Source organism: Dipteris shenzhenensis, chromosome 27 (assembly GCF_047967505.1).
Source record: "Dipteris shenzhenensis isolate YYH24624 ecotype China chromosome 27, Dip_SZ_1.0, whole genome shotgun sequence".
Classification (NCBI taxonomy): Eukaryota; Viridiplantae; Streptophyta; class Polypodiopsida; order Gleicheniales; family Dipteridaceae; genus Dipteris; species Dipteris shenzhenensis.
The window spans coordinates 6,524,187-6,650,190 of NC_141622.1; the positions used below are offsets into that span (position 1 = coordinate 6,524,187).

General features: G+C 42.6%; 1 protein-coding gene across 2 annotated transcripts; it reads right to left on the bottom strand.

The window, feature by feature from the left end:
* Window positions 1-21,758: 21,758 nt before the first annotated feature.
* On the bottom strand, window positions 21,759-95,260 carry LOC147883800 (uncharacterized). Of its 2 annotated transcripts, none has more exons than XM_087399019.1 (8): window positions 95,097-95,260; window positions 87,742-87,847; window positions 87,417-87,497; window positions 62,943-63,095; window positions 62,648-62,752; window positions 62,262-62,372; window positions 35,449-35,637; window positions 21,759-22,744 (listed from the first exon to the last, which is right to left on the bottom strand). In XM_087399019.1, exons 1-8 carry the CDS (start codon window positions 95,204-95,206, stop codon window positions 22,172-22,174), a joined length of 1,428 nt encoding a protein of 475 aa, XP_087255145.1. In that variant the 5' UTR covers window positions 95,207-95,260; the 3' UTR covers window positions 21,759-22,171. The 2 variants fall into 2 exon arrangements, with proteins under 2 accessions (XP_087255145.1, XP_087255146.1); XM_087399020.1 differs by lacking the exon at window positions 21,759-22,744 and adding an exon at window positions 24,099-24,231.
* Between the last annotated feature and the right edge of the window lie 30,744 nt (window positions 95,261-126,004).

The following is a 126,004-nucleotide window of genomic DNA, read 5'->3' on the forward strand; positions in this document are numbered from 1 at the left end:
CCCCCGGTGACCCATAATCCCTCCCACAAATTCATTGTATGGGATTTGTTGCAGCAAGGTTATGTGAGAATGCAACAAAATGGGTTTGGATACCTGGTCGCCACATGCATTACAACAAGATTTTTCATGGATATGGGAAATAAGCGGTATGGTATTACAATAATGTTTTGCATGGATGCAGCAAGGCAAGTTGAACAAATAATTTTGGCATGATCTAGAACAAGCTTTTACAAGAATTCTACAAATCAAGTTTGAATATTATGTTTTAACATCATATACAAGCAATTCTTGCATGAATTTAGCCTCTAGGATTTGAGTACTATGTTTAGGTAGTATGCCTTAGCAAGGGTTTTCATGGAAAGTGATTAATAAGTCTCAGATATATATCATTTATAAAATTATCCAATTAGTGACATAGAAAAGCTCTAAATGTTTGTGTTTGGCAAGAAATAAGTGTTATCTATTGTCATCAATTTTTTTGTGTCATCACTTCTCCTAGAAGGAACATCCATACATATGATTTTTGTAACATTTTTAAATATATATCAGGAGCTCTTTGCATATTCAAGTGAGTTCACACACTTTGTTAGTCTTGGTGTATGGCACAGATGCTTTGTCTCATTTAGTGTTTGTTTCTCTTAGTCTTTTGTGGCAAAACCAAGATTTCAACTTTCATGTTGCCCGTTGTTGTAGCACATACATGTAGATTCAAATAATGCACATGATTTAGATATCTTATGTTTGATACCTCATATTGCCTCCAAAGTAGTATCTCACATAAGGATATGTAAAATTCCTCTAGTAAAAAAATATATTTACATTATGGGATTTATAATATTTACAAAAATTTACAGAGGGGGTGGAAGGAAATGCTAAAAATAGGTTACATAGGGATTTAGAAAAGAGGGCCTTAAATGCACATCATATAGACATATTACACTATGTGACCACCCGAGGCTTCATGGAAGGGGCTACTCCCCTTGCAAGCTTGGGATACCATCCTCCATGGTTATAGAATCTCACAGCAAGACCTTGACCAAATCATTATGCATATGCACTTATTTCTTTGAACTAGAGTCCAAGACATCATGGAGCTCCTTTCTCTTAGCTGCTTATGGCCACCTTCCTGTATTAAGGAGGTCATAACCAATTGTTTTGACACACTCACTTTCACCCTTATTGGACTAGCATTTGTTTCAACACTAATCACTCTATCTACCATTTCTCTTGTGCTCTCTAATAATATCTTTGATTCCCTATCGACACAGTGTGTGAATGCCCACCCACATCTATCATCAAGAGATAGAATTGTTGCCAGAAATGATGCAATACATGCAAAAACTACAAGATCCAATGCATTTGATGGGCTTCTTGCAATAGTGCCCCCCCCCCCCCCCGCCCCCCCCATGAGGTGTGGTTGGGAGGTCCACTGTGCATATCCTCTTTATGGATCCTTTGAACTATAGTCATTGAAAATGCCATTTTTTACGCACCATGGATAGGTTAAATTATCACACTCCAAAAAGTGCTCTATATAATGGCTAATCCTACAAGCACCTTGAAAGGCAACATTTGAAGTGGATGGCTTTGCCACACCTAACCATCTAGCTTGAGCTCCATCCCTAGCATTGTTGAACCAAAATCTTTTGCAAAGAGACTCAAATATCACCTCTCCATCATAAGATTTTGGAATCTCATCCACTTTCCAAAATTTCTCAATTCTATGCACAAGCTTTCTTAAAGTGTGAGGCTTCATTGTAACAAACAAGACATCTATAGTACTCTTACCATTGTTTGGGCACTTGTATGGGGCAGCTTTGTCTCTAAAGGAATTGCATCAATCATCCATGATGAACTCGGACTCACAAACACCTTACTACTCTTGGGTGTCTCACATTTGGAATATATGTCACCTCATACAAGATAGACAATGTCTCCTCAAGGATCATGCATCTTTCCTTATCCATTTCCATAATGATGTGTCCAAGGGCGTGAAGTGATTCAAATAACATTTTTTATTCCCAACTCACTATATCTCTTCCATTCGTCAATGGAACAAAGACCTTCATATGACTACTATCATGGAACAACAACTTTGCCTCCATTATAATAGCAAAATACTCAACCAAGGATGAGAGATGAGAGCGTGAGTGAAAACTGCACATCAAATTTTGTAAAGTGGTTTAGGTGGAGAATAGCTATGGGTTTAGGGTAAATTTATTACCCAATGTATCGCAGCCACATGGGTGCAACATGGCTTGTCGATGGATTAGTTAAGGAGGTAGGTGACACATATCATTGGCAATTGACTTGTCAATGATTGACAAGATGATTTTGAGGAGGTAGGTGATATATCATAATCAATAATTGGCTTGCTAATGATTGGCGATTAATCTTCCATGGCATAGTTGTTGAGTCATTCAAGCAACACATCATTGGCAATTGTCTTAATGATGAGCCAGCAAGCTAATGTGGTAGCTGGTAATGCCATTGGCAGTCAAGTCGATGCATTTGAGCGAGCAGAATGTACAGGCTTGCAACATGTGGTCCTAATGTAGAAATGACAGGTGCATGTTGGCCATGCATTCCACTCACATGAATGAGTGCTAGCCATGTTCCATCATGTTGGCACATGTTGGATAATCCATGTGATTGGACAAGCCACATTTTTCTAGCCTCCTCACCCTCACCTTTGCTCTCCATCTCTCCTTGCCCTCTAGCTCTCCTTCACCTCTCTGACTTTCCTCACCCTCACCTCTTCTCTTACTATTTGTGTTCTTCCTCACCTCAACTATTTCTATCCCCACCGGTTGACCTCACGTCCCAATTGAAGTTTCTATGAGTGAACTAAAGTCTCCTCATTGATTGACCTCATGTCCCAATGAAAATATTTTGAAGTGAGTAGAAGTCTCCTCGTTTACTAACCTCATAGCCCAATAGAGTTGAATTAAAGTGTCCCAAAGAAAATGGCAACCAAACTTCAATCGAGGAAGGGAAGGAGGAGCGAAGAAGCTAGCCGATGCTGGTTTAGGGTCTCGTCCAAAGTCACAAGTTGTGGATTCATAGCAAGAGTCACAAGCTGATACTGATTTTGACTTACAAGCAAAAAAATCATCCACTCCTCTTTCACTAATGCCTAAAAAGTAGTGAGGCTATCCTTTAAGGACTTACATATGTGGAGGATGGCTCCTCTACCCCCCAAAGTTCAAGGAAGAAAAAATTTGTGGAAGAGCTAGCAGGAGAAATGATGACTTTTCCAAAAGACTTTGGCCAATTTGTCGCAACATCCTTGCTTCATGATTGGCTCTCAAGCCTATATGTGGACCATGAGGATGTTACAAAAGTGACATGGACCATGTAGGATCCACAAAGCAAGAGAGAGGGAGATGGAGAAAACCTTCTTGTTCTTCTAAATGAGCATCTCCAAAAATACAACATAGACTAAGTGTGCCATATATACATGGGAAGTAAGAAGAACAACTCAACTACATCTAGAATGTGGGATAAGATAGGTTGTATGTCCCACTTATTGGCCACCAAAGTGCTCCACCAATCAATGATGATCAGGCACATAGAGATGTGTGTCTTCACACATCTCAACACTCCCCCTCAAGATCAAGTCATGAGGAGGATGAGGTCTTGAGCTTGCACTGCTCAAGCAATGTACTTTAATAAACTAACAAAGGTAGTCAAACTTCTCGTGAGGCAATGCCTATGTGAACATGTTTGCAATCTACTCCTTGGTAGACACATGCTGCAAGTCCACCTTTCCACTAAGAATCTTCTCTCAAATGAAATGGTAGTGGATCTCTATGTGTTTTGTACAAGCACTAAACACATGATTATTTGCTAGTATCCAATCTGTGCTAGCAGACTGCATACTAGTCAGATGGCCTCACATGCCGCAATTGCTACCCCTTTATATACAAACTCTATAGAAGACAATGCAATGGCATGTTGCTTCTTTCAAGACCATGACACTGTAGACCCTGCAAAACTAAATACATATCCTAATGTAGATCTCATGGCATCTACACCACCTTCTCAATCAACATCCATATAAGCATAAAGATTGGGATCTACATCAGCCTATAGTGCAAACCATATCTAAGAGTATGCTTAGACATGCTGCATGATCATGCATATTGCATCCAAGTGTGGCTTCCTAGGTGATAGCATTTATTGATTGACTACTCTAACTACATAATTGAGAGTCGAATGAGTTAAATCAGGCTTCCTACCATTCTTTGGTATGTGTCTTCTATCTCATCTTGAAGATCAATCAAAGATAGAATTTTCCATAGAATGGGAATTTTCGTATTCAGATTCATGCCATTAAAATTATTCAATGTCCTAGCCACTTTAAGAAATTCCTAAACAAATTTCTAACAAGTCTTCCCAAATGAATTATGTATGCATTCAAGTAAAAAGGATCACTTGAGATGTCTTGAAAAGGCACTACAAAAATGCAAAAAGTATGGGATCCCCTTGAACCCTTTAAAGTGCCAATTCTTAGTGACATGGGATTGCTATTAACATGGAAAAAATTACGATAATCATGGAACTACCACCCCCACATAATGCTAAGGGTATACATGTGCTCATGGGCCATGCAAGATACTATAGAGGATTCATCCTTAGATATGCTAGGATTGCAAGACCCCTATGCAAGCCATACGTAAAATTAATCTAGATAGAACAATGTGAGAAGGAACTTGAAATCCTCAAGTGGAGAGTGATCACAATTCCCACACTAATGGCTCCATACTAATACATTGACTTCCATATACATATTGATGGTTCCCACTAAGAAATACGGAGTGTCAAACCAAAAAAAAAAAAAAAAGACTACCTAGTATACATTGCAACAAGCAAACAACTAAATGATGCAAAATACACCAACACAAAAAGAGAACACCTAGCATTGGTCGATAGTGTGAAGAAAATTAGACATTTCTATTGGCCATTGACTGTATATTTTACATTGATCATATCAAACCTTGTTGTGTCTAGTTAATCAATCATGTACCATAGTCAAATAACGAAATGGTTTCTACTACCACGAGAATTCAATTTCAAAATGGTTATGTGAAAGGGAGCTCAACCGTACATAACCAGATCATGTGTCATGATTGATGACAAGAGAAGAGCCAGATGGAGTAGAAGATGACTTGCTAGATGTAGCACTATTGCAAATAGATGATGTCCCCAGCAAATGTGTAGACATCATTGCCTATTAGTGACAAGAAGACCATCTCGTGAACTAAAGTGGATGCAAATCCACATTTTAAAATTTTCCCCCTACCAATTGATTGTAGATCAACTATACAAGATAGGTAGAGATGAAATCCTAAGAAGGTGTGCTATGCTTCACATGAGATTATGCTTATCATCAAAGAAATTCATGGACATAATTGATGGAGACTCTTGACAATGTCCAATTCACCTCAACATAAATGAGAGTAAGCTAAAGCACTACCACGTCAACATCACCAGTAACACTTGAGAATTGGGAGTCCCAAATCTTCCCAAGCTAGATGATCTTCACACGAGCACCCACTTGCATAATACAGGAGAAAAGAGGTCAACCCTTGGAGCATAGAAGATTGCACAAGTTTCATGATTCAATTGCATTTCTCAAAATTTCTATGGAGGTATGGCTTGACCTAATGATTCTACTTGACTTCAAAGAAAAAGGTTATAAAGCAAGACTAAAGTAGGAATTATGTGGATTGAACATGAAGAAAGGTGATGATGTGGGTAGTACGCTAAAAATTTAAAATTTACTCTGGTGTGATTAGAAGAATCTAATCCAAAATGTATGATGAATATGCAAATGCCATACTTTTTTAAGGACTACCTATCCTTTTGTTTCAAATTGCATTTGTATTCTACAAAGACTACATTGTCATAAATTGACATAAATTTGGCTCTTTAACTAGAAGCCCACATATGACATCACCAAAAAAAGTATGAGACTTATCTTCTATAAAAGTTATGCACAAAATATATTGTGGAATGATAGAAAAGTGGTAGGCATTGCTAATTGCAAATCTTGTCCTAAATCCATGCCCACTTCCAATCAAGTCATTAGTGCTAAAGTTCCTCCAAGAGTATATTAAAATATGTATACATTACTTGGCTAATCCTTGGCACATGGTCTAATAGGAATTATTACAACCTTTGCAGAAAAACATTCCATAAATTGGTAAAATATGATGACTATTTATAAATGATCCTAGTTAAGCTTGTTAGGCGAAGATAGATCGGCTTATATCTAATAATCCATGTTGAAAGATAGATATATGTGTAGGAAAATGTCTATAGAAGCCTCATCAACTCCACGGGTATCTTCACATAAAATCAAAAGGACTAGAAATCCACTAGTACTCATAAGAGCTTGATCTCATTCAATACTCTTTGGCTAGACTCACTTTTCCTTTTTATTTTTTAAGTTGTGTGTGTTTTTCTACATGCATGCATGCATGCATGCACGTGTGCATGTGTGTGTGTGTGTGTGTGTGTGTGTGTGTGTGTGTGTGTGTGTGTGTGTGTGTGTGTGTGTGTGTGTGTGTGTGTTATAGAAATCCTATTTCTTTCTTATTGTGGTTAGAGACTAAAATCTGGCTCATGTGAGACCCATAGTAGGAGATAGTGGCAAATGGATGAATGGGACTAGATTGGATGCACGATCAAGGTTCTTGTTGGAAAATGGTCCTTGTGTGTCCCAAACACCTTGTATAGCATAGTGTAGTTGAGGGCTAGTGCTCGCAGATGGCACATGTATTTTGGGGTTATGAAATCCCATATACAAATATGTGCTATGTGCATCTATGGCCCTTGGATAAACTAAGGTTGTAAAACCCTCTCCATTGTCTTGCTGGATTTTGGACAAATTTTGGACAATGGAGAGGCTCCTACATGGCTAGAAGGCCAAGGGATTGGGTGATCTCTAGTATCGGCATGCATGATGACTTTTAGACAAGCTATTTCATGAACTTTGAGAAAACAACATGCAAATTTGTGGGATGTGATGACCCATGTGTGACCTCATGGCATTTACAAATGGCAGTAGACTGTGCATCGGGATTTTGGTGCATTGTAATGTGGTGTGATTTTTGTGGGGTCCATGACCCATGTGGGGTTTGGCTGCATTTATCTTGGATCATGAACAACCAATGTGGGTTGAGCTTTGTGGGGAGTTTATTTAACCTGGTATTGTAAAATGAACACCGTATTAGATAAAATGGGACAAAAGTTGCACTTTTGAAATTGGGTGGATTTTATTAAATTTGGGAAAGGTTTCATTAAATTTGGGAAAAGTTTCATTGATTGTGGGAATTTCGCCAATATTGAAATATATTGTTATTTGGAAATTCCAATGATTATGAAAAACTTCATTGGTTGTGAAACATTTCATTGGGTATAACAACTGGAACAAAGCATTTGTGGCAGAGTTTGAAAATCATGTATTTGGTCGTGTTAAGAAACACCGTTTGGGGACAACATGTATATTTTACTTGAGGTGTTAAAGATGAACACCAATTAGTGGTGTTAACAAACACCATGGAAAGTGAACCACTAGAAACAAAGTAGTTGTTGGTGAAAGACAGCTTCTGAAAAATTGTCATATTAATAATATGCAAATATGCATCGATAGGATAACAATGATTGAGAAATATCACATGAGAACACATATTAAAATGGAATTTTGGGAGATTAAGAAGGAGAAAATGATCACCATTTTTCTATGCTCTGATACCTAGCAAGTTCTCCCATGCTTTGATACATACATTCTATGGAATCTTAATCTTCTTGGATCTATTTATGGCTTTTAATGTCCACGACCAAACCACTGCATCAATACACTCCCACACCTGTGGATCCAACCTATTCTCTGCCCAATACTCGTTCCAGTAGTCAACATAGGCATCTGCATCACTGAGCCCCTTTCTCTTAACTGATGGTGCCCAATCCTGAATTAATAATTTTTTGAAGTTAGGAGATGTAGTATCTATCTTGGCACTTATTATGGCAACCCTAAGCCATATTGGGTATACCGAGTCTATTGTTAGGAACTCGTGTAAGAAGAAATGGTGCTGAAGAAGCTAATGTACATTTTTTGAATGTATCCATCAGATGAGGGAAAGTGAACGTTTGTCCTACTCGCAAACTCTCAGAGGACCTACTGAACATTGCATCAATGTGCTCATGTGTGTGCCCTGCCATCAAGAAGCCCAATTGAACTGTCTTGAAAATGCCCCTTGCTACAAGAAGAGAAAGGTATGCAAACAAGTATCTGTTTTTGTTCTCAGATCCACAATTATCTAGTTGGAGTAGCAAGTTCTCTGGCAACTTTTGGTATGTTGGCTCAACAACAACACATCTATCTAAAGAGGGTGGATTTTTGCAAGTAGGTGACGGCAACAAATTCCTACATGTGTCTACACCCTTGCAATGGAAGTTGTCATAGCATCCATGGAAGACACTGAGTCACTCTTCGATACAATCTCTAGATTTTCATTTGTGATCGTGGCATCTACAATTTCAGACAAGCCAGGTCCCCTTGTGGAAATATGTGCACCTTCAGAACTGTAATGGGAGTCCAAAGTGTTTCTTTAGCATAAATCGTTCAAAAGGAGAGTATGGCTTCTTGGAATTCCATCAGTAGCAAGGTCTCCGAGGTCATGCATATCCATCCTCTCTAGGTTGCACAAACAAATTGAGAGTGATCCAATTGTCACTTTGGGAGCAGATGGCCACAAACCACTGAGGGTGAAGTGTCCAAAATGACCTTGTCCATGCCCATGGGTAATCATTTCAATGAGTGAAACCTGTAATTGCCATGCGGAATCAGTGTCCTTGGACCTCACCTGAAGTCTTGGAATTGCGGTCTGTTTTTGGTCCATCTTATCATGGATTATGCATACATACTTTTTTGGATCCATCTTAGAGTACCTACGCCATGCATAGTACAAGTTTCTACAACTCTATTGATGTATCATATGCATCTTTCTCTCCTCCATCAATGAATTGCGCTCATCTTGACTTTCTATGGCTACCAATTGATCCTTGATCCTGACTACACAAGCTACATTTAGAGAATGCACTAGTCTTAGTAAGGGCTATATTTTTTAAGTCTAATTTCCAAATCCTGCCAAATGTGGATATGGATAGGCTCTAATAACCACGTTGATTAAGCGAAGTGTTGAGCTCACACATGACGTCTATCTTCTTATACACTTCAATTATCACTTGTTGTGTCTCTCTAGAACCATCCTGCATGGTTCTCTTGTGAGGCATATACTCTGTGCTATTATTCACAAAGTGTTGAATGAGATCCCTCTCCATACCTGTGTGCACCTTGCTTCTCCTCACAATCCCGGAATTCCCATGCACATATTGTTGCACACCACTCTCAAATTGCTCCCTATATCGACAAAATGATGTCCTTAGAATCCCATTCATCTCGTACCATGCTCTACAACACACATCCTGACCATTTATCCTGAAGTTATAGCGTATTCTCCAAGCATAGTCACGATGCCAAGCCGTTAAAAACACATCGTATACAAAGTTTGTATGAGACTCCAAGGAGCTCCCCCAAAATTCTTCCTTACAGACATTAAGAGGTCTCACTCAGCATGCTGGTAGCACCTACTACCACAACAATCAATGGATGAAACTTGCTGCACCGACTCTAGTGATGTTTTGTACATTGGCATTGGAGGCTCCCTTTGCTTAGGCACCTTGCTAATGAAAGTGTACCTTCCTTTCTTTGAAGGTGGAGCATCCTTTGCAACATTCGATCATTGACCACCTCATCTGTGCCACCAACCTGGCTCATGGGCACATATTGTTGCAATGGGCTTTGATTAAGGAAGGTAATATGCTTGATGGGCCACTTAACTAGGCTGAGAGATCCTATATCTTGCAATAGAAGATGCTAAGTCACTTTCTATAGTTTGTTCTTTCTTTTCAATACCCACACCAATGCAATCGTTACCCAATAAATCAAAGTTTATAGAGTCACCCAAGAAAACATACAAGATCACACCTTCCCCCATGGTCTTTGTTTTGCTATCATCCCACAAGACAACCTTTTTCTCTTTCCAAGATTCATGAATGAAATTGTCAGTTTCCAATGAAGAAACTGGTATTGCCTCAACATAAGGTTGCTCAAGCTCACTTGGTGTGGCTTCTTGAGTTACCGGATCATCTAAAGAATCACCAATATGTTTTAGAGAGGTCTTAGGCTACTTGAAAACGCTCCAAAGTGCCTCAACAATAAGCACTACATCCATAGTGGGACATGGCAAGAGCATGTCACTATTGATAGACTTCTCCACTATCACCGATACATTTTCTAGTGAGATTGGCTATGGTATATATTGAAATAGAGGTTGCAAAAGGAGAAATCCTATGACAGCATATTCACATTAAACATGTAAGGAGTAGATTGGCAGTCGTGCCATGCTAAACTTGGACCCTGGAAGCCATCTTAATCCATGAGAGTTTGTGGAGAATGGCACTGTTGCTAATCTCCACAATCTCAATTAGTTTGCCACTCTCATTCTATGTCTATGTCAGTGTTAAGTAGATTAGCAGTAGTGCCATGCTAACAGGGAAGATGGAAACAGATGGAACATTTATGCATAAACATTTTGAGACATTGGCATTCTCTATCAGAACTAGCACTCTCTATCAGAATGGCACTGGTGCCACTCTCATTCAATGTCTGTGTTAGTGTTAAGTAGATTGGCAGCAGTGTCATGCTGATAGGGAAGATGGAAACAGCTGTGGAACATTTATGCATAGCATTTTTTGAGACCCTGGCACAATGTCACTATACACAAACTCTCATGGATTCGAATGGCACTCTGTGTCAGAATGGCAGAATGGCACTTTTGCCAATCTAATCTTTGTCAGTCACACAGAGAATCATATTAGTGCCACTAAAGTAAGATTCTAGAGAATTCTCCATGTGAGTTTGATTTAAAACCTAACTAATAGACCTTGAGCTTTGGTAATGGCGTGTATAGGAAATATTTTACCTTGGACCCTGGGACCCATCCTAATCCATGAGAGTTTTTAGAGAATGGAACTGGTCCCAATCTCCACAATCTCAATTGATTTTCCACTCTCATTCTATTTCTATGTCAGTGTTAAGTAGATCGGCAGTAGTACCATCCTAACAGGGAAGATGGAAACAAATGTGGGAACATTTATGCATAACATTTTTGAGACATTGGCAGAGTGCCATTATCCACAAACTCACATCGATTAGGATGGAACTCTCTATCAAAATGGCACAGGTGCCATTCTCTATCAGAATTGCATTGATGCCAATCTCATATGTGTCAATCACACAGAGAATCACATCATTACCCACTGAAGTTAGGATTTAGAGAATTCTCAATGTGAGTTTGTATAGAATGGCACTGGTGCCAATCTCACATGCAATTCATGTGAGTGGCACTCGTGAGATTGAGTATGGTATATATTGAAATGGAGGTTGCAAGGAGAAATCCTCCAATAGCATATTCACATTAAACATGTAAGGAGTAGATTGGCAGCGGTGCCATGCTAAACAGAATGATTTATGCATTGATATTTTTTATACAATGGCACCCGTGCCATTCTACACAAACTTACATGGATTAGGATGGCAGTGGTGCCATCCTACTCCATATGAGTTTGTGTAGAATGGCACAAGTGCCAATCTCAACTCATTCTCCACAATTTGAATTAGTTTGCCACTCTCATTCTATGTCTATGTGAGTGTTAAGTAGATTGGCAATAGTGCCATGCTCATAGGGAAGATGGAAACATATGTGGAACATTTATGCATAACGTCTTTTAGACATTGGCACAGCGCCACTATCCACAAACTCTGATGGATTATAATGTCACTCTCTATCAGAATGGCACTGGTGCAGAATGGCACTAGTGCCAATCTCTTTTGTGTGAGTCACACAGAGAATCAAATCAGTGCCCACTAAAGTTAGATTGTAGAGAATTCTCCATATGAGTTTGTATAGAATGGCACTTGTGCCAATCTCATGCAATTCATGTGATTGGCACTAGTGAGATTGGCTATGGTATATAACCATGCTAAACTTGGACCCTAGGAGCCATCCTAATCCATGAGAGTTTGTGGAGAATGGCACTCCACAATCTCAATTAGTTTTCCACTCTCATTCTATGTCTATGTTAGTGTTAAGAAGATTGGTAGCAGTTCCATGCTAACAGTAGGGAAAATGGAAACAGATGTGGGAACATTTATGCATAACATTTGTTTAAACATTGGCACTCTCTATCAGAATGGCACTGATGCCACTCTCATTCTATGTCTATGTTAGTGTTAAGTAGATTGGCAGCAGTGCCATGCTAATAGGGAATATGGAAATAGTTATGGAACATTTATGCATAACATTTTTGAAACATTGGCACAGTGCCATTATCCACAAACTCTCATGGATTAGAATGGCACTCTCTATCAGAATGGCAATGGTGCCAATATCATTTGTGTCAGTCACACAGAGAATCAGATCAGTGCCCACTAAAGGTAGATTGTAGAGAATTCTCCATCTGAGTTTGTATAGAATGGCACTTGTGCCAATCTCATGCAATTCATGTCCCTCCTTGTTATTTTGTCACTAGTCCAATCCTTTGTTTTAGGATTTATAACATAACTACTAGACCTTGAGCTTTGGTAATGGGATACATAAGAATTATTTTACCTTGGACCCTGGGAGCCATCCTAATCCATGAGAGTTTGTGGAGAATGGCACTGGTGCCAATCTCCACAATCTCAATTCGTTTGCCACTCTCATTCTATGTCTAAGTTAGTGTTAAGTAGATTGGCAGTAGTGCCATGCTAACAAGGAAGATGGAAACAGATGTGGAACATTTATGCAAAACATTTTTGAGACATTGGCACAGTGCCACTATCCACAAACTCACATGGATTAGAATGGCACTCTCTATCAAAACGGCCTTGGTGCCAATCTCATGCAATTCATGTGAGTGGCACTAGTGAGATTGGCCCATGGTATATATTGAAATGGAGGTTGCAAGGAGAAATCATGTAACATCATATTCACATTAAACATGTAAGGATTAGAGTGGTATCGGTGCCATACTAGTATCCCAGATCAGCAAAATACTTGTCAATTCTGCTGTACCAACTTCTGGGTGCTTGCTTTAAGCCGTAGAGACTTTTCTTGAGATGGCAAACCTTTTTCTCCTTTCCTGGTTCAACATAACCTGCTGGTTATTGCATGTAGACTTCCTCGTCTAGATAACCATTGAGAAATGCATTCTTGACATCGAGCTGATACACATTCCATTTACTGAGTGTCGCTAGTGATATCAAGAACCGTATGGAATCCATCTTTGCTACTGGAGCATAAGTCTCATCATAATCTTGACCATATTGTTGTGCAAATCCTTTTGCAACTAATCTGGCTTTGTATCTCTGAATACTGCCATCTGGATTGTACTTCACTTTGTATACCCATTTGTTGGCTATGGCCTTCTTTCCTGGTGGAAGGTCGCATAATTCCCAAGTGTTATTTATACAAAGCATCCATTTCTTCATTCATAGCAGTTTGCCATTCTGGCTTGTCCACTGCGTCTTCGAAGTACACTGGCTCTTCTGTAGCCATGATGGTAGTCATAAGAGCATAGTTGGTGGTTTCCATCTGAATTGCTTTGCCTTTTTGAGCATATGTCAATCTGGCTGGTGGTCTGCTTTCCCTAGTAGCCGTCTGAGCTGCTGTGGCGCTGCTTGGGGTGTTGCTAGCAATTCTTGCTCTTCTTCATCTACCTGTTCTGTAGATGACTGTGAAGTCGATGCTTCTATCTCCTGTGTAGGTGAGGTTTTCCATTCTGATTCCTCATCGAAGATTACATCTCTGATGGCAGTTGATGATGACGTGGCTTGATGATGTGGCAGTCGATGATGATGTGGCCACAATGACGTGTCAACTGACGTGGCAGTGCTGATGTGGCTGCTTACGTGGCGCTAATGATGTGGCACTGTGGATAAGGGTGCCACATGGCACAGGATAAGATAGCTACACGTGGCACATCTGGGTGCTTGATGATGTGGCAAGTGGATAAGTGTGTGACACGTGGCAGATAGATAGGGATGATGTGGCACTAGGCGGGCTTGCTCACGTGGTTGATGGATAAGACTCCACGTGGGAGTCGACGGAATCTTTCGAAGATTTCAACGGAATCGAGTGATTCCGTCGTCGTTTTTGTTGGAGACGACTATGGAGCTGCTGGTGCGTACGAGAGCTTGGGCTGCGCAACTCTTCGTTGCCGCTCGTTGGAGCGTAAGCTTGCTATAGATGGCGATGGAGATGGCCCATGAGCTCGCGATGAGCCCGTTGTTGTTGCGCGGAGCGACCGTTGAAGACGCTGGGCTTTGGAGCTACGTAGTCGGTTTGCGGGTGCTTTGGTCGTAGATGCTTTCGAGGGTCTCTGCTTGTTGCAGGTCGCCCGTGAGCTCGTCTTTGGTCGATGTAGTCGCTGGTAGCGCTTCTTGGAGAGCCGGGTAGGAGCTCGGAGCTAGGCGAAGGAGAGGTAGTGTGAGGCTACCTATACCAACCGGCTGAGATCGACCTTGCAGTTGGAGAAGTCGGCTGAGAGTCCGAGACTCTGGTTGGAAGAGCATTGGAGTCGCGAGACTTGCTGTGAGCTTCGTTGGAGGATCCCATTGCAGGCTGCTGTAGGAGCTTATGGAGAAGCCCAGTCGTTCCGAGGTAGGTCGATTGGAGAACACTACGGGAAGCGGTCGTTTGGAGCCTTTGCTTTAGCCCGTGTGCTTCGTTGGCTTAGTTGTAGGTGGGCCGTGAGCTCTGTCAGCTCAAAGGAGCTGTTGTAGACGTTGGAACCTTAGTGTGCAGCTATTGCTTTGGACCTTTGGAAGTCCAGGCCAATCGGTAGCACGTTGTGGATAGCACAAGAGTCGTTGCAACCCGTGTGCTGAAGTGCTGTGTCGACGGTCAATAGGACCGTTGATGGAGGCCTTAGTCCAGTTGAGCCACCTTGTTGCAGGTGCTTGTAGCATGGGGTTGGAGCTCGCCTCAGGAGCTTTGTCGATAGGGACGACCGTCGAAGGAGCTTTGTTGGAGAGGCTTAGCTTTGGAATCAACCTTTCTTTCTCTTTCTCACAGATCTCTCAAAAACTCTCTCTCAAAGACTAAGATCTAGATCTCTCTCTCTCTCATAAACAAGAAATACTCTCTTTCTCAAGAAATGAAATCTTTCAAAGGAATGGACACTCAATGAACGTAAGTGGACGGAATTTCTTCCAAAATGAACAGAAATATTCTCTCAACGGAAGTGAATGGAAGAATCTCACAATCACTCAAGAGAACTCTCAATCTCACAATCTCTCTCGCACTCTCAAGAATCTCAATGCCTCAGCGGAAGGCAAGGAAGCTCTGATACCATGACAAAATATGAAGAGGGGAGAGGAGAAGAGTGGAGATGAGGAGAGAGGGCATAGCTAGAGAGCACACCACAAATGACTAACTGTACACTAGATTTAGTTGAAAAAATAGAATATATACAAACCCTTTGAGGGTTAGGGTTAGGGAATCTAACCCTTTCCTTTATAGCACTCTATAAGGTTAGTGCTATGCACATATGATCACGTGATGGTGCTATGCACACATGATCACATGATGTTGAGCGTGAACTCTCAACATGCTATGTGGCTATATCTTCAAGGTTGAGGCATCAACAACTCACGAGCGAGAAAAGGATGATGTCCAACAATGGGTAAGTGGAGAGGTCTATAACAACGGAACCCCTTGCCCCCTCAACCACCTTTTTAGACATGGATGGAAAGGTTGCATGTTTACAAAAATGGGAAGGATCATCCTGCGTTGACGAACCCTCGTGTTGATCTAGCAATGAGCACTGTGAACATGTTAAAAGTTACATGTGAGAGAAAGAAATGTAGATGGGAGTTCAAAGATAACATGATGGGCACTAATCTTGAGGCAAAAGACGAATGTACATTGATAGATGATTGCGAAGTACATGAGCCTCTTTTATAAGATGGGGCGACCTTATCTTTCACACACCACACATCACAAGTGGTGTCAAGTGAGGGAATTTCATTGACATCACATGTGAGATCACACATAAATAAAACCTTGCATAAATCCTATCCCAAAGGTCAATTGACATTTCAAACTCACACAAGATAAAACCCTTTCACACTCACAATCAAATTAGGTCTTAATTCACACAGCTTGGCCCCGAAATACCCAACATCACTCCCCTATGTTGGAGCGGCTGGTGTGATTGCTCTAAATGTAAAACAAGGGGGGATTGATCTAGCATCACCATACCTATCATAATCCAGTGGACCCTCCCCTATGCAAGGCCCAATCACTAATAGAAGACCTATCTAGTCTCTTTAAGAGTCGATATGGTGATGCTAGCTGAAGGAATACTAAAGGCTCTTAGGGGTCTTGGTGAACTCAAACTCATCCCAAGCATCCTTCCCTCTAATGGAAAAGATGGATAGCTCTCATGTGCCTCTCTCAATGAGGAATAGCAAAGAAAGAAGCCCTACAAAAGTTATCTTCCTTGCTCCAAGTTTTTGAAGGCACCCTCAACAACCTAGTACTCCACATGTGATAACAAACACTAATCTAGTCCACATGAGGCTACCTATGGCACCATGCGAGTGCAAATCACTGTGAACTCTTAGCTTGTGCAAATAGTTGGGTAGCACATCCATGAAATTCTAGGTTCCAACTCTCCAAAACTATTGGTAGAGGGACCTCCCTAGAAGGGAAATGAGTGATGAGGTCCAAGAAACAAGATTGAAGGGAAAGGGGTGTGGGCATGCAAGCCTTCCCCCTAAGTAGGAGGGATTGGAGGAGGAGAGGATCATTAAGAGAAAATTAAAAGAAGGGTGGGGAGAGAAGGGAGGGCAGTAAGTGAGGAGGCACAAGGGGAGAGAGGAAAAGAGGGGGGTGGCTAGGAGGGGCTGCTGGTGGTAATGAGGCCGAAAGGGAAAAGAGAGGGAAGGCGGGAAGGTCAGGAGGGGGGAAAGGGTATCTGGGAACTGGGGCAATTAGAGAAGGAAACTAAGAAAAGGCTAAGCTCATCGACGAAAAGTTGAATTGTTCCACTAGAGAAGCACCCCTTCCAATGCAGCTTGTGTATTAAGCAATTAAAGGATCCAAAAGAGGCTAGCCTAAAAGCTAAGATCCTGAGAATGAAGGCACATGGTGGAGAAGGGAGAGAGAAAGGGTAGGCTAGGGAGAGGGATAGTGATACTCAAAGAGAGACATAATGAACTGGAAATGAAATGACTAAGCAATGAACAAAATAAGAGTACTCACATGTAGACCAAAGAGCATGTACATTGATACTTGATTGATTTGACACTAGACACGTACAACTCTTATATAAGAGCACACACACACATATGAACACCTATGCATATGGGATAACTCCCAATGTGACACGTGGCATCCATAGGACAAACTAGACTAGAACTCATACTAGAACACACCAAACTGACTCAACTTGGCTTCATATTCGAACACCCCCCCATGAAGGCAAGGTGAGAGACTACTGGAATGGAGTGACAGGACTACTAAACAATGCATTGTCTGAACTAGACATGGCTCCCATACCAACTCAGAGGCTGAAGTCTGAGCATGGTTTAGAGGTCAGACTGAGCACTCACATGGCTTTACGTCCCAAACATGACTCAGAGGCTCATGTCTTAACATGGATGCATGAACAACTCAGAGGTCTAGAAGACCAATGCACCAACATCTTGAAACTCATATGCAATGCTTGATAACTAGACCCTATCAATGCTAATACATGGCTCCCATGGTACATCCCCCTCTTAACTCCAGGGACTAACTAGAAACATGGAGTCACACACCATAAAAGAAATACATCATTTTAGGAGGACAATCCAAGGCAGAGGACCTTTATTGACTCCTCAAACATTCACTTAGAGAGACTACTCAAGGCAGAGAACCTTTAACTCAAACATATAAAAGATATAAAAGATTTCATTCATTTTATGCATAGCACATTAGGAAAAAAGGAAGCTCATTTTGGGGTCCTATAAGAAATTCACTATTTTCTCTTTTCTCTCTCTACAAAAGCAAGAAAATATGGATACTTGCGTGAGAAATGTTAGTGTGAAAAGGAATAAATATATTCTTTCACATGCTTTACATTCAATGTTCATATAAGAGCAACACTTTTCTGTGCACAATTTGGTGATTCTGACACCGTAGACGCGTCCGGAACGGCCCAAAACCCCAAGAACAGCACTGGAAACGCTGGAATCAGACATTCGGAGGCCCGAAAACGGCCAAAAAAGGCCGAAAAGTAAGATTTGCATAAAAACGCGATTTGGTACCTCTTTTGGGCCGTTCCGGACGCGTCTGCGGTGTCAGAATCACCAAATTCTGCACAGAAAATAAATTTTTTAAAGATTCAAATTAGATCACCTCATTAATGTGACATGCTTCTACGAACATATAGTACTATTTCTTTTGTTAAATTTTCAACGTTACGTTAGCCCACTCCTGATTGGTTGAGAGCCTATTTTCTCTCTCTTCTAAAAGGCCCCAAAATGAGCTCCCTTTTTTTCTAATGAGGGCAGAGAACCCATGAGCCTGAAGTAGCTACCACACAAGAGTGTGCACATCCTAATGCGAAGAGGCATGTCGGCTAAGAACCAGGTGAGGATGTCGATGAAGACTATAGGAGCAGCTACCAAGGGAGATCACGTCATGACTCTCAATGTGCCGATCGAAGAATCACCGAATCCGAAGAAGAGGCTCAAACAAATGAGAGAAAGTACTCAAGGGAGCTGCCTAGTTGAAGACGCAAATTCGTGGGCAGCTCAAATCAAATTCGTGAGCACTAATGGGAAGCTCGAATGAAGACGATAAGAGAGGCAATCTATGGCGAAATCAGGAGCAAGTTTTGACGTGCATTCTAAGGGCAAAGGGCATTCCATATATGCAAGCTAGTATGGCTGTACGGACAGTCAGCCAATAGCGTACGGTGGGACAGCGTGGCTGTACGACGTACAGGCAGATGCAACGCTGACTAGTACGGATCGTACGATCAATCGTACTAGTGTAGGACAGAGTGTACGATCAATTGTAAGGCAGCTCGTACGATTGTACGACTGAGTGTACGGTCAATCGTGCTGCAGTTCATACAATTGTATGCTGATCGTACGTTTGTATGGCTCTTTATGACGAGGCTTCCGGGCTGATGTTTGCAACTGATGGCAAAGCTTCCCGGCTGATGGAGAGGCTAAGCATATGAGTTGATGTAGCTCCATCAGCTCCCGAGGTGAGGCTAAGGATTAGAAGGGAGCTCTACCTTTGAGGAGAGGAGAGCTTCCATTTGCAGACTTCTCTCATCATCTAGGTAGAAAGAAAGAAAGAAAGTTTATGAAAGTCTTCGGAAGCCCGATGGATATATGAGACTGTGAAAAACCTGGTACAAACGAGCTGTAGTGGTCGAGCTACTAAACGAGCATCCACACCAATGCAAATGCAAAATATGCAGAATGTCAGTACTAAATCCTAAGTACAACATAGTCATGTCATGTTAATAGTCGACTATCTCATCATCATCATCATCATCATCAAGACATCAGGGCGGATGTGGCAATAGGGGCATGAAATCGGCGATAGAGAGATGTTGGCCACTCAAAGGTGCAGCCCTAACATGTCTCATGGTCATACCTCTACGTCTAACCAAGGCTAATGTGACCCCCGTCGGGCGAGACCCGACTCTAAACATGGAGGGGATGTCCTTAAGTGTGATCTGAGTATCAACCCTCTTTCTAAGCTGTGGATCACAAGCTCTGGGTCACGGTCATGTCGAGGCCTTGTCCCGTGGGTATCCATGCAATCTGGTTGGAAAAACTCCGTGATAGAGCTCTAAGAGGGATCAACCAAAGAAAAAGTTAGCTCCTATCTCCGTGCTCGAAGTATCCTCTCGCAGTGTTTGAGTCTGGTCTCCTCCTACTGCAAGTAGAAGAGGACAATGCTAGCCATGGTAGCCTGCTACGCCCAGAGGCGAAATCCCCATACTCGCTGACTTGGTACAGATACGTGATGACCTGAAATGCAGCGTCTAGCTATAATGGGGGTGACCCAAACTCTGTCCGAATGATCTGGTGAGGAACAGATGGCTTACCAATTATCATCAGTGATAACATGAGAACCTGTATCCGCTCCACCCTAGCCCACTCTGTATCATACATCCCCACTGGACGGACTAAGGAGTCAAAAAGCAACCCTTTTGTCCGTGGATCCTGAAAGTGAGAGTGGAAGCACTGCCTCTCTAGTCTAGCCAATGAAGCATATCCTCTACTCAAGCGTGCCTGCATCGCGGCGGGTCTCATAGTGAAGATGGATCCGGAAAAGACGAAGGGGAAAGTGGAAACGAGGCTCCGATACCACATGAAGGTACATGGTGTAGAAGGGAGAGAGAGAAAGGATAGGCTAGGGAGAGAGAGAGAGTGATACTCAAAGAAAGACATAATGAACTGGAAATGAAATGACTAAGCAATGAAGTAATCACATGTAGACCAAAGAGCATACACCTTCATACTTGATTGATTTGACACTAGACAAGTACAGCTCTTATATAAGAGCACACACACATATGAACACCTATGCATATGGGATAACTCCCAATGTGACACGTGGCATCCATAGGACACACTAGACTAGAACTCACACTAGAACACACCAAACTTACTCGACTTGGCTTCATATTCTTACAGAGAAGGCTAAGGAACTATCTACGACCAAGCAGGGCCGGGTGCCTATGGCTCCACTGAGGACAGATTAAGCTCTCCGTGGAAGACTCACCGCCCTACTCCAAACCTTGCTCATGTGGGAGATGGTGTACCCATCTCTTTAACTACCAGTTGCCAATGCATGGCTCAGCCTTGTGTTATTTTTTGCTTAGCTTTCTTTCTCCAGTTGTGGAACAGTACCTAAGCCATAAAAGAAAGAACTGAGGACTTGAGCTATGCGGGCAGTGGCTGAGAAGTGGGGGAATCACCGGGCTTCCGCTTCAATTGCCTCTTCACCTAGAGTGACCAGCAAACTTTGGGTAAGTCTTACCCAAATGGCCAAGTTCCTGACAACGTTAACCTTGTCCTAGAAAGTCCGTGCCTCTCCTATTGAACCAGATCCTCAATGTAATCCAAGATTGTAAGGGGAAAGGATCTGAAAAACCTACACCAACCCTTTGACAGCCCCATCCATCTTGGGGGATTCCAACATTGCACCACACCAATCAAAGAAAGGATACGCATGTACTCCTAAGGTCACCGAGTATCTAGGAATCCAGTACGGTACCAAGGGATGAAATCTCTCTACCTGATGTATTTCATAGATTTCTAATTAGCTAGTTGAATGTTATTAGTCTCTATAATGCTTCCACCATTTCATAAAAGCTGCTATCTTTACCTACTTGAACATTATGTAGATACAATTTACTTAATTGTTTCCAAGAAGACCTCATCTCTTACATAACTGTTTCAAAACAATCGACTCCCCACAAATTCCTATATATTCTGAAACATTCAATACTTTACTGTCCAAACCATTCAAAAATGGTCAATCTTAGATAAACAACCCCGCATTCTGGTCTTGCATACGCCATTGCAAAAAGCAGGCTTTCTTGTTCATCTTGCAATCAAACAGCTTAGAAGATTTCAGAATGCCAGAAGAATAATTTCAAGCATCTTCAGAGGAGCTGCATTCCTCAGAGTGTGGTATTGATAACAGGGTTATGATATCAGATAGGCACACAGAAAATAAAAATTCTTTGTGCCTTACACAATACCAGTCAGTATGCCCAGCACTTCACCACTATATTGAAGAGATCATCAAGTCACTAATACTACTTACAAGCTTGAACATGGGCCCCTTCCACATTTAAGCACTTGCTTCTAAGCGGTTTCGAATCCACATCAAACGGTAATACTTTTGCATCCATCATTTCCATCTGCTGAAGTACTTCACAAGGCCTCATCAAAGAGTCCAAGATTATGATGAAATTGTTCTCCTCGTAACTAGACTCACCTTTCCAATATATTGATCATGCTCTTTTCAACATTTCAATCTTCACCAACTGATATATACAGCAACTCATTACGATGATGCTGAAATGGCACAGCATCAGAAATCTGATGGGAGCTATTGATTTTCTGAAACAAGTGCCTCAATACCTTCTCCCTCTCCTCCCATGTCAATTCAGATATGTCAACCTTAGGTGTCACCTTAACTGGTACATCCTCTAGGCTCCGTAGAACTGGAACACTTGTCATTTCAAATTTGCTTTTTGTTCCTTCTTGTGGAGTAGATTTAGGTGGCATTGGACTGGTTTTGCATCTCATGGATGATCCAGCTCCTGGCCATGAAGAGGAGGCCCAGACAGATGGAAGATGAGGAACTGAAGATAAAAGTCTTTCCTCTTCCGACGAAGAAACTAGTATACGAGGAGGAGACCGATTCCCATTGTATTGTGGCTTTCTTGAAAATCTTTTTGCATTCTGAATCTGACTCATGACATAGTGTAATGAGTCTATAAAAAATTCTTCAACCTCTCCACGCTCTCTAAGCATTTGTTGTACAAGCTGCCGTACTTTCTTCAGTTCATTTATCTTTGTTTGAGCCAAACGCTTCAATGTCTGATGAATAAATACCATAAGTTAAAAAGGTACAGAACCAAATCAAAAAATTGAAAGTTTTTAACCTAAAGTAGCTAGATTGAGGATCAAGTATTGAAAGTGTTTGAAATCGTTACCATTTATGACAGGAAGTTCAAAGTCAACACCAAAACTTCAGAACTACCTTGCCTAGTTCTTATCCTCTTGTTTCTCTCCACAAGGACACTCTAACAATAGTTTTTTTTCATGTGCTACATAAGTACACCTTTACTTGTGAGAATAGGTTGTTTCTTCACATTCATTATTTTGTTGAGGGATTCTTTTAAAGCAGAAGACCGTTAATTGAGACTTGATTTTATCCTTAGCTTCCATAGACATCTTGCAGAAATACACCTGTCTTTCAGCCTGCAAAATTGCAATGGTTTTTTTGTGCTCATCTTCAAGGTCCCTGCGTTCGGTACTATATTGACGAATCACTTGTCCAAAGCTTTTTTCTAATCTTTGCAGCTGGGTTATAAAAATGACTACTTAAAGACTCTCTCTCTCTCCCTCTCAAAGTAAAAAGTTCTCATTGCCTTCTCTCTCTTAATGAACTTTCTTTCTTGATTTGTTTTGAGAGAAGTTGGACAAGATTATTATTGAAGCTCAAACTTTAAATTTTTCAAAGATCTTGCCTTCGTTTTTTGAAATTTGTGTTATCTCCATTTAACTTGATGCTATATAATCAGTTTTGTTGCTTTATGTCATAGACCCTTTGGGTATTTAGCAAACGCTACAAAACCTCTGTATTATATACTGCCATGTTTAGGCTCCAACAAAAGAAAGTATCTTTCACACGGAGCTCAAAGAAATAACAGTCGAGGATAAAATTTATAATGTTGCATGCACTAGAGGCAAAGGTGGAAATAGGTTATACAAAATTGGACACAATAGAGCACAAAACACAAGAATTGGATAGCTGAAGATGCTAGGAAGAGAAGAGATTAGAGGGAAAACAAGTCAAATATTGTCCATATTGGATTTTTAAAATAAAAAAGAATACCAATTTAGAAGCAGCAACACAGGCAAGAAAGAGTCCTAAAGTTGAAAATATTGAAGCTAAAAAAGGAGTCAGTAACAAGCATAACGCAGACACGGTACTGAATTTTTTGCATTGTTTTAAGAGCACAACCTTCTCAATGGTGGGCATTAAAAAAGATTGATGTTACATTGGTGATTAAGGCTAGTGCATGTGTGGGATCCCACAACAAGGGATCAGAGACATAGAGAGGCTTAGGAGCCATACAAAATTGCTCATACAAAGGTCATAGGCGAGTCACCCTATCAATATGCACAGCCAAATTGCAAAGGCCAAATCACTGCTTTGTGCGCCATCATTATTATTCAGCAGCTTGGAAGATAACCCTTGATTCAAAATCTATGAGTTAAATTTAGACTGATGGTATACAATTAGGTCGATAGACACTCTCTTCTCTTAGACATTTCATTCAGTGAAATACAATTCTCACCTGCAATATAGACACCAATGTTCGCTCTAAAACAACATGATAGGAAGAATCACTTGAGCAATATTTAGGTCCACATATGAATATTAGAAGTTACTCAACGTTAAGATTAGAAACCCTTAGCTCCACATATGAATAGTAGATGTTAGTCAATGTTAAGGTTAGAAACCTTGGAGAATGAACAATTAGAGAGGCCATGGGAAATTTTCTAAAAGTCTACTTAATTTGAATTCATCCTATAACCATCGGTCAAGTTTACCTTTATCCAGTTAATCTAGTTGCCACTTATCACAATGTCCATAGTTTAGATAGATTAGCTTGCTTTCTTGCTTTCTGGCAATTTGTTGTTTTGGGAGGGTGTTATAGGGAATTTGGAAGAGCATTCCCCATTACAAGGATGACTAGAAGACCTCTTGTACATGGTGACCAAAGAACCATTATACAAGGGATGACCTGAAGAACTCTTTTGTACAAGTGACCAAAATAGACCTTGTACAAGGGATGGCAGATGACCTATGGTACAAGGATGAGCACATGACTAGTTGTATAGGTCAAGTAATGAGATGACCTCTAGCAATGACCTGAGGGCTTCTAATACAAGGCAGGTGACCAAAATAGTATCCTATACATGCAAAGTGATGGGGCAGCATCTTGTTGGAGGGACCAGGCACTTTCTCTACTTGACCAAGCAACCATGTGGTTGCGAGTACAACTAGAGGTGATGACAAACAAGGTTTCTGATGTCCGAGGTGATCTGATTTGGAGGCCACTTGGTCCACCTCAATACAAGTCAGAGCCACCAGCTTGGAGGTGCACATCACCAAAGAGTCAAGATGGGAATTCACCACAATCAGAATATTCGAACTCATTAGGAGACTGCATATAGAATGGATAAGGGAGATAACAATGAGAGCGAGGGGTTATATTCCAGCAATAGGAGAAGTCATAGGTCATCACCAATGGATGTGATCAACTAGGGTGAAGGCAAAGGTGAAGGAAGAGGGCACATCCATAGAGCAAAGGAGAGGAGAGAGGCTTGAGATACGAGCTCTTCGTGTACTATTATGTTGAGAATTGATGGTGAATGGGACTGACACTACTTATGCTTAATGGCTTATGACACTAAAAGAACTAGTTCTCTATATCTGGTAGCATTACCAAAGAGTGGTGTGTGTTCTCCTCTCTATGTATACTCTTGTCTCTCGTTGCACTTATCAAATGTTCTATCATCTCTTGCACACTAGTTTCATGGACCTTTTGTAAATTTTACTAAATTTTACTAGAGTGCCTTCCGTGCATTCGTAACATAGCACTTATATACTGGCACCACAGTGCTTCCTATACTCTAGCATTATGTTACGTCAACCATAATCGTGGAAGACTGGGAAACAATAAGGCTCGACAACACTTGCATTTTGTTGTGGCTTTTAGGCTTGAGTCTAGATTCATACCTAGGCTTAAGCATAAATGAGGGGTGCAAAAGGGGAGCCCTCTCTAAGGTTCCTAGTGGGACACGTGGCATCAAACAAGGAGACACTTGGCAAGTGTTGGGTTCAAGAGTAGTCGGAGTTCACAAAAGGTATGAAGAAAGGTGAAGGAACTCATGTGGGAATCTGATGGCTGGGCGGTGAACAGTTTGAGAGCCCATTTGTTTAGAGATCGTAATATTGGTATCAGAGCCAATACAAAGAGAAGAGAAGACCCTAGAGATTAAAGCTCTCTGAACCGCATGAAGAAAGGGTTGATGGAACGCGACATGAATTATGGATTCGCCCGTTGACAAAGTATTATGGACTCGCCATTGAGAAACATCCTCAAAAATTCACTGTTTTGGCACATAGTGTGCGGCGGAAGCGCAACGGAAGCGTGGTTGATCGTCTATCCCCGATTACAGTAGTCAAACGTGAAGCACGTCAACGATGTAAAAATTACTTTGAAGCACTGATAATTGCAAAGGAGAGCATGGGCGAACTTGACGAACAAGCTGTCCAACAGCTTCAAGGATCGGCACTTCATGTCCGCAACCCTTTCGAAGAAGAGTGCTAGAATAAACACCGCTGCGAGAGGTCCATTCGGAGAACAACAGCCGAACATTGTGATCACTAGCATGAAGTTCAAACGTGCGATCTTCCTTGCTAAGTTCTTGGCGATGGTATCTGTTAATGGAAAGCGGGCACGTAAGAGCTGTGAGCTGTGAATCAAGGTGAAGCTGCTTTGTCTCAACCATGCAGCCACGGCACGAACTGTAGAAATACAGAAGAAGCTTGCATGAGAGCAACGCAGTTGATCACGGCATCGTCACGTGACTAGTTTCGTCAGTCGGGGACCTCCATCGTAAAAAATACAGAAAGAAGAAGACTGTCACGTCAATCAAAGATCTTTGAACCTTTGAAAAAAAAAGCCACCTCACCCCTCTCTTTTTACCTCTCTTCACCCAAGGTCCAAAAATCCTTTTTCACTCCCTCTATCTCCCAAGCTTCTAGGATCCTTTTCACCCCCTTTTTCCAATCTCTTTAGACTTGCCATAATCAAAAGAAGAGCATCGGACTTCGAGAGAGAAGAAAGAAGAAGAAGCGGAATCAAAAGGATCATGAATCAAAAGAAAGTGAGAAGTCGTGGGTCGAAGAAAGCGTGAAGACGAATCCAAGACCATTGAACAAATACTAGGGAAGTGGGCATTGCATTTTTCTCTCTAGTACTAAGCTTCTTGCTTTATAATTTCTGAAAAAATACGCATTTTTAAAATGACAACTCCAGAAAGAGATGAAATGGTTAGGGAGAGCGAGAAAAGGGCTAGAAAAGGAAAAGCTAGAGCTAAAGAGAGAATACATAAGGAAGTACAAAATGAAACTCAGGAGGATAACGTGGAAATGGAAGACAGAGACTACAGTGATTATGGAATTCCATACACGGAATTCATTATGGAATTCCATACACGGAATTCATTAAACTTGAAACTCGAACGCAAAACATGGAGACACAATTAGGAACTATTAATGATACATTGAAAATCCTAACTGAAGCCATAACCAAATTATCCAATTCTCAATTGGTAACTCTTATGGAAAAATCACGGACTCCTCCTAATCAAGTTGAGAGGTCCACCTCTCGACTTAGCGAAACCTACGTTCTTAAGGACTTGAAACCGCCAAATTTCATTGGGGAAGAAAAGGAGCGTAATAAATATGCAATTAATACGTTCTTGCAAAAATGGCAAGACTTCCATCAACTCAAGAATACCCCTCCTGAAAATCAAGTCATGGAAGCAAGTCTTTCCCTTGGAAACAAGGCCTATAAATGGTGGATGAGCCCAGTGTAACTAGAAAACGCGTTTCCGGCAATAGAAACGTGAAGAAACGTTTTTGCACGAAATGGTTCTAAGAAACGTGCAAAACGTGGAAGTTTATTTTAATATAATTTATAAAAAATACACTATTTTAATAATTTATATAAAATAATTTATATAAAATACACTAATTTTACACGTTTTTAGACGAAACGCTTGTCAAAATCTCGAAACATTTCTTGTGACACTAGATGAGCCTCAGAGAAAATAATAGAATTCCAAGGTATTGGTTGAATTTGAACAAGCCTTCTTAAAAGAGGTTTTACCGAAAAATGAATTAAAAAGAGCATGGGAGGCTTGGGACAATTACACTATGGGTAAAAACACTCCAGTCCAGTATATAGCGAACTATAGGGAGGCAGTCCTTAAGATGAAAAGAATTGATGAATTCCAAAAGATAAGGGGTTTCGTGAGATGTCTCAAAGACACTTAAAAGGTTGAGATGAGAAAAAATTCTCCCAAAACCTTTGAAGAAGCAATTAAGTATGCCCAAATATACGATGATACAACGGGGAAATCCAAAGTTGGAACTTCGAAACAAACAGATTTTGTACCTAAGTTCAAAAAGTTTCCCAATTTGAAAAAGAAGGAGGCTTCTCAGGCACCACCTAAGAAACCTCAAACACAAAATTATCCTCTATTGAAGAAAGAGAATTATGAAAGGGCCAAGCAGGAAAAGCTTTGCTTCAAATGTTGAGGCAAAGACCATGCTGCTTGGTAACTGCCCTAAAAATAAACAAGTGGGAGCTAAAGCCCCAAATAGACCTCCACAAAAACAAATACATGCGGTGCAGGTATTGCCACTTAATGGTATTGAAAAGTACACTGAAGTAGAGGTCTATCATGAGGATAGGACCTACATGTGTTGTCTATCATCAGCAATGTGACAGCCCACCTTTGGTCCTCATGATTTAATGAGGATGCATGAAAAAATAAAGAGGCAAAGGGTAAGAGTGATGGTCGATAATAGTGCAACACACAAAATCTTGAACTACTCGTTAGTTAAGAAATTGAAATTACCTGAGAGTCCAAGTGCCCATAAATATATAGTCTCTTTGGCAAAGAACAATGATAAGAAGGTTTGCGACACCATGATACATGGTGTAGAGGTGGATATTTAAGGCTATCAGGATGCCTTAGATTTCCAAATTATGCATCTTGATTGAACTGATGTTGTTCTTGGTCGAGAGTGGTTGTATAGTCTTGGGCATAGCTTAGAACGGAGTTATCTTAATAACTCAACTATGTTTGAAAAAGAGAGTAGAGTCTTCCAAATTCAAGGAGAACATCATGTGCCCAACTCTCCTCGTATTTGTTCGATGGAATCGGAACGACTACTACACCAAGAAGAATGTGAGGTATATCTCTGTGAACTTACTTTTATTGGTGATTTTATGTCTTCTGCATCAGAAAGAAGTAACATTGTTTTTGATAATGTTAAAAAGTATAAATCTTCTTTCAATTATTTAATGTTTGAATTTAAAGATATTTTTTCATCTGATTTGCCTGATGGTTTACCCCCTGAGAGAGAAGTAGATTATAAAATAGATTTGAGTCCTGGATTTACCTTTGTTTGTAAATCCCCATATAGGCTTAGTCAAACAGAGGAATGTGAGGTCAAAAGACAATTAACTAAATACCTTAGGAAGGGCCAAATTCAACCAAGTAGCTTACCTTGGTATGCACCAGTTTTACTGGTAAAGAAAAAAGATGGTACTATACGTATATGCATAGATTACCGAGCACTAAATAAAATCACCATAAAAAATAAGTATCCTATGCCTCACATTGCTAATGAGCTCTTTGATCAATTGCAAGGAACAAAATATTTTACTAAAATTGATTTAAGGTCAGGATATCACTAAGTATGAATTAGGAAAGAGGATGTCCCAAAGACAACATTTCGTACTAGGTATGAACATTATTAGTTTAAAGTAATGCCATAACTTTCATGACACTTATGAATAGTGTCTTAAGGCCATATTTAGAAAATTTTGTTATAGTATTTTTAAACGATATCCTTATTTATAGTAAAACTAGAAAAAAGCATTTGGAACATTTGCGAAAAGTGTTCCAGCTGCTTAGTGATAAATGACTCTTTGCTAAAGAATCCAAATGTGAATTCTTTGCAAAAGAAGTGAAGTACTTGGGATCCCAAGAAGGAGTTCGTTTGGATCTTAAAAAAGTAAGGGCCATATTGAAATTGCCACATCCTACAAACCTAGAAGAATTACATATATTCTTAGGGTTGTCTGGATTCTATAGGAGATTCATCCAAGATTACGCTAAGATTGTTGTTCCGATGACGGACCAGCTTAAGGGGAAGGGAAGCACCTTCATATGGGATGAACCTCAAAAGAGAAGTTTTAAAAAATTAGAAGTAGCTATAGCAGCAGCTCCTGTCTGAAAGGTGGTGGATCCTAATGAACCATTTGTGGTTGAGACAGATGCAAGTGATTTTACTGTTGGCGCGGTACTTTTACAAAAGGGTCGACCAGTGGCTTTTGAAAGCAAGAAATTAGACTGTGCCCAACGGAATTAGTCGGCATATGAGAAGGAACTGTATGCTATAGTCTATGCTTTGAAGACATGAAGGCACTACTTGTATGGTGCCAAATTCAAGATCATCTTTGATCAAGAGAGCAAAAAGTGGATTTGCAATCAACCTCAAGATACTTGAATCTTCAAAATCTCTAAAGACAGGTAAATGTCCGAAGTTGTCTCCTCGGTATTGTGGACCATTCACAATACTTAAGAGAATTGGAGAACTTGCTTACAAATTAGCCTCACCTGAGGGATGTAGAGTACATCCAGTTTTTCATGTTAGTACGCTAAAAAGAAACTTAGGAGATAATGATAATCTCATTGGAAATGAAGTCCTCAACTCAGCAAGATCGAACAAGACCATTCAGAAGATGTACGCATGTACCTGGGCAAGATGAAAAGATGGAAGAAAATCCACAAGGCATAAAAAAGTTAGCAGTTATGAAACGTTCAGTGCCGCTCATGCGGCAGCCATTGACATCGAGGATGGCATGACCAACTCTAATACCAGCAGTGATGATGGAAGATCCAGTGCACGAGATAAGCGCTCTAAAAAAGGCAAATCCAAGTCCACTACCGAAACGTCAAATGAAGATCGCCTAGAGGAACTCATTGAACCTGCATCTTTACCACATGAACCAGAAAGAATTTTAGCTAGACAAGAAAAAAGAACGCGACATACAATATGGAAAGAATGTTTGGATAAGTAGAAAGATAGACCTAAAGAGAGTTCAACATAAGAAAGGGTAAGCAATCTTCAGAGAAGGTTTTCCAATTTTGTTTTCGAGGACGTAAACCATTCTTAAGAGGAAGGGAATGTTATGTCAACCATAATCGTGGAAGACTAGGAAACCATAGGGCTTAGCAACACTTGCATTTTGGTGTGGCTTTTAGGATTGAGTCTAGATTCATACCTAGGCTTAAGCATAAATTAGGGGTGCAAAAGGAGAGCCCTCTCTAAGGTTTCTAGTGGGACACATGGCATCAAACAAGGAGACACTTGGCAAGTGTTGGGTTCAGGGGGGATTCTAGGAGTTCACAAAAGGTATGAAGAAAGGTAAAAGAACTCACGTGGGAATCCGATGGCTGGGCGGTGAACAGTTTGAGAGCCCTTTTGTTTAGAGATCGTAATACATTCCTCATACATTTGCATTCCTCATAGATTGCACTATAGCACTTTTTGTTTCTTTTGTGCCTCATATGTCTCCTCGCACAACCAATGTTCCTAAGCATCCAGTGATACTTCCGGAGCGAACAAACCCCCACATCAGATAAAGGTAGATATAGGATATGTCATATGATAGAACATCATTGGATACTACTCCATAGTTATTAGTTGAAATAAAGAGTTGCAATGGAGTTGCATGGCTATTGCAATGGCAATGGTCTAAAATGGTTGATACAAGAGCCAAAAGAGAAGGACATTGAGAAGAACCTTTGACTAATTGCAAAGATACTATGAGATGAACAACTCAACTCAAGTGCTCAACCTACACAATCAACCATATACATTAAGGATAAAGAAAGGTGACCCATGCAAGAGCACATTGCGAAGGTCAAGGGAGTCAATAATCAGTTGGTTGCACTTGGTATGAAGGTAGATACACGTGTACTTTCAATACTCCTCTCAAACATGCTTCCATGAAACTGGAGAAGCTTTGTAGGAAGCAGCAACATTGGAATGTGCCAAGCCAATCACTTTTAAAGAAATGGGTGCATTATTGTGTAAAATGAACGGGAGGAACATGTACAATGAAAAGGATAGGTTAATTTCAGCCTTCGGTAAAGGGAAAAGAAAGGGGAAGACTGGCAAGGAAAAGACCGAGGACTATAAAGAACCTTCAAAGGCAAGGAAGTCTTTAGGCATTGTTGACCAGAACAAGAACAATAAGTATTTCAAGCTAGGACCCTATGCAAAGAACTGCAAAAATAAGAAGGTAGATTAGAACTTAACAAGAAAGAGACCAAGTCAGAATTAATGCACGTGAAGTTATCTTTTTTATAATGGAGGAATCATAGGTTCACTCACTGACTTATAGAACTAATATGCAAATAGCAGTGCATCAAAAAACATGCCAAACAAAAAGTAGTGGTTTAACTCAATTTGATCAGTAGAACCCAATTCCAAGGTGATGGTGGGTGATAATGGGATCTGTCACATAATAGGAATCAGCACCCAATTGATCATGGCACATCAAGAAGAAAAGGACATACTCTCATACATCATCCATGTATGTAAAGTACTATGACCATAAAGTTGCCATAAGGCTAAAACAAGATGGCAAGGCTATGGCAAAGGGGAACAAAAAAATGCTTTACGAATCATGGTGTTTTGGTGACAGATGAGATAGTAGGATAATCCAATTTAATGGTCAATGAGCTTCCAAGCTTGCATGGGGAGCAAGCAACATTGGGATGCATTCTCAAAGGCAGATATTCTCAAGGCAATGGCCTAACTGTGGAATTATGTTGGTCACCTCCCCATCTGTGAGCCCCCAAATGAGGAGAGCATGAGAGAGGTAGACATAAGCATGGACAGTCTGCCACATGGACAGAATGGGGCCACCATATGGGCAGCACATGAGCTGCCATGTGGGCAGCATACAAGCATGGGATTTAGGTGCTGAAAAAGGACCTGGTAGAGGCAACAGATGGTGCAACTGGAGGCACCTGCATGGCGGGTCAAGTGGAGACGGTAGTCGGCAGGGTCATAGCCTGCAAACAGGCCCTGAACATGGTGACACATGGCAGGTGACATCAGCACAGGTACGACTGCAGTACGGCAGCATGGCGGGATCCATGGGCAGGGATATGACCTGCAAGAAGGTCCTAAAGATGGCCTGGCAGCAGCACAGGTGTTGCAGGGAAGGGAGGGGCTGCAGTCGGCAGCACCCTGCCCTTATATAGGCCAGGAAGCTGGTCGGCCACATAGGCCAGCCCACAGCCCCATGCATAAAGGGAGGTGGGAGGGGGCTGGGCCCCATTTAAAGGCAGGGGGCAAACACCCCAAGAGAAACTGCCCACAGCCCAAGTTAAAGGCCTTGTGGGGTCGGTTTTTGGAGCAGACTGGTCGGCCACTAAGGGGCTGCCAATCGACTATGTCAAGGGGGCCTTTGGGCCTATATAAAGGGGCCATTCAGCCCTCACAAATCATTCTCATGAGCAGCACTTCAGGGAGCAGAAGGAGCAGCAGACCAGCAACCTATGAGCCTACATCCAGGAGGACACAGAGGCTGGAGAGCTGCAGACCTAGCTCAGCAAGGTGCTGCCCACCTAGGCTAATACACAGGCAGTAAGGTGGAGAGGATCATTGACGATAGAGAGTCCACATAAGCTCGAGGTGGAGCACGGGGACTCGAGTCTAGAGATATCCAGCAGATAGTAGAAGTACCTTGTGGTCAGATCAAAGTATCACGCTCTGGTGGGACTTTGGATCTCTCTCTCTTTTGTTGTGCCCATAGTTTTGGACGAAATATATTGTTTTGGTAGCTTCTATATCTGGCTGGATTATTGTCTATTGATGAGTCTGCACATCTATTTGATGCACATAAGCTAAAGAAGTTTGTGATTCCACTCCCCACACACACTGTGTGAGCTCCTAGGCTATTATATCAGTCTTCCGATGTGCGTACCCTCTGTTGGTCGATTTCTAACATGGTATCAAAGCCCAAGTAGGAGGCTCACAGGTGTGGCAGCCTGAAGGTAGGGACCTTGCTGAAGGACGATCCTGATTCAAAAGCTCTTGGGAATCGACTTCCACGACTAGAGGACAATGTCCTTGCGAGAAGGAGGGTGACTCAGGTTACAGTCAGGTGCATACGGAGTTCTGGTCTATGAAAGGTTGAGTTTGTTCGACTTTGCTGTGTGGTTTAGCAGTAGAGATGTCGATTTCAAAGCCCCTTCTCTCCCTTCTTCCTCCCCCAATTTTCTTTCTTTCACCAACCCTAACTTTGGAGAGTCTAGGAAACAGGATGGGACAAATTACCCTATCTAGAACGTGAAGATCTGGAGTCATTTAGTGGCTCGAAAGCTATGGAAATGACAACGGGAGCCGAGATGAAGCCAAAGGATATGGTGGACAACAAGGGGGAGATACTCATACCAATAGATGGAGAGGAACTCAAAGCTTTGAAAGATAGAGATGCCCACGCCCTGGCATTGATCATAGGGACTATAGCGGACTCTGTGCTTCCTCACATCCAAACAGCCGACACATTAGTAGAGGCGTGGGCCATTCTGGAGGATCTGTACGAGACAAATAACACATCCCAGATCTTGCTTCTTCAGCATCAGCTCTATAACTTGGATATGGATGAGGGAGATTCGGTACATGACCACTTGACGAAGGTCAAGGTGGTGAGGGATCAACTAGCATTGGTTGGTCAGAAGGTGGACTCGTGCCAGTTGGCCTTGATGGTACTGAGGAAGCTACCTCGGAGTTTCAAAAGCTTCGTTACGACTGTGACAGCAAGACAGACAACCAAACCTCTAACTTTTGAGGAGTTGGAGCTAGTAAGAAGCTAGGGAGAAGCTCTACAACAACGACAAAGATGACAAGGCATTGCTGGCAAAGGATTACGCTAGCAAAGGAAAGGGCAAGCCTAACAGTGACAAGTCCAAGAAGAATGACTCTAATGACAAGGACACTTCCCAGAGAAGAAGTGCTTCTATTGCGACACGCTAGGCCATTTTGCGAAGGATTGCAGAAAGAAGAAAGCGGATTAGAAAAACAAGGAGTCCGACTCAGATTCAGAGGGTGACACAAAAGCCAAAGATAATGTAGTAATCAAAGAATTGTTCTTGGTGACATCTCCGAGTGTTACTAAGGTCAGATATGCCAACCTAGAAGCCACAGTGAAGATGTCTGACATTGAGATGTGAGTCGATGAGGAGTCAGAAACCTTTGTGAAGGTGAAGGACAGCATGGAGTGCTTGGAATCTTCCAAGTGCGTGGCTGTTGATACTGACACGAGGATGGATTCCATGGAGTGTCCTAGGGTTTAATGTTTAGATGGATGTTGTAATTTAGAAGGGGGCAGTACAGGATTGCACAGGATTTTGGTATGTGCCTTGATGAGGTGCATAGTTTGCTTTCAAAGCAAGCACACAGGCAGTACGACGATCTGGAATGTACTTGATGTTCTTAATTTGAACCTTTATAGCATGCTGTGGAGAGAATCTGCTCTTCATATGTCTCACATAATGCAAGAATGGGCCTTCTTCAGTGTTTCTCTACTTATTAGTGTGAGCATTAATCCAGAAACACTTTCCAATCTCTCAATCTCCCATCTTCAAAAGAGAATCTTTAAAAGGAAGAAAAAAAGTCATACCTTGCTGTTATTTTCTGCAATACATCGTGCTTGGCTAGAGCTCCTTTGTAAGTGGAGAGCTTCAGCCTGTCGTAGCAAATCCAAATCACGAGCCAATTTTGCAGTTTCTAACTGAAGGGAAGACTTATCTTTTTGAAGACCATTTGTCACTTCAACATGCATCCTCAACTCCCCTTGAAGCCTTTCATTCTGTTACAGTTGACATTAGTTGCTCAGCTGCATTGTCATGAAGAGGTAACAACCTAGCCTTCTTGTGTTAACCAACATGGAGATGAGAAAACAAAATAAAAATCTGACTGATGTGTCTACGAAATTCGTGAAGATAATGGCCAACAAAAGATTAAAGAGACACCTAAGCCAAACCGTAAATATCAAACACATTGTGAGCTTACATCTTTATTAGTTTGCTCGCACATAGCAGAGTAGCAAAGGTCAGAACACAAAATGACCCCCCAGTTGGTGAATACTCCTATTAATTAATTAGTTTGGGGGAAGAGTGGTATATGATCGCAAAATATTTCAGGATAAGGAGGGAGGGCTTGAATTAAATAAAGGGGGGAGGGGGAGGGGCAATAATTAGTCTCACGCGTTGGGAGTGGGAGATCTTGAATTTAAAAATGGGGGAGGGGGGCACATTAAAGAGGGAGGGACGTGTAAGATTGGGGAGGGGGGGACCACTTATGAAGGGCATTAAAGAAGAAAGGACATCCCAAAGGGGGAGGGGGATGCGGGAGGATATATAATACTATTATAAGGAAAGGGACACATAATATTACTTTATAGCTGGCTCATGTGTGGGAAAAAGAAGGTTTTGAGTTCGAATCTTTTCTTGAATGTTTCGGGAAGCCCCCTTTGGACATAGTCTATGCATGATATAAATTAAGCCAAGGAGAAACATAAATAAATTAAGACATAGATAAACAAAGGTTAATTAAAGCATAAATAAATTAAACATAGGTTAATTAAGCCTCCATGCACCAAAACTAATTAATTAGTGTGTTGGAATAGGAGAGGTGAATATGATGATAATAGAATTCCCCATACTAAAGTAAGGATTTGACCTTAATGTGCTGGCACACCCCTAGCTGGCTAACCTATCTTTCCAAACAACTTTTCGGCCCTAAGCTACTAAAGTCTTTAACGAGGAAGCAAAGGTACATACGATTTCAAAATTACAAAGATTGTAAACCTCAGGTAAAGTTTAGAGAAGTAACACGTCAATGAGAAGTCTTAGAAACACTATTTATGGGATTCCCTTCTGCACAAAAGCTTTGAGCTGAGACCAAAACTCTGTTGCAGCCATTCCTTTCTATATAAACTGTGTTTCTTCAGGCATAGTACAGTTGAATCAACATAGGCAGGCCTTCTGAGCATGTACGGAAACCTGAAAGGTCAACTTGTAGCATTGACAAGGGAGATCCGCTACAATATACCAATTATGTAATCTCCAATCCATTGGTATAATCATGCAGCAATTTGTGGCCTATTGAGAAGTTGAGCTACTCTCAAAGTGGAGCATTACTTTGTAAGAGAACTTACTACCAGTGATTTTGGTTGCTATGATTCATACCATCCACTATATTGTACATGATGGAAGTTTAGTAAAGAGAAATCAAATTGGTCCTTGAAGAGCTTAATTGCAAGGACTCTCTCCACTGGTGCACATGAATACTCTACCTGCTCCCCACTTTTAGCTAGGTAAGGCTTTTTTAACGTCATAAGCACATTCGCTATTGTCTGCTTGTGATTTACCTTGTAATTAAGAATTATATTCTTATCAATTTTCCATAGTTGAAACATTTAATCAAAAGTTCTGCTTTTTAACTTAACAGATGGTTCTCTTGCAACATACATTTTGGCAGTAAGCTCCAAATGTTTTTTTAAAGATCATCAAAAGTATTCACGATAGATGTTATACCCGTTGGAATATGAAGCCAAAGTGAGTCAAAAATGAGTGTTCTAGGTGTCTAGGGGGTGTTTTATAGTCTAGTGAGTCCTAGACATGCCACGTGTCATATTGGGAGTTATCCCATATACACTATGGCTTTCTAGAGTCTAATGTCACATTATATAGTGTTGTACTTGTCTTGAGTCTTAATAAATCAATCAACATCAAGCTCTTTGGTATCATGTGAGTGCTTGTCCATTGCTTTCATTTTCTTTCCATTTCATTTCCATTATGCTTGTTATCTTTCCTTTCCATTCCTAGTGTTAGCTTGCTTCTCTCCCTACCACTATGATATTTCATGTGGTATCAGAGCCATGTTCCTAGCCTTGCTCTCTCTTTCCCTTTCCCTTCCAAGAGGTTGAGGTGAGGGAGGCCAATGAAGCTACTCTACCTCCTCCTCCTTGAAAGGCTGCTCTCCTTCCTTGAGCTCTCTTCTCCACGCCATGATCTGCGACCTCTTCTCCTTCCTTCAGCTACATCTTTCCGTGACCTGCGGGCGATGTGACACTTCTATCCGGATCTAGAAGCAGAATCACAGCTTTGTGTCTTCAGCAAAGTTGTAGAGGACCTTGAATACTACAAATTTTGTTTTTACATCATTGCAATCCGATTTTTTTGTGAAAAGTTACAGCCCTTGCAAGAAGTGACGAAATTTGTTTCTGCGTGCGAATTTTGTTCTGGAGCTCAATGATTTGACAACCCAAGCATGATGCAGCCAGCTCAACGTGGAGCTGTCTATCATCGTTGACCTCTGCTTCAGCCCGCCATTTCCTCCTTCTGCCCGACATTCTCTTGGAGCTGCTGCCCGCAAGTTGGTGCCCGTATTCTGCCCGTCATTCTCTTGGGGCTGCTGTCCTTCTACTTCTGTCTGCCATGAAGAACTTATCAAGCATGATGTAAGCACTCCGACACTACTTCAACACACTACACTATAGTGACTTCTCTGATTGGTGCATTGCTTCGAGCTTGATGTGAGTCCCAGTTACTCCTTGACTTCTTCAATCACCTCTCCAAGTGCTCGTGGTGCCCGTGGTACACATTGATTGGCTCCTCTAAGTGCTCGTGACACCTCTGGCCTCTACTTCGACATCGGTGACTCCCTTAGCCATTTTGAGAGTCACTATGTGAGTGTTCCATTTAGCTATCCCATGGACTTCAGTCTTCACCGTCACATCTTTTGGGGCATTCTTGCCTAGCGCTCCATCGACATCGTCTTCGTCTCATAGGGATGTGCACACATGTGCAGTAGCTACTTGGAGGACATCTCTTTCACAAAGAGATTTTTTTATTTATTACTACAGTTTGATGTATTTTGGGGTCCTCTACCCTGGGTAGTCCCCCTAAAATGATATGTATTGAGTGTTTGGGTTTCATTGAGTCTAAAGGTCCTCTGCCTTGGATAGTTCTCCTAAAAAGATGTATTGGTTTTTCTATTTTGGTGTGTGGCTTCCTAACATGTCCTGTTATGAAGCCAAGGGGGGTGTACTGTAGGAGCCATACGTATTGGCTTTGATAGGTCTCGTTATCAGGCCTGGCCGAGTTCCAGGATGGTGGTGTATTCCTAGAGCTATGAGCTGGTCATGTAGCCATGCTATAACGTGAGCCTCTGAGCATGAACCATCACGGTTAAGTTTTGCCTCATCGCCGATTTCGACCGCCCAGCCCCAGAGAGAGGAGGGATCATCGGCATGGCAACAACTCAAGAAGGAATTAGAAGAAATCAAAGAAGGTCTGAAAGACAGAACAAGGATGGATGGACAATCATCCTATGAGACTTAGATCAGAAGTGGACTTTGGTATATAGAATGCAAGGGTTCTGGCCATGGTCATTGGGAGTGTCCCTCTAAGCGCAAGGTACCTACTTCTTTTTTCTTTTTTCTTTTTTTTTCAAAGAAAAGAACCTTCTATTAATGCTTGAAAGATTTCATACAAGACAACAGCCCCTAAGGTGCTGAGTATGAAAAAATCGGAAAAGGCTAAAAGAAAAACTGGCCTGTTCCAGAGAAGCCCAGCTCACTGCCTAGGGGATCTCTGGAACTGGGGCTAACAGCCGAGTGGGGGGACTATACAGCCAGCGAATCCCTCGCGGAGTGAAGATGTAGAAAACACCTTCAAGCCAGAAACGAGCACACCTCTTAATAGTCTCCCTGGAACCTAGAGTCCCACACTCCCACGTGGTCTGTAGAGTGTAAATGATATCCTGCCAAATGGCAACCAAGGTAGCCGAGGGTGGAACTGGGTGCTCTACCATCACAAGACTGCAACGAGCCACCCAAATGTTCCAAGCCGTGATGCTGGCTACCACCTCCCAAACACTGTCTTCCCTAGGAGGAGAGTTAGGGTGTAAAGGGGGGCTACCTCATGGAGTGCAATCCTCTGAATGCTCTAACCCTGTATCCAGTAGGCTGGGGAGATCTCATCAATCTGAAACACGTGTCCTCCCTCTGTCAACCAAGCCACCATCCCCCAGGTGTAGTCTCTGTGAAGACTCTGCATACGTGTCATGATCCTGAGGGCTCTCATCCAGATCCTCGCTGCGATACGACAGCTCCATAGGCAACGTGGGATAGTCTCCAAGACACCATCTGAGCAGCAATGGCACTGCCCCTCCACTCGCATCTGCTCCAACCACGGGCCGATGGGCAAGCCTCCGTGGGCTGCCAGCCAGAAGAAGTATGAAATCTTCCTCGGCCACAAGCTAGACCACAATCGCGTCCAAAACCTGGAGCGAACATCCCGGGGCACTCTCTGGGTCACCCAGTGTCTCTCCTTTGAGAGAGTCCATCTCGACGAGTCCATCTGAAGCCTCCTACCAATCCGTGTGGTGTAGGAAAAGAAAGACACCTCATCTATCGTCTCAACTAGGCCGCCCCTGGAGGGCCAGAACCACTCCTTCAGGTCCCACTGGACCTCCCTCAGGGGTCTACCCTCCCATAGCCAGAGGTGCCATCTAGAGGCGTCCTGCTCTAAGATACTCGGAGGATCAATGTGCCACTCCCCCAAGCGTCCTACCACTCTGATCATCTGCCAGTGTATCCCATCAAGACTCCCATCCATCTCAAGGTCACTCCCAGTGAGGGGCTGAAGTAGGCCTCCAGGTCCTACACGGAAGAAGCCAGGGTGCGTGCTGCAGCACTGCATCAAAATCCTCAAGGAAACACCAGTATAGGAAACCTGTCCCAACCATCTACTGTCTCTCCAAATGTGAAGTCCTTCCCACCAGGACTTAGGAATGGCTAAGTCGATCTCGCCCATCCGCTGCCCTGCCCCTCTCCGATGCGCTAGGGCATCAAGCCTCACCTCTGCCTCCATAGGTAGTCTGCTCCAGCGACCAAAAGACCCTGCTGGACCACTGTCCCACTAAGCCCAACCAATGTGAGTCCACTGCCCAAGCATACGTCCCTCTTGATCTCTGACCTCTGGGTGCCACATAAGGGGCTGACGCTCGAACTTCTCTCTGCATTTGGGCAGAGCACGGATGAGACCCCATGCGAGTCTCTACCAAATCCTGTAAAGACTCCTCATCAGGAGGGAGCCCTTCCCCGTAAGGGGGGCCTCAGAGAAGATCCATCTATGTGAAGGCTGCCACTGTCCCCCAGTGTGGGGTGTTCCTCGAAAGCCCACTCTGTAAGAGTAGCTTCCAAGGCTCGACACCTGGGGTGAGGTCACGAACCACCAACTTGCCCAAAAGGGCCCTGCTCTGCATCTCCGTATCAATGATACCCAAGCCTCCCAGTGCCTGCAGCATGATCACCGTCTGCTAAGCTACTCGGGCCCTAGTGTTCCTCGTGCCGTCTGAACCTGCCCAGAGAAAGTTCCGTACCAACCGTTGGAGCTGCCCAATGCATCCTCTGTGAAAGCACCAACAGGAGGCCATATACCACGCAGTGGCAAGAAGGACCTGGTTTGCCACTAAGGTGTGACCTGCAAGGGAGAGTTTGGCCGAGCTCCAATAGAAAAGCTTGCACCGAACACTCTCAAGGACCGGGACAATCTGCTGCTTAGCTATAATGTCAATACCCACCTAGCATCCGAGGTATCTCGCTGTCTGGCCCTACGGTATCCATCTGAAACCAAAGTCACTCCCCCACTCACAGATCTCCTGTGTCTCCTCAAAGCCCGTGAAGAAGCCTATGGATTTTGTCCAGATCCGTGCCCCCGAGGCCTCACAATAGATAGCCAAGACGCCTTTGACTCTATCTAGACTCGCCATGGTGCCCTCGACATACAAGGCCGTGTCATCTGCAAACTCCGAGTCAAGAAGCTCCTCCTCCTGCCTGATTGGGAGCCTCAACCCTGTGAGACCCGCCACCTGTGATCTCAAATAGTATCCTAGAGCCTCCGCTACAAACAAGAAGAGGAAGGGAGCTAGTGGGCAGCCCTGACGAACGAGCGAGGGAGAGGAAAGGCCTCGCCAATGTGTCCTCCGATAATCATCTGACTAGAGCTCCCTACGTATAGCTCTAAAACTCCTCTGACCCATCTGTCTGAGAATCCCAATCTCCTCATAGTGCCCTCCAAGAAAGACCACTCCACCCTGTCGTAGGCCTTCTCAAAGTCCAAGAGAAGAATGGCCAGTGGCTATGACTCCTCCCTGGACCAATCCACTGCCTCCCAAAACATGAAGATGTTGTCCAAGATGCTACGCTCCTAGACAAACCCAATCTGTGTGTCATGGATGATGTCAGTAAGATGAGGCCGTAACCGCAAACTCAAGACCTTGGCGAGGATCTTGTATGCAGTATCAAGCAAAGTGATCAGCCTCCACTGTTAGATATCTGACCTATCTCCCCCTTTCGGGATCAAACAGATCCACCCCCTGCACAAGGACTGAGGGAGAAGGCTTGTGTCGAAAATCTCCTGACACGCTAAACGGAAAGGGGTGGAGATAATCTCCCAGAAGTTCCGGAAGAAGGCTGGAGTCAAGCCATCCTCCCCCGGGCACTTCTAGGTCAGAAGAACCTTGAGGGCTTCCGAGAGCTCCTCATCTGTGAAAGGCTCCTCAAGTCTACTGCATAAGTCCCGCGAGAATACTGTCGGAACATGATCCCAAACTAGCTCTCGGGCCACAAGACCAACTGGGGTCATCCTCTCTGTCTAAAAGAGCTGGCTATAAAATCCGGTGGTCATGTCAAGAATCTCCTGCGGGTCAGTGTGCATGATGCCCTGCGAGTCCCGAAGACACTTTAGCTGTGTGCAGGTCGATCAGAGCCCAGTGGTATGAAAGAACTGCTTCGTCATCCTGTCCCCCAGCTATACCCATCGGGCCCGGGAGGAATGGTAGAACTCAGCCCGCCGCAACTCCGTGTCCTGAAGCTCGAGACAAGCACTCTCTAATCTGTCACTAAGCCACTAAGAAACTGAGTCCTGCTCCCTGAGCCTCTCGATGGAGGTGAGGTCTCTGCTCAAAGCCTACTCACGCTCCTGAAGGATCCTCCTCCGCCTAAGGGCATGAGCCTGCAGCTCCACACGCTCCTCTGGATCGCATCTGCCACCCACGCACCCCAGCCCTCACTCAGTGCCATCTCTAAGTGCTCCCAGATCTCTGACATAACCTGCTGAATCTCCTCGAACTGCAAGAGGTCCTCTAGAATGCGGACCCCCTTCTGGGGGAGACCTCGACGGGGCTGATCCAAGTGAAGTACCACTGGAGAGTGGTCGGACATCGTGATACCTGCCAGAATCCTAGTAGAACCGCCTCTGTGTAATGCCCAATCCCCAACATAGAAGCGGTCTAATCTCTCGAGCAATCCATCGTGTCTCCTCTGTCCAAAGGAGAAGAGAAGGCTGCCAGGAGTCCTGCTGAACTCTGGCTCTCTCCACGGGTCTCTACCACTGATCATGAAAATGAACTGCTCCCAGGTACTACGCTCTGTTGCTGGCATCTCTGAGAACGAGGCACCGCCCTGCTTGTCTTCCCCAAACTCCAGGTTGTTGAAGTCCCCTCCAACAATCCAGGAGTCAACATCTGGAAGACACTCTGACAGCCTCCTCCAAAAGGCCAGGCGGTGCTGTCTACACGCTGGGGCATACACGTTCAGGATTCCAATCCTGGACTCTCCCGTCCGAACTCCCATCCAAACTGCTTGTCCTGGAATGATCTCGCCCTAATCGTAGACCTTTGAAGCCAAAGTCTGTGAGACTAAGATGCAGACCCCTCCGCTCCGTCCTACTGTGGGAGACCACTCCTCTGGACCTCTCCCTGGGAGAAGGTGATGGCGTCGTCTGATGTCTACTGCTGAAAACATGTGCTTTTGAATCATAAGGATGTCCACTGCCCGCCCTACGACTGCGCTCTGCAACTCCTGCCGGAGCATCAGGCATTGCGTTTGACTACGAACACGGTCGTGGAGCCCGTGTACGTTCCAGCTACCGACTCAATACCGATCTTCCGTGCCCAAAGCTTCGAACTTGGGACTTATGCCCATAAATTGAAAACAAAATTACAAAGTCAAATATGAAACCTTTTTTCTCAAAAAAACAGCTTACAAGTTAGAACTTGCAAGCTGAAAAATATGAAACGTGATTTTGTCCCCATGTCAAGGCTAGTAACTAGTTACTAAATAGCTGGTAGCATCTAAAAGCTTTAAACAAACAAATCTATGCTATTGCATCTAACCGCTTGCATATTTCTACCACATCAGGTGGAGGAGCTAGGCAAGGGTTAACTCCTCTGGACTTAATGCCAAGAATATGCCCACGGATTCTATGTGGCCCTCCTTGGTAACCATGACCACAATACACACACTTGCACCTCTTCATTCCACTTGTCCCCTTTCCAGAATCACCTTCAATCTCAACATACTCCCACTCAGCTGCTTTGATCCTACCCATGATGGCTGAAAGTTGAAACTTGAAACTGCAAGACATTGCAATTTGCAAATTACAAGTACTTAGAAGTTAGAATTTATAAATTAGTAGACTCAAAATAACTGCCACTTCCCTGTAACCTAACCTGTATGTAATAGGTTCAAGGCTGATTTAAAGAAGCAAGCTGCAAAATTCAAATAGAGGTATTGAACTTTGAAGGCTGAAGCCTCTAAAAGACTAAAAGTTAAAACTACCTGAGCAGTGAGAAGGTAGAGACTTGAGAGTCGAGACTCTTCACTCGAGGCTAGAGCTTGCAGCCTGCAAGGATGCTTATAACGTATATGATATATGATATATCTGCAAATTGCAATTTGCACCTTGAAAGTAATGCAAGGCTAAGGTCTGAAGCGATCTGCAGATTCCAGACTGCAAAGTTCAAACAAGAGCCAAGACAATAAAAATAATTATAACTTATAAGTGAAGCTTGAAGTTTCAACTTTCAAGTTTCAACAGGCTGTAGCATGCACTTGCCAACTTTCAAGCTTCAAAGATAGGTTCTAACAGGCTGTAGCATGCACTTGCCAACTTTCAAGCTTCAAAGATAAGTTCTAACAGGTTACAGCAGCAAGAAAATTACCTTACAGGAGAGAACTCAGCATGGGGGGCTGGAGCCTGGGACTGCACAGTCCAGTGGAGCCTACAGTCTAGACTCTAGTCTTGACTCTTGAGTAGCGTGTAGAGCAGTCACCAGTGGGCTCAGGCTGTATGACTTGGGCTGTAGGCTCAAGGCTGTAGAAGACTAGAGCAGGCTGCAGCCTGCAGCATGCAACCCGTTACCCTAGGGCCTGGGTTGCTTCCAACGCAGGAGGTACGGAAGCTGTCGCGTAGGTACGGGCGTGGAAAAAGAGGCGAATTTGCATATTTTATGACTTTAGGGTTTTTTCAAACGTGAGTTTTTTCAAACGTGGGTTATTCAAACGTTTGAAAATTTTCAAACTTGTGCACTGAAAGAAAAGTTTGATTGAAGTTTCCAAACGCCTGTTTTTCAAACGTTTCCAAATGTTTGGTAAGCCAATCAAACGTGTTTGATAGTAACTATGGACTGGACCCTGGTTAAAATGAAAAAGAAACCAAACAAGCAGACCCGCAAGCGGCGCAGGTAGAGGGCCAATCGCAGAGAGAGGGACAGGGTTGACCGAGAGGCCTCGAAGGAGGAACAGCAGGAGCCACCTCCCCCAACGTCAAGGGCCACCGCCCATCCAGACGATCCTCCCGCTTCAGAGGTACGCAGGCTGATATTTCTTCACTCTGGAACCATTCACCGGGGCTGGGAGCACCATACCATTCAAAGTGGCCAAATACACACCCCACTGGGCAGACGTTTGGACATGAAGTAAGGTCCAGTCCACCCGCTAACAAATTTAGGTTTATGCTTCAAAAACTTGCTGGAATACAAGAGAACCAAATCACCCACTTTAAACTCCCGACGATGGAGGTTCCTGTCATGCCACGCCCGTTGTCTATTCTGCCAAACTTCCTGTGCAAGGATGGCCTCTCGTCAGTGCTCTTCTAAGGCTTCAAGATCCCACAGCCGTTCAAGGGTGCAAGCCTCCAAGTTGTCATCCATCTCAGCAATGACCCTAGTAGTCTTCATATGAAATTCATAAGGCATAACTGCCTCCAGGCCGTAAAGCAATTCAAATGGTGAATATCCAGTGCTGGCCTTATATGCGGTCCTGTAAGCAAAAAGAGATGCGGGGAGCAAAATATCCTAATCCTTCAGAAAATTAAGACCGTGTCATGATACGACACATGGTCTTATTGGAGCTCTTAGCCATATCATTGGTGCGAGGGTAATATGACCTAGATGTCTTGTGAATTACTTGCTCTTCTAAGGCTTCAAGATCCCATAAGCCGTTCAAGGGTGCAGGCCTCCAAGTTGTCATCCATCTCAGCAATGACCCTAGTAGTCTTCATATGAAATTCATAAGGCATAACTACCTCCAGGCCGTAAACCGATTGGAATGGTGAATATCCAGTGCTGGCCTTATATGCGGTCCTGTAAGCAAAAAGAGATGCGGAGAGCAAAACATCCCAATCCTCCAGAGAATAAAGACACAATCATGTCATGATATTTGGGTATGATGTCAGCAATGACATCATTTAGGAAGTGGGTGCCTCGATCGCTCATCAATTCCACAGGACATCCAAACCTTGAGATGATTTGATCATAAAGAAAAGTAGCTACCACTTGAGTTAAAACATTTGCCCCTTGGCATTCTTACACATTTAGGTGCACCTAGGCTGAGCACTCAAAACCACCTAGTCGATCCTCACCTAGGACCTTGGCAGTTACTTCCCTTGACCATTTAATTTACGCACATGAAATATTACCGAAGTCGGTCCTCTAAGGGAAAATGCCCATCGATCTTTCCGAGGTCATGCTCTCTCGACTAGAGCATAACATTCCTTCCCTCTTCAAGCATCAGCGTCCTCGATGATGAAATCTGGGAACACTCTCCGTAACTGGTATACGGATTCCCAGGTAGCTTCTAATAGAGGTAGACCATGCCATGCAACCAACACCGTGGGTATCTTCCGATTGCGCACTTGCATTGTTCCTCGGTCCAGGATTCCTGTTGGTTTGCGTCTTGCATTATCCTCTATCTCCTGAAACAAAACAACACCTTCGATTAGTGAGTCACCTGTATGTAAAATTTTCTTTAAACGAGAAATATGAAACACTGGGTGCACTTTACAACCCTGTGGCAATTCTAATTTATAGGCTACCTTGCCTATTCTTTTTAGAATTAACCATGGCCCACAATATCGAGGTGATAACTTAGCACACTCTCCTGCAGTCAAAGACTTAGAGTGCGAAGGAACTCTGAGAAAAACTTTTTCTCCTTCCTTAAATTCTCTAGCGGATCGATTTTCATCCGCATATGCCTTGGCTCTATCCATAGCTTGGCGGATGTTAGCTCTCGCAAGTGCTAGCATCTCCCGCATCTGAACCACAAAGTTCGTGGCACTAGGCACTTTCTGAGATATTCCAACTATAGTTGGATTCACTGGCCTATAACCATAGTTCAGTTCAAACGGACTGAACCCTGTAGAGGAATGTTTTCTATCATTGTAGGCAAACTCTAACAACGGTAACCACTTGTCCCATGTATGTCGCCTCAATGACACATATGCTCTAAGCATATCCTCTAAAATTTGGTTGATTCTTTCCATCTGACCATCCATTTCTGGATGATCCCCACTACTCATTCCCAACTCAGTCCTTAGTGTCTCAAATACCGCAGTCCAAAAATGACCAATAAATTTGACATCTCTGTCTGACACTATGGATTTGGGTAATCCATGCAGACGAAATAGACGTTTAATAAACAAATCCGCTACTTGCGGGGCACTAACAGACTCTCTAGTTGGAATGAAGTGAGCCATCTTGGAAAGACGATCAACCACCACAAGGATAGAATCATACCCACCTTGTGTCGTAGGCAGTCCTACATTAAAGTCCATGGAAATGCTCTCCCACTTACTTAGTGGTATCTCCAAGGGCTGTAAAAGTCCGAGTGGCTTCATCCGCTCTGCCTTACTTACCTGATACGAAAAACAACGTGTCACATATTCATGAATATGCTTTTTCATCTTTGGCCAAAAAAAATCTCGCTTCACGAGATCATATGTCTTCTCGACTACGGGATGTCCCGCACATGGGCTATCATGGCATTGTTGAATGACTCTCTGCCTGAGATCATTCTGATTAGGTACTACTACCTTGCCATTTCTTTTCAGCATACCATCCCTTATGGCATATCTTGCATAAGTTTGGCCTTTTCTGGATGCCACGTCATCCTTTTCCCCGGGTTTGAACACATGAGCCTTAGGCCATAGGCTCTGGACAAACTCGTCCACCTTTTGAGTTTCTCTAATCTCGGCCATTAGAGCACTCTCTAACACCGTGAAACTCATGTTATGCATAATGCGTGACAACGCATCAGCAACTTTATTATCCTTCCCTCTTCGGTACCGAATCGTCAAGTTAAACTCCTGCATGAGTTCTGCCCACCTAGCTTGGCGGCCTCTCAAGTCAGGTTGTTTACAAAAATGTTTCAGAGTATCATGATCAACATCCACATAAAACTCTGATCATACAAATAATGTCTCCATGTTTTCAAAGCATGGACAACAGCATACAACTCTAATTCATGAGTTGGCCGATTTCGTTGAGAGGGAGAAAGCTTCTTGCTTTCAAAGGCTTCTGGCCTTCCCTCTTGGAGGAGAACTGCTCCTACTGCAATGCCACTTGCATCAGTTTCAAGGAACAATGGTTTCTGGGGATCAACTATTTTTAACACTGGTCCTGAGGCCACAGCTTGTTTTATGGTGTTAAAACTTTCTTGTTGATTTTATCCCCATATGAAAGGTACTTTATCTGAGGTCCAATCAGTCAATGTCGGAATATCCTTTGATATGCTTTCGATAAAATTGGACAAATCCCAAGAATGATTGCAAAGCGGTCAAACTCTAAGGGATTGGCCAAGTCAGTATCGCAGCCACTTTCTTTGGATCCATTTCTACCCCCTCATGCGTAATTATGAATCCTAAATATTCAAGTCTTACCATACATAGTATAGTTTTCTTTTTATTTACATAAAGACTGGCTTTCCTCAAAGTACTGAACACTATTCTTAAGTGTTCGTGATGCTCAGTAATACTTTTACTGAAAACCAGAATATCGTCAATAAAATGTACTACAAACTTTCCGATATACGGACGTAGTAAATTGTTCATAAGCATGACGAATGTAGCTGGAGCATTGGTAAGTCCAAAGGGCATTACCAAAAACTCATAATGTCCAAACCTCCTTCTAAAAGCGGTTTCATGCACATCCTCGGCTCTAATACGGATCTGATGGTAGCCACACTTAAGATCTATCTTACTGAAAATTACGGCCCCATGTAATGCATCTAGCAAATCATCGATCCGAGCCATTGGATACCTGTGCTTAATAGTGATATTATTCAATGCTCTGTAATCTATACAGAGACAAAAAGTATCATCTTTCTTCTTCTTTAATATCATGGGCGAAGAAAAAGATGAAAAACTGGGTTGAATCTGCCCCAGCTTGAGGTATTCTTCCAGTTGTCTTCGCACCTTTCGCACCTCAGCTTCTTCTATAAAGCTTAATCTATAGGGAGGTTTATTTACAGGTTCTACCCCTGGGATAAGCTCAATTTTATGCTGAACATTCCGCTCTGAAGGTAACCCATAAGGTAACTCATCCCTAAAACAATCAGAGAACTTCTCCGATATCTCTTTAGCCAACTCGGCCATTTTCCCATCTTGGGTAGCCTCAGTGCTAGCCGATTCATCATCAATCGACTCTACCGATGCTATACACAGACACAGAAACTCTTTCGGAGTCTTTCGAATTTCCATGGCTGAAATCAATGGTCCTCGAGGTAAATCCTTTTCACCTCGCAAAACATATTCTACCCCGTTCATCTTGAACTGGTAAATATGCTTTTTCCAATCAATGGCTGGATTTTTCCAAAAATGCCAAGCCATGCCTAGGGCTATATCTGCGTGAGCAAGCCTGGTCAACTCAAAGTCCAGCTTCTCAACATAGTCCTGTATTCGAAGTTCCAACTGGGTAACCCTCTGGTCCCATACTTCAGTTGAACTTCCGTCCGCCATTCTGACCGTATAAGCACAGTCAGACGGACTAGTTTTCAACTTGAGCCTCTTAATAAGCTTCGAGTTAATTACATTGTGCGTTGATGCTGAGTCAAACAATACAATCACATCATGATTGGCTACTTGCCCTTTCATTTTAATCAACTCGGGCTCATCGAAAACCGTATATCCCGTTGCTGCGGGCTTTGAAAGGATGTTATCGGGTGCACCGCTTACTAACTTAGTAACAGACACACTTAACAACACAGGTGCTAACCTCTGAGAAGGTCCCGCCAATTGCATCTGCATATGTCCCGCATTGGGACTCTCTTGCATTTCCGCGTCGTCGCATTCAAATATTATCATATTGGCCGTGCGACGGTCTTTGTTTGGTGAACAATCTTTCCACTGATGTTGTTGAAGGCAGCCGAAGCACAATCCTTCTTTTCTAGCTTTTTCTTTTTGCTCAGGGGTCAACGAGGACTTTGACCAAGCCCGGGCTACCATTGGAGTTACTTTTCTTTTCACCCCAACGGTGGTACTTGTCTTTGCTTGTCCCTCAACCGGCTTCACCTGCTTGGTTTGGCCACTTGGCTGCGAGACACTTGCCTTTGAAGTCCATTTCCTCTGAAATCCCCCTTTTCTCGGGTACTCATGCTGAGTCCCTGCCTGCACAAACCCACTAGGTCTACCTCTGGCATCCTCATAGTTCAGGGCTACTGCAATAGATTCATCTAATGTAGTCACATATTTAGCCCGAACTTTCATTTTAATCTTGTCGTTCAGTCCATAGATATAGTCTTTCAACTGAACCGACATAGGGAGAGGATCTGTTATTTTCATAACACATTCCCTGAACTTGTCAGTATACTCTGCCACCGACAAATTCCTCTGGCGAAGGTTTCTGTAAGCATCCCAAGCTCGAGACTCTTCGTCAGGTGGAAGAAAGTGTTTCTTAAATTCAGCCTTAAACCCTTCCCAGGTGGTAGGGGCAACCTGATCTTTCTGTTGTTTTATCCACCACCTATCCGCTGCCTCGATAAACAGGTGAGTGGTCTCGCGGATTTTCTTTAGATCAGATCTGATTTCACAAATGGCGAAGGCTTCTTCCCACTTGTGTAACCAAACCTCGATCACATCAGAACTGCGCTCGGTCATCCGACTAGCGTACTTTTCCCGTGGCCCCTCCAGAAGTGTGCGGAGTTATTCGGGGTGGAAGCCTCCTTCATGATGAACTGGGCATGGAAGATTGGTATTAAGCCGGTATCCACCCTAGTACATCGCCGCACAAACAATGACTACTCGCCCTCCAAACCCCCGGCAAAGTCACACAAGGCAGTCTTTCTGGGACAGGCACGCACTCACAGGAGAGCCTTGTTCCCAATACCCCCGTCCTCATGAGCTGGATCATAGTGAGTTGGAATGTACACGGACTCCACGACCGTGTTCGTAGTCAGCTGCAGTACCTAATACTCTAGCAAGAGTTGCAGAGGGCAATGGTAGGGCGGGCATTGGACATCCTTATGATTCAGAAGCACATGTTTTCAGCCACAGACATCAGACAACGTCATCACCTTCTCCCAGGAAGAGGTCCAGAGGAGTGGTCCCCCGCAGTAGGACGGAGCGGAGGGGTCTGCATCTCAATCACACAGTCTTTGGCTCCAGAGGTCTATCATCAGGGCGAGCTCATTCCAGGATGGGCAGTTTGGATGAGAGTTCGGACGGGAGAGTCCAGGATTGGGATCTTGAACGTGTATGCCCCAACATGTAGACAACACCGCCTGACCTTTTGGAGGAGGCTATCAAAGTGTCTTCCGGATGTAGACTCCTGGATTGTTGGACGTGACTTCAACAACCTGGAGTTTGGGGAAGACAAGCAAGGTGGCGCCTCTTTGTCTGAGATGCCAGCAGCAAAGCGTAGCACCTGGGAGCAGTTCATTTTCATGATCAATGGCAGAGACCCATGGAGAGAGCCAGATTTCAGCAGGAAACCTGGCAGCCTCCTCTTCTCCTTTGGACAGAGGAGACACGATGGATTGCTAGAGAGACTAGACCGTTTCTATGATGGGGACTGGGCACTACACAGAGGCGGATCCACCAGGATTCTGGCAGGTGATTCTGGCAGGTACCACGATGTCAGACCACTCTCCAGTGATACTTCACTTGGATCAACCCTGCCGAGGTCTCTCCCAGAAGGGGGTCCGCATTCCATAGGACCTCCTGCAAGACGAGGAGATCCAGGAGGTCATGGCAGGGATTTGGGAGCAGTCAGAGATGACACCGTACGAGGGCTGGGCTGCATGGGTGGCCGATGCGATTCAAAGGAGCAGTGAGGAGCTGCAGGTTCACGCCCTTAGGCGGAGGAGGACCCTTCAGGAGCGTGAGCGGGCTTTGAGGAGAGACCTCGCCTCCATCGAGAGGCTCAGGGAGCAAGACCCATGTTCTCAGTGGCTTAGCGACAAATTCGAGAGCGCTCGTCTTGAGCTTTCAGGACACGGAGTTGCAGCGGGCTGAGTTCTCCTACCACTCCTCTCGGTCCCGGTGGGTGTAGCAGGGGGACAGGATGACGAAGTAGTTCTTCCACACCACTGGGCCCCAATCGGTAGGCGCACAGCTGCAACATCTCTGGGATTCGCAGGGCATCATGCACACTGACCCGCAGGAGATTCTAGACCTGACCACCAGTTTTTATAGCCAGCTCTTTCAGACGGAGAGGATGACACCAGCTGGTCTTGTGGCCCACGATGTAGTTTGGGATCACATTCCGACAGTAGTCTCACAGGATTTATGCAGCAGACTTGAGGAGCCTTTCACAGATGAGGAGCTCTCGGAAGCCCTCAAGGCTCTCCCGACCCAGAAGTGCTCGGGTGAGGATGGCTTGACTCCTCCAGCCTTCTTCCGGAACTTCTGGGAGATTATCTCCACCCCTTTCCATTTAGCTTGCCAGGAGATATTTGACACAAGCTTTCTCTCTCAGTCCTTGAGCACGGGGTGGATTTGTTTGATCCCGAAAGGGGGAGATAGGTCAAACATCTGACGATGGAGACGGATCACTCTGCTTGATATTGCATACAAGATCCTCACCAAGGTCTTGAGTTTGCGGTTACGGCCCCATCTTACCGACATCATCCACGACACATAGACTGGGTTCGTCCAAGAGTGCAGCATCCTGGACAACATCTTCACATTCTGGGAGGCAGTGGATTGGTCCAGGGAGGAGTCACAGCCGCTGGCCATCCTTCTCTTGGACTTTGAGAAGGCCTACAACAGGGTGGAGTGGTCCTTCCTGGAGGGCACTATGCGGAGATTGGGTTTCTCAGATAGATGGGTCAGAGGAGTTGCAACGCTATATGCAGGGAGCTCTAGTCAGATGCTTATCGAAGGACACACGGGCAAGGCCTTTCCTCTCTTTCGCTCGGTCAGCCAGGGATGCCCACTCGCTCCCTTCCTCTTCATGTTAGTGGCAGAAGCTTTGGGCTACTACTTGAGATCACAAGTGGTGGGTCTCATAGGGTTGAGGCTCCCAATCAGATAGAAGGAGGAGCTACTTGACTCATAGTTTGCAGATGACACGGCCTTGTATGTTGAGGGCACCACAGTGAGTCTGGAGAGTCACGAGCGCCTTGGCTATTTACTATGAGGCCTTGGGTGCACGGGTCAACTGGACAAAATCCATAGGTTTCTTCACAGGCTTTGAGGAGCCACAGGAGATCCGTGAGTGGGGGAGTGACTTTGGCTTTAGATGGATACCGTGGGGCCAGATAGCGAGATACCTTGGATGCCAGGTTGGTATTGACATTACAGTAGAGCAGCAGCACTTGCATCGACATGGACATGAAAAATGATATCCCATTGGGGTTGCCGTAGGATGGGTGCCTTCACTAAACGGTCCTTGAGATTTTAGAATGCCAATTGCTGAGGTGTGGACCATAGGAAGGATTGTTCCTGGTGGAGTCCTGTCAGTGATACTGCTATGTCGCCATAGAACCGGATGAATCTGCAATAATAACCCATATGTCCCAAAAAGGACTTGACCTCCCGAGGTGTGCAAGGAATGGGCAAGGTCATAATCACCTCCACCTTAGCTGGGTCGGTGGTCATACCCTCGGCCGAAACAATGTGACCTCAGAGAACCCCTCGCAATGCTAGGAAAAAGCATTTATCAGGACTCAAGCACAAACAGGCTTCCCTGCACTTGTCAAAAACCCATCTCAACTTATTGATGTGATCAGCTTGCACAGCAAGGTCGAGGTGAGAGGTGTTCTTACCATTGAAAGCCGAAAAATCATCCAAGAATACCTCAAGAAACCTTCCAATATTCTCTTGGAAGAGTTTGTTGACGAGTCACTGAAATGTTGCCGAGGCATTGCAGAGACCAAAAGGCATCATCCTGTAGGCATACGTTCCCCATGGTAATAAAGGTGGTCTTCAACTGACCTTATTCTCGGACCTGAACTTGGTTGTACCCACTGTACCCATCCATGGAGGAGTACAGAGCATGACCAGCCACAGTCTCTAGCACCCTATCAGTGAAGGGGAGGGGAAACCTATCTGTGGCGGCATTCAAACTGCGATAGTCCACACAGACCCGAAGCTTGCCCGTCTCCCTTTTGGGCAAGGTTACAATTCCATTGACCCACTCAGAGTAGTCCACGTGATATATTAACCCAACTTGTTCCATTTTGTGGATGTCAGCTTGGACGGTCTTGCCATAATTGGGATTCATGCGGTAAGGGCCTTTGATCACGAGGTCTGCCTCTGGATATAGGTCGATGCGGTGCTCCATGAACTCAGCTGAGACTCCCTTTAAATCTTTGTGGGACCAAGTAAATATGTCGACATATTCCTTGGAAAAATTAGTTGAAGCAGCAAGAAGATACTCATGCTCCCAGACCCATCTTGCTACCTTCAAATGTCTTGGATCGTCCTCAGTCCCAATGTTGAGGTACCGCCAATCCCGTGCCTGATCCACCTAGGGAACACTTGTGGATGTGGGGTGGCTGGTTGCTCCTTTCCCCAACCAGGATGGAGGAAAGGATGTTGATGTGTCCGGAACTGGTTGAGATGTAGAAGGGGCATTAGTAAAGGACTTCTTTTTACCCTTTTGTGCCTGCTTGAGCATCCCATGGTATGGTAAGCCTTCCACCTCATACGTGGTTCCGGGAACATCTTCTGTCTTATTGAGGTCAAGCAAGGTAAGGGCCCTAACATCTTCTTCTTCGGGTGCAAGGTGTGTCTGCCGGGTACTCGAGAAAGCTTTGACTCCAGTGCATATGTGAACTACTCCCCATAGGTGCTCTCCTTGCTCTTGGCTCCGGTTATTTCCAACATCATGCCTGAAAGTGCTTTGTGTCCTTGGAGGAGGTAGTGGCCACACCATTGGTCTCTGGTCAACACTAGAAAAGTCTGACCGTAGGTGCTCTCCTTGCTCTTGGCTCCGGTTATTTCCAACATCATGCCTGAAAGAACTTTGTGTCCTTGGAGGAAGTAGTGGCCACACCATTGGTCTCTGGTCGACGCTAGTCATGTTGTTGGCAGGCTCGGCTTCTCGATCAAACTGATCTAAATAATCATTCACCCGACTAGTACTCTCCAGGTCATCTGCATCACTGTCACTGATCTCCATTATACTATTAGTATCATGAGCCTGTTGTGTCAACATTGGACCTAGCTCTTGAGGGTTGGTGTTGAACATGTCATGTGTTAACCTTTGACGGGGACGAGCATTTTTTGAGCGAAATCTTCCGAGCGTCCGAGCGAAGGAAAAAAAAAGCTTCCAACTATGAATAAATATGGCAAAAATCGATCAGAAGAAAACATAGTTTCACTTAGAAATATGCAAAGTATTATAGCAATGCCTATTTTATATAAAAATCTTTAGGTGAATCTTTAGGAGTGGTGAGAGCATAATGGGGTGGCTTTTGAAGAAACCCACATGTAGAGTAGACTTCTCTATGAAAATTCCCTTATGATCCTTCTTACAACTTTTACTTAATAGGGGGTGACATTGAAAACCCTCTCTCAACCTATCTTCATGAAAAGGTTTCTTCAAAGAAAACTCATTGAAGCAAGCCATCCAGGTAGTTTTGCCAGCGAAACCCCTTTGAAGCAGGTCTCCCAAGGTAGTTTCGCTGGCGAAACTACCTTGGACAACACTTTTAAAAGTGACATAACTTTCATATCCAATGTCCAAATATAGTCATTCAACCACTCAAATTGATCGGAACACCCCCTTTGAGCACATCTATGGAGTTATATTTTGAAAAATCTTGCATATATAGTATTAAATATTACATGTATTTTATGAGAGTGATATATAAGCCCAAGTGCCATATGATATAAATGTGTTAATAAGTAATTATCTATGCATAGTATTATTACATTGAGAGTGATTATGAGAGATGTTTCTTAAAGTAATCAACACTTTTTTAAGGTAATAACAGGGGTACAAAGGGATGTCTCTAAATAAGAAAATTATGTTGTGTAAAAATGAATGAGTGACTACTCTGTATATTTTTATGATAAAGGGATCTAGTTCTAGTGAAAGTAAAAGTGTAAAAACCATGTTTCCTAAAGAAATACATTTTTTTAAATCTCTTGAAAAACACGCTCGGATAAACCTGCTCATAGGTTTTTGCTCGTAAAATTGACGCATCCACCTTTGACCTTCCTGCTCTTCGGCTCTGACGATGTTGGTAATCTCAGTATCAACTTCCCCTATAGTTGCGTGAACCATCCGTTGATACATGTGAGGATTGTTGGAGCAGCCACAGCCCCTTTCTCTCTCCTGCGGGCAACCAAACTTCATCTGTGGACCAATCTTGAATGGCCTTCGCTAACCGCAACCATGGTCGACCCAAGAAGTAAAGGGTAGGTTTGTTCATCCTTGGTCATGTCCAAAACAATGAAGTTGGATAAGAATGTCACACCGTCAATCTTCATGTTAACACCCTTGACTGTCCCCATAGGCTTCCCTCTGCGTTGATCAACCATGCGGACTTGGAAAGAGACGTCACTGGTCAACTTCAAACCCAGTTGTTGTAGTGTACCTTTGGGCATGATGTTCACAGCTGCACCCCCATCCAAGAATACATCCTTCAGCTCCAAGCCATTAATATCCATAGTGAGCCTAGGACTTTGTTCACATGTTAGGGCAGCATAAGCCGAGCATTGATCTCCGTCCTGAACCAATCCAGTCTCTAGTGCAGGACCGCGTTGAACAGGTGTCTTGTGTTAACCCCTTGGCATGCGGTTCAGGAACACGATGGTCTGGTCCTTGATTTGTGGAGTCAACAAACAAAGTTGACGTAGGGTAGTAATGTTGGGCCTGAATTCCATCAAGTCCTAGATCAAGGAGTAGGGCTAGGTCGTTGCCTTTTGTAACCTCATTCTCCTAGCTTTTGTCCAAGGGTCAAAGCTCACGCAAGATAGAGGGTGCAAATGTGAATGTCCAGTGATCGACTCATGTGATGTCCCTTCCAGCACCTGCTTCCCTTTGTCTTGTGCCGTACCATGTCTCAAATGTCCAAGCTGTGACTCATGTAATGTTTCTTCTATCACCTGCTTCCCTTTGTCTTGTGCCATACTATGTCTCAATGGCCCTCTTTCTTGGAGAAGATTGAAAGGTCCTGGTTGCTCCTCCATACCCTTGTTTTGTCCTAGGGTTGTCACTTCCTTTGCGAACTGCATTGTTCTAAACTTTCGGGAAGGAAACTGGGGTATGCTTCCCTCCTCCTCGAAACTACTAGTTTGAAGATCATTGATGACGCTCTTGACCACCGCCTGATACCTTGAAGGCATGGATTGGTCGCCGAAAGGTTGACCACTTTTGGAGCTATTGACGGGCCTTGATGGTTCTGAGGACTTTGGTGATTTTTATGATCGACTAACAGGAGAGGACGAGGAAGATGTATTCCTTGGCCCACTGTCCACCCAGGGGGGGACTTCGGAGGGGATGCATTGCTAGGGACGGAGTTGATAGTAGTCGGTGACGAGGCCGATTTCGTTGAGACAGAGTCGTGCATACCATCGCCATCCTTTGTTTGTGACCTTGTCACAGCTCCCAACACTGCACCAATCAAACGGGGTGTGTCGCCCTCCCCCGCCACTACCACATCAACCATGTTGACTTGGGATGCTAGTTCACCTTTGGTATTGGGACAGTCTCTCTTGTAGTGATCATTTGTGTTGCACTGTGTGCAAGAGGGTCCTCCAAACGGCTGTGGAATATTGGTAGTGGCCATACTCTCCGCATCGATAACACATGATAGGTCTTCTAAGGTTGGTCCCTCGCCCAGCGCCTCCCCGGCCTCCTCGAAAACCACGCCATCGACCGCGTTGATAGTATTGTCCATACCCACCTCCGGGAGTAGGTGGTCGGTACGGTGCATAATAGGGTTGAGGATAAAAGTATGGTGCCCCAACTGGATTGTGTGCAGGGGCTTGAAGCAAAGGGGGATTAGGAAGCAACGAGGGTGGAATGATAGGAGGAGAGGTGGCTCAGATGCTTTTCTAGGAGCAGAAGGTACAAGTGCCAGGCTAGAAGCTACTAATGTAGCTCTGTTGATTGCAGCCACTAGGGGTTCCCCTGAAGAATACTCTGGTAGAACCTTCCTTAACCCTTTGAGGTACCTACACTCGAAAGAATCATGTCCATAGATTTCACCAAATGTACAAAAGGAGGTAGAAGTAGTTACCTTGCGCTTAGAGGGACACTCCCAATGACCATGGTCAAAACCCTTGCATTCTGTACACCAAAGACCACTTCTGATCTGGGTCTCATAGGATGATTGTCCATCCATCCTTGTTCTGTCTTTCAGACCACCTTTGATTTCTTATAATTCCTTCTTGAGTTGCTGCCATGCCGATGATCCCTCCTCTCTCAAGGGCTGGCTGGTCTACGCTGGCGATGAGGCAAAACCTAACTATGATCGTTCCATCTTCACTGCCTCCCTCAAGAAATCTTGTAGTGAGGCATGTTCAGGGAGTTTGTCAACCAGCCTTATAGCAATGGTAGGAGGCAATGCTTTCAAAAACCACCCTTCCATGACAGCATCATTAGGTGGCACAGACATCTTGGCAGCCAAGACCCTCATTCTTGTGTACCTCTGATATATGCTTTCCCCAGGCTTCATAGTGTCAGAGAACAACTCCTGGACAATCATATGTTCAAACTTCTCTAATTTGAAAGTCCGTAAGAATTCCTCCCTTAGAGATGTCCAAGTTTGAAAAGGGTCAGGGGGAAATTGACTATACCATACATGCATCCTCCAATGACAACCGAAAGATGTGTAGGAAGGCATGCTCGTTCTCCATGCCTTTAGCTTTGCATGCAGTGAGAAATTTCCTCACATGAGCTTCCGCATCCTCATGAAGGTGACCTTTGAACTTCTGAGTCTTCACATGGATCTTGTTGAGTAACTCAAGAAGTCGAGCTTTTTCTGAAGGATTAAGAACCACCATCCCCACCCCAGATGAAGGGCCTCCCGATGGAGTAGTACTAATTGTGGATACCATGGAGACATACGATGGAGAGGCTGATGAGGCGATACCCCGTGCAGAGGACCACACTGGTGGTGAACTCAATACTGATGTAGCCATAGAGGAAATAGATGGTACTGCATATGTCACAGGTGCTACTATTGCAAAAGTAGATGGTGAGGACATAGGAAACATGGGGGTCAAAGAGGATGCAAGGGCAGTTGGGAAAGAGAAGAATGGGGTCGAAGCCATGTATGATGGATTAGTGGTAGGAAAGGACATAGATAATGGTAATGGCAACGTAGAGGGTAGGGACATCACCGGAGCAAAATGAGAGCCCACAAGCATCAAGGATGTAGAAACTAGACTTGACGGAGCAAGGATATGCATGATAGATGAAATAGTAGCTTGACCACTGGATGTCAAGTCCGGTGCTGAAGTGGGCACTACTCCCGTTGAAGTGGCTGTTGATGAAGACATCGTTGCAAGAGGAGAAGAGGTGTTGTCATGACCCTGAAGAACTCCTGAGGAGCTTTTGTCCTTCGTACTTTCCTCCTCCACCTGCTCTCCGCTTTTTACTTCCTCTTCCCCAGAGTCTCAATCTGACCACCAAGGATCTTGTTGGTCTAGGTCGATGAGAGTTTCGATGAAGTTGCTTGCTCTGGCCACTCCTCCAATGGGTTCACTTTGTGCTCGCCCTGAGGACTTCACCAACTTCCGTCTCACATAATGCCTTTTGTATCGAGTTTGGTCTGCAGGAAGTCTTCTCTTCACTCTCCTCAAGTACCTCCTAGTTCTCTCACTAGCTCCTTCAAGGGGATCAGAACTACTCGGCGTAAGAACTCTCCCCTCTAGGACCATCAAATGCCACTTCACTCTTGCTACTCAACACCAGCAGTGTCCCACCGTGATCGCCATAAACTGTCTGAGGGGAAGGTCCGCTCACTTCCGGAGGTGTTACCGGAGGCCTATGGCCACTAATGTGAGAAGCGTGAAGTGGGTGATGCGTAGACCTATGACACCTAGGACCATCAAATGCCACTTCACTCTTGCTACTCAACACCAGCAGTGTCCCACCGTGATCGCCATAAACTGTCTGAGGGGAAGGTCCGCTCACTTCCGGAGGTGTTACCGGAGGCCTATGGCCACTAATGTGAGAAGCGTGAAGTGGGTGATGCGTAGACCTATGACACAACTCTACCTCAATTGCACTACACTGCGTGATGTGTGAACCTATGATACAACACTAGTCGAAGATACTACGGAGTGCTGAGTAGTAGAACAGGAAGAACAAGCCAAAAAGGAGATAAGAAGGAACAACGCTAATAACAGATAACGGAGAAAGCGGTAGACAAGAGCACAACGTGAGCAAGTGCGCATCATAGAATGAAGGGATCCTCATACACTAGTCTCTCCGAAGAGAGATCAGAGATCACTCATCCACAACAATGCAACAATAGCAATACACCATAACAATGCAACAGGCGAGCTCGTAGCTCTAGCCTCTCTCCTTCTCACGCTCAATCCCCGTACAATGCTCAATGAATCCCCATCCCCCTCATCTCCCCTCTTCACCCTCGCCTTCCGGATGGGAAATCCCCTCCCTCTCTCCTATTGGCTGTCCCCTCATCCTTAGCCATCCCGCCCCTAAGTCTCTTCATGTCTCCTGCAAAAGCCAGCTTGCGCCGAGTTGGTGCATTGTAACGACTCTGCACTGCCTGCAGCGACCCTATATCTAGCAAGGCACCGCCATATGAACATCTATGCCACCAATGAGTCAGGTCTGCAGAGGTTAGCAGAGCGTGACTGCACGACATGAAGACCCTTGACGCATGACCATGTGCTTGGGCGATATGTCCTCCTAATGACGAATGACCATGTGCTTGGGTGATATGTCCTCCTAATGACTATGTCCCCATGTGACTATGCCATCATGGTGACCATGTACTTGTGTCATCTTGCAACCACGTCATCACCATGACTTGTGTCATCCTTGTGACCATGTCATCGCCACCACGACTTCTATCATTTCCTGACTTGTGTCATCCTTGTGACCATGTCATCCCCTCACTAAGTGACTGGACATAGCTGGTCCTGCATGATCTCGCTATAACAATAGATAAGTAATTCCTTAACCTGGTTAAATAACTAGCAGTAATGGACAGTGTAGGACGTGTCAATCCCCAAAGATACATGAGGGAGTTATTTAAACAAAGCACAGCGGCTTTTCAAGCAATTACTGCAGGCATCCCTGGTTTTTTAAGATCAATTTGCTGCTTAGCTTGATAGATGGGTCTCTTACAACATTTTGGTAGTAAGCTCCAAATGTTTTTTAAAGACCCGTCAAAAGTATTCACAATAGATAAGTAATTCCTTAACCAGTTTAAATGACTAGCAGGAAATGACCGTGTAGGATGTATCAATCCCCAAAGATACATGAGGGAGTTATTTAAACAAAGCACACTGCCCCTTAAAGCAATAACTACGGGCATCCCTGATTTTTAAAGATCAATCTGTAATGTTTTTCCAATCCATCCGTTTTTGTTCTTAACAAACTCATTGAAGCCCCAACTTTTCAAAGACAAATCCAAACTGGTGAATCTCATATGTCATCCAACAGTACAGAATTCGGCATTACTTTCCTTTTAGATGGTGGCTTTGCATTTTTAACGACAAAACCCTAGCAACTCTTAGCAAATCGCAGTCAGGGAACATCTTTTCTTTTCACCTTTCGGCCACTCATATTAGCTTTATATGAATCCTCTGTTTAATTTGGAGTTCATATATGAATTGGTCACAGAGCATTCACACATTTAGTTTCATTGTAACTTTTAACCACACCAAAAAAAGAAGGCTAATTGAATCCAGTTAAAGGGCAAAACCCGACATCCTGAAGTATGTGCATGATCTTGGTTCCAACACGCTCCTCAATTTCCCTTTCAAGATGACTTCGTATCTCTCCCAAACTCTTTTCATAGTCTCTTTTGAGATGATTACTCTGCAGGTTGAAAATATCAAATGTAGGAGAATCAATGAGACTTGACATCCTTGGGTTGTACGATACTGTAAACATTGAACAACCATGATTTTTTGGCTACTATTGTCAATATAGATTCTTCGGTTCTGGGATTTTCATAGATTGCAAAACCAGTACAGTGAGAATTGATGGCCATTGTTTTTGTTGTCAATAAATAGACAGACTATTTTCAGAATAATAACTACATATGTACAAGTGATGAGCAGGATGGTATTAGGAGCATTTCTTTCGCTTACTTGCTCTATATACTTTCTCTCCAATTCAACAAGGTGCTGATGCTCTTTTTCATGATGCTGAATTAGCTGCAATTTTGTCTTTTCCAGCTCTCCTTCTATTTCTATCTGAAACAAGATGCAGCTCAGAAATCTTACTGTTGATACTAGAAATCAGAAGAAGCCATTCATTGTTAACATTCTTCCAGAAGCTTAAAAATATCAGCCTCATTTCTTGTACTGTCTTCTTTGCAAACAACCACCTTAAATTAAAGAGGGGACTGTTGAAAGTTAATGCACTGTTATGGTTTATTTTGACCTGATGATTACGGAAATGTTGGAGTGATGAGAGCTCCTCCTGGGTAGCATGTAACTGATTGATAACTTCAGCTTTTTCTTTTGCAGAAGCCAAGGCTTGTGCTTGGGTTCTATCCTGCCAATGTCTTTGAATTGATAATATATGCTCTTCTTTCTGCCTTATAACATAAACAAACAGCTATTCACAACCTTGAAGAAAAACCAAAAACCAGGATTCCCAAAAAATATAATAGAGACAACAAACTGGATCTATGCATATTATTATTCTTCATGTGCGCCATTGACCACCAAGCTTCTTAGTAGAGTCATAAGCACGGTTTGAAAGATTTCTGTCCATGCTGTATCTCATTGAAATAGAATTTCGATGGTGTCTGCCTTGGACCAAAGAAGGGGCAGACTCACACTCAATTTCGTGTCCGTGCAATAATCATCTGTAAGGCCTAACCCTCCATGTACATTATTTCTCTTTTCCATTGCTGCAATCATCTGGATGTTGTGTCTTGTCTTTTACTTTTCATTGTGCAATCGATTTATAGATTAAATTCAAGACTTCAATCATGAAGACAACTATGTTAGAATTCTTATTATATTCTAGGCAGTGGCCAATGTAATTTAATAAGCGGGTTAGGGGCACTTTTCCCTCTTAGAGGTTTTTCCCCCTAACCACAATCTAATCTCTAACTACAGTTAGTGATTAGATAGGGTTTTGTCACTTAGACAAAACCCTCATCTCTTTCATTGTATTTCACTTCATTTCAGTACACTTTGGGAGTGACCTACGTTCAGCTCACTCTCCATCTTGCTCACTCTTGCTCTCTTCCATTTTTCTCACATTTGGTATCAAAGCAGCTCTCCTTCCCATACCTGCTCCCAGCTCCCGCAATTCAACTCCCGCATTTCAGCTCCAACACTTCCATCCGTACAGTCTGTACGACTATACAAATTCCATACTTGCGTACCAGGTGCATACGTCCGTACAACACCCGCGCCATTCGTCTGTACGACCTTCATCACCAACAGATCTGCACCGCCATACTGCTGTACGGATCTCGTTGGCGGCCGTACAGCTCGCATTTCGTACAATCCGTACACCAGCTACTGCATTCCGTACACTTCTGTTGGAGCGCCATACTAACAATCCGTACTTTCAGTGTACCTGTTGTTTTTCGTACAGCCCCGCCGTACAATTCCGTCCGTACATCTATACACACACTGACCAACCTTGATGTCAGTTCCGTTCGTACATCCCGTACAGGTGCATGGATTTCGACTGTACACTGTCCATACCATTGTACGGAATCTGTACTGACAATTCCATACAAGTTGAAGGTGTCCGTCCTTTTTTGGCAAGGTTCATTTGTGCATTGTGCCATTGTTTGGCATTTCATTGTAGCAGGTGGAAATTTGGGGCTATTTGCAGGAGACTTGAAATTTGAGTGACATTTGCTCAATTTCACCCCAAAATTTGGGGCCTTTGCAGGCAGAGTGCAAATTGTGCAACATTTGGGGCTTTCAAACCATTTGCCCTCTTTCGTATGCAATTTCCCACAAGAAATTGGGGCTTTTGCATTTGGGTTGCAATTTTGTAGGTAAAAGAGCATTTTGGGAGTTTGCAAGAATTTATGGACTCAGTACGAGTCAATTTGCAGACTTTTGCCACTTTTTGCAGATTCTATTTGCAAATTTTTGGGCATTCAGCAAAGCATTGTGATGCATTTCGAGCCTTTGATAGGCTGTGATAGTATTTGTCACTATGGGCAGATTTTCTTTGGCAGATTTTACTTGTGCGTTTTGCATCCCAAGAAGGGATTTTACTTGTTCAGCTTGCTGTATTTCTGAGTTTATCTAGCAAAAAAGGCTCAGAACAATCCCAATGAGGTGTTCGGAGTCCTCACACAAGAGGATAAGTAGGATGGCACCAACTACTTCTTGTGGAGTTTTATGGTTCGCAATATCTTAGTTGGCAAACATCTTTGGGATTGTTGGGGTAAAGGCACATTGCCACCCCTTTATTAAAGATAAGACATCTATGACTGTCTTAAGACAGTCATAGGGTAAAACCTAATCCTAATAAAACTAATGAGTTTGTGGTGTGGCTCATCACTTCACATCCGCACACTTGAGTCTTCTCTCTCTCACACTCTCTCCCTCTTGCTCTTCTTCCCCCTTCTGGCCCTTCAACTGGTATCAGAGCCAACCTCTCCTACCCTCCTTCTCCACTCCCTACCCTAGCCTACCCACCCCCTCGACTTCTACCTAGCCTCTGCAAGGGCAACAGCGCTGCAGCGAGGCAGCGGGGCCGTAGCGAGGCAGAGCGGGCAGCAGGAGCAGGGCGGCAGCGTCGCGGCAGTAGCGCGGGCTGCAGCAGGCAGCGCGGGGGGGGGGGCGCAGCAGCACGCCATTTCGCAGGTGGGCAGCAGGGCGTGCAGCAGGCGCACGCGCAGGCGCAGGCACCATTTCGCGCCGTACATCTGTACACGCCGTACAACAGTACGGACGTCGGCCGTACATCCGTACGGACAGCCCTTTGCCGTACAGTACGGACTACCGTACGGACGCTGACAGGGAATTGAGCAGGGAGCTACTTCCTTTTTTTTTTTTGCGTCAGGGAGGTGCTTTTTTTTTGGGATTTGAGTCAGAGGAGTACATTTCTCCTTGGATCTGTATTTTGCACAGGTACACACGCACGAAAGTACAGCAAGTACACCTTTTTGTTTGGGGAAGAAAGAGAAGGAGAAAGAGCACTCTGCTCTTCATTCAGGATCATCTTTTCAATTCTAAAAACTGTGTTTTTTCTTGAAAGTACAGCAAGTACCTTCATCTCCCTCGTGCTTGAGGTGAACAGAACCACAGTGTGTGGTTGATTGCACAGTTATCTGTTTTCGTGAAGGAAATGCCTTGATTTTGCAGAGGACTCTTATGCTTTTACTGGGTTTGAATCTCAGTTTACGGGTGAGCAGATCATAGGGCTTTTGCCTGGCAGTTGATGCTTTGTATGCCTTGAGGTAGTGTGGTGCCAAAGAGCACACATTTGCCTCGATTTCCGCAGTGTGGAGGTGACATTTTCATGCAAGTCACATTTCTTGTGCAACACTCAGAGAACTTCAGTTGAGCCACGCTTGGCCAGGGCGCATCGAGTTTACTCAGTCCCTAACTGTCCATCGTTGACAGTGCTCAAAAGGTTCCTCATTGAGTGTTTGTACGTTGGGATCTGTGTATGTCATTTCTACACAGGGTAGTATATGCATTACACTGTTGGTTGATTTTGTCAGAGAGATTTTCACATTGCATGCTATCTCAGTGTTGAGGTGTTCTTCACTTGGTTCAGGTGTCAGATCAAGGGGCTTTTGCCCAGATTTTGTTTGAGAGCACTTGGGTTACCGACAGAGATCTTCAGATGCATTTTATCCCCTTGGCAGAAGGGTGATTGCTTGGGATTTATCCCATTTTCTGTTGCAGGTTTTGTGACAGGCTGAAGTGTCAGATTTTTTTTTGGTGTATGCCAAGTGGTTTATGCATATTAAATCAGTGCAATACCTCATCTGAGGTGGGAGAAGTGATCAGGACAGCAGTGTTTGTGCTTTGTCAGCTGATTATGCACTGTTAAAGCACTTGTGGAGCAGCTGCAGCATTTTTAAATTACTGTTTTTATGCCTATTTGAGCACGGTACAGTGTTTCAGAAGGTACAGTAACTAGGGGGAATTTTCTGTTTTGCTGCAGATTTTCTGACAGTAAAAAAACAGCACTATTGTGAGTGCTCCTGGCTCTTGATAGAGCAGGTTTTTTCTGAGAAATCAGAATTTTATTCAGTCTTTCTTGACTTACAGGGAGTCAGGTACTTTCCTTATCTGATATGGCATCAGGGGGAAGCGAATCATCAATTCTGAACATAAAGAAGTTGGAAGGGGCACACAATTATGCATTATGGGCAGAACAGTGTTTGAATGTACTTCTGTTAAAGAAGATTTCTAAGCCCATAAGGGTGAAGGGTGTCAAGCCATCTGACATGACAAATGATGACTGGGAAGAGCTTGATTTGTCCGCAAGGGCAGCTATCATGCTCACTATTTCTGATACTCTTGTGTTCAATGTTCAGGCTGAAAAGACCTCTTATGGCCTATGGCAGAGGCTAGAAGAGTTGTATGCCCAAAAGAGCTCAGCCAGTAAGGTTTATTGGTTGAAGAAGCTGGTTGATCTTCGCATGAAGGAAGGTACAGCTATGACCTCACACTTGAGTGAGTTCAATGCCATCTTTACACAGCTTATTGCACAAGGATTGAACCTTGATGAGGAGTTCAAGGCTACTTTCTTGCTGTGTACCCTCCCTAAGAGTTGGGACACTTTCAAGACCACCCTGTCAAATTCGAATGTCACTCTTATGTATGCTGATGTAGAGAGCTCTCTCCTTATGGAGGAGATGAGCAGGAAGAATAATGTGAGCAGCAAGTCTTCAAATGCCTTGCAGGTACAGGATAGAGGCAGGACTCAGCAGAAGGGGAGATCTGCTAGTAAGTCCAAATCCCGCAGTCAGTCCCGTGGTAAAAAGGATATTGAATGCTTTTACTGTGGCAAGAAGGGACATGTGAAGTCTAAGTGCTTCAAGTTCATACGGGATCAGAAAGCCAAGAAGGCTGAAACAAAGGATGCAGGCAGTGGAAGCAAAGGCAAAGGCAAGGCCAAGGCAGATGACTTGGATGCAGTGAATGTTGCAGCAGAGGACAGTGAAAGTGACATACATGATGTTTTATGCTCTTCTGCTGTAATAGCACATGCTTTGGTTATTGATGGCCATGACATGCACACCTGGCTCTTGGACTCAGGTGCTTCTTTTCATGTTACTCCTCATAGGGAGTGGTTTACTTCCTACACAGGTACTTATGGAGTTGTTCATCTTGGGAACAACTATGCATGTCAGATTGCAGGGATTGGCAGTATACAGATAGTATTCCCTGATGGACGCATATTTATGCTTGATGGTGTCCGCCATGTGCCGCAAATCAAGAAAAATCTGATTAGCACTGGCTTATTGGATGACAGTGGTTACCACACCACATTTGGGGATTCCAAATGGGTGATTACTGATGGCCAGGCTGTAGTGGCTGAGGGTTTTAAGAGTGATACCTTGTACCCTCTTTATGTTTCCAGTGTGGGTAATCATGTTGTTGCCATAACCAAGCTGCCAAAGGTTTCATTGTGGCATAGCCGGTTGGGACACATGTCTGTTAAAGGAATGCAAGAACTATCACGTTTGGGTTATCTGCCGTCTCTTTCTTTTTCAGATTTGCCTACTTGTGATCATTGCATATTTGGCAAGCATTCTGTGACTCCTCATAAGAGGAGAACTCCCCAGAATAGAGCACCGCTTGATCTAGTGCACACTGATTTGTGTGAGATGCCACAGTTATCACTAGGGGGTGCAAAATATTTTATTATTTTCATTGATGATGCCACACGCAAAGTGTGGGTCTATTTCTTGAAGCATAAGGGCGATGCCTTAGATGCTTTCAAGAAGTTTGTCGCTCAGGTTGAGAATCAGACAGGTCGTAGGCTGAAATGCCTCAGATCCGATAATGGGGGTGAGTATGTGTCACATGCTTTTGTGCAGTTTTCCGAAGCTAAGGGCATCAAACAGGAACTCACAGCCCCTCATAATGCATCTCAAAATGGTGCAAGTGTGCGGATGAATCGAACTATTCAGGAGAAGGTTCGATGTATGTTGTCTTATGCTGCATTACCCCATGGCTTTTGGGCAGAAGCCGTGCAAACAGCAGTTCACATTATTAACAGGTCGCCAAACAAGGCTTTGGAGTTGAAAGTGCCAGAGGAGGTGTGGTCTGGCAAGCCACCTTCATATAAGCACTTACGTGTATTTGGCTGCGAGTGCTTTGCTCATGTACGTAAAGAACTGCGCACCAAACTGGATCCAAAGTCTATCAGATGCATCTTTATGGGTTATGGTGACGAAGGTGAAATGGGGTACAGGTTATGGGATCCCGTTAAACGGAAGATTATACGCAGCAATGATGTCATCTTTAAAGAGGATAGTGTACACAAGGAACCCGTGCAACCTGTGGAATACAGGAGGGTTATTTATGATGATGTTGGACATCAAAGAATGCCCATTTATATGCAGCAGCAGGCTGCTGCAGATAACCCTGTTCAAGAGGGTATACATGCTGAAAATCAGCCAGATAATTTTGCCAATGATGCACCACTGGATATGCCAGCAGATGGGGCTGTAGAACAGCCAGATATGGTGGTACAGCCACCCGTCATGCATGACGAACAGGCTGGACAGCAGCCTAATCCGGAACATTTTGTTAGGAGGAGCACCCGTGTACAACGGCCTCCTGCCAGGTTTGTTCCAGGAGCCAATAATGTGGCTGATTTTATCATGCTGACAGATTGTGGTGAGCCTTCCAGCTTCAAGGAAGCTATGGGAAGAACAGAAAAAAAGAAGTGGGAGAAAGCCATGCAGTCAGAAATGGACTCCTTACTTCAAAATGATACATGGGACTTGGTGCAGCTACCTGCAGGCAGAAAGGTTTTGCCATGCAAGTGGGTTTACAAAGTCAAAGTGGATTCAAATGCTTTACCGAGGTATAAGGCCAGATTGGTTGCCAAGGGATTTAAGCAGGAGAAAGGCATTGACTTTGATGAGATCTTTTCCCCTGTAGTCAAGATGACTACTTTGAGAGCAATGTTAGCTCTTGTTGCTCATGACGACATGGATTTATGTCAGATGGATGTGAAGACAGCTTTTCTTCACGGAGATCTCCATGATGAGATCTATATGAGTCAGCCAGAGGGATATGCTGTTAAAGGGAAAGAGCAGCTTGTGTGTAAGCTCAAGAGGAGCTTGTATGGACTCAAGCAGGCGCCAAGAGAATGGTACAAGAAGTTTGATGCCTTCATGCAGTCCCAAGGGTATCATAGGTGTGAGACCGATCATTGCTTGTACACCAAACGGGCAAAGGATGGCAGTTTGATGCTACTCATTCTATATGTGGATGACATGCTTATTAGCATGAGATTAGTGCTTTGAAGAAACAACTGCATAAGTCTTTTGACATGAAAGACTTGGGTGATGCAAATCATATTCTTGGCATGCGGATTACTCGTGACAGGTCCAAGGGACTTTTGTTTCTGTCACAAAAGGAGTACATTGACAAAGTACTGCAGAGGTTTAAAATGGAGGGGGGGAAGTCTATTAGTACCCCGTTGCCTCCACATTTAAAACTCAGCAGTAAGGACAGCCCTAGATCAGATGATGATAAGGCTGAGATGGCCAAGGTTCCGTATGCATTTGCAGTTGGTTCTTTGATGTATGCCATGGTTGCCACTCGTCTGGATATTGCTTTTGCGGTGGGAGTCATCAGCAGGTATATGGCAAATCCAGGCAAGCGGCACTGGGAAGCAGTGAAAGGTGTCTTGAGGTATCTCAAGGGTACCAAAGACTTGTGCATATGCTATGGTAGGCAGGATGCATTGGTGCATGGTTTTACAGATTCAGACTATGCAGGGAATGCAGATAACCGGAAGTCTACTACCGGTTATATTTTCACATTTGCAGGAGGTGCTATATCATGGGTGTCTCGGTTGCAGAAATGCATTGCACTGTCAACCACTGAAGCTGAATATGTTGCAGCCACTGAGGCTTGCAAGGAAGCAATATGGCTTACTCGGCTGGTGGGAGATTTGGGCATTACAGGAGATATGCCAGTTTTGCATTGTGATAGTCAGAGTGCTATCATGTTGGCAAAGAATCCGGTCTTTCATCAGAAGACCAAGCACATAGATGTGAAATATCATTTCATCAGGGAGGTACTGGAAGACAAGCAACTTGAGCTTGTGAAGGTACATACTGATGATAATCCTGCAGATTTGCTCACTAAGAGCTTGTCTACAGAGCGGTTTGCACATTGCCGCCACATCATGGGATTAGGATAAGACCATTCTTATTTTATGGTCTTGTATACAGTAACTGTCTATTGCTGTAATTTTTATTCTTTTCTCCCCTTTAGGCACATTGGCCTTTAGGTGGGAGGTTGTTGGGGTAAAGGCACATTGCCACCCCTTTATTAAAGATAAGACATCTATGACTGTCTTAAGACAGTCATAGGGTAAAACCTAATCCTAATAAAACTAATGAGTTTGTGGTGTGGCTCATCACTTCACACCCGCACACTTGAGTCTTCTCTCTCTCACACTCTCTCCCTCTTGCTCTTCTTCCCCCTTCTGGCCCTTCAGGGATTATGTCAACGGAGATGAAGCAAGACCGGATACAGTGGCCACACCTGTCACTCCTACAACTGGAGGCAGGGGTAGAGGTCAAAATGCAACACAAGTAGTGCTCCAGGAGCTCCCACAGCAGAGCAGAAAAGATGGGATTCTAGAGATGCACAAGCTCTATCAGTGATTTCTCTCTCTGTCAAGAGGTTCATTATACCTCACATTCGGTCATGCAAGGCATCAAAGGCAGCTTGGGAGTATGTTTGCAGCAAGAAATGATGCCAGAGTTTCCTTTCTGAAGCGAGAGCTTTCTCATACGCATATGGATGAGGGAGATTCCATGAATTCTCACCTCACAAAGCTTCAGGATTTGAGGGAGCAACTGCTGAATATTGATGAAGTCATCCAGATTCAGAGATGATTACCACCACTCTAAATTCTCTTCCTGAGTCCTATCTTGGTTTCCACATCTTGCTGAATTTGTTATTGAGGGGGGGCAACAATCCTCTCTCTTTTCACGAATCCAAGTTCAAGCCCGAGGGAAAAGGGCAGCAAAAGCAACATGCCAATCAGCCCTCACATCAGCATAAAGCTAATTCAGGACAGCCCTCTTATAAGGCTAAGGGTGATGCAGATAAGCAGAAAAAGAAGGGCATTTGTCACTACAGCAAGAAGCCAGGTCATTATGCATCAGCTCCTCATTCACATGATGGGGGAGATGTTGCAACCAACTTTGTGGACGAGCACTATGCCTTTCTGTCTTGCACTTCAGATTTTTCAGTGGGTAGTTCAGATGCTACAACCACTAATGATGATGACCCTTATGCTTTTTTGACTTGCAGCTATGATCCTTCAAAGGATGCATGCTCTCTCTATGTCAATGAGACACTGAATACTTGGTATTTTGACTGTGGTGCTTCAAAGCACATCACTTCCAAGAAAAGTCTTTTTGCATCTCTGCATCCACCACCTACTAAAAAGAAGGTGACTTGTGCGAATAATTCTTCTTATTCAGTGTGTGGAGTGGGGGACATTATTCTCACATCCACTGATGGCACAAAATTTCAGAATTTCAGATGTTCTCTATGTGCCAGGCATAAAGAAGAATTTACTTTCAGTGTCCTCTCTTAATAGAGGAGGATTTCAGGTTGTATTTGATGATGCTAAGTGTGCAGTCAAAGACAAAGAGAATGACTATGCTTTGATGTTGTCTGGCACTTTGTATCGGGGTCTTTTTCAACTTGATTTATATGAGAAAAGATCCGATCATGCATTTTCAGTCAGCACTCCCACTGCTGCAATGCAGAATGCAGAGTTATGGCATGCAAGGTATGGGCACATGAGCTATGGCATCTTAATGATACTACAGAAGCATGATATGGTTGATGCATTGCCTCCTTTAGAGTCACCTCCTCCTCGTGCATGTGAGGGTTGTATCCTTGGCAAGATGCATAGATTTCCTTTCAAGAAGGATGGTACAGTGAAAGCTACATGCAAATTATAGCTTATTCACAGTGATGTCTGCGGTCCCATGAGGACACCTACTTTTGGGGGTTATCTTTATTATGTTACATTCATAGATGACTTCACCAACTACACTTGGGTCTATGGTCTTAAGGCAAAATCAAAAATGTTTATGCATTTCAAACACTTTGTGGCTATGGTTGAGAATGAGACACGACTCAAGGTGCAGACACTTTGCACAGATAGAGGGGGGGAGTATATGTCGCATGAGTTTGAGGCATTTTTTAAGGAGAAAGGCATCACGCATCAGCTTACAGTGAGGCTTACACCTCAACAGAATGGCAAAGCTGAGCACAAGAATCGCACTCTTATGGAGATGGATAGATGCATGCTTACCAGTAAGAAGTTCCCTCACAGGTTTTGGCTTGAAGGCCTCATGTGTGCCAACTATGATTTGAATCGGGCTTCCACAAAGGCTTTGAAGATAATCACTCCCTGTGAGACATGGCATGGGAGAAAGCCTTCAGAGGATCACTTCAGAGTTTTTGGTTGTGTTGCATATGCCCACGTGCCTGTGGAGTTTCGACACAAGTTGTCAGATAAGGCACTTAAATGCACTTTTGTGGGGTATAGTTCACAAAGCAAAGGCTATCATCTCTACAATCTTGCTTCCCACAAGATTTTTGTTAGTAGAGATGTTATATTCTCTGAAAATTCAGCACATACACACGCTGAATTTCAGATTCCAGCTTCTTCAAATGATGTTTTTGAGGGGATGCTTCCTCTAGCATGTGGTTCCCCTACTGAGGTTCATACTGAAAATCAGAATTTACAACCACCTCCTCCTGATCCACATGCCCGGATTCAGCCACAAGCTAATTTTATACCTCCACAAGGTGTGGATGAAGTTGTCAGACAAGAGATTCAAGAGATACATGCAGCCAAAACAATCCCGAATTGGTTGCTACAGACTCTCAAAGAGAAGGAGGCTTGAGGCCCCATTGCCTAGCACGACTCGTAGTGCAGTAAGGCACACAGGGGGAGCTCTTTCAGTTGAGACAGCTTATGCAGGGACTCTTCTTGATGAAGAGGAGCCTGACTCTTTTGAACAAGCAAAGGATAATGTGCATTGGATGCATGCCATGCACAATGAGTTGCAGTCCATAGAAAAAAATCAGACTTGGGATGTTGTGCATTTGCCACCAGGTAGGCATGCCATTGGTACCAAGTGGGTTTTCAAGGTAAAAAGGAAGCCAGATGGGTCCATTGACAGGTACAAGGCAAGGCTGGTTGCCAAAGGCTATGCACAAAGGAAGGGCATAGATTATGAGGAGACTTTTGCTCCTACATCCTGGATGACCACCATACCGTCAGTTATTGCAATGGCTGCAAATTTTATTTGGAATGTCCATCAGTTGGACATAAAAACAGCTTTCCTTAATGGGGACTTGCAGGAAGAGGTTTATGTCAAACAACCTCCTGGATTTGAACTTTCTAGCAATGCACTTCAGGTTTGCAAGCTTAACAAAGCTTTATATGGGCTGAAACAAGCCCCACGTGCATGGTATGCCAAGATAGATGGCAAGTAAGGGATTACATAATAGTCCCACGGAAAGCACCCTCTACATCAAGAAGGATGGGGGGGATATTTTGGTCATCATTCTTTATGTAGATGACATGCTGCTCACAGGGTCAAATGAGGATATAATTGCAGATTTTAAGGCTGAGTTGAAAGCTGAATTAGACATGACAGATTTGGGCATGTTAAATTTTTATTTGGGGATCCAGTTTATACAAGACAAGCGTGGCATCGTTATGTCTCAATCCAAGTATGTGCAGAAGCTCTTGGATAGGTTCAACATGCATGATTGTAAGCCTATAGCCACTCCCATGGAGCCGGGGCTGAAGCTTACTATGTATGATGCAGGTGAATCAGTGGATGTCACACTTTACAGCCAGGCTATTGGATGCCTCATCTACTTATGCAATACACGGCCCAATATTCAGTATGCAGTATCTCAAGTGAGCAGATATATGCACAGCCCAAAGACAACACATTGGCAGGCTGTAAAACGCATCTTCCGTTATTTGCAATGCACAGAGTCTTTTGGCTTGATGTTTCCCAGGGGGGGTGACTTACAGATGCATGTTTACAATGATTCAGATTGGGCTGGAGACTATGATACCAGACAGTCCACTAGTGGTAATTGTTTCTTTTTGGGCAAAGCTTGCATTTCTTGGCTGAGCAAGAAGCAATCTACAATGGCTACTTCCTCATGTGAAGCTGAGTACAAGGCATCTTTCACAGCGACAGTTGAGTGTGTTTGGCTACGACGTTTGTTCGCTGATCTCCGTCTCTTATTGGAGGGTCCTTCTCCGATTCTCACTGATAGTCAGAGTGCTATAGCAGTGGCAAAGGATCCTGTGTTTCATGCTGGCACGAAGCACATTGAGATTCATTATCATTATGTCAGAAAGAAGTTGCATGCAGGGGAGATCTGTAACATGCAATGGTTATCTGATCGTGTAATTCACACCAAGACCTTCTTTAAATCTTTAGTGAGGAATGAGCGTTGTTTGCCATAGAGAGAGAAAGGAGATGAGGGTAGAGAGAGAGTAGAGTCGACAACCGATTGGATCCCTGTACCCATTGAGGGCCCCCTCCCCCAATCAGGGGAGAATTTGCTTTATACTTGGAGAACTGAGAAATACAAAGAACACTCTTCAAGAGAGCACAGAACATGCTTATAAAGAGCTCACTATGCACACATATAGCAGACCCAAAGACCTGAGAGGCAACGCCGACCAATACCGAGACCCTGATGCTGTCGATGTAGCCAGTGTGTCACCTTGCACCCAAGTGCAGGGGTGCATGTGACATTCCCTCCTCCTTAACTTGGTGGTAGGTTCATTGCTTCCAAGTAGTCCGCCAATATCTGGGGAAACTCCTGGAAAAAATATTCGTCCAACCACACTGCTTCATGGGTACCTCGATCACGGAACTTGGTGTAAAACTCCCGGATCCTGCGTCCTGACCCATGCTTGAATTTATGAAGAAGGATCTGTTCTGGCTGCAAAACTTCGGCTTCATCAAGAACTTCAGGTTGGTTATCACGTAATAACTGTAGGGCACATCGCACATCCTTAATATGCTGCTCGGCTGTTGCGGAAAAGATAAGGATATCATCGAGAAAGATGAATAGGCACTTCCCAATATACTCTGCGAATACTCGAGACATCATCTTGTTGAATGTTGGTGGTGCATTCTTCAGACCAAAGGGCATGACGACGAACTCGTAATGAGCTCGCTCAGTTCGGAAAGCTGTCTTTGGGATGTTAGCTTTAAAAATCCGGACTTGATGATAGCCACTCTTGAGGTCAATCTTTGAAAAAAATCTTGCACCATTGAGTCGTTCCAAGATGTACTCGATGCGGGGCATAGGAAACTTGTTGCTTACCATAAGCTTGTTGAGTGCTCTGTAGTCGACACATAGTCGTGCAGACTTATCCTTCTTTGCCACAAATAGAATGGGTGCAGCAAAAGGCGAAGAAGAAGGTCTAATAAACCCTACGCGCAGTAATTGAGACAATTGCTGCTCTAACTCCCCCTCCATAGACTTTGAAAGTCGATAAGGGAACTTACTTGGAGGTGTCGAGTCCGGAAGTAGATCGATGCGATGGTCTTCCAGTCGGTTGGGAGATAGCTAGGGTGGCAGATCGTCCCGGAGCATGATGTCTTTGAACTCTTGGAGTAGATCCACCATTGCTTGCCCCATCGGAGGAGCGGCTTGAACTGCAGTGATCTGGCACTGACAAGTGCACACATGGCACCCTTGCGGGCGGCGCGACCTGCTTGTATATGAGAGATTAATGGAATCCCTGGTATGCATTGATCACCGCGTATCACGACGGGCTCAAGTAAACCTTCCACAATCGTGAAGGTATCCTGCCGCCAATCAGGCGTCGAAACATGCTCACAGAACCAATGAATCCCGAGGATCATGTCGCACCCCATCAAAGGAGTCAATATAAAATCTTGCGTAAACATGGCCTTCTGAACTGAAAAAGTGAACTGGATGGCCTTATGCGTGATGTGTGTGCGCAAGCCGGGCATGAACCCGTCCACTGCAAGCTCGTGAGGCACCAAGGTGCACCCCACTGTCTTGGCAAGCTGAGGGGAGATGGCATCTTCTGAACTCCCCATATCGAACAAGACAATAAACTGATGCCCGTTAGCTGTGCCGTACGCTCGAATGAGCGCCTTCTTTTGATCTGAGAAGTCGCCCTCCTTCTTACCTTGAAAGACCACCGTGGGAACGGCATTCAAAGCCGGGAAGACGGCATTCGTAGCTGAGGATGGAGGCGGGGCTAGAAGAGCCAATACATTAGCGACGGATGAAGTAGGTGCTTTCGTAGCCTTTTCGGCAAGCCACTTTGGACAATCCTTCTTGCCATGCCCAGTGATGTGGTGGCAATGAAAGCAGCGATGTTCTTGGTGGTACCGCTTTTGCTCGTCCCTCCCGTAATACCCGCTTTAGCCTTCTCATCCGGAGTCATCTTTGGCTTGGACTCCTTCTTTTGACCAGAAGCCTGGCCGTCTTTCTTTTGGAACTGGTTGTCCTTCTTTTGATCCTTACCTGCTGTATTGTTTGACTGCTGCGGGGCTTTGGAATCTTTCTGGACCTACTTGGGCTTTCCCCCGTTCAGCATCATCTCCTAATTCTGTGCGAGAGTCAGTGCCCGCTCGTAATCCGACGGGTCGAAGTTCCGAATGGTAAAACGTATGTTCGTGTCCAATCCTTGAATGAATTGCTTCATCTTGGCACTCTCCATCACGCCCAACTGTTGTGCCAGTGTGATGACCTTGTTACTGTATGTCAACACAGGCAAACCATTCTGGGAGAGACGAGCGAACTCATCCTCCAGGTTAAGCAGATATTGGGGTGGAAGAAAACGGGCTTTGAGATCGGCCACAAACATTGCCCAAACGAAATTCGTCTTAAACGTGTTTGGGTCAATATGCTTACTAGCCCAATGCTGCCACCAAGTCACCGCCTCACCTGTAAGATGAGGGGCTGCAAGGTGGACTTTTTCTTGCTCATCTTGAATCCGTGCTAACGGAAAATGACTACAAACTGATGAATAAACTGTAAAATTGCTGAATGGCCACACTTACCATCATACTTAACAAAATTTGGAGTGGACTGAGTGAGTGGTGTTACCTTTGTCGATGGCAAAGCTGTTGCGGAGACGGCTGCTGCGCTCAAACTTGCCTGCATAGCGGCTAGCATCTGTTTGTGTTCATCTGTTTGTGTTGGAGAAGCATCCCCTCTCAGTCTAGCTTTTGTTGCCTCTCTGCCTAGGCGAGCTCTGCGCATCGCAGTGCCTCCTCATTTTTGCGTTCCTCACGCATCATCAAGAGCAATTTTTCAAAATCTGTGGTTCATCTTTCTTCCAGCGGCTTTTCTGCTTCTTTTTCCTCCAGACATTGTTTTGTGTAGTCCAGCTGTCTTCTGCTTTCTTCCAGTTGGGATGAATATTCTTCGAGTTGTTGCAGCAGGACCCGATTCTGCTCTAGAAGGTTTGCCATCACTTCTTGAGCATTTGGCGGAAGCGTATCTTGTTGGTAGTCTTTAAAGTCTTCGCGGTTGAAATCTTTTCCTGACCCTTCCATGGCGCTTGATTGTGTGTCCTTTCCGGATCTCAACACAACCATACACTCGCGGTAGTCAAGCTGGACCGAAGCTCTGATACCAATGTAACATGCAACGGTTATCTGATCGTGTAATTCACAGCAAGACCTTCTTTAAACCTTTAGCGAGAAATGAGCGTTGTTTACCATAGAGAGAGAAAGGAGATGAGGGTAGAGAGAGAGTAGAGTCGACAACCAATTGGGTCCCTATACCCACTGAGGGCCCCCTCCCCCAATCAGGGGAGAATTTGCTTTATACTTGGAGAACTGAGAAATACAAAGAACACTCTTCAAGAGAGCACGGAACACGCTTTTGAAGAGCTCACTATGCACACGTATAGGAGACCCAAAGACCTGAGAGGCAACGCCAACCAATACCGAGACCTTGATGCTGTCGATGTAGCCAGTGTGTCACCTTGCACCCAAGTGCAGGGGTGCATGTGACAAGATCAGTATCATCTATGTGTCAACACATGACAATGTTGCAGACATCTTCACCAAAGCACTTCCACGTGAGAAGTTTGAGGCATTTCGCAGTGCCCTAAATTTATCTCCTTTTGGTGATTGACCACTACCTTATACACCACATTAGCACTGTAGGGGGTGTAAGAATTATTATTATATTCTAGGCAGTGGCCAATGTAATTTAATAAGCGGGTTAGGGACACTTTTTCCTCTTAGAGGCTTTTTCCCCTAACCACAGTCTAATCTCTAACTACGGTTAGTGATTAGATAGGGTTTTGTCACTTATCATCTCTTTCATTGTACTTCACTTGACCTACGTTCAGCTCACTCTCCATCTTGCTCACTCTTGCTCTCTTCCATTTTTCTCACAAACTAAGGGACTAAATGTATACTCTTGCTCAAGGTGAAGAGCAAGACAATTCAACTCTAAGCAAGATACCTATGGAAAAACAAAATATCACAGGTACCAATGAGACAGCAAGAAGCAAAGGCATAGATGATGGAGGACAGAACAATACTACTGGGAGATGTCGCCTTGAACGTTCTCATGTTCAACTTGTTCAAAGGGAGATTGAGATTATGTTAGATTAAGCTTGGTGACAAACATGTCCACATTCTAAGTTTGAGGGTAATTACAAACCACTTGGTTGGTGAATTTTGTCACTCTTCTATTTGAGGAATCAACTACTCTTTGGTATCAAATCATGGACTTTGAGCGCTCTCGCATGGGCTGAGCTGAAAATAGTATTACAATATCATTTCCTCAAGCTGTGTCAAAATGTAGGCAGGTTTTGGTCGATGGTGTTACGGTTGAGATTTTCACATAAGGATCAACTTCTCTTTGGTATCAAATCATGGAATCATAGACTTTGGGCGCTCTCTCATGTACTGAGCTGAAAATAGTATTACAATATCATTTTCTTACAACCATGAAAGAGTGGGAGAAACTGTGTCTAAAAATGTACGCAGGTTTTGGTTGATGTTGTTTATGTTTCAAACTTTCTCACATGAGGATCAAGATGAGAAAGCAATAAGTTCATGGGTGGCTTGCATAGGGACATCCATGAAGAATAAGGTTATATTGATGTTCATCAGGCTGCACTAAAGGTCGAAACGAAAAGAGGACATGGAGGTAGATCTGGGAATCGAAGAGATATACCAAAGCCATGTAAGAAGAAGAAAGTTTCAGCCAGAAGTTTCAGCCAGCCTATCAAAGGGAAAATCCTCTATAGGTAGCCACAGCAACTGGCTGGATAGCACTACTACCAAGAAATATAGGAAAGTTTTTGCATCCATGATGATGGAGCCCACAAGTTTGTGGACAGCCCAATTAGAGGAAACTAGAAGCCAGACACAGTGCCACCAAAAGCATAAAAGAAAAGAGCCCACATAAATCAAAGAAAAGACCCCACACAAATCAACTCGTTAGCGAAGAAACAAGAAGGATGACACAAACAACTTGAAGAAGGTAAGGGGCCTTATTGCAAATAAGTATACTCTATTTCTTCTTTACATTTCTTCTAAATAACATTACTTTCATCAGAGAAGGCATCTTTGTTTGGAATTGCTCCCAGGGCTAACTAAAGCATAGTTTCTTCACTTGCATTTCAAGGCATGCCTACTGTCGAGTTGAGACCAGCCACTGGAAAGCTTCATTATGCATGCAAGGTTATGCGGACCACTTGGAATGTCTCAATTGGACTTATACATGGGTTTGATGTGTTGGAGGTAATGGCCTTCACCCTCACGCGTGTGTGGAAAAATACAAAATAAAGGGGGGGGAGCCCCGCGTTGTTGACACGTGTACAAGAGAAGCATGCCATCCCATAAGCACTTGTGGCCCTTGGAGGACCTTGAATATAATGAGCCCTTGAGCCCTCCACAAATATCCCCTCCCGGGACTTTTTGGGAGACTGTGGAGCTTTCTACGTGGCTATGGGGCGGATCTGGGGACCTCGCACCCGATGCATTTCTCGGTGACATGTGGCTGCTTGCACAGGTCCCAACAATGGTATCAGAGCCAGTTCGGACGACGGCGGCTACGCAGGTGATGCGTGGCATCGTGCCATTTCTCTAGATCTGTGGATTGTATGCACTTGTGCAGGTGTCGTGATCTACACGAGTGGGTGTTAAGTGCGACTCATCGCAAAGTGCTGTGATTTGCGGTGATCTTGAGTGCGGCTATTGACTGCGTGGTCTTTGAGGAGGATTACCAGAATTCGAGCGACTGCGTTCGAGCGAGGAATTTCATAAATTTTGACATTCTAGTGTTGTTTTATGTTCAAAAAGTAGCATGCATTGCTTACTTTTACGGTTGTTGTCCTACCCATGATATTGTGAGTAATCAATTGTCTTACAGACAAACAACAATTTCTGAAAATGTTTAGCAATGTTTTTCAAGGGTCAACGACAGAGGGGTGGAAGAAAGGGATCAAAGTATGTGTTTTTCTTGTGCAATTTCAAGGCAAAAAAATAATGGGAGGAGGATTCTCCCTAGAGGCCGTGATATTGCGGCCTCTTGGGAGGCTCCTCTTACCAATTTTATTCTAGATATTTAGAAAGTTTATACTTATCTTTGTTTCATTAGAGCCGGACCTTATCAAACTCTATATTTTTAATTATGACCATGGATTTTTCTCATATAGAGTTTGGGTCCTTGGTTTCCTCCCTCCATCCTAGAGGTGTATACATGGTCAAGGACATATGAAGGTGATCCATATTTAGTTAGCATCATCATGGTCATAAGGTGATCAATAATTTATTAGTTCCATAGTTTAAACACTTTATTCATGTGATCATTTTGTGTACAAAATGGATCAAATCATGTCAGTAGCATAAAAATCGATGAGCTACAAATAGTTGTTTGTGAGGGATTTTGCTAGGAAGAGCTTCTATATCATCGGTAGGACTATTGTTGCCATGTATGTAACTCCATAAAATAAAGAAACCCCTTCAACTCATGTGCTACCTTACATAATTCTGAGTGATCGCCTCAAGGTGTAGACATTGCAGCATTTCCCCTTTTGTATCTATTGAATGATTGCTAACTTGCATGTATTTATTATTTATCGAATAATAGGTTTTCTCTTTGTATGTTGCCAAAAGTTTTCCCTTTGGTATTCATTGAATGATTGCTGACTTGCATGGATTTATGAGTTATCCAATAGTAAGTTTAATCTTTGTAAGTTGCCAAGAATCATACAAAAAATAATTAAAAACAATCTATAATAGTGTCATGTAGATTCAACCATTTTTAGTGAAAATTTATTGCTCCTACAAGTTTAGACAAAGTTTCTCATAAGCATCGCTCGAACTTTGGGCTTGCTCGAACGCAGTCGCTCGATGTTTTGACTTACCCGTCTTCGAGGCACTTTGGGCAACTTGGATCTGTTGACCCCATGCGGTTTGTCCACGTGGTTTTGTTGTAGTGCTGGTCTTGCTTTGGTCAGTGCTTGGATTTAATGCTTCAGGGTTCATCCATGGGGGGGTGTTGGAGGTAATGGCCTTCACCCTCACGCATGTGTGGAAAAATACAAAAGAAAGGGGGGGGAGCCCCGCATTCTTGACACGTGTACAAGAGGAGCATGCCATCCCATAAGCACTTGTGGCCCTTGGAGGACCTTGAATATAATTAACCCTTGAGCCCTCCACAGATATCCCCTCCTGGGACTTTTTGGGAGACTGTGGAGCTTTCTGCGTGGCTATGGGGCAGGTCTGGGGACCCCACCCCCGACGCATTTCCCGGTGACATGTGGCTGCTTGCCACAGGTCCCAACATGATGGCATACCATACATCATACTATACCTTTCTTTGATACACGCTTTTACTCTCATAACAAATGGGTTATCGAAACAGATGCCACAAATAAGGTAACACCACTGGTACCACCAGGACATGCATATGTTTTCATTTATGAAGCAGCACGACCATCCAGCCAAAGAGTACCCATACTTTATAATATGCACTACACCCATGTACATGGTAGTACTGAGGTTGAGCCTCGCGCTGAACCAATTGGATCATGACAGCATGTATGTTGATAGTAAAATCCTGTTCCACCGTCAACAAGTACTTTCAAAAAAGTTTTGTTTGCAGTAGAGGTAAATGTGTCCATTATATAATTAGGGGTAAGCGAGGATCACTTCTACCATTTTGGTTCATTTATATGGGCATACGATTCCATGCCTTTAAGTTTCTTGACATCTTTTTACATACCCATACATTTCATTTCACAAGTAGCTTTTGACATGGTCAAGCTCTCAATAAATCTTCACCTCAACAATCATCGCGCCATCATGATGCATTTACATGTACCCCGTGAACTTGGTATGAAAAGTTTCTATACCCAACACCCTTGATGATGTGGAGAACAGCAGAGTGGATGGGTTCCCAAGCTGATATTCTAGCTAGTCTCCAATCCTCCCGGTCCGTAATACCAAAGAATGCAAATAACCTGTAGTGGAATTCCTATGCCAAAGAAGACTCCCAGCAATGCAACCATGCAACTACCTCTCTGCGTCCATAACATTATCAGCTGAGGGCGATCAAAGGTGACAGTATGCCTGAACATGCAGATGGTTTGTGAGTCTTGGACTTCACATGTACAGACTGCCACCTTTTCAATGTAGTTTCAAGGCCCCCTCTGTTCCACTCCCTTATCAGCAAGCAAATCAAGTCATTCAGGAAGAATCTTGTACAGCTACACACGTACAAGACTTGATTAGCATCTAGCAAGCTTCCTGTGAAGCTCAGCTTTTATAGAGAGCACTACCTACACATATCAAAGGAGGGTTTCATCAACCCACCAGGCTACACAAGGATCCACCTCCAATTCCTTCAGGAGCTCGATCGGGAAATTCCATGTTTCTTCTCACTAATTATGTGCATCGAGACAGGATGGGCTGAGGGCATACCTAAGGAGGGTCACATTTGCACTTTAGGCGACTTATAGGAAGTTGAGTCAAAGGAACACTTTGCCTTCATATGTCTTGTGTACTATGAGATCAGGCTGCTACCATTGTCTTCTCGAAGATGGATTGGGATCCGTCTCTAGCCTCCCGGTACATCCGGATAAAAGACAAGTAGCAATTTTCTTTCACGAGGCTGTACGACACAGAGACCAGTTGCTTAAAATACAAAGGCAAGATCGTGAGGCCAAGCCAAAGGGTGATTACTAATTTCTTTCAGTCAGATAGCACAGCTAGAATCTAAAGCAAGAGACACAATAGACCCGCTAGCGCATCAAAATACAGATCAGGCTTGGGGATCTCCCCTCCATATTTGCTGGTCCAGGGACACAGCTAACTGGGGTGATAGTGACACTTTTTTGACAGAAAGCTACTGCAAGGGGACCATGGCAGACCACACACGTTGATCGACATCAATGCTCTATCAAATGGTTTACGAAATGGGCACCAAAGGGGATGGTTAGCTAGGCCAAGCCTGGGTGTAATTCAGGTTATGCTCTGACACCAAGGCCTGCAAAATAACCACAGATTAGGAAGATCGTACAAGAAGAATTGGCAAGCTCGCCTCCTATAGCCATTGATCTAGTATAAAGGACCACCCTCAAAGCCTGATATTAGCCAAGCACCGCGCCGTGCTGCATCAATAACCACAACCCCTGTGTCCCATACCATAGGAGTCCAATAATCCCAAGAGTTTGGCCAGACTCGGCATAGGCCTGCTCAAGGCCCCAGTATCCCAAGGAGTCCATCCCAAGGGATCCCCGCAAATGAGCCCACATCTCATATTCATACTCTCACCCAAGAATATCCTTATCTTAAGGGCACCCGTACGCTAGCTGTACTAACCAATAGCTCTCAAAGGGTCCAACGCTTGGACCTAACCCCATCATTCATACCAGCTCATGCTATGACCTTGGGATCAAGACATTTCTCCCACCATAAAAGAACCTATATTAGGAAGTTTTGGGCAGAAAATTAGGAAATTGTCGTTGCACACATGCGACACTTTCCTAGGAGTTGTCGTCACTAGATCTATCCTTCCATTTGATAAGCAATTCAAGGACCACCATATTTTTTGAGAGGTCTTTCTCTGTAATCAAGAACCACTTCTGGTTCATGCAGGATATAAACCAACAGATCTTGTAATCTAACAAGGTCTTCTCAGGAAACCAAGTTATTAGCCTTGCCTAATTCCTCTTTTAGGCAACTTACATGGTATATAGGATATACCTTTACCTTGGGTGGTAATTCCAATTTATAAGCTGTGTTATTGATTATGTGGGTGACCTTGAAAGGTCCACGATAACAAGCTGAAAAGCTTACATACTTCACCAGTTCAAAATGCTCCAGAATCTTTTGGGATTCAGAGATAAACCAACTAGCGCCTTGCGAAAACTAAGGCAAGCGCTTCTGATTTGGACTGATCTCTATCCTCAGCTGTGCGAAGGTTTGCCTTCGTGAATTGTAACATATCCTATTGCAATTGCAGAAAATTAGCAGCTGCTCATACTATATATTTTGCAAACCCACCATCTATAGAGCCTTAGGCTGAAATCCATACACAGCCACTGTCACCATTTTGCTAACCTCTAATGGGTTAAAGTGTTGGAATTTGTTTGTGCAATGCGTAGGACCCAAGAGAGTGCAAAAAGGACCCAAGATTGGGGAGAAAAGAAACAAAAGAAGGTCCCACAAGGCTCTCAAGCAAGGACAAGGGGATGCCTCTTTAAAAGAGGGCCCACAAGACTAAAAAGGTGCCTAAAGCCTCCAATTTAGGAAGAAAACCCTGAAAGCTTGGCTTTTAGGTAAAAGTAGCTTTGAGAAATCAGACCCTAGCTTTTTGCTAGGCCAAGTCTATAAAAGAAAGGCCCTAGGCCTCCCAGATGTATTCAGAAATGTACTAAGTTCTATGCTCTGTCAAGAGCCAGTTGTACAAAGCTTATTCTATTGCAATAAAGACCTTCGAGGGGGTGCAGCCCTTATTTCTGGGCCCTAGTGCTGTGTTTTGCTCCTTATCCCTTTTCTCCCAGCACTCTATCTTGTTGGCGATTCGATTTCTACAGTTTCGTCACGTTTCCCGAGGATTGTACAGAATTTCCAACGCCATGTATCTTGCCCCGAGTACCGCGATTTGCTTTCGAAGAGTCCCGCATTGATTGCGAATTGTCCCACAGTGCCAAAGTGAATTGCGATTTCATCCGGTATAGGTTACAGTGGTATCAAAGCGTAGTTTTGCTACTTTCCTTGGTATCAATGGTCCACAGACCACGGTAAAGACGCCTGATAGGCGCATATCGGGAGACCTTGGCAAAGGCATCCGCATGGCGACGGCACTCAACGGGCTTGATATGAAAGCTAAGTGCATGGAATTGCGCAAGCAAACAGAGCTCACATATTCGTGCATATTCAACAGGTTCGCACCATTTGGGACTTCTCCTAAGAAAATAAAGAGTAATCTTTCTTAGAATTGACTTCGGTCAAAGAATGATGAAGTTGATTAACCAAGAATAAGTTTTATTGTTTTTACTTTTGCCTTGCATTGGTTAAAAGAGAACTGTGGGGACACCCAAAAGGGACTAGAAATAGTCCAAGAACTAGGAATGCATGCATTTCGCTAACCTCTAATGGGTTAAAGTGTTGGAATTTGTTCGTGCAATGTGTAGGACCCAAGAGAGACAAAAAGGACCCGAGATTGGGGAGAAAAGCACAAAAAGCAGGTCCCACAAGGCTCTCAAGCAAGGACAAGGGAGGCGCCTCTTTAAAAGAGGGCCCACAAGACTAAAAAGGCGCCTAAAGCCTCCAATTTAGGAAGAAAAGCCTAAAAGCTTGGCTTTTACTGAAAAGTAGCTTTTAGAAAGCAGGCCCTAACTTTTTGCTAGGCCAAGTCTATGAATTGTTCTCAGTTCTATGCTCTTTCAAGAGCCAGTTGTATAAAGATTATTCTATTGCAATAAAGACCTTTTGGGGGGGAGTCCAGCCCTTATTTTTGGGCCCTAGTGCTGTGTTTTGTTCCTTACCCCTTCTCTCCCAGCACTCTATCTTGTTGGTGATTCGATTTCAACAGTTTCAGCACGTTTCCCGAGGAGTGTACGGAATTTCCAGCACCAAGCATTTTGCCCCAGGCACCGCGATTTGCTTCAGAAGGGTCCCGCATTGATTGCAAATAGTCCTACGGTGCCAAAGTAAATTGCGATTTCATCCGGTATGGGTTACAACCACAAATGTACTCATCTTAGTGGGTGTATGCTTTGCACTATTATATGCAAAGTCAGCCGTGGGAAGATAATCTTCCCAATCAGACTGCTTCCAAAAGACATCTACACGAAGCATATCCTCAAGGATTTGTATAATTCGCTCCGTCTATCCATCTTACTCTAGATGTTTAGATGAACTCAGGCTGAGTTTAGTATCCAACTTCTTGGACACTTCACACCAGAAATGACTCACGATCACTAATAATCTTGGTCATCACAGGCAAAAATTCCTAGATCTTACCTCTAAATCTGTATAATGTTCAAAAGAGGTAATAACCGATTGTGTACCCTCAATTCACTATATAAAATGCTGAATTCAAACATGTACAGCAGCAACAACTCTGGTTGGTGATTTGCAAACTTCTTTATAATACTAGAAATGATCAGGAAAAAAATTACCTGCTCAAGCTTTATCTCAAGCTCATGTATGTATTCCTTTTTATGCTGAATCTCTTCTTCATAAAATTCTGTGGAAGCATACTGCAAAACAAAGCATAGAGATAAGTACAAGGCGACACATAGAGCCACAATCAGAAGTTAACTGGCACAGGCTTTGCTGCAGAAACATTGTGCTCCTATCTCACGCTGAATTGTGAGGAGTCAACCCTTCCATGAAAATCAGAATTTGTGTAGACAATAGATTGTTCCAGGCACACAATGTGCTCCTCTCACATGCAAAAATTCAGATCCATCCTGAGGTCCACATGGATGTTCAATATCTTACCCCCTCTTGCTGAATTACATCTCGATCTAGTTGTACTTGATTGTACTCCGTCAAAAGCCTCTCTATGCAACTTCTGGCTTCCTCCAAAGCAGTCTTCTGCTCCTCACTGCATTTCGAAAAGAGATTCCAATCAAATCATTCTCTCTCTCTCTCTCTCTCTCTCTCTCTCTCTCTCACACATAAGCTGAAAGGAACTAAGATATGGATAGCTGAAGAACTCACAAGAGGTCAACTTAAGGATAACGCAACAGAATTAGCCACAGTTAAGGCTGCCAGGGAGGATGGTAAATGGGCAGTTTATTGTAAGGAATAGCACTCATTAAAGAGTTTAAATCAAAACCAAAACTCTCAGTCTTAAACTGATGTATGGCCAGCTATAATAGTAGGTACTCTTAAAAAATAGAGTCGCTGTTCGCACTCTCTAGGAGCTGCCATACGCCCTCCCTAGCAGATGCATTAGATGGTTTTCTCTTGTCCCACAGATGTGTTGGTCTCTCGTGGACATTAATAGACTTTCTTTCTCTTTCTCTCTCTGAGCGCACCAGATACGCTACGTGAATACCGTAGACTGGTACGAAGGAAGAAACTAGACTTCGTTCGTCGAAACGAGGAGGAGCTACTGAGCATTTTGTTTAGTAACAACTCTAAGGACTTCTGGCGGAGATTTCTAGAAGGACGGTCCCCTCCGCCACTCACTGACACCCAGATCTGGTTTGATTATGCACGCACACTTTATGACATCCCAAATCAGCCAGTCCCTAGCTCTCACACATACCTCGTCCCACATCCTACACCCTCTTCACTAGAGGAAGGGTAAAGGATGTTGTAATGAAACTTCATAATGGCCGAGCGAAGGATCATGAGGGACTATGTACTGAGTTCATTGCATATGGGATTAACCTCCTAGCCCCAATCTTAGCAAAGCTTTTTAATGAAGCGGTTTGTTTGGGATTTCCACACACTTGGACCATTAACACTATCTCACCCATCCACAAGGCAGGGGATCCCATGAGCCCGGAGAACTACAGGACCATTATGATTGGACATGTCATGTCCAAGATTTATGCATCAGTACTTGACTCCGAGGTTAACACACTTGGAGAGTGTCGAGGACTCAGAGCAGCAAGACAGGCCGGATTCCGGCGTGATCATGGAACCATGGACCACATTCTGACACTCAGATGTATCATCGAGGAGGCGAGATCACGGAAGCAGAGGGTTTATTGTTGCTTTGTGGATTTTCGCAAGGCATTTGACACGGTCCCGAGAGCCCGCCTCATACGGCACCTACAGGACTTGGGTTATGACCAGGAGATCATTTGGGTTGTCATGGCACTTTACGAGAGAGTTTCTGGTAGAGTTCGGGTAGGATCCGGGTGGACAGACGAGATCATGAGTACCATCGGGGTCAAACAAGGGTGTCCTTTGTCACCTACCTTGTTTGGCCTCTACATTGACGAGCTTGAGACAGTGATGCAGACACAAGGGGGTGTAGGTTGCTCTCTTGCGGGCACGCTGATCCAGATTTTGCTCTATGCAGATGACATGGCTCTCTTGTCTTCCTCAGCAGAGGGGCTTCAGAGACACCTAGACGCACTACAGTCCTTTTGTGAGTCTCATGATTTGAAGGTCAACCTGGGTAAAACCAAGGTCATGATCTTCAATACATCTCGAGCCATCATGCGTCAGGAGCAGTTCACATTTGTGGGGTCATCTGCTGAGATAGTTTCATCATACACTTATCTTGGGGTTATCTTCTCCAGACCAAGCTTCACTATGAGACCCGCGATGCAGGCACGCTTGAGTAGAGGGTATGCCTCATTGGCCAGGCTAGAGAGGCAGTGCTTCCGCTCACACTTTCAGGATCCACGCACCAAGGGGTTGCTTTTTGACTCCTTGGCTCGCCCAGCGGGGATGTACGGTAGTCCTTGTTGGGAGCCAGACTTGTCGGATACAGAGTGGGCCCGTGTGGAGCGGCTACAGGTTCTCATGCTATCACGGATGATTCGTGGTAAGTCATCCGTTCCTCACCAGATCATTCAGGCTGAGTTTGGGTCACCCCCTTTACAGCTAGATGCTGCATTTCAGGTCATCACATATCTGTGGCAAGTTAGGGAATATGGGGATTATACCTCGGGGCGTAGCAGGCTACCATGGATAGCTTTATCCTCTTCTATGGCACTTGCAGCAGGAGGAGATCAGAGGTGCTCGTATGCACGTACAGAGAGATGGTTTGAGCGACTGGGGCTCCACATGGATAGACTGCCTCCCTTCCAGTATAGCATGGATGCTCCGTTCTCTCCCCTCTTATCACACGAGGTCAACCAGGTTATCCGTGAGGACCTACTACAGCTACACACTTTTCAGACCTGGTTGGAACCGAGTGAGCTTCCAGTGAAGCTTAGCTTCTACAGAGATCACTTCTTACATATCACAGCGGAGGGTTTCATTGACCCACCAGGATACACACAGATTCACCTACCCCACTCGATGAGGATCTCTCTTGGGCAGTTCCCGGTCTCTTCACACAGACTTCGCATCAAGAGCGGCAGAGCAGAGCGACTACCCAAGGAGCGGCGCATATGCACACTATGTGACATACACGAGGTTGAGACAGAGGAGCATTTCATCTTCAGGTGTCCTGTGTACTATGAGATCCGAGGACGTTTCCATTGCCTCTTCAGAGATAGTTATGGGATTTTAGCCCATTTCCTCTCCTACCCAGACCAGCGGTGTTTGGCAGGTTTCATTCATAAGGCACTTAGACACCGCGAGAGGATACTCCGAGCACGGAGACAAGAGCAGACTTCTTCCTCGGTTGATCCCTCTCAGAGCTCTATCACGGAGTTCTTTCAGCTAGATCACATGGACCCCAGTGAGACAAGGCCTCCACATGACCGTGACCCAGAACCCGTGACCCGACAGCTCAAACACAGGGTCGACACACAGATCACACTTGGAGACATCCCCTCCTTGTTTAGAGTTGGAGCCCGACCGACGGGGGTCACAGCAGCCCTGGTTAGACGTAGAGCTACGACCAAGAGACGTGCCAGGACCGCACCTCTGAGTGGCCGACATCACTCTATTGCCGACTTCATGCCTCCACTGCCTCATCCATCCTGATATCTTACTGTTGCTGGGGATGATGATGATGATGATATTGATGATGATGCTGAGATTGATATATAGTCGACCACCGACATCACTATGTTGTACTTAGGACTTAGTATTGCCATTCTGCATTTTTGGCATTTTGCATTTTGCATTGGTATGGACGCTCGTTTAGTAGCTCCACTACCACAGCTCGTTGTATCAGGATTTTCACAGTCCATAGACCCATCGGTCTTCCGAAGACTTTAATAAACTTTCTTTCTTTCTTTCTTTCTGCAAACCCTATGGATGGATGATCCAGAATCGTTAAGATCAAGTTGCAGCACAAAATGTTTTTTGCAATAAAATCAATATATGGCATGGCACAAAATCCTATACTTGTCATATCAAGTTAGTGTGTGATCAAGTACCAGCCTTTCTTAGATGAGTGTATGAGAAGGATGAAAGGAGTGAACAATTCAGCCAGAATTATACTACAAGCCTCTCAGGCTTGATATCCTCTGCTATGGCAGGAACAAGAAGAGGATAACAAGGACCTATCTGCACACACACCTCTTTATGGTTAAGAATCGGTAAAAGAGAAGTTGTATATAGAAGCCAGTTCATCAAACTCGCTCAAGGATAAAAAGTTGCCTGTAAAAATTGTACAATCAACTAGTACCATGGAGAAGCCAGTTAAAGAAGTTATATTGGCTGAAGGTGTGGCAATCTAAGGAAGGTAGAGGGAAACTTGCAGCCCACTCTTGGTAGTGATATACCAATGGGAACAAAGGGGAATGGGATGGAGGTAAACTTGAGAGAGAGGGAGAGGTTAGTAGTAGGAAGAAAGAGAGAGAAAAAAAAGAAAGAAAACAATGAAAGCTAAGGAGTCGGGCCCCTAAATGGGCATCCACACCCAAGGCTTGTGTTTGTGACGAGAAAATAAATACATTGCACCGGCACTGCGAGAGAGAAAACCCAAATGTAAAGGACAACGAGAGGAAGTCCCTAGCCATCGGCGAACCGGTAATCTATCCATCCAAGTGACTGGACCTATGTATTTTGTCTGTGGGACTCCACCGGTCAGCTGTGGATAGACAAGATGATCCCGTCTAACATCAGCTCTAGATTGGGTGAGGGCTGATGGTGCTGGGGGGAAAAATCAATGATAAATAGCTGCTCATGCTTAGCACGATCAGTCTATCAAGGTCCCTCCCTCCCCTGTAGTCTCCAAGAGGTCGCCCGTTATCTCAGAAGTGCTGTCACTATAGTCGTCTATCTCCCTGCGTCAAATAGAGATGTTTGCAGTCCTCATGTGAGCGTCCACCCAAGGTCGAGTCTGTCTAGTCGTGTCACCACAATGTAAATATCCTAAGTCAAAGTACAGTTGACCATTTATTTGATCATAATTAAAGAGTTTTCCATCTGGGTTAATTATGGTCAAAAGAGTTTTTCTATTGGTCAAAGAATTGACTACGGTCAAAGATACTTGACTTCGGTCAAGTAAGCCTGATCTCAATCAGGAAGACCTAGTTTATACCAAGAAGGTTAAATGCGGTTAACCAAGATGTGCCAACTTCGGTTGGAGAGTTGTGCCAACTTCGGTTGGAGAGACTTGACTATAATTAAGGCGCCTCGATCCTTGGTCAAAGCCCTTAATTATAATCAAGAGTGTTGACTCCGGTCAACCAGAGAATAAATATATTTATATATTTGTTATGTGTGCACATGTGTTCAGTGGGGACGCCCACCGTGACTAGAATTAGTCCACAGTATGTTATCTGCATGCAAAGCACTAACAATTAACGGGTGCCATGGTGGTGCGCTTTAATTAATTGTTGCAGGTACTAGGAAGAGTTATTTTCCTAAGCGCAATGGAGCCTAACAAGAGTCATTACTTCAAACCTGCAGCCAAGACATGCTCTTCTGCATAAGTGGGCATGGCAATGAGAGGCAAGATTTGCTTTTGGTGTGGTTTCTTGCTAATTAGAGAGTTAATATCTGAGTTCTTAGTGTTTCTGAGGTTTCTGCACCTTTGTAGATAATAGATGGTGCAATCAAGGTATTTGGTATTCAATATCCTACCTTAGGTTGCTATGATCCCCTTCAAATGTCAAAAGTGGTACAATCGATGCTTCATAAACATGCTATGTCAAGAGATGGGCAACCAATGCAGTCCTCTTTCTGTACCTTTCTGTCAAAAGTCAAAACTGGTGTGATCAAGGTTTGATATTCATTGGGTATTATATCGTATGTTGCTATGTCTAGACATGGGAAACCAATGCAGTTCTCTCTTATAGCTTTCTGAGGATTTTCTTTCTGCTCAAACAAGGATGAGACCCATTTTTGGCTCTGATACTCTGAACACGAACATCCTAGCTAGGCATGGCATCATTCAGGATGTTTGAACTGGCAAAGCACTTAGCATGTTTCACCTGTACCTATGCACATCCAGATGCCTGCCCCAAGTAGCTACTTGAGTGTTTGTCACTAAGACAGCTGCATTTACAACGGCAAATTCGCCATTAACGCACAGATGCTTAGAGCCTCAGCCAACTATTCCCTGTATTTAGAAGTTTTCCTGTTGCAGATCAACTTCAAGTCTCTGAAGTAGTGCCAATACACTGCCCAAATTCTTCAGCAGTCCTCGACCTATGTTGTTGCTCCACAGACACAATTCCTAGATTTATGCCAAATCCCTTGCAACAAAACGCCACATTCTTGTCAGTTTGTCTTTCTTGATCTGATCAGCCCTTGTGGACAATCTTCTGTCTGGCCAATGGACCAGTAAGCTTCACTGATGCTCCTGCACCCAAGATTCATCTTCAGCACGGCCTTCATGCAGCACATGCCAACTCTTCAGTGGTGGGATCTCTTCAACCGCTACAACCTCTCTGGTTATCCATCACAGCAAGGACACAAAAATGAAAGGGAACCCATCCGATGCACATGGCACGTCAACGACCATGGTATAAATTATGGGTCACATATCAACTGTGGCCTGGAGGGATACACCATGTAGAATAGACTCAAAGATGGACATGGAAAAATCAAACTAGAACTCAAATGGCAGCTGGTATTTGGAAGTTTACTCCTGAAGCTTGCTAGAGATTCCAACATTGGATCTAGGTTGCATGCAAATCGGTATCCAAGTTTGCAAATTATTCAAGGAGGCAGCTTACATAGGGCTCAAAAGCTCAAAACAAGAACACTCGGTCACAAGGTACAAGAGAGGAGACAAAAGCAATCTGAAGCAAAAGGCCTGCCTGGTCATCTTCCCACAGCCTTGTATCTCTTGCTCTGCCTAGCCGTCACCGTGGTTTGGGTGGCATCGAGCCATTGGGCTGGATACTCCCCCCCCCTCTCATCCCTATTCACCCCCTTGCAACAAGATCTACACCATGGGTTGAGTGCATTGGCAGCTGGCAGCTCAGCGTCTTCTGTGTCGGTGGCCATCTTAAAACTAACTCAGCTGCAGCAAGCTATTTGGTCTGGTTTTCAACTGTTCTTATATCCATGCAAAACACCTGGTGGGTGCCTCACAAAAGGCTGCCTCCTTGGCATCCAGCCAAAAGATGGATTCTAGCCGCAGCCATGGATAGCTATCTTCCACATCTTAGCCTAGCAAGGTATGCACTGGTCATCTAGTCAAGCGTTGTCTAATGCCCCTACAAAGTATATGAATAAGAATGGAGAGGCCAAAATAATGTCAAGATTTCCCTATATCATCGCAAAGCTTGAATCATGTTCCAAATTTGCAAGAAGTAAGTTTGACTGGATATTCGAGTCACTATTAACTACTGCAGCGTACAACCGAAATAATTTTGCATAGGTATCTAAGCTATGAGATGTATTTCGGGTGAAGTTCAAGAATGAAAATGCCACCAGTTCTGTCGATCTTTTCCCTTAAATACGCAAACTGTTCAATGCAACCGGGATTTCCATACAATTATAGCCTCCAGCCCAAACCACTCGTAGAACTCCGATACAGAAATATGCTATGGCAAAATTAAGTAATCCACCCATTAAAAAAAGACTTAAATTGCAGCCAGGCTTCTTAACATAGCTCCACACGTTCGCTTGTGATGGTCGGCCAAGCATGTATTGATGAATTTGCGGTCATGCTGGACGTATACAGCAGCAGAAAGCGACGACAATGTAATCATCATCTCTACATGCATCGCACGTGTCTCTCTCGAAAGTCGCGTTAGACATTATCAAGACAATTCATGTAGAGTGAAAGGAGAATGAAGCATCGTACTCACATGTAGATGTTGCTGCCTCGACGATCTACTGCTTCTTCGGTAACGTGGGCGATTTTTTGCATCACCGACGCCACGTCTTGGGCGACATTGGTCTTGAGAGAGGAAGACATTATTCTTGGGCGAACAAGGTAGAATATCACGGACAATTCTCCATGCGATCCATGCAAGAATCCATCACCATAACACTAGGATTCGAGTTAGCATGGTGATTGTTTGAAGAGTCACATGACAATTGCTCTAAAACCAACTAAATGCCCCTTAATTTCATACGAACTGGTTAGCGTAAAGCGTTCAAATTTTATATCTTTTCGTCTATATTTGCTTTTGAACTTTCTTTAGTATTACAAGGATCTCCAAGAAGCCGCTAAAATGCCAACCAACTTACAAATTTAGCACTTGTCTTGTCATATGGCAATATCCACACCTACATCTGTATCTCTTCTCTATTTCTTCTCTATATCTCTATATTACTATCTCTATCTCTATCTCTATATATATTAAGGAGAAGTTTACCGAAGCTGGTGACATGGCAAGAGGATGGTAGTACGGGGAGAGATTGGAGGTTTGGAGAGAGGAAAGAGAGAGATTGGAGGTTCGGGAAGAGATGTGGAGAGCATTTAATGCTCGTGCAAAGCACGGGTATAGCAATAGTATCTTTTTAAGGAGATATTTAAGAGAGAGAAGACCCTCAAATGAGTGTATCATGTTAATACGATCCGCCATTTACTATAATTAGAGGTTGCCACAACCCCCCATTTATTCCCCTCCCACCTTAAAATTAATTGCTAGCCCCCCCCCCCCCCCTTTTACCAATATTCACTACTCTAAAACTAGCTATTCACAATCTCACCTATTCGCAATGTTACTCTTCTCACAATCTCACCTATCACCTATTCGCAAACTAGCTATTCACAATCTCACCTATTCGCAATTAATTAATTAACGCGATCACCCGCCTCGCCCTCTCTATTTCACATTAACCTAAGCTATTGACCTCATTAACCTGTGCTCTCGCCTTCACCTGCGATTCCTTTCCCTTCGCCTGTGATCTCCTTGCTGCGCCTCTTCCCCTCCCTTCTTCTCTCAGTGCCCCTCTATCCCCTCCCTCCTCCCCCTCCCCTCTCTCACTGCTCCCATTCCTTCCCGTCCCCCTATCTTTCATCTCTCCCCCTTCCTCTTGGGAGGCTTTCATAGTGCCCCTTCTCTGCCTGCTGCAATCTATCACCCCCCCTTCTCCTTTTATACCCCAGGGTGGCTCTCACACGGCTATCTGTTCATTACCGAGGAGGTATGTCTCTTCCATCGCTCGGCTTCTAGAGACTTATCAGATTCCTCGGGTTTCAGAGATATTAATTGCGCCACTCAACCTTACATTAATCAACTTCTCTTATGTTAATTTTTGTCCCACTACCCCCACCATCAGAACTAATTAATTAATAGGGCCCAAATTCTCACTGGGGGGGGGCCTATTCATGTCTTAATTCCATATTAACACTTTTCCTCCTTTGGTCTCATAGAGTACTCTTTGCTATAATTGGCCCTACCTTAATGCCTTGGTCAAAGTAACTATAACCAATATAATAAGAGTATCCCCAGTAGAGCAAAAAAGTTGTTATGTACTTACTTTTTGGTACAGCTGGCCCTACCTTAATGTCTTAGTCAAAGCGACTTCAACCAATATGCACCATTATACGAATGTCTCCACTAGATCAAAAATTCTTCTATGTGCAGGTCAAATGGCACTTTGTGCAAGTCAAAAAAGTTGTACAACCAATATGCACCATTATACCAATGTCCCCCCTAGATAAAAAATTATTATATGTGCATATCAAATGGCACTTTATGCAAGTCAAACAAGTTGTACAACTTGGCAATAGTAGCCACACTCACTTTGTATTAGATGTGGATCAAAATGTACATTGAGATGTTCCTTTGGACATCTGTATACATTCCCATATTCTTCTAATACTAAGGAAGGTTGTAAATTATGTCATTACATTGAACTTGCAAGTGTAGGTTCAAGTTGTATATATCCTCTCTCTCTCTCTCTCTCTCTCTCTCTCTCTCTCTCTCTCTCTCTATCTATCTATCTATCTGTCTGTCTATCTATAATATATATAAGAAATAAAGTTAAATATTCATAAATATCTATAACTATAGAGTACTATAGATTTTTAAAAACAAGTAAAGATAAATAAGACACACAAAAAAAGCAAAATAGAAATTAACTCATTAAATGCATAAGAGAATCTATATAAATGCATCAATTTTGAACAAATACACAGCCAAAGATAAATACAAAATATTAAAAAGGCTATAATATTTATATTCAAAACTTATATATATAATATGAATGTGTGTGTGTGTGTGTGCAAGATAAAAAAGGTAAGTGGGGAAGAGAGAATTGCTCATCGAGCAAAGAAGTGAGTCAAGAGGCAAGAAGGCCTTAATGACTCAAATGTACTATGTGCAACCATCCAAAGTTACAAGGGAAACATTATGTGTGTGTTTTAGACTTGACATGACCCCTTTCCATAGTGAAATGATTACAATGTAGCTCAAAAGAGAGAGCAATTGTCATTAATGAAAAAATATTGAACGCTAATGTTTTGACAACGGTTAAAAATTTATAGAATGCACAATTGTTCAAAAGGTTGCAGTTTGATAACTCGTGGCAAGCATCACTTTTATTGAAGAGGGGAGTCTGCATACCTGCCACCATCCAACAAGCAAAATAGTGAGAACTAGTTTTAAATTTGGTTGGGAAGATAGGTGTCATCAACACCCCTCCCTTGTTATTGGAGTCACAATAAAAATCGATGCTTTTGCCTACACATTTATCAAGCTTAAGTAGAGAAGATAATGACTTTTTGTAAAAAAAGTTTTGGTTAAAAAAGGAGCAATGCTTAGCACTATCAGCGAAAGGGGTATGAAGCAAAAATGATGCACATTTATATTAAAAAAGTTAGTGCAAATTTGAAAAAGTGAGAGAGAGAAAGGGTTTAATTAAAGGGAATTTGATAAGAGTGGTTTGAGGGGGTGAGGAAAAGAAAGAAGTGTAAGCAAGAGGGAAGAATTGGGAGCAAAAAACAGGAGGGGTTGTTGTAAGAGAGAGGGGGAGAGAGAGAGAGAGAGAGGGTTTTAAAGCAGGGGGTCTTATGAGGGAGTAAAGAAAAAAACCTAAAGAGATTAATGAGATATTAAGGTGCCAAGGAAAGAAAAGAGGTAGAGAGGCACAAGGTGAGGAGTCTTTAAAGAGAGAGGTTAATGTAAAAAAAGAGGGGGAATTTAATGTATAAAGAAAGAAGGGGGGGGGGGAGGTTGTATTTATATAGAAGGGGAGATTATTAAAATAGAAGGGGGAAAATTTAGTAAAAAGAAAAGAGGGGGGGGATACTAAAAAATAACGTGAAAAAAATAACAAAACCTGTGTTAATAAAAATTAATGTGAAAAATGTAACAAAGCCTATGAGTCAAGGGGGCAAGTACGAGGGGAAGCCGTCCACAGACCAAACAACTATAACACACACGGGGGGTGGACACCGTAGTAACTAGACCAGTGCTAAGTAGCAACAACTAGCAAGGCTTATTAGAGCCTAGAAGGAGGAAGTGCGCACACAGGTGAGGCAGGAAGGACAGTCTGAGCAGTAGATGAGAGTGGTGCAGTCGAGGAGTCTACAGAGCTATGAGAGAGGCTACATGCAATGCACAGGGCAGCGCGCCAGTGCACAAAAGTTTGTGAGTAGAGGCAGAGCATAGTAAAGAAAGCGAGCTAGGCAGTAGCTAGCTAGGTTGGGCAGTCGTTAGGCTAGGCTAGGCAGAGGAGTTGGCCTCTATTATATAGTTAGGTGAAAGGGGAGAGTCGGGGAAGACATAGTTGGGGAAGGGTAGTCGGGGTGGAAGGGGGGTTTAGTTAGAAGTGTGTAGTAAAATAAAAATTAGGAGAAAATGGTTTAAAGATAGGAAAATTTGGGAGAGAAGAGGGGGTTTAGAAAAGTATTTTTATGGAGGGCACGGTTAGAATAAATGAAAATAAGAAAATAAGAAAGCAAGGAAATAGAACAACTGAAGGAAAGTAAAAGATAATCGAATAAAATTAAGGACAAATTATAAAAGCAAAAATAAATTAAAGGGAGAGGTTTAAGAGGGGCTTAGAAAAGGTCATGAATTAGAGAGGTAAATGTGAAAAAAGGTGAGTGCATTAGGGTCGAGGGGGGTAAATAAAAATTAAGGGGGGAATTAAATTTTAAAGGGGTTAGGTTGGCAGGATAGGAATTAGTTAGGGAAAGGTTTAGAGTGAGAGTTGGTTAGGGAGAGAAGGGGGTTAGAAAAATTAGAATAAAATATAGGAAAAATAAAGTTAAGGTGGTTAGGAAAATTAGAAAAAATTAAGAAAAAATTAAGGGAAATTTAAGGAAAATTAGGGGGGGGGAAGGAGAAAACTAGGAAAAATAGAGAGGGCTTGTGGGGGGAAGGAAGGGAACGGAAGAGGCGGGGGGGGGATTAAACATGGAAATAAATAGGGGGAAAGGGCTAAGAAGTAAATTGAATGTAAAGTGGAAAAGGGATAGTAAGTGTGTGTGTGTGTGTGTAACTACAATTAAGAATAAAAAGTTAGAGCAAACTACAATTATATATATGTATATGTGTATGTATATGTATATGTATATAACTACAATTCAGAATAAAAATTTAGAGCAGACTGTGGAAAAACCATAACCAAAAGGCGGTCGACTCTAAAAAAACCGATTGACAACTCTACCCTTAAGAATAAAAGTAGCTAAGAATAAAAAGTCAGAGAAAAATCCAAGAAAACCACAACCAAAAGGCAGTCGACTCTAACAAGAGCAATCTACAACTAGTAACAACAATCTTCACACCTAAAGCTCGATCAAAAACGATGAGCCGCGTGGATTTTCTCCACCATACAATCTAGAAAGCTACACTCGACTAGAGAATCTTAGCACCACCTTGGTTTGTCCACACATAGGAGAGAATACTAGATGGACAACAAAGAAAACAAAAGAAACTAAAAATAGTAAAACCTTAGACAATCCTAAACCTTTTATCAGTGCACAAGAGGCTCGAACGGAAGTCTTCCAATGGCTAGAAGTTGGAGAGTGAGAAGAGCTACCAAGCCAAAGCTAGAGCACAGACGTAGAGCCAGAGCATAGATCATTAACGTAAGGTCTCGAGAGCTACCAATCCACAGCCAAAGCACAGACGTAAGGTCTTGAGAGCACTCAAACAGCAATGTATCTTGTGATATTAACTATGAGCAAAACAACAAAATAAAGAGTAGAGGAAGAGGCCATAAGGTAGGCAACTAAGAGCGAAGAAAAGCCATGAGTAGGATAGCAACGGACTAAAATCAGTAGAGAAGAGAAGGAGAATATATTTAGGGGATCACGTAAGATTAACACAGGCACCACGAATTTGCCAATGCAGACCTCAAATGACAGTAGTCATGGTCAAGTGATCCACCAGCAAGAGAGAGAGAAAAATAAGACAAACAAGACTTGAAGAAAGAGCCGACAAGCACTAATATGAGAAAAGACCCACGACCATGTAACGACAAAGAAGTCTTGCCATGCAATAGTCAACATGATTGAGAAGAGTTCAAGGAACCTCTAAATGAGCTAGGCAGAAACCAATTGACCATCTTCAGCCACCAAGTTTAGATCTTAGAGGGAAGGGTCACTTTGGTTGGTAGCAGGACAGGAGAAAGAGCTGACTGAGAAAAGACCCATGACGATGTAACCACAAAGAAGGCTTGCCATGCAATAGTCAGCATGATTTAGAAGAGTTCAAGGGACCTCTAAATGAGCTAGGGAGTCAATTTTAATCATCAACATGAAGCACCACTGTAGGTTCCTAATGGAACTTGCAAATAAAGCAGGAGCTCAAACAGGATGATACCACCTCTAGCCCAAAATGTTTGCATTGCCATTCCTTAGGCATTAAACAAAACAATAAAGGACTGCCACACCTAGAGCAAGAGACCTTCACTCAAAGCCACTCACGACAAAGAAGCTCTCAGGTTAAAAAAACAAGTAACGAAGAACTCACGACAAATAGAGGCAATCAAAACCCAAAATGTTCAGAGGGAGGTGGAAAAACATGGCAAATAATTGCCTCATTACTCATTTAGCAGAGTTTAACAACTTGTCTTTAGTAACAAATAGCTGCCACTTTAGATAAAGCCAAAAAAATAATAATAAAAGAAGCTAACTATTAGAGAAGTAATTTAACAAGAGGCATCAACCAAGCAATACTATGAGATAGACATTACCACATTCCTAGACTCACATGTATGTGTGTGTGTGTGTGTGTGTGTGTGTGTGTGTGTGTGTGTGTGTGTGTGTGTGTGTGTGTGTGTAGGCTCACACAGTAAAGCATGAGAACTCAAGTAGAGCTACCCAAAACCAAAAAGCACAAAGATTAACACTCGACTAAATGTAAAAACCCATAAAAAAGAAAAAAAGCATCTTGCCACTTGCTAATGTTGTTTTTCTTTGCGAGAGTCTATCCCTCATTTGTTCTTCCATTGCCTTGTATCTAGGGATTTCTTACTTCTCTTGCAAAATTAAGGCTTCAAGCTCATTTTCTGAGTGCTTGCTTCGGCAAGCTTTTTTGTTTGTTGGGCTTTCATCCTCAGAGTCATGGATATGATTTGTTCTTTTACTCAGTTTGCCACTCGGCACTCTAGACCTTATGGAAGGACCATAATCATTGGATCTTTGGTGATCTCCTTCTTGGTGTATATCACAATTTTTAGGCTTCTCTTAGGCAATCATTTTATTGTTGTCTTCACATGCGAGAACTTGATTATCCTACCTTCTTAACATATAATGAGATATTTTCATGTTTGTACTTGGTTGTCTCTTTCTTTGGGACTACTTTTTGGTAATATAATGATAAATAGCTTTCACACAAAAAATTGTGTGTGTGTGTGTGTGTGTTCAGATTTAATAATCCCATCAATAAATGGACCATACAATTGATTCAATCATAGAATAGCTGAACAACATTAACTAGATATAATCCAGATATGGGGAATAAATACCTGAAGAACTCAAATTAAGTTTAATTTCAAATGTATTATTACAACCAAACCCTGGTAGGGTTACAAAAAATGAGTAAATAAGTGTCAAATCCGTAAGGTAGTCCACGCTCCAAGGTCAGGGTCCACTTACCAGCCACCATCCAAATATTAAACCATATGTTAGAATAGTAAAATAACTTTGGGTAGATAGGTAATTCATGTTTCCCCTAGCTTGTTATCGCTTTACCTAGGAACAAGAACATCCCTTTAGCTTCTAGCATATAAAAGTATAATGATTTCGCAAAGGAAAGCACTAACAAATAATGCATTAACTCGGTTTTATAGAAAATGTACTAATAGACTAAGAAGGAGTAAATTAATTAAAGAATAAATTAGCTAAATGATAAATTAATTTAAAAAGGTTTTGTTTAAGTGTGTGTGTGTGTGTGTGTGTGTGTGTGTGTGTGTGTGTGTGTGTGTGTGCACATGTGTGTGTATGTGTATAAGGACCCGAGAATCCACTTCTCTAAATGGGTAGCAGTTTTGCAACAACTAGTAGCTCAAGTAGGAAAAAAAGGGTGAGAAGATTTTACAAATTTGACATTATGTTAGAATGGAACAGGATATATATATATATATATATATATATATAGGTAAAAATATCAACAGTTACACCTCTTTTAAAATGAGAGAAAAAAAAAAGAAATCGTTGATGTCATTGGCAACCAAACTAAAGCACCATTGTGAGGAAAAAGGTCATGTTAGAAAAAGCTTAGCTTTTAAGTGTCATAGACCATGACTGCTTGTTATTGCAGTAGGGAATATGACCAGTAATTAACCAGATCTAGGATGATAGGTGCAAAAAATTATTGTCAGATATCCACTTTCAAAAAAGGAAGAGAAGGGGAATAAGTTTTTGGGAGGGATTATGTAAAAATCAATATAATTGTGTGCATGAAAGGCATATGCTAGACTCCATAGATAAATCAAAGAGAAAAAATGGACATTAATAACTAGTGATCTTATAAAACTTTTTGCAATGATTGATAATTGGAAAAGAATTGTAAAAGCAACGTGATTTATGTTACAAAGCTATCATAAACATAGTTTTTTGGCTTAAATTGACAAGGTATAAAACTAGAGAGGATCCCCTTGGATTGTATAGCTAGTGATTGTATGCATAATTATAAGGAAAAATAATCAATTTTTAAAGTAAAAACATGTTGAAGCATAATTAAGAATGATCAAATAAGGGGGAGAAACATAAATTCTATGTTCTGATATGCAAATGCTTTGTCAGATGTGAGTACTCAGTATCTCTCAACATTTTATGATTATAGTTTACGTCCCACTAAGTAAGGCATCATACCATGAGAACATTACTCCCCATCCCACTCTTTTAAAAAAGAACCTTTTCTTTTTTTAGAAAAATTACCCAAGGTACACGCCAATCATGGAGACAAATTATTGCTTTAAGAATGACATAAAATAAACAAGACTTAGATCATAATGGAGAAGCCTACTATAATGAGCTTCTTTACAAATTTATAATGAAAAATTTAGATAAAAGGATAATTATTACACATGGATATACAATAGAAGCTTAAATTTGTACCATCATAAAGCTTCCATAGATAGTAAGTTTGAACATCTTATATAATAAGCCTAAAAAACGTGAATTACTCCATTTCCCATTTTGAGTTATGATACAAGAGAGGATTCATGGGCAATCGGTTAGATTATCCAACCATGATAAAGGGAGGAGTTTATTGAAACATACTAAGAAAGAGGGGAATAACTAGTGAACAAGGGTTGTTGATGGGGTGTGGCATTGTATCTTGTACACTACGTTTTTACACTTACACGTGGATTTTGTAAATGCAGATATTGTGTCCAATTTTCAAACTTTCACATAGTTTTTTTTACAAGATGGAAGGTTCTGTTGGCACTAAGCGCAAGTATGCATTAACATTGAAGTAAAACAAGCAAGTTCACCAAATAATTTGAGAGCAAATATTAGAGCAAACAAATAGCTTATGGAAGAGAGGTATGGAAACCTTAATAGAAAGCACAATCAGGTTACGTACTTGGTTGGATTACCAACAAAATGATGCAATTTTTCTTTAAGCGCATAAATATTGGACTTTGGGTTTCACATGCCTGACCAAGCACTTTTGAGATGAATTTTGATACACATTGGTGTCCCATAAATATTGGACGTTGGGTGTTCACATGCCTGACCAAGCACTTTTGAGACAGATTTTGATACACATTGGTGATAGGATGACACTGCAAAGATTTGGCTATCATGGGGAACTGAATATCTGGCCTATTGAAGTTATGAATCTTGCTCTAGGACTTGTGGATTAGCCAATTGTAATACAAGTCAAATCCTTTGTACATATGTTTGTGTAATAAAATCACATTTTGAGTCTCATTTTAAAGCCTCTTGAGTCTACTTGCCTTAGATTTATAAATGTCATGTAGCATCATTTCATGTTGCACATCATCATGCATCACATCATGTTACATCGTCATGCATCAAGTTACCGTGTAGCCCTCAGCTTTGATGTCAGCCATTGCTATTTTGAACAACAATAAATAGGACACAATAAAGGTAGCACCAAGTGCAAATCTAGTTCTCAAACAAAAAGTCCTAATGCATAAACATGCATCACTACAAAATCTCCAAATAAAATTGATACCTTACATGAATATGAAGGCAAGTTGTGTCATCTCTCCAATCCAAAAAGTTTTGTCAAAATTAGCATCTTAGAATAACTCACACAATCTCTTTGCATTCATTCGATCATAATTATGGTTGACCCTTACCCTAATATTCTAGATATTGGAGTAGTTGGCCACTTTTCCAACCAAATGCAAATCATCATGCAAATCTTTTTTTCAAAAAAAAAAAAAGCAAACTCCAAATGCATAAATATGCATCAACAATCTCTCGAAATAAAATTTCTATGTGTATGCATGCATGTGTGTGTGTGTGTGTGTGTGTGTGTGTGTTTTCACCCAAAAAATGTGTGTATGTGTGTACACACAAGCACGTGTGTTGACATACAAAAAACCAACATTATCTCTTTAAATCTTTACTAGATATCACAATAAAAGATGAGAAGACACATGACATGGTCCATGAAGGTGGTCCAAGTTTGCTAAAAGTATATATTGTACAAAATATGCCATGATATTGAAGGATCTCCACACATCTGCATCTATCCATAAAAAATTCAAGTTAGAACGAGCACTTTTTAATGTGGGACTACAGGCTTCAATATATAGTTCCACATGTTATTGACGTCGCACTACCATATGATTTAAAAACCACTTAATTCCAACATCCTTGGTAGGTGGTGCCTCATGTGGCACTTCTATATTAGATTCATAGGCCTCCATATGCTCCACATATGTGGGGCACATTGGTATATCCTCTTTGAAAGGGATTTTTCATCATAAACCCATGTAGAAGGAACATGTCAAACAATGACTTCCACGATATGGAGGTTGTAAATGTCCTCCCACAAAAAACATGAACACACACACTACGAGGTCACTAGACCCCCTCAAAGGGAGGGGGCCATGGTGCCCACCAATGTGAATGACTAAAAGAGTTTTATTAAATCATGAACATTGATCTTGACATTGGGGACATTCCCATTGAGAAACTTAATTTCAACCTTTTCAATCATATAGTATTGCATCCATTTTCTGTGAAACACTTGAAAAGTTTATGGATATAGTAAGCCGCTTAGTTTGTACTATTACAGGTGTAGATAATTAGGATTATTTGTGAACAGATGCCCTTCTAGCATAACTTTAAAGGCCTCTTACTATTAACCTTGATGAACCTAGTAACATTAAAAAGGGAGAAAATCCCTTTTATCATACTTGTTAATAATAAAGGTCACATCAACTACTGAAGTAACAAAAATGTCCATGCTAAGAAACCTAGCACTTGTACCAAGAATGCATCTATATTCAAGTTGGCAAAAAGTTGATCTCTCAGCAATGATCCCCACAAAGTCGAGAGGGTAAATGATATAGCTCCCTTGGAAAATAATAGTGAAGGATTAGGTATGCTAAGCATACAAATATTATCAATGTATCTAAAGGAATGACGAAACCACTCTAGTATATCTCACCTATTCTGTCTTGCTAATTTTAAATGAAAATTATATTCAAAGAAAAAGAGGTACAAATTGCACCACATTGGTCAGTAGGATAGACCCATAGGAATTCCCTTAAGTTGTTTCTACTCCATACCATTGAATTGTATGTACATGTGGGAATTAACCACAAATTAAGCTTGATGACTATGTCCAAGTCAAAGCAAATAGTTTGTCACATGAATGTGTCCAGCTTCCAATACATGGAGTTGAAGGACATTTTTGAAATGAGATATATGTGTACCCACTATCCTTAAAGTCCACCTGAACTACCTCTTTTATTACATTAATAAGCCCTTTTGTCCCATCAAGTGGAATACATGCATAGCAATATGCAATATCTACTGCATATATACTAAATATATTGTCTAGAAGATTAATATTGAAGTCTATAATGAATCAATCCCCCACCAACATACTACCTTAACTCTTCCTCTGAAAAAGAGTTCATTTTGCATATGTAAACATTTTTTTCTTAAGTTGTTTAGCATAACTTTTTAGTATACATGAATTAATGAGTTTTATTTCATCATAGAGACAACCAGAGGCATTGGGGATCCATCCAAATGCGTCATTATGTGCTTTGAAAATTCACATTAAGAAAGATTGTTTATAAATTTTTGGATTAATAGAAAAAGAATGGCATAATTTTTCTAAATTGATCTCAATATTCGAGATACTACCATCCTGTAATTAAAAGTCATTACTTTTTAAGCTTTCTTTTGCCAAGTCATAGGCAATTTTTTGATAGACAAATGCAATGTTGTTTGAGGCTTTATCAATACCATACAGGAAAAAGTCATTTTTTACATTTCTTAAATTATCCCAAAAGTCCATGTGATTCCACACATCTTTCATATATTTTTTGTGTGCTGGCATCTTTCTATAAGACATAAACAACCAATCATACATGAATTTTCAAAATGTATTTTTAGAATTAAATGAAGGGCAACCAATTATCTGTAAGAGTTCAAGTGCTTTACTAGCACCTCTAACAGGGATGTGATTAGGTCCTTTACCAAGTTCCCTTTTTAGAGGTTCATAGTAGTTAGCTATATCAATATTGCTTGTAACGACATGATTCCATTTACTATAGACAAACTATTGACATTTGTAGCAAAAACATTGTAATTCAATTTTGCTACAAAGAGTATTCCTAGGAAAGTATACCATTTACCAAAAGTCCTTGTGGAGTTTCCAAGTGAACAAAATATCATCAAAAAGTAACTGACCCGCATCAACATTACTTGTGATGAATGCTTGGTAGAAGAAGTCTTTCAAAATCAATCCCTCAAGTACAGGATTATGAAAAAGAACAAGTATAAAGTATGAATAGTTATTCTCCCTTGTACTACTCAACACTTTTTTGCATGTTCTGATAGAGTGATATATCTATGAACCTGTCAATCATTTAAACAAATCTTTCTTAGTAGGATCATCATCCTCAATTAAATTAATTCTATTATATATATATATATATATATATGTATGTATATGTATATGTATATGTACTACATCAAGAGCTTCTGCACCTGTAGCAAATCCTACCATTGCCCGAGCACACACAGAATGGGACAAGAGGGACAAGTATGTATATCATCTGATCAAGTAGAATGTGCAAGATGTCATGGTAGGAGAGCTCAACATAGTCAAGACATCAAAAGAAGCAAGGGATATGTTCGCAGCTCTCTATGAGTCCAAGAATACTTCCAGGATTCTCACACTAAGAAACTAGATAAACTAGAGTTTTCGCAATAGCAATGAAACCGGTCATGCTTATGTACTCAGAATCAAGGATTACAACAGTCAACTCGCAACAGTAGGAGAGACTATGAATCCCACAGAAATGGTTCAAGTACTCTTGAATGGACTAGGAGAGGGATACGAGAATCTAGTCCAAAGTATTGCCATCCAGTAGTAAATTCTGTCACTCGAAGAACTCCAATCAGTCTTATTTGGTGAAGAACTCGGGACTCAAGCCATTCATGCACACAAAGGTCATTCCAATGATCAAGCATTCACAGCTTCAAATAGAAGCAGAGGCAGAGGTAGAGGTAGATCATTCCAGTGAAGTGGTCATCATCAACAACAAAAAAATCAGCATCAAAGTCAAAATCAGCATCAACATCATCCTCAACGACATCAACATCAGCAAAGAGGAAATCATTCCAATTGAGGAAGATTCCAAGGGCAAGGGATGTGTCAAACATCCAGTTCAACTACTGTCATAACATAAGTTTGGACACTATGAAAGAGATTGTTGCAAGAAGTAGTACAACCAAGGTGGTCAATCCGACAGCAATCGATGAAATTTTCAAGGAAGAGGAAACCATCATGGTGGACATTCTAATCACAGTCATTATGCAAATGAACCTGAGAACATGTTTCTTACAAGTGAGGAAATGTAGAAGACTGATACAGTGTATCTTTACACAGATTGCAATTCAAAAGAGGATTTCGGTTATCAACCAAGCAGATCAGGATCCTTGGTACATCGATAACGATGCATCATCTCATATGACAAACCATCAAGAATGGTTCACAGAGATGAAACCATTAGAAGGTCAGAAGAGTGTCATCTATGTTGGGGTAAAGGGCAGTGTGCCCACCCACTTGTACAGTGCCCATGTATACTCATATATATATGATAGAGGAATAAGCTGGAGTAGCTTTTGCTCCACCACTTTTGGTGTCTCCTTATCCCTTTGTGTGTGCTCTCCTCTCCCACAATTGGTATCAGAGCCCATGGCGTTTGATCTACAAGGAGCTCGGTGAGAGGAGAATAGGCACTGCTTCGAGAGATCTACTGGGAGCTTGGAGATGGGTGTGGCATTGTATGTGTTGCCTATTGCATGAAGATGGAGGTAGCTCGACTTGGTGCTTAGCCAGCTGGCGCCTGGGATATGCAATTGCATTGGGCATTGTGGAGAAGGGACTATAGACGTGTATGAAGAAGCTCAAAGGTCCGCTTCGATGGCGACTATTTGACATAAGAGTCATTGATTGAGGAGTTGGGCATCGTGGGTGATGACCACGCTGCTAACCTTCTTTGCTCTGAGGATGCCTTCGGATGTTTATCGAACAACGATAATGGAAGTTTCTTCAAAGAAGGACAGACGAATGCCTCTACAAAGGCCCTATTGTTGGATGATCTGACAAATCGCTCTAACTGCCATGGGCTATGAGTTGCTTAATAGGAGAGGATTCTTACTCTCAAATTTCAGAAATGTCTCTCTTGAAACTCTCAAGGAGAGAAGTCTCTCTTTTTTCTCTCTTAATAATCACTCAAAACTTTCTCACACTTTCAACAAGAGAACAAGAGCATCCCAGCACTAGCAGCAACTCCATCCCGTGAGTAAAGGAAGAGCAGCCCGGTGATAGCAACAACATCCACTTTGGAGAAGATGAGCTGTTGGGGAGCTTGTGGATTGCATGTTTGATGCAGTTGTATGCCTGGGAGATAGCCGGTGTTGCATTTGAGGTCTTGGAGCTGAGCATTGGCTGATTTTTTGTCTCTTTGCAGGACATTTTGCAGAAGTACTCCTTGTGGACATTGTGTGGGATATGTGCTTGTGCACTATGCAGCTTCTTTCGGTTGCGGTTGAGCTTTGTTAGCTCGTGTTTTTTCCCATGCATTTGGGTCCTGTTGGACATAATTTGGCTGCATCTTATCTGTGCTGGGCATTAGACAGTGTCAGTTTCTTTCAGTTGGTCTTGGCTTGGCTCGGGGATAGGTGTAGGTCTCCCCGAGTGACAGTAGGCTAACAGAGACTCAGGTTAGGAGTTCTCTTGTTAGAGGCCATTGCAGATACTTTTGTCGACTGAGGACACATGCTTTGAGGTCATTTTGATAGTGATTCAATGGACATTTTGATGGTTTTACACCTACATGTATGGTGGTGTTTAAGTTCATTGAACAACTGAGGAGGATGTATTGTCAGTGATTTGCCATTGTTTGGAGCACATTTTGGGGCTATTTTGCTAGTGCTTTTCGGCTATTTTATTTCTGATCTTTGAGCATTCTCGGGGCTAATTTGTTACCGTATTCGGGGCTAATTTTATGGCATTGTGTTTGCCATTGTTCAGGACATTACAATTGCTGCTGTTGCTATTTTTATGACCAAATAGTCATTTTCAGGACTAAATATCTCTTTCCTAGTGCAGAATTGCACTTTGTGCCGAACTAGAAAGTTGTAGTTCACAAAACATACTACAACTTTGCTTTTGGAAGCAAGTTGATCCGATATAAGCTACAGGAGTTACAACCTCTGCAAGACCACAAAAAAGTTGTAGTCTTCTGTCTATTTGTGACCAATGTGCAGGAAGCTATTTTTCACGTGAGAATATCTGAGAATCCACAAGGATTTGGCTCTTGAGCTCAGCTTACAAGTTGTAGATCTTTCTACCAGCTACAACTTTGCTGTTTACAGCTTTGGCATCCGATCTCTCGGTGAAAAGATATCACTGTTCATAAAAACAAGGATAGCATGTTATCTTGCCCAAAGTGGATGTGATCTCTTGCACAACAGTAAATTACAAAAAGTGATTGGGATCTCACTTCAGTCCAAGGGCATTATTGGCATTTTGACAAGTCTCTTTGGCACATTTGACAAGTGGTGAATGCTTGATATTGTTGCCAAAGGATTGCACACTTGAGGTGATGCATTGGTGATGCAGTAAATGCCATTTCGATGCATTATGGATTTGCATTGGTGGATGCTGCACTGATGTTTATAGATAGTTGAGCTGGGCTCCTATTGCCATTGGTTGAGCAGGCATTGCTCATTTGGTTCAGTGCATTTCTTACTTGGATTGCCAAGCATTGGTAGGTTACTGGGCTGTATACTTGTTTATGCCTCTTTATGGCTGAGTGCTTTTGAGCATTGGATCAGCCAGTTTATTTGGAGACCTGATTGGTCTGGACAACACTATATTTTTTGGTCATTTGGGTTGCCTATTGCACTATATTGCTCTTTGGTTGTGAGCTATTATGCCACAGATATGGCATCTACAACTGGTAGTGCCCTCTTTGGTATTGAGAGGTTGGATGGATCAAACTTTCAATATTGGAAAGAGCAGATCTATGATGTGTTAGTGTAGAAGAGGTAGCATAAGCCCATTCAATGCAAAGGTGTCAAATCTAATAGCATTAAACAGAGTGATTGGGATGACATGGATGAGTAAGCATGCTCTATCATTCAGTCATCACTCTCGAAGTCAATCTACTTGCAGGTACAGGATGGTGTACAGGGTGTAGACTGCCATGCATATGAGTTCTATACTCGTATATACCAGATGTATGACCATGATAGTGTTATGTTACAGCATGATGGGTTGAAATGCCCTGATGTGCTGAAATATAACCTTGATATGCACTCCAGAGGTAGATCTATTGGTAGAAAAAGGTCATGTTCAAGGGGGAATTCCAAGAGCAAGTCTAGCTCCAGGACTTGTGTTAGATGTTTCTATTATGGAAAGTATGGCCACATGAAAAAGTATTGTTGGAAATGGCTGAGAAAATACAAGAAGAAGAGCAAGGTTAAGAATGACAGGAAGAAGGAGAAGAAGCATGTTGAGCTTCAAGGCATGGATGCCAGGGTTTCCACTGACAATAGCAATGATGAAGGCATTCTTTTGTCTATGTCTGACACCTCCTTCTTGGCCACTGATGTACCCATTCTTGGGGATTGGATGTTAGATCCATGTGCTTCATGTCATGTGACCCCTCATAGGTCATGGTTCAGTGCATATCAGGAATGCATTGTGGAGAGTGGTTTGATGGGCAATGATCATTCTATGGATGTCTATGGTTATGGGGATATCCACCTTGTTATGCCTGATGGCTCTATTCTTGTTCTACAGAGGGTTAGACATATACCAGGACTTGCTATGAGCAAGATCAGTACTGGACAGTTGGTTGAGGTAGGTTATCATGTCTCTTTGGGTGATCATGCATGGAAGATTGCTAGAGGCAATCTGGTTATGGCTAGGGGATCACGGGTTGGATTCTCTTATGCATTGCATGTATCAGGTGTCCAGGATAAGATGCTTATGATTAGTAAGCAGCCATCAGCTAGTTTATGGTATGCCAGACTTGGACATATGTCTACTGCAGGTATGGAAGCCCTTACAACATTGAGATACATTCCTATTATGGATGTCTCTCAAATTTTATGTCATGATTGTGATAATGGTCAGCAGTCAGGATCCTCTTTTGTGAGGAAGACAATCAGTGAGAGGTATGTTGAGCCATTGCAATTGGTTCATAGTGCAGTTTGTGGGCCTATGCCTACCGTTTCACTGGGTGGCACCTCTTACTTTGTGACATTTATTGATGCTGCTACAAAGTACATATGGGTATATCTGATTCAGCAGAAGCATGATGTATATGATACATTTCAGTGCTTCTTGGGTAATGCTGAAAATCAGTTAAGAAAGAAGCTATTGATCTTGATGACTGATGGTGATGCAGAGTTTACCTCTTCTAGATTTCAACATCTATGTGATACACTTAGTATCAGGAGGGTGTTGACCACTCCTCATCTTTCTGCTCATGATGCCTTGGCAGAAGGATTCTATTGGATAGGATTGGTAGCATGCTACGATATGCAGGTCTTACCGAATGCTATTGGGCTGAGGCATGTAAGACAATTGCATACTTGCTTAACAGGTCACCCAGGAGATCTCTGAATGGTAGAGTGTGCCATTTGACTTCTTGGCAGGCAGGGCACCATGTTATGAGCATTTACGTGTGTTTAGCTGCGAGGCTTATGCTCATGGTTCCCAATCGAGAAGATGTATCTTCCTTGGATACAGTGAGTCCAGTAGGGACTACAGGTTATGGGATTCTTTAACTAGAGAGTTGATACGCAGCCATAATGTCTATTTCAGAGAGGATGCTATGTTTGGATCGCCCAGGATTGTGGATAGCAGGAGAGTAGTGTTTCAAGAGGGTGTAAGTGCACTGATACCTCCGAATTCTATGCAGGGATAGCCCATATCCCTTGGAGTGGGAGGTTTTTCCCACGATGAGCAGGCTATAAAGTTGGGACAGCCACGATTACTTCCTGATTTTGGTCAGAGATGGTTAGATGTCTCTAGTATTCCACAGGTTTATACTCCTATGGAAATTATTGATGCATCTTCTATGGACAGTTATAGTTTACTCCTAGGATGTAGAGTGCCTCTTGCAGATGAGGATGAGGCTATGCATGGTGAGGAGGATACCTTGGCTAATGATGCCCGATATGATCCATTGGCTAGTTATGCTAGGACAGATGTGGTTTCTGCAGTTATTGACTTGGGTCATATTGCACATGGGCAGGAATCATTGATATGTTTGCTTTGTAAGTGCCTCCATGGCCAGAAGCAATCCCCTCGAGCTTGGCTTCATAGGTTTGATACCGTTATGACAGCTTAGGATGTGATGCGCAGTGAGACAAGTTATGGTCTCAGTATTCAGGAGGTTGCTATCCTTCTGAGGTTACTTGCCATATGGTTCCTTATGGACAGGGATGCTTTGTAGTGGGAGTTGCATGGTCTTGATGATGTTTGTCAGATACTTGGTTGTTTCAGTATGGAGAGGGGAAGTTACTGAGTACTCCACTGCCTATATTGGCTTCATACTTGAAACACTGCAGGTTCGATGATCACAGATCAGTTGAGCAGCAAGTTATGGTTGATATGGCAGCCATAGTGTGAAGTAAAGACTTTTTGTAGAAGTAAAGGTGGATGATGTTGATAGGACTAATGCATTGGATCGCCATACCACCAAAAAGAAGACACTACATATTGGGTTCTAGTCACAAAGATCCTACATAAGCCCTACTCAATGGTTTATCATGCTTTTGTTCATTCTTCATGGATAAGTCATGGGGGTACATGGACCTTGCATAAATTGGATCCCATCAAGGGAATGAATGCAATAGCCACAGAGGATGATATAGCATACTCAATGGGTAGAGACTAGCTGGGAGACATGCTTGGGATGGTAGGTGACCATTTTATAGTGCTCATGTCCCCTAGAAATGATGATGATGAAGATTATTACATGGTGCTATGCAAGAAACCCAAACCACTCTCATCAAAGTAAGTCGGGGATGGCTAGGGTGATGTGTTCAACATTGTATGGAATCTTCCTTTCAAAACTCCCTAGTGGAAGAAGCAATTATTTCCTATGTAATGAAGCACCACCGGCTATACTTCATGTTGATGCAGCATTGGCAATCAAGTTCTAGATGCTGCAAGTAAAGCACAAGGTTAAAGGTCACATAATTATATATTGTGTCCCCATGGAGGTGCATGAAGAAATCTTAGCAAATAATTCGTTATGAGGTCTACATGATAGTGAAGATAACTATATGTAAATCCAACTTGGGCATCGAACAAGTGCTGTCGATTTGGGTACTTCTTTCTTACTGAATGAAAAGAGTTCATCATATGTACATCTCCTTTGAAAAAGAGTTGAAAAATAGGGCCATTTCATTACTACATCAAAAGAGTTCAACATATGCACATCTCTTTTTTGAAACAATGAGTAGCATGACCATTATCGATGGAGTTAAGGACCAATAGCTATAACCAAGGTAAGGTGGACTATCCTCAACACTGCTTTGCATTTAAGGCACTTAGACAACAAATCCCTTTGCAGTGTTTTAGGGTCTTGGTTTTGCAACAAGGCCATATCCTTTAGGACAAAATTATAATTGATCATCATGAGGGAGTGAGAGACATGAGCAATAGAGACAATCTAGCACACCATAGCAATGGAAAGAAAAAAAACCTCTCAATGGAAAGAATCAATCACTTTAAGAGACAATAAGTGTTAAACATTTGTTGTTAATCTTATGTACTTCTTTAATACTTTATTTTACTACCACAAAACTTTCATTACTGAATTAAAAAAAGAGCTATTTTATTACCAATCAAAAAGAGTTCATCATATGTACATCTCCTTTGAAAGGAGCAAAACAACTTGATGAGCCGAGCTAGTATAGCCATAGCCATAGTAACCATGAAATGACCAGAGTAATATCTGGGGTGTTACTAACCTAAAAGAAGCCCAAGAACATAGAGGCAAGTGCGATTAGGGTAAGTAAGCTAGAGCCTAGAGAAACTCCATTCTTTCTTTGGTCCATCTTGAGAGGGAGGCATAGAAGCATAAGAGGAGGACACAATAGCATGGAGGTCTAGCAATAGATTAAAAACTAACATCCAAATGCTCAGATGCAAGAGGAGTTTCCATCTTGAGGTTATCTTTGATCTTATCAATAAGTGCATCCGTTGCTTTGATATAATACTTTAGGCCTACATGCATCAATCAATGAATAGTTAGCACAATTGCATCAACAAATTTACTTTTAAGAGCAATGACATCCTTTGAAACCAAATAAATAATAGTGATTGGCCCCTAAGGGCCATAAGTATGCAAGGCTACATGTTTCTCCTATTCTAAGCCTAAAAATCAGCGTAGAGGAAAACACAGTGCTCCTAACTATGGAAAGAGACCGAGTAGGAACTCTACCTAGACATGCATTGATAGGAATAGAAGGAATACTAACTGCTTGGGTGCCACATGAGTTCCTAAGGGCTACAAAGGAGTTTTCCACCCAAAGCTTCATTAAACTTCTAAGAATCTTGCTCCCTTATAACACCTTCATCCTATCTTTAACTCAAAGGCAAAGCTCGTGTGGGAGGTCTCTTCACACATACCATTTGAATTGGCCCAATGCATGTTATCAAATCCACTTTAAGAATTGAAGATTCTTTGTCACTATGGCACTATCCATTTTGTGTCACGCATCACTAGTACAATCCCAAGAAGTTAGAACCTATCATCCCACCACTCACATCACCTTTCTTCATCAAGACATTACATCTCAAGTGCCTTTGTCACAATGAGAATGAGGAGCCATCCTTTTCATGATCCAGTATAGTATCACCCGCTTTGCTCCAAGAAGAGAGACTTGCTTCCCTAGAGGCTCCTTGCATAGCTTTGTTCACTAAATATTGCATGTCACTATTCATTTTGCGTCTAATGTCACTTGCATATTGCAATGAATCCAACCCAAGGAGTTGTCACCTCACCAATCACACATCGCCATTCTCCATCAAGAATCCACCTCAAGTGCCTTTCCTACTATTAAAATTAGGAGCCATCCTTTTAATGATCCAATATATAATTTTCTACTGATATAGTAGTGATTTAGTATGGAATAAGTACTAATTTAGTATTGATATATTAGTGCTAATATAGTTTGATTTAGAATGAATTTATTACTAATTTAGTACTAATATAGTAATAATTTAGTTTTGATTTAGTATTAATATATTAGTCCAAATATAGTATTATTTTAATATGGATTTACTACTGATTTAGTACTAATTTCCTAACATGTAGTTAGTGTTTTAGTAGACTTTTAGTACTTCTTTAATGTTCATTTTAAACTGATTCAGTACTGATGTAATAGAAGTTACTTTCTTGAAGTTTGTAGACTTTACGTACTTCTTTTGTGTTCATTTAATGCAGACTTAGTATTGCTTTAATAGTGTTTTGCATAGCTACTCATTAGTTAAGCCAATAAATTGTGTTCTTTTTTAGAGATAAATATTTGTCAATGTATTTTACAATATGGCACTTGAGGGCTCTCCTTTAGGGGCAAGTGCCACATTGACAAACACACTGACAAACATTTATGATGGGTTTGACAATATGGACCTAAAGGGGACACCTCAAGGGCCATACTAATAACAAACACATTGACAAATGGTTGTCAGTAGAAAAGAGCACAATTTTAATCTTTGTGTTTTGTGCAAGTTAAAAAAGTGGTTTTGTGCTTCAACCAAGTGTGAAGGCCATGATAGGTTCTTGGTTTCTTGCATGCTGCTTGGACTATTCTTTTGTCTTAGTTGGTGAAGTCACTAATACCTTAATGGTTTCTCTTTGCACCTGTGCATACAATTAGTTCTTCATTAGGGGAATTTTAGACTCCAAAAAGGCCTCTTGGATTAAACCCTTAAGATTTGTGATTAGCAAACTAGCCAATGGGAAGGCTTGGTATTAAAAGAATGGAGGATTCTATAATAGCTTCTCATTGGTGGAGAATCCTCTCTTGGTTCCCACTAGGCTTCCAATTGCCTCCCTCGTGCCCCCACGACCTCTTGGGGCATTTAATCCCTCCTTGACTTTCGGCTGGTCCCCATACCCTTCTCCCTCTCTTGGTAGGCCCCCAAATTTGCAAGTTTTTTTCTCCCAAAAAGTGTCCCTACCACCCCAAACACCTCCCAGGAGTCTCCCCAAACTATCCCCATTGACTCCCCACCTTCCTGTCCATCTTTTCCTCCTCTCAACCTCCTCCAAATCTCTTCTTTCTCAACCTCCTCTCAGCCTCTTCCTCCTCCCAACCTCTTTCTCTTTGCTTGTTCTCATTCTTTCTACAATGGTGAAGCACCTCCCCTTCCCCTAGGCTAAAGCTATCAATTTAATCTTATGTGGGTCACATTTTGAAGGATAACAGTGATGTTTGGCTCCCTCAAGAGTTTAGGCTAATGTCTTGGGTCATAGTGCAACCATCTGCAATCATCTGCAATAGGTCCATTCAAGGTTTCTAGAAAGGATAGAGCAAAGAAAGAGAAGCATTGGAAGGGTCACATTGTTGGATTTTGTAATACAAAAAAAGGACATAAAGTAAAGGTTGAGCATTGGAATGGTCACATTGTTGGACTTTGTAATACAAAAAAAGGACATAAATGGAAGTTTCAGCATGTGTACATGGCTCGAGACATGAACTTGGACCCTACAAGTTGATCTTTCTTTCCTTCGAATTGTATCTCTCTTTTACTTTGCCTTTTTTTCATTATGTCAATTCATTTGTGCATTCTAATGATTGTATGTGTGCATGTGTTTTGAGAGAGGGTGTGTTGTGGTGAGAGTAGAGGGGGAGGGACCGACAGAATGAATGAGAGAGAAAGAGAGAGAGAGAGAGAGAGAGAGAGAGAGAGAGAGAGAGAGAGAGAGAGAGAGAGAGAGGAGGGAGGAAGGGAGGGAGGGAGGGATAGTGGCTTTCAAAAGTTTTGAAAAGCAATCCAGCTTTATGAGAGATTTCCAAACTAGAGTGGAAGTCTTGGAAGGGCCCATGTTGATGCTATTGAGCAATTCAAGCAACTTCAACAGATGCTGAGGGAATCAGATGAAGTTGTTGCATAAAGTGAGCAAAGAGTGGAGGAGATGAAGGAGAACATCTGCAGCCTTAAGATGAGGGAGGAAGGAATTAAGAAGAAACTTCTTCATGTATAGAGCCAAACTATGGTAATGATGGCTGCAATAGTTAAATCAAATGCCTATCCTGTTATGTAGTAGGGTCCAAAATGCATGGTCTACTATAACCCCATCATAGATGACTGCCTAATCCCATGGCCTATGAGCTACCACCCTGTGCATGTTTTTTGCTTTGGGGTGTTTGTGCATGCAAGCTCGATATGTAGAGTATGTCATTTTCCATTGCCCAGGTCATGGAAAGATCAAATGTACATGCCTGCTACTCTATCCCTATGCCCATCACCATAGCTCTATCCCTATGCTGGTCACCATAAATCTATCCCTATATCCATGGGGATAGTTCTAGGACAGTAAAAAAATATATAGAATTAAATTTGAGGTAGAGTGTACTTCTGTGGAGATCTTATACATGTACTTGAGGTATGGAAGAATTTTGTCCAAGGAACCTGAGCCTGAGAATAGTGTTTTGAGCTATGCTCAGCCCGCTTTTTCCCCTAGTTTGGCATCGGCTCCAACCAGGAGCTCCATTCCTATCTCTCACTCAGTGTTAGGGCCTCGACATGAGGACCCCTCTAGCTTCAATGAGATGGAGAGCTTGAATGAGGAAATGCAAGACCCCATAGGCATGAGGGCTTTCAAATCCCCCTACACCAGCTTGGCTCCACCTTATTCTCTTGCTCCTTCAGTAGCCTCTAGTTTGAGGTACAATATCCAATATGTTTGGATGATTCAGCAGATCTGGAGAACCCTTTTGCTAGTATATCTACTGAAAGGGGAGGCTAGCAACAATAGCCTGATGAACACACTAGGAAGGGGGGCCACCCCACCCCCAACTGCACCCCTATTTCCAACAGGAATCACCAATCCTCTAGGAGTCAACCCATAGCCATCTCCAAGTTGATAACTAAATTCCTTGAGGACGGAGATCAGGTCTCCCACGTGGAGCGATTTGAGAAAATATGCGAAGCCTTTGGTGCTCTCGGAGATCTAGAAATAGTTAATGCATTAGTCTGGATGGCAAGGTAAGCCAATGATATAGGCCCTTCCACCCAGAAGAGAAAGTCAACTGGGAGGCGCTACAAAAAGCATTCATTGTAGGGTTCGCCCCAGTGGTCATAAACTAGATTAATCAATTATATGAGGTGAAATAGAATAAGGAATCCCTCTAGGATTACATCATTAGGATCAAACACCTCAATTCCTATTGCGAACCACATGAGAGGATGAGCGACGATACTGCCATGCTTCCTCATTGGATTGGCAGACCCAAAGCTACATGACCACTTAATGGTTATGAATCCCACGTCCTTCAAACTCTGCAGCAAGGTAGCTATCCATATAAGTGATAATATGATGGATAAGGTTATAGGACAAAACTACAACTCCATCTGAGGTATCACAATTGGTAAGGTCTTCCGATATGAAGCCTATCAAGAAGGAGAACAAGAGCCTAAGGGCTTGGATATGAGCAAGTTGGCCTCCAACTTACTGAATCAGCTAGGCCAGTAGTGGAAGTTAGGGACCTCCAAGGAGACACCGAATAACCCCCACTTGTTTCCTAGGAGAGACAATGGGTGGTGTGGGGTATGCAATGGCAATCACCCCTCCAATGAGTGCCCCCGCCTTAGGGCAACGCAAGTGCTCTATTGTGCACACTGCTACTATAGATGGGGAAACCATGACACCTCCCAATGCTAATTCTTGAGGTTCCTTCCCCCACTGATCTATCAAGCGAGACCCCCATTGGTGATGGGAATGTGATTGAGGCCAAAATGTATGTGAGAATAAAGAAAAGGATGGTGAAAGAAGTTAGGATCTGAGGTACAAACGTGAAGCTGTCATTAAATGGTTTGAGAAAATGTTTAAATCTCTTGAGGTATAATAAGACGTGGAGGTAAAGGTATTGACATAAGTTTGGGCTATAGAGTAGGGATCTAAGTGTTGGAGTGTAGTTCCAACTAAAGGATAAGGAGTCAAAGGTGTGGATAGTGACAGAATCAATGCTATGTGTCTATAAAAAGAGATTTAGGGGGGCTTTAGTTAAGATTTTGTTTGAATAATGAACACAAAAGTACTTCAATCACCAAAGAATGATACTACCTCACACTTCTCCATCAACTGGGACAAACATTGATCTTCTCAAACTTCTTGGTTTTGCAGATTTACCCCTTTAGACATGCCCAAGGTATGTACCACCAAAGGGAGCTGAAGTGGTGGAAGAGCCAGGTTGAGAACCTTTTACATGAAGGTAAGAGAGGGATTACTCAAAGGGGTTGAAGGGAAAGTTTTCTAGCATTTGGGGGAATATTTTGGAGGAGAGTTGTGTCTTCTTTTGGGTAGATGGGGGTTAAATTTAGAAGTAGAGAGAGGATTTGGCTATTTCAAGGAGTAAGGGTTCTAAAGTGGTAAAGGTGATGAGGGAGAAAATGACCTCTTTAGGCAGTTGCGAGATCTAATTTAGGAAAGAAAAAAATTGGTGTGTAAGGAACCAATGAGGAAGAAAATGTCAAGGTGGTTGAGCATGTACCAGATGATGTGATCGAACCTGAGAGGATGAAAGACTTGTAGGACATATTTGTCTTTTTGATAAGGCAAATACACTTGATATAGTGTCTGAAGAGATTTCAAAATTTCTTGATATAATAGTTGTCATCTTTGTTTGAGGATCTCTTTAGTGAGGACGCATTTAGAGTGGTCAATGGAGTTTAGGAAAAAATGGATATTGAAGTAGTTAGAATTTAGATGTTGATGGCCTTGATAGGCATATTCCTTGCATAGCTGACCCCTTTTAGACAACAGGATGCAAATGAAAGAAAATGATTGGATGGAGAAAGCTTCCAAGAAACTAAGGTTGTCAAAACATCAAATTTTGTGGTACACAGAATGAACTTTGGTTTTCCAATTTCCATGAATCCAATATGAGTACAATCCGAGTCTCCTATTGCAAATCGATGTCCATGAATCCAATATGACTACAGTCCAAGTCTCCTATTGCAACTCGATGTCCTCATATGAGAAACCTACACTCTCAACGTCCTCACTTCTAGTCCTATTTAGTGTGGAAGTGCCTACTCCCTCCTCTTCCTTGCTATTTACATTATACCATAAATCAACTTCTCAAATGATGGCCTCTAGTTCCTTATGGAAGGTCCCCCCATACTACTTTACTCAAATTCCTTATGGAAGGTCCCCTTCTACTCTTTCCTCCATACAAGCACCTCTCAAAGGATTTGATAGTTTTTTAAAGACTCTCTCTTGTGTTTTTCTAATAAAATTTCGGAACGAGTCAACTCAAACACATAATTTTGAATGTCAACATCCTCAAAGGTATCATGATGCTAGCATCAACCCATAGAGTGAAACTATGATGGAAAGTAGCACATAAAGCTAAAACACTTATTGAGAATAGCGTTGATGCTTAGCACAATAAAGCTTGTATCTTTCTAGAATATGACATAAATTAGCTTTTATTGACACATGATGTGAAAGTTTTTTGGTTTTTCATAGATTGTCGATAATGAACCATTCTACTACTAGACCATGCAACAAAGTATGTTATCATAGTTGTCTACACGCTTACTTTGCTAGCATGATCATTTATTAGCATGTTGATTCTAGAATATCTCTTAGAGACAATGTGGTATATGTTTTTGCAACACGTGGGCTACCAATGCTTCTTCTTCTCCTACACATCTGTCATTGTATTGTAACAATCCTTTGCATACATAGTATGTTAGTGCATCACATCCAATAGTGTAAGTCAATGGTAGCACTGCATGATTCTTCCTTTCCTATAAACCACGCCACTTATTTAGTGTTTGTCTTCTTGGCCTTCTTTATCCTATCCCCTCATGATCAATGCTACCCTCAACACTTCATTCATATGAAGACAAATTGATTCTTACTTCATCGCTAAAGACCCTTGATTTATTTGTTGAATTGCCAATAAATTTAGCAAATGCTATGTTATTTTGTATTTAAAAAGCACGTAAAAACATACTTCTTCAATTTTTAGATCTTGCAAAATGTCTAATTTTGAATCTTTAAATTCTTCTTATGCAATGCATTTTCTTTTGTAATCTTGTTATCATATGGAATTTAAAGCACAAGTGCCTTTTTTTATGTTGCAAACTATGGCATCTCCAACATTTGTATTTGGGTAGAGGTCACTAGTTTACAACCTAGACAGGCACTAGAGTTGAGCCAATAGCCAAACATGTTTAAGCCTTAACTCTTGCCTTAAGATTGCAAGAGGAGTGCAACCCTCCCTAGGAAGGCAAGTTTGTCATGCAGGTGCTTTTGAAGTACCAACCATTGGGATGTGGAAGTGGTAGAGGCTAAATCTATAATGTACTTGCTCTCACAAAAATGGGAATGTGTATGCTTTCAAAAAGGTCATCAATGTTATAGGAATCTAACAAAAGAAAGGTTTAGCTTGAAAATGTTTGTGCATTCTATCCTAGAAGAGGGGCCACACCAATCATCTAGAATATAATAGAGTCAAAAATTAGTTTGAAGGTTGTTTCACTAAATACAGACTTGCAAAGTTATGGAGGTCCAGGAGGCAATTAATTTATCTTTAAAGAGTCAATGGTTTTGACTTTATTTTTACTATGTGAAATTTTATTGCGTGACACTCATTGTTTTTCCTCTTGTGTAGGACATAGCTATATTTCTAACAAAGTGAATATGGAATTTGAAACAATCACCAAGGGGATGATCGCTTAGTGGTCCTATACCACAAAGAGAGTCATAGGTTCAAATCCCACAACCATTATGGTGTTAGCAATTTCTTGCATGATGTGGGGCTTGTGAGATCAAGCATTTATTTTTGGGTCATGAGCCATCTTTTCTCTTGGAGCACAGTGTGATGCCCATTGGAGAAATTTCACCAACATATCCTAGTGGCACATCCCACCAAGTACTTACCCATGCAACTCTTTCATAGTAACTCCACTTTTGAATGTGAGAGGTAGTCCTCAAACTATGTCCTAATGGACCTTGATTTATGAGTGCTATAAGAATAAAGGATGGAGTGGTGAAGATCTCTCATTCAAAATTTTATTTTAAAAATCTTCTTCATGTGGCATGGGAGGTCATTTTATCAAAGGCTGCCCTCAATGGGCTAGTCATAAAAATTTTGGGAAGATTAATGAGGAAACCAAAAATAGAGGAGAGTTCCCAAGTTTAGGCAAATGATATACTAGAGATAGATCAAAATAGAAAAAAAAACAAGAAGATCGAGCCCAGAAGGATGCCAAGGTAAAGGGGTACAAATTGTTTTGAAGTTTTAAGAGATGAGAGAAAGGCATGGATGAGGAAAAAGAGGAATAGATAGTCTTAAATACTCAAACCATTGAGGATCAAATGCTGAGAGTAAATAAGGCTGATGTAAATAATAAACAATAGCACTTCACAAATGTAAAAGGTAAGACATGACCTCAATCAGGCAAGAAAGCATTGCAAATGGATAGAGTGGGTTTAAAAGAGGTTATAGACCTAGAAGAAAGAGAGAAGATAAGGCTCTCAAGGGGTTTTATTATGTCACTTGCATAGAGTCTAGTACAATTCAAGAAGAAGAGGAACAAAAGCAACATCTCAACCTCTCCCAATTCTTTATTCTAAATCTTTCATCTCACATTATGGGTTTGCAGTTCTATAAATCCCTCTCTAGTCATTTGTCTTCTACATCTCAACCGCAGCTTTATAGCCAAATACTTCTTCCACTTTGCTCTCATTACCTTCCTCCTCTCCTCAAGCTTACTCCTTCCAGCTTGCCTGCAAACACTTCTTCCACTTGCTATCATTACCTTCCTCCTCTCCTCAAGCTTACTCCTTCCATCTTGCCTACAGCCTTACTCTAGAACTCGAGTCTAGTCCCATTATCATTCTTGCACTCATCTCATAGCCTTACTCTCAAACTCTTCTTCCATCTCGCCCTACTCCATCACTATCGCTTGTTCCTGTGGTCCATATTCCCGTAGCTTAAAGCTCCATGGATCTTTTTGAAGTCATCAATTCCTATAGGAAGACATTAGCACCAACAAAGAATGGATCGTCGAGAGCAAGGCGAAGAGGGAGCAGAGAAAGAGATAGCGAGCTCCATTAACCCAAGACAAAAAGAATGAGTTTGCTGCTCTGAAGCGCCTAGAGGAGGAGAGAGGAAAAATAAGTAGGTCTACTAGCAAAATAGGTAGATTACATTCATATAGGAGAGAGCTAATAGATTACTTCATGTATGGCTCGTTATGGGAGATTTCCACCCTAGGAAGTGCTAGCCATACAGAATCAAGAAAGTGCTATACATGAGAAAATTTATAATTCCTTACTTCTCTTCTGTAGTTTTAACTACATTGATGATGATGAGATGAACTCAGCCCTTGAATGGGTTAAATCTTAGATATCAGTAGTGAGAGGCTTATTGTAACTTTTGGTGTTTGTTAACACCTTTATAAATATTGTGAGAGTTTGCTTAATACTGTAACTTTTGAAGATGTTTGTTAACACCATTATAAATATTAAGAGAGTTTACAATTGCTGAATCTTATTTTTTGGTGTAACTTATCTGTGTCATGTTAAATTTTATAATTTTATTTTCATCTCCTTTAAAAATCTATTTAAAAAATCTTATTTTTATGTTTTCATCTGTGCTTTGAAGATTGATGTTTTTCTTAAGTGTTATCCACTAGAAGCTAGTCCAAAAGTATATGTAAAAATGAATTTGTACATTGACAAGTCCAAAATTAATGAAATAAGTATTAATTGTTCTACGCTCTACACATGGATGGAAGAGAGTATGCAGTGATAAAAATAGCACCAAAATATGAGACTCTTATCCCCTAAGGGGTTCAATAGTTTGAATGGTTCATTATGGTGGATAAAGAATAGATCTATGGAAGGGACTCGAGAGTGTGACCATAGGAAATAAGCTTTGTGCTTGGTAGAATTCAAAGGAGGCAGTAGAGCTCATTTACATGTTAGAGGATACATTATTTCCTTGTGAAATAGGGGATAGCCATAGGAGAGCCATAATTGATAGGATTTATATGTCCAAGATTTTGAGTAATGAGTTAATCATATGTAGGTGTAGTTCTATAATGTCTTTATCCTATTCTCATCCTAATTCAATTTTAATGTGAATGGAGAGAGGCCATGCCAAAAGCTATAAATCTTGGTTCAAAGCTAACCCGTCCTTCTTTCAAATCCTGCATATCCAAGACAACATTAAGAAGATATATGTGAAGGCTTTTGGAAGTGCAACATCTATCTCAAGTAAGTGGATTACAGCCATAAATAGGACTAGGACTTCTTGGAAGCAATAAGGAAAAGTGTGGCTATGGCTAGACTCAAGAGAAGTTAATTTCTAAAAGGAAAAATCCTTGGACTCTCATTAGATTTCTCAAGATAG

Excerpts from the sequence above, each read along its gene's own strand:
- LOC147883800 (XM_087399019.1), bottom strand. The coding sequence starts at position 95,206 with ATGTCTTCCTCTCTCAAGACCAATGTCGCCCAAGACGTGGCGTCGGTG. Across the intron at positions 63,096-87,416 it reads TTGAGATAAAGCTTGAGCAG|AAAGAAGAGCATATATTATC; the intron begins GTAATTTTTTTC and ends GTTATAAGGCAG. Across the intron at positions 62,373-62,647 it reads AGAGAAAGTATATAGAGCAA|AGTAATCATCTCAAAAGAGA; the intron begins GTAAGCGAAAGA and ends TTCAACCTGCAG.